This window comes from Alligator mississippiensis, chromosome 1, assembly GCF_030867095.1.
Source record: "Alligator mississippiensis isolate rAllMis1 chromosome 1, rAllMis1, whole genome shotgun sequence".
Classification (NCBI taxonomy): Eukaryota; Metazoa; Chordata; order Crocodylia; family Alligatoridae; genus Alligator; species Alligator mississippiensis.
In genome coordinates this window covers 347,553,294-347,667,644 of record NC_081824.1, presented here as the reverse complement: position 1 = coordinate 347,667,644, position 114,351 = coordinate 347,553,294, and the positions used below count along the sequence as shown (strand labels likewise).

Here is a 114,351-nt window from a genome sequence, read left to right as displayed (position 1 = left end):
GAACCAATAGCCAAGGCTGTAAGCACCTCCTCCTCTAGTCTTATCTGAGCCCCTAGCTGTGTTTCATAGGTTGAACCAGAGACTCTGAGCACTTCAATTTACAAGGCCTACATTACATAACCACCTTTTATCTTCAAATACACTATTATTTAAAGATTGATTTATTCTGTGTAGACCATAACCCTCCCCACCCCTGTCATCCAGACTCTTCTCCACAACTTCTACCCACAGGCTAAAAATCCCTAGATAAACAGAAATGTATTATTATGAAGCCAGGTTTCCTACTCTAGTTCACTGAATAGGGAGGGAGAGGTAATAAGATCTGCCATGATAACTGTAGAAAATAGGCTAGAGATGAAGTATTGGATACAAATTTCTAAGCATAAAGCAGCAGAAACTGAAATGCTTGCATAAGTGTAGGATTATACCTTAGAATAGTGGTTTTCAAACATTTTTGGCCATATACCTGAAACTTATTGCTGCTTGCATCCCCTATATCCAATACATCTCTGCACTTTCATTGCTTAGGAAGTGTTGACACCAACATCAGTGTGCAGTATGATCGTTCAATCAAACTGTATATTAAGAGCCCTACTTAGGAGTCTGGGAGCTCAGCGAGTGCTTAAACCAGGGGTTATTTTGTATTTCAAAATGACTGAGGGCTAGATTACCCCAGCCCTTAATCAACATCATGGGAGATGTGAAGTCCTCACCTTCTTCCTTTGTGTAGCTAGGTAAGGGCCACTCAGTCTGCAGTGCTGGGTGCAAATGTTGGGAGGGGTGGGCCAGATTGGGATCTGCTTATTTGTTACTTCCTGCTCCAAGCAGATGGGTGAAGATGGCTAGGAGAGAGCTCCAACCCTCCTCACTGGGTACAGTAATCTGCAACCTAAAAGGTTTAAAGCTGCTCTCCCTCAAGAATAAGGAGAAGCATCATGCCTGTCTGAAGCATGTGTCCTTCCCAAAGCTCATCTGGGGCAATGCAGTAATGTATCACCAGTTACTGATCTAAATTAAGCCTAACTGCTTAATCCAGCTCTCATCCAGGTAGCCACATGTGTTTACCAAATGCTGTGAGATAACATGTTGATACTGCTGGAACTCAGAATTGTCCCAGAGCCAGATCTTTCACTTTTAAGGAAAAGAGTTGCTTCACAAAGAATGGTGATGCATCCAAAATACATCTGTGCAAGGGTAAGCAAATGGATGTTTTAAGGCAGCTAATTCTGGGGTGCTTCTTAAAGGCAATTTATCTATGACAGCTTTGGATAGGCGGGCATCCTGCTTCCATAAATGATTAGTCTTCCCTTTCTTTTTATCTGCATCACAACTGATGAGACATGACATTTGCTCATTGTGATTTATAAGCCACGCATCACTAAAAACACAAGATATGCCTCTTACAATGCTGATTCCCTCCCTTCTGCTGCTACCCATGCCCATTAATTTCTTTGCTTTCCAAAGGTGCTGGAACCCCATTGGCAAATGTATCAGTAAGCCTGCCAAGTATATGCTTGGGGTACAAATCTATGGGTGAAAAACAGAAGATCCTGACTAAATGAAGCATTAGACATTTCCAAATAGTGCCTGGCAAGTTGGACTAGCTGGAAACAGTCCTAAGAGTGATTAGGGATTAGCTTTTGAATTGGGAATCACTTTAGCAAGGAACTGGCTGGAACAGAACAAACGTTGGTAAGATGTAGCTTAAAACAGCTGCTGCTTTTTTTTTGTTTGTTTATCATTGATTTTTAACATAAGTCAGTGCTGCCAGAATCCCAGGAATATGTCGCCTATGTCAAAGAATGCAGGACTGGACAGCCGCAGCAGGCTGAGCATACCACGGTCTCCCACATTTGTTTATTTATTCTGCTGCACATTGCGGGGAGTTGTAAAAGCCACCGCATATTTTGAAAGCTTCCCTGCTCAAATGTGCAACGCTGCATATTTTTAGGGCCACTGAAACAGAGGTATAGGCTAAGGAAACATACATACCCAACATGGAAAAAGGAAAGTTAAAGCCAGAAACAATAGTTAGAGGCAGTGGCTTTCTGCCAGAGGGATGCAGAAAGAAAAATGGTCCATTTCTCAAGAGGCCTACAGTCTCACTGTTGACGTATTGTTTCTGTTTTTCTGTACCCACATGCTGACATACTGTTTTTGTTCTGAAAATTATGTATACACCACAATTACTTATGAGCACGGAATGTTTATTTAAGTAAGACCCTGTACAATACAACTGCCTTCCAGGGGAGGTCAGGCTAATCCAGAGACTCCGCTCCAAACTCCTCCCTTTTGGCTTGGCCTACATGGGAAAGTTATTTCAACATTGTTATTCTATAATTATACAGGTACAGAGCTACATCCAAGAAATGTACCCCTATTGCTTTGTCTGAAGTGATTAACACAGTGGTTCTTCACATTTTTTAGACTTGAGGCACCCCACATCAGGCTCGAGGTACCTGCAGAAAATGCCAGCTCTTAGTTTTCACTCAATTTTTGACCAGGGAAAAATAATAGAGCAATTTTTTTGTTGCAAAGAAGACAAAGATCATAACAGGTTAGAATTTTTTTAACACGGTGGATTTCAATTTGCCACCTCTGGGTTTATCTTGCAAATTTTTATGTTTGCACACCTAACAGTGCTACCATTGTATAGCACCTTTGAGATTTTTTCAAGGGTGCCCAAGGCACCCCCAGGGGCTCTGCTGTGGTACCCTAGTTGGAAACTGGGGGCCAATGTGGTCCCCATTTTCAGGAAGGGGAGGAAGGGGGACCCAGGCAACTATAGGCCAGTCAGTCTCACCTCCATCCTTGGCAAAGTCTTTGAAAAAATTATCAAGGCTCACATCTGTGAGAGCCCGGCAGGACAAATTATGTTGAGGGGAAACCAGCACGGGTTTGTGGCAGGCAGATCGTGCCTGACCAATCTAGTCTCTTTTTATGACCAGGTTACGAAATGCCTGGACACAGGAGGAGGGGTGGATGTCGTGTACTTAGACTTCAGGAAGGCCTTCGATACGGTATCCCACCCCATACTGGTGAACAAGTTAAGAGGCTGTGACTTGGATGACTACACAGTCCGGTGGGTGGCGAATTGGCTGGAGGGTCGCACCCAGAGAGTAATGGTGGATGGGTCGGTTTCGACCTGGAAGGGTGTGGGCAGTGGGGTCCCGCAGGGCTCGGTCCTTGGACCGATACTCTTTAATGTCTTCATCAGCGACTTGGACGAGGGAGTGAAATGTACTCTGTCCAAGTTTGCAGATGACCCAAAGCTATGGGGAGAAGTGGACACGCCGGAGGGCAGGGAACAGCTGCAGGCAGACCTGGATAGGTTGGACAAGTGGGCAGAAAACAACAGAATGCAGTTCAACAAGGAGAAATGCAAAGTGCTGCATCTAGGGAGGAAAAAGGTCCAGCACACCTACAGCCTAGGGAATGACCTGCTGGGTGGCACGGAAGTGGAAAGGGATCTTGGAGTCCTAGTGGACTCCAAGATGAACATGAGTCGTCAGTGTGACAAAGCCATCAAAAAAGCCAATGGCACTTTATCATGCATCAGCAGATGCATGACGAATAGGTCCAAGGAGGTGATACTTCCCCTCTATCGGGCGCTGGTCAGACCGCAGTTGGAGTCCTGCGTGCAATTCTGGGCACCACAATTCAAGAGGGATGTGGATAACCTGGAGAGGGTCCAGAGAAGGGCCACTCATATGGTTAAGGGCCTGCAGACCAAGCCCTACGAGGAGAGACTAGAGAAACTGGACCTTCTCAGCCTCCGCAAGAGAAGGTTGAGAGGTGACCTTGTGGCTGCCTATAAATTCATCACGGGCACAGAAGGGAATTGGTGAGTATTTATTCAGCAAGGGGTCCCCGGGGGTTACAAGAAATAATGGCCACAAGCTAGCAGAGAGCAGATTTAGATTGGACATTAGGAGGAACTTCTTCACAGTTCGAGTGGCCAAGGTCTGGAACGGGCTGCCAAGGGAGGTGGTGCTCTCCCCTACCCTGGGGGTCTTCAAGAGGAGGTTGGATATGCATCTAGCTGGGGTCATCTAGGCCCAGCACTCTTTCCTGCCTATGCAGGGGGTCGGACTCGATGATCTATTGAGGTCCCTTCTGACCCTAACCTCTATGAAATCATAGGACTAATATGACTTCCCTCAGAATTAGAAGATCCACACAGTAGCGCACTTTCACATAATATCCCATCATTTGTCTGATTATTTGCCAGCTAGCACCATCTTCAGACTGCTCAGGTTCAGTTGAATTTTCAAACTGTAGTTAGGCAGTGAGGAATAAGCTCTGTTAAATGCAATGGTCCTAACAACTATTGCTAATGCAAATTTATGTGTAGCAAATGTAATGGCAATCATGCCATAAGATCTCATAACCAACACAATACTTTGTGAATCTAGCCAGAGTAGGATGAAACTGAGCACTGACTTATCTAGTTTCCTTGATGGCTTTATTCACTGAAGCACTGTTTCTGGATCGGACCAAAGGGTAGTGTTTCAAACGTGTGGTGATCAGTGCCAATTACAGAACTCGAGGATGAGGGAAGCCATTTTCCTGGAAATGTTTATAGGTTGGGCTGGACCTGTAGCACTGAAGCCCTGAGTGATGGAGAGCTTCACCCATTCCTCCACGTGAAATAGCTTCTCCTATAATGAATGTAACAAAGAACCTCTTCAATGATGAAAGCTGATGTGAAGATGTCTTTAATCCTCCACCTTCACATCCCTATTAGATTCTAAATCTACACTATTTGTTCTCTTCCCCTTACTGTGTCAAGCTCAGTTTAGGACAAGGCAGGGTAAATTTGCACCTTGCAGACTAACTAAATAAGAAATGTATAGCAAGAGCTTTCTTGGGCCCTAGATCACTTCATCAGATGCTGTGAAAGGAAATGCACAGAGCAGTCTTGTCAGAGAAAGAGAGAGAGAGAGTGACCTGAATATAAAAGTCAGGGGAGGGAGAGACAGAGGAATGGGTAGAGTTGGGATGAGGGGCAATACTGGGAGAAGCAAACCAGTAATAAACCTGTAGGGCCAAAGGGGGTCACAAAAGCTAACCTAGGTAACTGAATGAGAACACGTATTCCTTGTTTAGACCATATTTAACACAATTCAGTCTGTAAATGATTTCTTGCTCCACAACTTCATGTTCAGTTTCATTTCCAAAACTTTATTGACACATGAAATTCCTAAAAAAATCTTCATAACCTCCAGTGGCCAATTTACCTCACTTAACTGTACCTAAAGGAAAACATGCAAAAATTTTCTTTAATTTTTCCCCCCTTTTTGTACCACATGGTCATTTGCCCTCTGGAAGCTCATCACTCCTGATTCCTACTTCTCAGCAATCAAGCCATTTGGGCTTGGCAGATTAACCATTGGGTATGCACTATTATTGAATGGTTCTTATGCATTGTCACGAGTGCAAAGCAAGGTTTAAATATAAGTTTCCAGAACAGTAATGAAATACCTTAGTGTCACTTTGCTACTATGCCCCTCTTCCCTGAGTTATAGTGCTTTTTATTGGGCATTTGGGTAGGAGAAATAAATTGTTTAACCAAAAACAAAGCAGATGCCTAATGACTGTCAGGTACTTCCACAAGATTGAAAGTAACATGGAGGTTGCATAACAAGGTTGAGGAGTCTGAAAGGTATCTATGTTGTATTCTTTGTGCTTTTGTACTTCCTGTATTTCAGACAACCTCTATGAGAGCAGGGGAGTGAGGTTTACCAGATGATCAGAGGTGGATGTACAGAGACTCTGGAGTGCTATGATGAGTAGCTGAAGCACATGGCTCTAACAAATGCCTCTGAGGACTGCAGTAGGGGAAGAATTTTGCTCATACTTAGAAAGCAGAGTGTAGGGGGAAAAATGAATATCATGCAATGAATATGATGGTATTTGTGAACTGGCTTGATTTAAGAATGGATCTTATCTAAGAGGGCTGAAATTTAATGACACTTTATGGCTGAGTACAATTTGGATTGGACATAGAAACATGCATTCTGTTGGCACTTTCTGCAACTGGAGTCACAAAAGTATGTGGTCTGTCTGGGAGGGAGGGATTTAACACATCAGGGAGGGCTAACCTGGATACTGTCTCTCTTCTGCAGTTGGGAAAGTTACAAAGGTGTCTCAGTTCCCTGTGTCTCCAAAATGCATATGTGACTGTATTATGTACCATGATACCTGTGCTAGCTAGATTATGCTAATCCATGCATGTCAACACGCCCTATAATCATACCTCCATTTTTTGTGTTCTTCATCAAGTAAGCCTGCTTCCATATGACTTCTAACGTCTTTCTTTGCATGTGTCTTGCCATCCCATCAATTCATAAGTTCCCCTGAGACCTTCCAGATCTGCTCCATCTACTTTTGTGCTTTGCTTTTTTCCCCACAATGCAAATCCTTCCTTCTATTCCTCTGAGTATTTTGGTTGGGGATTCAATGTTTCAGTTACCAATCCCCTCTTACCTCCTTTTTCTTCTTTCTCACACTACAGCCAGGGTGATTATCTGCTGATAATGCCCTTCTCCATGAGTGTCATGGCATGGCAGGTCTTGTGGGGGGGAAAGAGAAACTAGACGGGTAGTAACTGGATCTCCACAGGCCGTTCTCATATAGCAATTGTCACATACTTACAGTGCAGTAATGCAAGTGTAGATGCCAACCAGGATCACATTTGCTCTTGGTCAGCTCTGCCACTAGGGGACCAGCCTGAGCTCACCCCCCCACCCCAGTGCCCTGGGAGCCTCTCCTGCCCCAAGGCTAGCCTGCCTCTATAGCAGCCCCAGCCCCAGGCCCTTTAAAAGCCTGCAGGCAGTTTGAGCCTTGGGGCACAACAGCAGGGAGCCTGCAGGGGGACTCCTGACCTCCACTGCCCCTGCACAGGCCACAGGCTACCTCTGCCAGTCTGCCTGCACCCCAGTACCACTGCCTGACACTACATTGCTGCGCAGCTGTCAGGCTCATGCCATCCAGCCCTGCCCAGCACCAGCTGCCTGCAGCCAGCCCCTAGCAGCCTGCCTGTATCCTGCGGGTGCTGTGGGGTGTTGCCTTGCCATGCAGCTCCTAGTCCCATACTGTCCCTGTGCTGGGCAGGGACAGCCACACAGGCCTGAGGAGCTGGCGTGAGAGCCCCAATGGCATCATCAGCACCATCTGCCACCACCCAAGGCCCCCAGGGGGACTGGAGACCATGTAGCACTGTGGGGAGAGGCAGAGGTGCAGCGGCAGTTCACACAGGGTGGACACTCCAATGCTCACATCTATAAGGGGCTGTCAGGCCAGATGCAGGAGCATGGGCATGACCACTCTGCGTGGTGTTGCCACATAAAGGTAAAAGCCTTGCAGGCATAGTGGGACAGCATCACTGACCACAATCATTGGTCAGGGAGTGCCTGCAAGTCCATGCCCTTAATGTGGCAACTGGATGATGTTTTTGTGCCCTGGGACCCAGGCCACAGTCATGCTATGTACAATAGCACAGGTGGCCTGGCACCTGCAGTAATGTGTCACCAGGCGAGGGCCCCTCAGATCACCAGCAGCTGGTTCCACTGAGCTCCCCACCCCCAGCCTCCACCAGCAACTTGGGGCAGGCAGCAGCTCCACAGACTCAGCCTCAGCCATGTCACTGCCAGCCACCAGCACCCTCCATGAGGGGGGGCCCTGCCTGTGCACCTGCATGCTGCACCCCACCACCCAACAAATGTACTGGAAGCCACATGCCATCACTGCCAGCTGGCACCAACCAGAACCACTGGGCATAACAGCCCCACATGCTAAACCCTGCCCTGGGGGAAAGGCCCCTGCCCCCTCTCCCTGCCCAGCATGGCTGCACTCCCCCCAGCACACAGGGAGGTGGGAGTCAGTGTAAAACTTTATTGAGCAGCCCGTGCCCCTGCACCTAGGCAGGCACGGGTCTCTCCTGGCAAGGAATGTGTTAATGCCAGTGGTGATGTCCTCCTTGGCTGCAGGGGGCAAGGAAACGTAGCACAGCCACAGGTAGACCTCCAGGCGGTGGAGGTTGTGGGGCAGCCCAGTCTTGCTCCCAACACTGTCCAAATTCAGGGTCCCATGCTAGGTGTTCAAGTTTGCCCAGAGAACCATGGCGATTAGCAGCAGCAGGGCATAGTAGGTTGGGCACCTCTTGGTCTGTGGAAACAGCTCTTTGTGCAGTGCCCAGGACATGGGCAGCAGGGACACACTTGGGGTGCAGCATTGGCATGGGGGCTGGCCACAGGTTGCCTCTGCAGAGGCCCCCCGCGGGGAGGGTGGGGGTGCAGGCAGCTCTTCGTCCCAGTCATCTGGGAGCCCTGCAGCCCCCGAGCCCAGGCGCCATGGGCTTGGCAGCAGCACAGAAGACTGGCTGGCCTGCAGGAGGTGAAGGGGGGGCAGCAGGGTTTGAAGCTGTGGCAGGAGGTGCTGCAAGGAGCCTGGCCTGTCCCAGGCTGGGAATGGTGTTGGCACCAACTGTAGTGTCACTGTTACAGTGAACTTTTGAACCTTGTAGGACCATGACCCACTTTTGAGCATATGGTCATGCACAGTCAACCCTACATTATGTAACCCACATGTGGCAGAAAAATGTTGCCAGTCTTGAATGAGGGCCAGACACTTGCTGACCCTTGGATTGGTCACGGGAGGATTGGCATGTGATTGATAGTTTTCCTTTGTGAGTGATTGGTTGAATGGAAGATTGACAGAAGTAGAGTGACTGAAAGGGTTAAATAGGGCTGATTCTGAGGAGGTGCGTGTGTGTCGCTGCCTGTGTGTGTCGCTCTGCAGGTGGTCTTGCTCATGGCTCTGCAGGCCCTACAGCTGCATGAGAACAATCGCTCTCCAGGTGATCTTGAGGACATCTCAGGGACAGGGTCATAGGCAGTCTAGCCTAGTGGTAGACTATCAGAGGGAAGAGAGACATGGCCTGTGGTAGACCCCAAGTTACCAGATCCAAAGGAAAATCCAGGTCAGAGTCCAGAACACAAGCCAAGTCAGGGTTTCTAAGTCAAAGACCAATTTACCAGATCCAAGGGTTAATCCAAAAAAAGCTGGAGTCCAGGAAGAAGCAAGTAGGGTCAGAAACCAGAGCATCCAGGAGGCTTACAAGAGCAGACCTTCAAAGGAACTGTTTGCTGGCCTACAGCCTGCTGCTGCAGGTGGCACTAAACAGGAGGCTGCTCTCTCCAGCAGCCAGTCAGTGGCCGGTTGGTTATGTAGCTGGGGTAGTCACAGCCATAAGGCAGATATGGTCACCTAGGCAATTAGCTCAGGCTGGGCTGTCTGTTGTGGTTTGTGATGTCTCCTGGCAGCTGCAAGAAGGTGTAGCCTGGTAGTCCCATCAGGTACAGGACTCTCAGTCCTGGTTGGGTGTGTGGTGCAGCCAGGACACTTGGTTTCATGCACCCCCAAGCCATGGGGATCATAGCAGCTGTGATCCATAGAGCTTGGGGGTTTCATGCTGGGCATGGCGTGCTCCTGTGCCTGGGAACCCTGCCAGCTGACAGGGCTCCCAGCCATAGGGGAGACCCTGTTACACATGCAAATTAAAGTTTGATAGCCACCAGCTATAAAGTTAGTACACACTTTCAAGTCTAACTTTATAGCTAGTTAGAGCTTTTTATCATGCAATTGCTACTTTGCACATGTCGTTGGTCTCCAGGTGATTGAACAATTAACCAGTTAATTGTGCAATACCTGTAAACTTGTAGAGGGGGTCAAAATTGCAATATCTGAAAGTACTCAAGCACACAAAGATAAAATGTACGTCTTCAGTATTTGTGCAATTAATACTCAACAGCTCGAACAGACAGAACCAAATACTAAAGGTCTGAACACAGCCCAAATACTTTCATGCTACTGAATGCTCCACAGAAAACTGTGTGGTGGTCTTTATGCAGCTCTGATAAAGAAAGCAGCAGGTTTTACAATGTCACCCACCAGGTAAGATCCTGTCACTTTGGACATTCTATGAGAGAGTGCAACCCCATTGGGGTGTAGATTACTCCTCAACAAATATAAAACTAAAAAGCATCTATGGTCACTATCCTCCTAGATAATGACTACTGCTTGGGGGCTGATCCTTGAAATGAAGGGAAGGTAATAAATAGCACCATCAAGGAAAACTATTCATGGGATAAATATTAAGTGATTATAATTGCAGTGCATACATTGTATGCTGCAATGTAGCATTTTTAAGACACTTAAGTTGTATGGCAAGTATTGGCTGTGAGCTTTGACTAGCATTACCTATATATATATATATATATATATATATATATATATATATATATATATATATATAAAAAAAAAAAAATTAAAGTCCTGATTCAAAGCCTTCTGAAATCAATTTAAGTCTTTCCACTGATCTGAGAGCTTTGGAGGATATCTTAAATCTATTAAGCAGCCCCTGTCTTCAGACTCTTGTTTCTGGAATTTTTACCATATGAGCTTGGAGGGGAAAAACAATTTAAATTAATTTCTCCACCTACAAACAGACAGAGATGTGGAAGCATGTTTTCTTCCAGAATAACTACTAATGCTGGGATTATTTTTAATGTTACATTGTTCTCCTTGTAATTTCTAAAGGGAACAGCCTGCAGGGACTTTGGCTACTGCAGTCCATCAGATAGACTAAATGAGCAGCAGGAGTTCACTCCTGCAGGGGAATACCATTGATGACCTCACTGGCAAGCTACAGTTTATTCCCCAGAAGTTGAGGGAAAGGAATGGTCCACAGGGAAGGTAGAGGATAGACCACTTACCTGAGCTGCCTAGTCTCTAGACTTTGGCTAAAGAAAGCCTTATTTTTGTTTGGTTTGGGTTCTGCACATGTTATCACTCTGTTTTGAATTTGGCTGTAGTAAGTCTCATTCTCTTGTTTGGAATAAACTCCAGAGTGCCTATTGTAAGTACAAAAGCCATGTCAGCTGCCTTGTGGATGTTTTAGAAATACCAAATCATTTCCCTTCCATGCATGTATTGTTTTCTCCCTTCAGAAACTCACAGCAACATTTGAAAGGGACATATACCAAGGTCTGGCCTCTTTAAGAGAGCTGAAAAATGTACATTTTTAATTTGAATTCTGTATGTGACTGGATATTTCTCTACCATCTTTTCTATAATTCTAATTCAGGATTGACTGTAATCTCTTCTATTGAAAAATACTTGACACTAAACCTGAGTTTGTCAAGCAAGATGTTCCATCATTCCAAGCATGTGAACAGGGCAGTAATTTATTTTAACAGCACTCCTTTACTTCTAACATGTGCTGCTTGTATCTAAGACACAAGGGCCATGTCTACACAAGACATGGGCTACCGTGCAGCCAATGACTACTGAGCAGTAGTATCATATGGCAGGAAACATGACGTAACACAAGCTACTGCACAGTCAGCATCACAAAAAAGCCGTTCCTCAGTGCAACTACACAGTAACTCCAGTTATTGCCCAGTCATTTCATACTTGTTCATACTGTTGCAGGGCACTTAGGTGCCTACTCCTAGAAGAGCAGGAACTGCCTGGGGAGAGCCCAAAGAGCCAGGCAGGAGCCCAGGTTTAGGTTCCTATGGCAATCAGCTAATGAGGAAATTAGTCTGCACCTGGTCAGCTGGCTGGAAGGGGCAGGGCCCTGGGCCCATATAAACCCTAGGCTGGAGCTAGGGAGGGCAGTTTTCTGCTGGCAGCTAAGGGGGAAGGAGTCCTTGTAGAGTAAGTGAAGGGAGGAGGCCTGACTAAGTTCTGCTCCAGGTAATGTAAAGGGGCTGAGCACACCTTATGTAGCTTGTGTTACGTTATAGCCCAGGGGCTTATGTATTGGTTGTAGTTTTTATAAGATGAGTGGTTTGGGTGAAGCTATTTGGGGAAGGAGAAGGACTCATTGGGGGCCCACTGCAGCGTGGGGACCCCGGTGCCAGAGAGGGTGCAGCATTTGGAGTGCACAGACCCAGGCACCCGTTAGGCGCAGAGACAGGGCTGTGGAGAGCCCAAAGAGGACAAGGGGGCCAATTCATACCAAGGCCCAGACCAAACAAAGTCAATGCCATCTGTGAGGCTTGGAGCATGGTAAAGGGACAGTTGGAGCCATGCATATAGCCCATAAGGCTAGGGTGCCCCCAAAACACCCATTGTGAAAATAGGACCCACAAGGGGTCTGGAAACCCACAGGGCTCAGAGAGCCCATCAAACTGTGTCCAAGAAGACTTAAAGGTAGCCTCCCTGCTTTTATATTTCCATCAAAGGCGTGGCGGGTGAGAACTGAGGGTGCCCATCGGGCCAAGTTGGCATGGTCAAGGGGCCTTAGGAGATCACGGCCATCCTTAGGGACTCCATCCTGTGACGCATACAAATACTAAATGACTGCCTAGTCATTACTGCAGTCAGTGTCTCATATAGACATGGTCAGGGGCGAGCAGCATTGTGGAACTACTATATTTTCCATGGGGAAACCAGTGAATTTAACAGTCACAACTCATTTTCTGGTTTGTGCCTGGGACAGTATAGCTACATAGTGTCCTTCATTCAGAGAATACTGCACACTTACCATGATCTCATCTTAAAGAGCCCTGTTAGGCACCAGTCATTTTGGAGCCAGAGCTCTTATTGAGTGTATACACATGTACTTTCTGACAGTTAAGCTGACTTAACTTTAAGTTGACTTAACTGTCAGAGCATACACATGTATGTAGAGCGGAGTTGACTTAAATGCGGTGCAAGATAATATAACTTTGAGGTATATCATCTTGAGTTGCATTAGTTAAGTCAACTTAGCTCACAAGATGGCTGCCACCATATCAAGGAGCTGCATATATATACAGTCTGACATGGCTTAATTTAAGGCAACTTAGTTAAGTTGCCTTATTTTCAGTCAATATTGTATGTGTATACACACCCATTGAATCTGATATGCAGCTCATTTTCAGGATCAGGCTCTTAGCCTGGTGGTGATCACATAAGATCTTTTAACTTAAGAAGATGTGCTAAGTGTGTGTGTGCGTGTGCGCTAATATATTCCAGAGTACAACTAAGATGTCCTGAGGTCTCCTTGCTTTTGAACACATCCAACGTGTATTTAACACATTAGATTTTATTAGTAGTAGTCCAGGTTTTGCATTCTTCCCTCTTGCAAAATGGTTTTTGGTCAACCCGTACAAAAATAATACTGCGGGATATTATGGGAATACACATAGTCATCATCAACAGTAATATATGATCCATGGAGTGCCTTTGGATTCACATTTTAAAATAAACATTGGCAGTCTGAATTCTTCAGCAGTTCATGAGAGCATGAGCATAGTGCCATAATCCCAGGATTTGGCAGCTTGGCTGTCACCGGACATTCTGTCTTTTTAGTTTTACATTGCAATTTGGCTCATTATTATTATTATTAGCTAATGCAATTATCTATGCTCATATTTTCCAAAGTCTGAATGCTAAACTTGGATTTTTTGAACTGATAGTTTAATTAAATGGTAATAACTAGGCTTACTTCAGTTCCTGGGGTATTTAGGAGTTTTGCTTTTTGTTCTGGAAAGGGTGTTTATGATTAAAACAACATTTAACTTCATGAATTGCTTGAATTTAGGGGGGCATTTAGAGACCCTTTGAAAAGACCTGAATTTCAGAAGTTGCTGAATACTCAAAATAAATAAATAAATCAGGCCCCTTTCATTTCAAACAGGGCAAAATCGGAGGCAAGCAAAAACATTAGACTAAAGTATCTTGACCTACGTCTACTAGGAAAAATGTCAATCCAAACATTCTTGTACGTGATAGGAGTCCAGTTGCTCCAAACAATACAAATTGTCTAATCACTTGGCCTCTCTTGCTGTCATGTATCATGGGTGATTTTTGGCTTTCTAGTGTAAAGGGACTAGTTTACAAGGCTTTTGTTAGCAACACAAGCTATTGTCCCATTGGTTTTTATTGAAAGCAGTCGCACATTGGTGAAAATCCAAAATATTTTTCCTACTCCATATTGTCTTACTAGACTCTTAACTTCTTTTTTTTTTTTTTTTTACCCCTAGGTACGGTGTTCACCATTTGTTCTGTATGTGACTGCAGTGTTTATCCTCAGTTTCAGTTTTTCAAAACTAGACCAAGAGGTCTAACATTCAGTGTCACTGTCCTATTCTTTTTATAAAGAACATGAAGATACAGTTTGGGACCTGACACTTGTCCCCCAGCATTCATGGGACCATTGACACGCTAATGTAATTTGAGATGCCCATGGCTGTCTGCTATTAGCTGCCTTTCATCTCTGTGAACTACTTTGCTTTGTGTCAAGTGAGCCCACCAATTTTTAATTTTGTGTTTTAGACTAGCCTTGATGAAGGTATCACTGTATTATAAGAACCTGCCATTCAGCCACTGAAAATAAGGGAGAAATAATCTGTGGAAGATGGCCTATTTTTCTGTTACCAGGAAAACCCATTGCTGTAGTTTTCGAGGAATCGAACAGAATGAAAGGAACACCTTGCCTGATTGACTGTCCCAGATGATCATTTACCTGGTTCTTATTGATAGAATTGAAAAGAAAATGGTAATGTTCTGTGAGTCCATGCAAATACTTGGAATGTCTACATGTGTTATTAATGTTATAAAGGCTTACTGAACAGTAAAGTACTATGCAGTAAGCTTTCTCTGGAAGCACATCTACATGTGCTCCATGTTGGGAACAAATCTGCTCCCCATGGGAGCAGCCTAGTACAGGGCTGCTCTTAACTTGCTCTGGCCCCTGGGGATGCTCAGGGTCAGGGAGCACAGGGGCAGATCCCAACACACAGTGGCAGCCATCTCCTGGACCTGTACACATTGGAAAGGATCCTGATGTGCTTGGGGCTGGGAGACAGCTGCTGCTACTGCAGAACTCTCCTGGCCTTATGCACATGGGGACAACCCCTGTGCCTAGCAGGGCTTCTCTGCACAGCTGGGGGCTGTCTGGGAGCTGTCCTGCTTCTGAAGCAGCTCCCAGCCAGCCCCCAGTTAGCCAGGGAAATCCCCAAGCAACCTGGGGCTGCCCTACTTCAAGACGGCTCCCAGCCAGCCCCAGGCTGCTTGGGGAAATCCCTGCCTGGCTGGGGACTAGCCAGGGCCTGCCCCAGAAGTGGGACAGCTCCCAGCCAGCGCTGGGTGCTCTGGGAAATCCCTGTGCTGCTGGGAGGTGGCCAGGAGCTGCCCTTGTCTAAACCATAAGTAACACAATCCAATCTGGATAACTTCGTGCTCTGCAACTTTATGTTCAAATTCATTTCCAAGGGTTTTTTGTCTAAGAACAGCTACCCTGAGGTCAGCAATGGTATGTTCATGGAAAATAAAGTGCTTTGTCACAGGCCTTGTGTCTTTCTGGAGCTGATGTCAGATCGGTGTTCATTCATTCTTACACATAGGGATTGCTCTGTCTGTCCAATGTAGACAGCAGGGGGCACTGTAAGGTGATGGCGTATATGACATTGGTAGAGGTTCAGATGAATGAACCTGTTATAAAGTGTGTTACTTGGTCCAGTGAATTATGAGGGGGTCACTGCTTGCATCTGGGTCTCTTGCCAGGCCTGACACCTCAGTGAGGAGTTCTCAAGCAACAGGCTACCTGCCTTTTAAGGTTGGGGGTGCTGTTTGTTAGCTGGGACTAGTTCATCCCATATGGCTACCCTGACAGTCATCTTTTCCAAGGAGCAGTTGGAGGTCATTAGTGATGTGTCCAGGGTGTTCAAGCTGAGGGCTGCAGGTACAACTAGAGGATTCTGTTGTCCTTTCAGTTTAGTCACAACCCAAATGTGGGGCTGTGAGACCTACAACTGAATATTTCTGTAGATTTCTGCAAAATTTACCAAGTCTAAGTTCTTCATCTTAAAAAACCTGAAAGCCTTCTGGTTGTGAGTATAACTTTTCTGAGGTACAGACACTGCCATTTGTTGAGAATGAAGAAATGAAAAAAAACAGCTCAGGAGATGGGTGTGAATTTTTACTCTTTCTTAATGGGGTGTTAACTGAGCTATTAAATACTAGTGTCCCAAAATTAAATGCCAATTTGATTTAGAGCATGTTTTCTGGTGGAGATGGTGCAGCCATGTGCAGCAATTATCTTTATTCTTTGGTGCTGAGTATACCTTACATACATTGGAGACTTATTACTTTGAATAGTGTTCTGAAGGACATCTGCTCCCATACCACAAGCAAGTGCTGGTATCACTGAGAGCTGTTAAACAACAGCTGCAGCAGGTGAGTTCAGTTCCAGCACTGGTTTGGACAACCATGCCAAAACAACATGATGTTACATGATTGTATGGAGCTAGACAAATAAGACAGAGACAAAACTATAATTGACATTTGAGAGATGCACATTGTTTTAGAGTCATAGCAGAGATGGAGAAAAATGGTAGTGAAACAGCAAGGGGTTACCACAATATTAGAGAAACCAGTGGCAAAGGTAACAAGAGAAATGTGAAAAGAATAGGTGGAGGAGATGACACCTGGAATATATGGGAGAGTTGACACATTGTGAGATGCAAAGATATGCAGGATGGAAAACAAGTTAAAAGAAAGATAAATGTGGATAATTGAGCATCCAGTGCACAAGATTATATAAGAAAACAACAGTAGTGATGAAACCTGGAAAAAACTCAAGGAAAGAATTATGATACTAAAGCGGCCTAAAAACTAATTTTAAATGGGATATTGATGACTACGTTGATTGTTTTGTGGTATACAGAGATAGATTTATCCCAATTCCTATCACATTCATATTCAAACATGACCCATTTGAGAGCAGAATTCTGGTCTTGAAGTAAAAATCCTATTTCACTTTCCTCCTAAAATATGTAGTACTTCTTAAAATTTTTTTTGCATATTATAGTGTACCCAAATAAACAATGTGATTCATTCCCAGAAATATGAAAGGCAGAAGTATGCACAAATCTTTTTATCTATATAGGCTTTACTTTCAGCTTACAAAACAGATGTAGGAAAAGGCTGTCAATATTATCTTGCCTAGAGACTGCCATTAGTATTGCTTTCTCTATTTTGAACTTAATCAACAGCTGAATGAACCTATCAAGATATTGAAATGAATCCTTGAACTTTGACCTAACTGCTTATGTACTTAATAGATTAGGAAGCATAAATTCATTAACTTTTCCAAGCAGTTGTAAATATGATAGTTTTGTGAACTAATTGTGCAGTTACAAAACATTCTTTGTTAAACTACAATAAATAGTTTTCTCTCTAAAACAGTAGAAAAAATATGTTTGTATACACAGTGAAATAATTTATATGTATATTCCCAAACAAAATAATTCTGAGCCCCATTAAAAGAAAAACATTGACATTTATTTTACTGGCAATTTATGTATTAAACAAAGAAAAAAGGCTAAGCAGTTGATTAAAAAGGAAAAAAAAAATGCACCTCAAGTGAATGAACCTCAAAAATGAACCTTGAGCCTCAATATTATACTTAAGAGTTGAGAAGTGATAGGCACTTAGTGTAAACTGAAGTTTGTAGCTCATTGTATCCCTTGCTTATGAAACTAATTCAGACTCCCAAATGAAATTCCTCAGATTGTGCTAAATGGACTAAAAATCACACGGTGCCATACAAGCACAGGCTGGCCTGCCCTTCTATCAGCATTACAACAAATCACTGCCAGGGATTGGATTACTAGTTATATGATCAATTGTGTCTCCAGGGTGGGGAGGGAGGGAGCATAAAAAAACAAAATTTGGACACAAAGTCAACAGCAGCTGCTTGCAGACATAACTTTTTCATACTGCTCTGCTTGTATGTGTTGGCAGCCAATGGAACTGAAGCACTGCATTTGTGTCAAGGTTATGGCAGCACAAGGAGACCACTGACCTTCCTGACTGCATTGTTCTGTTTCATTTTGTGCAAAGATGATGCTATGCTTACACACTTCACTGAAGATTTTCTGTTAATATTTGCCATAAGCCATGTCCATCATGAATCCCCCAGATCTCTCCAACCCTTTAAATCTTCTAGACAAGGATCCTTTTAAGAAGAACTTTTGAAAGAAATTATGGCCACTATAAGTTTTACTGAATTTTACTTAATTTCTGGAGAGTAACTCTTCCCTAAAGTGTTCTTGGGATAACAAGTATACTACAGTGTCATGTTCATAGATAGGTTGAACTTTGTGCTGGACAAACTGAGCAAATATTGCTCAGCTCATACAATTCTGATGAAATCACACAATCCATCTTGTTTTAGAATGGAAAAAAAAAAAAATGGCAGGCCAGACTCTCTGCTGTGTATAGTTTACCTGGAGAGCAACACCAGGGCTAGGGACAGACTTTAAAAAAGCCTGAGCCTGAAGTGATTCAATTGTTGCAGGTTAGTCTAACCTGGCTAGGCTAAACTGGTCTGTAACTATAACAGACATCCCAGAAATGCAGGCACATGTCTGCAGTGGCTCAGGCTAGAAGCCGGAGTGGGATGGGGGTGCTAGAACATCCCTACCTTCCCTGCTACAGTGCTGAACTGAGTGGGGGTATGGCCAGGCCCCAGCAGGATGCTCTTATTAAAGAGGGGTTCCCTCCTCTCCTGGATAACAGAGCAATTATCAGCTCTGTTAAAATGCTCTGTTATCTGCATTTATCACCCCATCAGAAAACAAAGCCTCTCTCATTAGTTCAAGCTCTTAAACCTCCTTTTCCAAGGAAGAAGGAGGGAGGTTACCAGCTACATGTTGATTAGCTGCAAAAAGCCCTAAGCAGACACAGTCCTGTCTACCTTTGTCCTGCCTGTCACAGCACTGATTGTAGCCAGCATGTGGTATGCTAGCTAATGCTGAGAGTAGTCTGTGTAAGGCAGGGGGAGGGAATCAGGGGAGCAGGGGGAAGCCAGGCAGATACCTGCAGTCTCTGATGGAGCTCCAGCTAGGGAGGAGCCAGCTCTGTTGTGGAGCAGAGAGCCTTGCTCAGCCCAGAGAGCATGCCAGGATGCTGGGGGAGTCTGGTTTAACTTAAACCAGGAAGGGGTCTGGGACAGACATTGAATAAACCAGTTTGACCCAAATCAGTTAAGCCTAATACTACATTAATCAGGTTTTTTTTCAAATTGGTTTATGTGCATCTGTTCTGTTACAGGTTTAAACCAGTTTCTGATCACTTAAATGAGTTTGTATGTAATGTCTGTCCCCAGGTGTGGTGAGCTTTCAAGGAGTTGGTTGCAACTCTGATTCTCTCACCCAGCACTGTTTGCAACAGCTTACTGCTCTAACATATCCACACTCAGTGAGGTTTCCTTGGAGTCTTGTATTAGCTGAGTACTATGAGTGTTCTGCCCAGTGTCCCCCCTCTATTCCAAAACTCCTCTTGTGTCAGTAGGTGCAGGGAAGGACCTGAAAGAGCCAGCTCTTCTGGTTTGTTTCCTGCCAGGATTCCTGAATCCCGGAAGGATTTCTCAGGTGAGGAGCTATGGGGAAACATCTATTCCCCAGCAGCACAAAGGCCATAAAATCTGCCCCTTGCTAATTAGTTTTTGCCATGTCCTTGAGTTATCCCTATTTTGTAAATGGAACGCTTGAATTCCAGGTAGATTCATTTGGTTTTATTTTTTTTTTTTTTCCAACTCCCAAGCCTCTATGGGAGTTGCAAACATCCCCCATTTAAGAAAGTATCCATAATTGTCATGCCCAAGGTCACATCAGCAGCAAAGTGGGGATTATTGTTACTATTTATTGTAGACAAGCTGGCTGTAGGCTGCTCATGCTTACCACAGCCTAACACTTTCTATTATGAGAACCTGCTATTCAAGCTAAAATTCCATTTTTAAGGGAGTGTTGTGCTTTACTTATGTCAAATAAAACAAGGCCCTATTCTGGTTCGATTTGGTTTAGGACCTAGAAATTTGTGATTGTTGGTCTCATGCTACGATTCTCTGTATTAAAATGTACAAGCTACTAAGACATATAGTCTCTTAAAGAGTCCCCAGGGGCAGAAAGTCTCTGGTGTACATACATTTATGCCAAGCAATAAAGAAGTTAGTGTAATATACTCTCATAAATGACAACAGCTAGTGACTAGCAGCATCATGGGAGTATAAATGGACTGTCTGAATTGAAATTTACTGACTTGACTTCCCCTCTCTGTTTAGGATTCAGTCAGTTACTTGGATATTTTTGCTCTTGCAACCAACAGATAATTATATAAGCATGTTGTTAAAAGAAACTTGACTAGATTTATCAGGATTTAGTGTTTGGTGGATTATGAGGATGGATTTAGATGCAGATTGAAGAAGTATTAGCATGATCCAAAAACAGCTACTACACTAGAATGAATAAGCATTTCAGTCAACATGGTTAAGGACAGAATGAGGGCCAAGAGACAGCTGCTGATCAGTGACCTTTTAGAGGTCACAACATTTGCTGGGAAGTTAAACCCAGAAATAAGGAAGAAATTACATCTGCCCTTCCATCTTTGTTTGTGTCTAACAATGTTTCCGGAACTATCTCTTTGGCCCTGGCACTGCCACCTTGTCCTGTCACTCCTTGGCCCATGTTGAGATTCTTCTATCACTATGCATATGAAATGAGACATCTGTTTGTGGAAAAGTCACTGGCATCTAGCAATATACATTAAGTATGAGAACTCATCTGAATGCAGCAATGCAGAACTGAGGGCTTGGTTATCTCCTTCCATAACGGAGCATGTCACTGATGGATGGAAGGAAGGGGAGAAGAGTGCTGAAACAAGTTTATATGAGATTTCCCAGGCAGAGTTTGCTTGATGGAGAGGAATAGCAGGATTTGCAACTACCATGAACAAGGGACAGGGTTCCAAACCCCAGACATGGGTTCCTAAGGATCCACAGGAGGTGATAGCCATCTCCCTTCATGTTCCCTCCAACTAACAGCAGTGCATCTACAATAGAGCCAGACTGCAGGATGTCCCCTAACCACAGCAGAGAAGCTAAGGGTGAGGTTCCCCAGCAACACTGGCCTTAGGGAAAATTTGTATTTTTGGTGCCACACCAACCCCTGACTCCCCACCTCCAGGTGCTCCCTCCCACCCCAAGTCAGTAGCACAGAGGCAAGTAGGCAGGGGCACAAGGCACAATCCAGCAGCAAAGTGGAGCCACCCACACTGCCCAACCCAGCTCCTCCTGAGCGGTGGCTGGAGGTGGAGAGCTGGCTGGGCTGGGCACCACTCCTCCTGTATGGGGTGGGATCAACAGAGGTGGGGCAGGATGGTGGGGGGGAGAGAGAGGGCTAGTGTGTGTGTGTGTGTGTGTGTGTGTGTGTGTGTGTGTGTGTGTGTGTGTGTGTGTGTGTGTGTGACCATGGCATCCTGGGCAGTTGCCCACATTGGCTGCCCCTAATCCCAGCTCTGTTCCCCAGCATTAATAATCTAGGGAGAAAATACAGTACAGCTCCATATATAACCCTTCTCATCCAGCACTGCCCCCATGCACTTTCCCCTGGATGGATCCCCACCTGTCCCACCCACTTATACATGGGAAGGGTGAGGTCCATGCACAAAATCCTTTGCTCCTCTGTGCACCTTAGGAGCATGATCTGGCCATAGATTTGGGAACTGACCTGTCATGGAATGGGTGGCAAGAGCTGGCTGGGCCAAGAAAGCGGTGGTGTTACTGAGCTGTGGCCATGTTAAAGATAAGCTAGTCACATTACCAGGGGTCCTGGTTTTCTCCGATATTAAAAAAAAATAAATAAAAAAATCCCCAATTTTCAGTTAAAAGAGAGTAACCCCAAATCCACATTTTTCTGTGATTAAAATGAAACACCACTAATATATCCCTGGTCATTACAAACGTATGTGGCCAAATCCTGAGGCAAAAGATCCTTCCTCATGCAAAAAGGTCTCATTTATGTCAATGACTTGCATATATAAGGATTTCAGAGGGCCAACACCTCGAGGGGATGTTGACCCAAAGTACAGAGCGGGAGAGGGGAAACCATAAAATAAAGAAAGAGCAATATGCCCAACTGAACACTGTGGTGGTGGCAGGAGAGACAGGCCCAACTGTTGGAGCTGTTAGATAGGGCCGGGACATCAGTTCAGGGTCCAGCAGCCCCCCTGAGAACAGATTTTAGAGGATGCCCAAGTTGTGTGTGTGTTTTTGTTTGTTTGTTTGTTTTTGTTTTTTCAGACGTGGACAGTTGAGCTGGCCCTAAATATCTGAAAACTTGCTTAACCCCTTGTATCATGGTGAAAGGTGGCATGAAAAAGTCAGTGGGCATGGGAATCAGTCTCTGTTAATATTCTTATTCTGGCTACAGGAAGCTGTTTGGGATGTGGGTTTTTTGTTTGTTTTGTTTTTTACATTAAAAAAGTCTTGTTTGGATTTGAAATACTGGTAACTAAGCATTACAGCGATGATTACAAGGGGTAAAAAGAAACAAACAATGAGACACGCTGATGGCTTTCTAACACCTCTGAATCCCCAGTTCATCTCCGAAAGTACTAATCTCATCTTCCTCGATACGTGGAACTGAATGCAAAGTGTTTGCAGTAGGTTCATGGCCAGTGAAATCTCAACAGCCTCCCTCCTTCCTGCTATCTTTGTTGTCAAGTCCCTACCAGTCATGATCACATGTACGGTACCTATCTCTAAATCCACAAAATTAGATTAAAGGCTCAGCAACATCATAATACAGTTTTTAATCCTCTATGCTACCTACTACAAACACAAATGTCAGGACAGTGAGGTCAAATTCCCATGAATATCTTAGAGAAAAGCTCTTTCCATAGAAAATACTGTATCAATGCAGTCTGGTGTGACTTTTTTTGTTAAGCTGCTTATCAGATTTACCCCTTCCTATATGCCCAACTTCTAAGTTTCAATAAATTATACAAAATAAGGACAGAAGTCTGCTTCTGTGGACGTGAATGACAAAACTCCCAACTGACTTCCACCGATATGTAGTAAGGCCTTAAGATATAAAACCAGGGAAGACTTCACATTTCTCCTGTTTGCAGCAGGGTTACAGTGCTACAAGCTATACTTTATTTCTGCATTTAAACTGCACAAATGATAGCAGAGAAACTTACTGTTGCCTTAACACAGGTACTTGGCATACATTTGCATGTTGATTTCTCTTGAGTGTTGCCTCCTAACAGTACTGCATTTACTCAAATCCAAGGTAAGGTTTTTTTTCCCCCATTCAAAGAGAGACAGGCCCTCATCTTGGACTCAAGTAAAAGGCAGAGCAGCTGCAACAGCTATGGCTCCAATTCTGGCTCCAAGCCTGAGTCGGGGCCAGTCAGAGCTATAGTAGCTGACTTCCCCTCCCTCCACCTGGCCTTGAAGCCTCTACACACCCTCCTACACCCTGCCCCTTTCTGTTAGGTATGGTTCTGCCTTTTCTCCCAGGGCACAAAGCACATGCAAGTTCCACCCCCTTCCATATACTCCAGGTCCTGGGGAGGGAATGGAGCTGAAACCACTCTTGAGAGTAAGCAATCTGAAACTGGGGAGCAGGCAAGGGACAGAGGCTGCAGAGGGGCAGAGGCTGCGGGAAGCAGGTGGGAGACAGAGGTTTCAGGGGGGCAAGTGGGGGCAGAGGCTATGGAGGGCAGGAAAGGGGCATAGGTGCAGACAATGCAGAGGGGGCGGGTGCTGGGAGGTACCGGCAATCCAGGAATATTTTGGAGAGTGTTGGGGACTGGAGCAGGACACCCTAGTGCCCTGCGACTTTTAAAGGGCTGGAACTACTAGGGAGAGAGCCCTAGCAGTCAGTTGGAGCCCCAGCTGCTGGTTATCAGAGCAGCCAGAAAGAGTTAGTTGGCCCACACCTGCTAGCAGTCAGCTGACCAGAAGGGGCAGGGCCTGGTTCATATATAATCCCCAGAGCTGAGGCCAGGAGGCTAGCAGCCAGAGAGGAAGTGCCCAGTGATGCTGCAACTGTCTGATATGCTGCACCTAGGGCTAAGGGGGCTCCATGAGCTCCACAGGTACCCTTACCTACACTTAGTGCTAGGGACAAAATCTGATTCTCTTAAAGGGTCAGAGCACACCCTGATCTTCTGTATTATGTTATAGCCTAGGGGCTTATGTTTTGTTTGCTTTTGTATACCACCGGTGGTTTGGGAGAGGCTATTGGGGAAGGAGGAGGCCTCATTGGGGCCCCACTATAGTGTGGGGGCGCCGTGAGAGATGGGGCTGCGGAGAGCCCAGTGACAACCCGAGGCTGAGGGAAACCAAGGCTTCCGAGGGATGCTGTCAAAGTACTATCTGTGAGGCTTGGGGCATGGTAAAGGGGTGGCTTGGAACCATGCATAAAGCTGGGGTGTCCTGTGACATTTATTTTGGAACGGGACCCACAAGGGGTCTGGGAACCTATGGGGTCAAGGAAATCCACCAGGACCATGTCCAATGGGAAGTGAAGGCAGCCTCCCTATATCATAAATCCATCAAAACAGGGTGGGTGAGAATAGAGGGTGACCATCGGGCTGAATTGGCACGGTCAAGGGGCCTTAGGGGTAACACAGCCATCCTTAGGGACCCCATCCCGTGACAGGAACAACTTCCTGGCACAAGAATTGGAGAGGCCAACTAGTGGCCATGCTCTTCTTGATCTGCTGCTCATAAACAGGGAAGAAGTGGTGAGAAATGTGGTAGTGGATGGCAACTTGGGCAGCAGCAACCACAAGTTAATAGAGCTCAGGATCCTGAAGAAAGGAAGGAAGGAGAGCAGTAGAATAAGGACCCAGCACTTCAGAACAGCAGAGTTTGACTCGTGCAGGGAACTGATGGGCAGGATCCCCTGGAAGGTCAGGCTGAGGGGGAAAGAAGTCCAGTACAGCTGATTGTACTTACTGAGCTACCAAAGCTATACTCTGAAGGTACAGGAACAAAACATCCTGCTGCTCAGCAAGACTCACAAGTATGGCAGAAGACTAGCTTGATTTAGTAGAGAACTCTTCAATGAGCTAAAACACAAAAAGGAGGCATACAAGAAGTGGAAACATGGACAAACCACCAGGGAGGAGTACAAGAGTATTTCTTGGGTATGCAGGAATGAAATCAGGAAGGCCAAAGCACAACTGGAGCTTTGGGGACCACAGAGAGAGCAAGGGATGTGAAGAGTAACAAGAATGGTTTCTACATGTTCCATGATCTTCCTCTTGTTGCTGACCTACATGTGGGTCCTTTACTGAATGGAGGAGGCAGCCTATTGATGATGATGCAGAAAAGTCTGAGATTCTCAGTGGCTTTTTTACCTGTATTCACAGGCAAGGTCAGCTTCCAAACTACTGAACCTGGCAGCAGCCAACAGTGGTGAAAGAACAGGTTAAGGACTACAGAAAACCCCTGTGTGACCGGTGTCCATCCCCGGGCCTGTAGACCTGACCCTCTCTCCCTGGGCTACCCAGCCACCTATCTCACCAGCCATGCCTTGATGGAACAATAAGTATGATGTTACTCAGGTGGGAGGCTGCCCATTTCCTACACCAATGCTAGGGGTTGCTGCTCCAAACCTTCCCTACATGGTGGCCCACATCTTGCAGATGGTTTATAAATGTTGACCTATGCCCTAGGGAGTTGGGTCGGCTCACTCCCTGTCGTTGTGCCTCTTGGCACTGGGGTCTGCCACCTGTCACTGCACCCCCTGGTACTGGGGGTCTGATCATCCCCTGTCACTGCACCCCTCCTCCCCCCACCCCCCCAGCACAGGGGCTTTGCACAGTAGTGTGCCCCAATGAGGCCTTCTCTTTCCCAAATAGCCTCAGCCACTGGATAAAACAATAACATAAATATGAGCCCCTGAGCTATAACATAATACAAGTCATACAAGCCACACTCTGGCTCCTTAAAAACCCCAAACTGCTCCTCGTGTGTTTAGCACCCTCCAGCTCTGGGTACCTTGTAGATGCCTGGAGCCTCATTAGCCACAGCAACAGTCTGGCCAGCAGCCACAGAGTTCCTGGGTAGTTCTGCCGTGCAGGAGCTCTCTTCCCCTGGCCACTTGCCAGAGACCTCCTCCTGCCAGCCTTGGCCCTGGGGTTTATATGTGCCCAGAGGCCTATCCCCTTCCTGTGAGCTGACTGGCCTGGGTTTTTGGACTATTAACCCCTACCCTCCTGGTGCTTGGTGTTCCTGTAGACTCAGGTCTTAAAAAGGCAGCCCTGCCTCTTAGTAACCGGACTAGGGTTCCCTGTTACACCCTGCTTGGTGCTGTTAATTGGTTCCTGAGAAACCAAGCATTAAGCAAAATGAGCATTAAGTGAAACCAAAAGTTTTTAACGGCCCCAGATGATGACTGCATGTGTTTTTAGTGACCCAAGATGGCAACCATGAGCATTATAATAAACTCACTGAACACTAAGTGGAATCAGGTATCAATTTTAAAATGAACATTATAGCATTAATGCATTATAGCATTATAGCAAAATAGTGCTAAGCAAAACAGACATGGAGCATGGTATAGGGAAGGATTAGAGTCACACACTTAGCACATAAGGCTTGAGGTGCCCTGTGCAGCACAGTACTAGAGTGAGGTCCTGCAAAGGGCCCAAGGACCAGTGAGTTCTTGTGGAGTTCAGTGGACCAGGGCCAACCACAAGCCTGTGGGCAGCCTCCTGATTCATTATTTTACCATCAAGACATGGCAGGGGAGGCAAGACTTGGGCACCCTTAGGGCAGAGCTGGCACAGTTGCGGAGCTGCCAGGGGCATCACAGCCAACCCTGGGGACCCCAACCCGTGACATTTAGTTTTAAACTACTTATCTTATTTAATTGGATTTTGTTCTGAGAAATGAGAAAAGACAGTTTACACAATAGCTACAGACACATGTGACATGCTAACTCTGTAAGAAAGAATATTTTCATAAAAAAATTATGAGATATTTCTCCAAGCTCCCTAATCTAATCTATCAGATCAGGCACACTGCCATGATGTCTGGAGATTGGGGATTCATACAGACAACTCCCATCAGCCAGAGCTATGTCATCAGCTGTTTTATCAAACTTCATTCAACTGACAATTTGTTCTGCCTGTGAACCATCTAGGGATGTTCTGTGCTACTATGAATTCTCAAAATGTCAAGTCCTAATTGGTTTGGGGGCCACAACCACACCTTCTGTAATGGCTCTGCCCCAAGCACAAATTGAGACAACATTATTCATTAGTGACCTTACAGTCAAGATTTCAGAACACCTGGCCCATTTTTTGAGTTACCCTGAAATACTTGCTGCTGGCCATTTCCACTATCTATATTATTTGTCATTTGAGTCTTTACCATCATCCAATCTGGGAAGATATCCCAGGGAAAAGTCCAGAGCAAAATTTATTTTTCTGTGAAGCTAAAAACACAAAAGTGCATATGGTTCAGAAAAAGAAATTATGCATACTTAAAGTCTGTATGCATGCCAACATTGAGTAAGACCTGTGAGAGAGAAACAAAAAAGATGTCCGTTTGGGAGTGATGTTCTTTGGAGTTTGGAAAATAAAGGAGAGAATAGCTTTGAAAACATTTATTTTGGGAAATTCTACTGAGACAGTCACTGAACTCAGTTTCCAGTGGCCAATTTCACTCAATTTGTTCATTTTGCTGCGTTAACATTAGGAATAACTGCAGGTAACAAGAACATGGAAAACCAAAAAAGAAATAAATATTGCCTCCTGCCACTTTAAGATATACTTGAAATCTGGTGTGCAAGAATACGGGGTATCCATCACAGTGCCTGGAAAAACAGCCAACAATAAAACTGAGCAAACAAAGAACAGCTTGCTGGAGTCTAAGAAAAAAAGAAAGGACAGCTCTTATTTATAAAATCTCTTCTGAGCAGCATAGGAAGAGAGTCAGAGTACTATTTCTGGGAGTTTCCTGATCCCATTTCCTCCATGGGCTGGAAATGATAGAAAGGGAACTTTGTCTTCCTCCCCTTTAGCCTCATACTTTATCCCTTCCCTGACTACCTTAGTGTGTGTGCTTGATTTCCCATCACAAACCTTTCCTAAATTACATTTCATTATAATACCCCCTGTTCCCTCAAAAGAATTTTAAGGGGCATTGCTCCTCTGTAAAACTATGTAGATTGAAAATCAGTTTCATTGGAGAGTGAGATGGCTAGCACCACATCCAAGAAGTCAGCAAGTGGGTATTTCTTTAAGCACCCACACTTTGCATACTCGTTTTGATATTTCTAAACTTAGCAAAAAAGGAGAGCCCTGGGATAATGAGATGCATGTGAGATCTGAAGAGGGTTCATGTCTCTTTAGGAAAGTTAGGGTGAGGTTCCAAATTTCAGGTTTACTGTGGGAAGCCAACTCCCAATCTGGAGCAACTGCAGTATCCCAACAGTAATGTAGCTAAACTGCAATGAACAACCCTATAATGACAAATAGGATATGCTATAACTGATGATGGCCAAGAGTAGTCCAGACAGATCTTCCACTGATGTCAGCCAGTCTCTGGATGACTTCAGGGCTGTGCTTATGTACAATTAGGATCAATATGGCATGCAGTCAGAGGCTTCCATTTGTAACGTCTCTGACTTCATGCTAAAGTTCCTTAAATGTATGTTCCTTCCTATGTGCTGATGTAACAGTGTCATCAAAGCGGAAGAATGGTCTAGAAGTTAAGCCTGTAGCCTGGAATTTGGGAGATCCAGGTTCAGTTCAAATGCCACAAACTTGTGTGACCTTGGACAAAGCCACTTAGCACCAGATCTTATTCCTCCTATTAGGAGCCTAAGTGCATTTGGTGCCCCATTACATCCTGCTAAGTCCCTGGAAACCCATCAATACATATACTTCTGTAGTGCTGCATCATCTTAAACCTCAGTCTAACATCACATCCACAGAAACTTCTTAGGTGTTTTTAGTAAAATTGAAGTTCTCACTCGATACATGAAAATGAACTTAAAATGAAGATCTGTTATTGTTCAGTTAGTTATAATAGAACAGGAGCAGTAGTGAAGGTAATGCCTTGATGATGCCATAGTACTGCACAGGGTGGGCAAGTATATATAAAGCTCAGGCATCCTCAGATTAAACAGAACAAAGGTCTGTGGTTGCTAAGAGCAGTGCAGCTCATTTCCATTACAGATCTTGTGCTACTTTAGGTATGATTCCTTAAAAGGCTAGCAGAACAGAGGTGCTATGGTTCTTATCTCCTTTGGATGGCTGGTCCTTTGGAGATATTGTATTTATAGCTCATCTGTAAACCAATGCCTGTCTAATTGCTAAATACATAGTTTGAGTAATCTAATAAAGCAATAAGCTTCTGCACTTGTCCTGTCCTCTCATTCTCAGACCAGAGAGCAGAGGCACCACCAAGCTGCAGCAAGGTAAGCACAAATCATTGTTTTTACTCCCCTTTCTGCCTCATTTTGAGAGGCAGACTTCCAAAATGCTCTACATACAGATCTACAGAAGATGGCATTCTTAGTGATTTGTTCATCTCTTCCTATAGATGTAGCATTTCACTTTATAGTTCCAGCCTAATGCTGGAAGCCAAACACTAAGTAACAGCTGTTCCTTATGCCTCTGCACTAATAATATACTGTCATGTTTTCACATTCTCAGAGAATACAACCATGTATAACTATAATCACTTCCCTGGACTCTGGGTATGAACAGGAAAGCGAGTGACTTCAGACAGAAAGCTTTTGATTAGTTTTTTTTTTTCCTCTATTAGCTTTTTCTCCTTTACTGATGAATATTTGGAAACAGAATGTGCATACAGAAACAAAAGAAAGATGAAACATATTGCTATTCAGCTATTTCTCCTTGACACCATTTCCTGATGGCCTTGGGAGAAAGAAAGTACAGATGACATTTACTGATGTCATGTTTAAACAACTATTTATTATGGATTATGGCAGCTGTGCAAAAGAAGAAAAAGTACTGATATGTTATGCAGTGTGAAAGCAGGAATTCTTCATAACCAGTATGTGAAATAGCATTAGCCAGAACTTGCAGGCAACTACTATCAGTTAAATGAATTATTTTTAACCTGATCTCAGAGTGAAGATTTTCAAATGAAGCCTAATAAAAGAAAACCTCTTTGGGAAAATAAGATAGTTTGGATGGAATTTGTGCTCACTTGATATGGTGTCTATGTTAGAAGGATTCTAAGCAAATACCTCAAAACTCCCCCAAAGTGGGAAAGAATCATGAAATTTCTTGCATAGATGAGGATTAAAGCCAATACTTTCACACTGTGTCTAAGGTTATTTATTATACTAATATTATGGGACTGAAATGAACATTTTCTACTTTTCCAAACATAGGTCGGAATGCTGTTTTCCACCCTTTTTGGGGAACGTGGAAGAGAGAGCCATATCTCTTCTCCATATGCTGCATCACAAATCAGATGTAATGTAGCCACCTTCATGCAGCACTATGACATCAGTTTTGGCACGTAACATGCGCAGAGCACAGTGGTATGGGTAACTGCGATGCTCCCTGTTGTGGTCCTAAGGCAGTACAGACAGGCCCTGAGAGTCTGAAAGCCTAGTGAAGTCTGCTGGAATGCTTCAGCTGGCTCCAACAGATTTGGATTGAGTTCAGTTTCTAAATGTGGATTCAGGTACCTAACTTTAGACACCTGGAGACAAATCCTCAGCAGGTGCAAACTGTCACCCACTGAGGATATTGCCCCTAAGCGTGAAAGTTTTAGAGCCAGCTGTCATGGCATAGTGCCAGCAGCACCTCTGTCTCTTCTTGCTGAGCGCACACACATGCAGGTGTTGGGTCTTGTGCCTTTATCTCCCATAGGGTGGAACTATGCAGTTCTTCTACTTTTACACCAGGTTTTAATTCAACGCCCACCATGCTTACTCAGGAGGTCTAAAAGGGTGCAAGTTGAGCAGTTATTTGTGAATCGGTGACCAGATGACCTTTTTAAGCCAAATCTTGTTTAATCCTAACAGGAGGAATATTGCATAATACAAGAGTAAAAGGAGTTTGAAAACAAGCAGCAGTGCACAAACATGTCTGTTTTATGTAAAGAATTACCATCCCTGGTGGATTCCTAGGAAAGGTTAATGTCTTCAGCTCTCCCAGAGGCTGTCAGTATGCATCAGTCTGTTTTTCAATAGTTATTGTTCCCCTTCTAGCTAGAGACTCTCTGTTTCAAATCCTTATATTCCTTCAGTCCTTTTGGCTCCCAGAATTTGCAAAATATATTTTTAATTTGGCTGGTGTCTAGAAGTAGCATCTTTATACCTAAAAGCACTGCTTCATATCTTTATGGACCTGAAGTCATTACTAGGTGTCTTACTTGGAGCCATTGTCCATTTCCTTCTTGTTTCTTCCAGTAGCCTACTATTAAATTAAACCAACCTATTCCTCAGCTTTGTATATGGACACTATGTTGAGATTTTTTTATTCTCCTTTAAAAACTGAGAAGGCATCTGTGGGAAGGAATTAGGTGTTTCATTTTACAGATGCTTTCTGTAAATGTTAGGCCAAAAATTAGTTTACATTTTATTTTACCTTGGAAAAAATGCCAGTGTAATGCAGGAATATATTTTTTAAAGCAGTACTCTTTGCTGCATTGAATTTAAAAGTCAAATTTGAAAAAGACCAAAACCACTCAATTTTAAAACTAACAACAGTTCTTTATTAACAACCAGCATTTGAAAAATACGATTAAATAGATAAATAACTTTATTTTTCCCTTCAAAATATCAAAACATCAGAACAAGAAAAACCTTTGATAGAAATTGCCAATAAGCTTAGAGAAGTAGATCCATTAAAATGGCTGTTTTACACAGAAAGTCTAAAAGGCTGTTTCTAAGGAAGAAAACTCAGAGAGGGAAAGGAATATGAACACATACTTTGAGTGAAATCTTGTCCCTGTTTTTTGAATTTTGCCCCAAACTTCCATTGATTTCAAGGAGGCCAAGATATTCCCTTTCCCTTTTATTTTAAATGACACTGAGTTTGTGTAGTTTTATAACAGTACAGGATTTTTCCACATCAATTTTCTTTTTGGAGGGCTAACTAAAAAATGTCTACTCACAGGCAGCTTGTATCTTAACTACCTGCAAGAGAGTTTTTTCAACTTGGATTACTTTTTACTGGCTGCAATATTTTATCTCTAGCTTTATACCATGGCAAGTTCAGTTTCATGCTGATAAATCCAGGGCAATTTCAACAATGTCAGTTCGTCATATAATGCTGATTAGGTCCAGGAGGCCTGACTGCATATTTGACATACTTCCCAGTTTTTTAAAAAGTGGGGTGACCATCTTTGCATGTTTTCTATCAACTGCATAAATATGGAAAGAACAAAAATCTATATTTCAAAACATACTGACCATTTAAAAAATAAATCACACTTCTGTTCAAATTGGTTTAGTTATTATTGTTACAAATATCACCTAACTTTACTAAATGCAGGAGTGATTAAAAAGAAGCATGTTTTTTCTCTGTTTTGCCTTCTGCTTTTGATAGGACTTTGTGCATAATTAGTCCATTTAACTGCTTTTCCTTTATGCTTGTTTTTTTCTGATGTCTACGTGGGTCTCTTGCTTGGCCACGGGGATAGATGCAAAACCTTAAATTACTTTAAACTAGGGTGGGCAAGCCAGACAATTGACTGGTCAAAAATTGTCAATTGACTACATTTTTTTGACAAAGATAATAGCAATTATACCAAAAAAAAACTTATTTTGGGGGTTTTTTTAGTTTTCTTGACAGAAATATATATTTTTAAATTGTTTTTGACACATTCTATAATGGAAAAATTGTGCTTTTTCTGTGTATATTCTTTTACAATTTTTGACTGATATTTGACCAGTCAACTGACTGAACTTTATTTGACCAGTCAAATACCGACCTCTTCTTTAAACACTAAAAAATAAAAAGCCATAGAGCTTCATGTTGTCACTTTCCCTTTAAGGCCTGCGGTGAATTTTCATGAAGGTCTTACTGTGAGTTTGTGCATCTGCCCGTGCAGGAAGATAGGACTATTCAAATTTAACTTCAGTGTGCGTCTTATTAATAGTTCACATCTAACAAAGCAAAGTCACAAAGATTTGCATCAAATGAGAATGCATCAGAAATAATATCTCTTTAGAGCACCAACATTACTGATGGCATCCCTCACCTTGATAAATGCAGAACGGTGCATTACAAATACTGACAGAACATTACCTCAGTGTAATTACCTCTGCAACCCCTGGTATTGGGGTAGGTTTAGAAAGGAAGAGGCATGAGACATGCCTTATTAGAAATTAATAGTGTTTGGAATATGAAGGGGTTTGTATTCAACAGGATACAAGGGGAAAATCCTCTGGGTCTCCCTAACTTTGTTCCACCCCATGCATGTCAGAGAAAAATAAATCCAAAGGAGTTTGCTATAGTACAAAAGACCATAATCCTAAAACAAAGAAGAGAATCAGAGAGACTGAAAGGAGCTACCAATGCCTCTAGGTCCCTGCAATTAAAAAGTATTGGGTAAGTAAAATATGCCCACATGATCTGAACAAGTGAACCATGACCATGCTGTCCAGCTTCTAAGTGGCTAGAGAACGCATACCCTGTGGGTCACACCAGCAGTGCTCCCAGGCCCCTAGGCTGCATGCTGCATAGACGTTGCTCCTCTTCACCCATTGCAGTGATTCTGTGTGGACCACCACCACTGCACCATGCTGCCCTAGCCTCATCTTGAGCTCCCTGCACCATGCTGTGCCATACCAAGCTCTACTGTCTCCTGGGGGGCACACGACACAGAAACCAGAGAAGAAAGGAGGAACCCAGAGCCTTCAGCTGCTGTTACAGCTGGAGCAATATGTGGATTCCTTGAGCACCTGCTCTATCTTCCAGGAACCAAGATGAGGCTGACTGGTTTATAGTTCCCCAGATCCTCCTCCTTCCCTTTCTTAAAACAAGCACTATATTTGCCCTTTTCAAATAATCTAGAACCTCTCCCGATCACCACGATTTTTCAAAGATAATGGCCAGTGGCTCTGCAATTGCATTGGCCAACTCCCTCAGCACCCTTAGGTGCATTGCATCTGACCTTATAGGCTTGTACACGTTCCAGCGTTTCGAAATTGTCCCTAACCTGTTCTTTTACCACTGTCATCTGCTCAATTGCTCCCCAAACTGTTCTGCCAAGTGCAGTAGTCTATGAAGATTGAGGTAAAAAAAGGCATCAAGTACTTCGGCCTTTTCCGCATCATCTATCACTAGGTTGCCTCCCCCATTTTTAGGGATCCACACTTTCCCTGATCTTCCTCTTGTTGCTGACATACGTGCAGAAACCCTTCTTGTTACCCTTCATATCCCTTGCTAGCGGCAACTCCAGCTGTGCTTTGGCCTTCCTGATGTCATCCCAGCATGCCTAAGCAATACTCTTACATTTAGCCCTAGTTGTTTGTCCAAGATTCCACTTCTTGTAATCTTCCTTTTTGTGTTTTAACTTACTGAAGCCAACCTGGTCCTCTGCCATACTTACTAGTCTTCCTGTGCATCAGGATGGTTCATTCCTGCACCCTTAGTAAGGTTTCTTTAAAGTACTGGAAGGAACACCATCTGAGCCCTTGTCCCCTTCACCCTTGCACTCAGAGCCTTGTAGTCATTTCTGATCTATTCATGGTTGACCCTGGCAATTTTGTGAGTGCGCACATGGATGAGCAGCATGTAGTCAGAGTGTTGGATGAATCTTGGCAACCTTTCTACGATGTGTTGGATGGAGCTTCCTGGCAGGCAGCAGACCTGCCAAGCTAAGAGATCAGACCAGCAGATAGATGCCTTCATCCAGGAATCCAGGTCATCTTTGTCCCCCAACACCTTCTCTGGCTGATTGTGGAAGTCTCTTTGTGCATTGAGTAAATTAAGTCCTCATGCTGATGGATGCTTCTGAGCCTAGCCACCTCTTCCTGCAACTCCCACACTTGGTTCCTGAGCGAATCCACCAGGAAGCACCTCTCACACCACAGGCTGGCTGTCTTTAACAGTGACATGTAGGCTGCAGTCCCCACAAAGCCAAACAAAGACCCAAATGGAAGCACTATATCCCCAGACAGAGCCCATGCAGGAATAGGCAGAAGAAGAGTTGGCAGTGGCTGTGGCTTTAGCATTGTGATGCTTCAATGGCATCTTACTGTTTCTTCTGTGACCTTTTTAATCTTCTGCTACTGCTGGTACCTACTAAAAGATTTCTTCTTTCTCTTTAGCCTGTTTCTGCTCACCAAGATTATAGTGAAGGAAGGTTAAAACGTGGCTGGGACAAATTCCCCTGGCAAACTCCCACTCAAAACCTTTTATTGGTTGGCCTGCTCACTCATTCTTCATTCAGAGGGTAAAAACAGATGGTAGACTTCTCCTGGGGACAAAGTCATTTATTTTGGGATCCTACAGATGTACAAGCTCATTGTCCCACTTCAAGTACCTGTGAAGCACACAAATTAACACTTTTTCCCAGAATGATCAGGGCTAATCCCACTTAATTGCCATTCAAGCTGCAGATGAGAGTTTAAACCTAGAACAGTGGAACCCAAGGTAAACCCAACATCTGTTATTACCTTGAGGCTCTCATGGTCTCAGGCCTTTCTAGCCTCAATCATACTGCTATCAGCGGCTGGGCTTAGCTGCTGAGAGGACCTCTTTGCTCACTGTCCCAAACAACTATGCAAAGTATCAACCAAACTGAATGTGGACCACAAACCTTCTCCCCAGGCAGTCAAGGCTTCCTGCTCCTCTCCCAAGCAGGAATCCCCAGTCAACCCCCGTTTGCTGGTCTCTTCACTGGTTCTTGATGTCAAGTGCAGCAAGCAACCTCCTAAGTAATGTACTGGAAAGCTGGTGTTGTGTAGAGTCATTGTAATAACAAATGTGATAAGCTTCTTCTCGCCTCTCCTTTTCTGATCCTGAGATATTTTATTTTATTTTGTGTGTGTGCGGTGATATGGGCCCTCTCTAGCATTCTAGCTCTACTTCCCCATGTTGCAGCCAGTACTTTAAGGTTGGTTTCAAGCTGCAGGTTAGGAGATCCAGGCTAGATCCAAGTCAGAAAGGAGCATATTGAATCAAATGAAGGTAGTTTTGGTGGGGAAATGCTTTGGTCTAGGTAGGGTAAATATTCCACTAAGGATCCTTCCTTCTCATTTGATGGGACTGTACATTGAAAGAGAAAACAATATTCTGCAGAAACCAGTCCACCTTTCAAGGGAAAATGAAGTGAGACAAGAAATTGATACAAGAGAGAAGGTGACTCAGGCAGGCTTTCTTGTGACCAAGTAGGCCCTCTTAACAATTGTCTGCATGACTGACAGTTCGCAGAATAAAAGAACTTTAGCTCCAGTCAACTGGGGTTTTCATCCCTGCCAGAAAGGTAATAGCTGAAACCTGCATCTGATATTTGTTCTGTGACACAACAAGTAAGTTGGTTGGCACAGTCCAGCATAAGTGTTCACCTCCTGAATACCCTAATTACAACTTGTCAGTCCTCTCAAGAAAGGCAAAGAAAAAAATGGACAGCAGGCTGGATTATTCTAACTGCTCCACATATAACTGTTCAAGTTCAGGGCTCAGGTAGGCTGTCATACCCATTCTTTGGACTAGAGGTACCAGTCTTCAGAGTTGACAATCTAATACATTTCTCTAAATTGTCTTAGTCTATAAAATAATGCAGTCGGTAGAAATTCAAATCATAGGATTTCATTATAGTTCTCCTGTCTTGCAATGACTAGAAATAACATTCACTGGCTAATCCAGCAGAGGCCAACTTTTTGGCAGCTGTGCCACAAATTAGCCCTGCACCCTCCCCAAGTGCAACTCCAATCCCCTTCTCTTGCCAATCTGCAACTTTACTTTCTGCCCTATCTGCCACTGTGCTGTCCTCTCCCTGATCTGCTGCAGGCCACACAGGCTGCCCATGCAGATTGACCACCTCTGGGCTAATTAATGGCCAAACTTTATTTGTTCAACAAAAAATACTTTAAAATTAGACAAATGGAAAGCAAGCAAGTGTAAGAGAAATATCCTTAGGAGGATTGCTACTGATTTACTTTAAATGTTTAAGAACAATGAACCTTTGGGCTAAAGTTTCCTTAATAAGTCTCAGCCTTGCATACATTTTTTGTGCCAAGTTATACATCTCTGAAAAATGGAGCTGCTGGTGGAGTGCTAGTAGTTCTTCTCAGTGGAGATCTTGGTGGTGTTATTCCAGCATGACTCTATGAATTAGATTTATACTATTTCCTTTTTGTTGAGTTGTTTCTCAAAAATATCAATGCAATTCCAGTAATAATGAATATTGCCCAACCAGAACACAGGATTTGACCATTTTGCCCAACCAGAACACAGGATTTGACCATTTTATATGGCACTACTTGAACTAATAAAGAAATTAAGCAAAAACATACTTAAAAAAATAAAGAGAACGCCTTTTACTGCTAAATAGAGTACACCCTTTCTTGTCTTCTAGAATATTTTTTCCTCTTCTGACCACCTCTGTTCCTTCGTATTTCCACTGTGAAGCTTAATCATTTCCACTGAATCAAGGCTGAAAATGCAGTTGTCTGTTGAAAAGTTACTGTAAAACGGGTCTGGCAAAGTTCTATGTTTACTTCTCACAAAGCGTGTTTAACTTACCTGTAAAATGAGAAATGTCTACCTGCAACCCCTGCAAACTCAAACTGGGATCTGAATGTCAAGCTGCTCTGTTTTATGAGGAATCATCAGAAATAAACTGCACTTTCAACTGCACCTCTATAATCAAGGTGTTGTCTATTTTCTGCAGTGAAAGCAAAAGTTGCCCCTTCACAACTTAGTTCCATATTTTATGCATGAGGCTACTGAAAGAAAAACACAATGAATATATCAGCATTAGAAGCCCTTTACCTCCACAATGGGACAAAACCTGAAACCATCAGTTTTTAAATCTGTCCTCACACAGGCAAAAAAAACTCCTATTGATTTTGATAGGAGGTTAATCTGCCTCTAGACTCCGATGTGTCACAACAGCATCCATCACTGAGCTTTATGGTAATAAATTTCAAGTTTATTAGAGTACCACAGCCTTAAGGACAACTATGATGTTTTTGTAGTGCTGAGTTATATAAGGAAGAAATAATATTATATTAAACACAAATCTACCAGAAGCAGCAGCAGGTCCATCAGGGAAAAAGTCTTCAGCTTCATTCTGTAAGGAGGAACTAGATTTATTACTCAACATTATACAGTGACGTGGACACATACTTGTTGCCATTTTGTTCGGTAAGGTGGCCACGGTATACTAGTGTGAGGGATGCGGAGCTGCTATGCAAGAAACAAAAGAATACGGATACAGCAATTTTATGAACCTGCATGTGACCTGGTCAGTAAGGCAAGTTGTTGTATATTGGGTGCTAATCTATCTTAAAATGAGCAGTGGACAGAACAAAAGAGAAGACAACAATGGGCCCAAATAAGAGTGCCCCAGTGTATACTTCAAATGCACAGCATCGTATTATCCCCTTCAAGGATAAGGCACCCTTTTTTCCCAAATGTTGCAGTTTCAAGAGGGAGAAGCTCTGTCTCTGCTTGCCAATGGCAGCATGTGACCATGTCTGATTGTGACTTCACGTGTCAGATGAGGCCTCCTTGGTTCCCACCAGGCAAGACGGACAACTTCCTGCGCAAGGCAGCGCTAGGTTGAACTCTGCCCAGAGAACATGGTGATGCGCTGAGGAAATGGCAGCTTCCTGCTCCCTTCCATCTGCTCCTCTCTGATCTGTTTTCTATTCTTTCTCCCCTTACAAGCTTCCCTGCTGCTTAATTCCCTGCTCCTGTAGACACAACTCCCAGCCATCCTGCACTTTGCTTGCTAGGACACTGTGCTTGGCTGACACCTTTCCTTGTTCTACCTTGATATTTCTCATCAGCTGGTGGCTGGTAGCTACAACATTAACTGATGGTTCCAGTTCCAGAAGGTACCTCCTGATTCTTCCTCTTTGTATCTGCTCCACTTCTAAACTACTTAATTGAGACCCCTTCCTCTGTAGTCTCACTGTCCTCTTCCCTGTGTTTATAATTACAAATGTATAGCATAGGTAACATTACAAAAAAACCCCCCAACACATAACTGTATATCCAAGCAATGCCTGCCTCAAGGACATGACCTCCTTTCTCCAGTACATAGGCAGAAAGCAGAACATAGAAAAACAGCAAGGGCAGGCCTGTGGGCAAGGGACAAGAGGCATGCACAGAACTGTCTGCCTTCCTGTCCTCCTCTCGTTGCCTTGCCTGCAGCCGCAGGATCTGCTGCCTGTCAGAAGCAAGTAGGCTGCCATATTTTTCCTGCTGTTTTCACAGAGGTTGAGACTCTCTGCAATGGAAAATGTGAATATCCCTAAGTGCTGCTGGAAAAAAAGGAAAAGGTAGCCCGATGGCCAGACAGATCTGGAGAACATGGAAAGTTTGAGAAGTTCTGGTTTGAGTAAGTGAGTACAGGATTCAGATTCAGGATTTAGATAAACTGATTGGCAAGGATTTCTTAGTGTGATATCTTTATTGGACCAACTATGTAGTATCCCAGTTACATAGTTGGTCCTATAAAAGATATAACCCTAAGAAATCCTTATCTCTTGCACAATTTCTGGACCATTATGGCTACAGCATCACTCTTACACTATAATAAAGTGATTGTTATTGATCCACACCAGAGAAGTCACTCACAGTTTCTGTGCTTCCGATACCTCCTTTAAAATAGGCTAATACTTGTAAAGAACTTTGCAACCTACAGATGAAAAGTACTGTTACTGTTTATGACAAATAGGGGCCCAACACCTTTTCACTAATATTTCTTTTAATGACTTACTCTCTGGCATCAGTCATTTCCCCTCCAAGACATGTTGTGTTATTAACTGTTAAAGTTTAATGAAGAGGACAACTTGATTTTATTTTAAACCAAGATACTTGAATTTTCGTTCCCACACAGGCTGAAACACAGTTAAGACAGTCCCTATTTCTGTCAAGCATTACAGGGAGAGAGACAGTTATGCATATACAGTAAATTTAAGATGACATTTTTTAATTGACAACTAGACGTTCTGAATTTTATGCCATGTAATATTGGCTCAGACATCAGAATTCACATCAGGAACAAATGAATGCATTTAATCCTATTATTTAAAAGGGACTGGACATTTATAGAGTTCAAAAAGACCATGGGGCTATTGGGATCAACAGCAAGGTCTCTACTTCAAAGTGCACAGCTTGAACTAGTATTTTTAATCATAACATGTCTGAGCCTCCGTCTCAGAACCTCTCACATTATGTATGGAATATACAAACAATGTCCCTGAGAAGAAAAACAATTGTTGCCACACAGAAGGAGTTCTGCTTAACACAGTGAGCCCCCAAACATACTCAGTTTGCAAAGAGAGAGCATTGCTTTTCACATCGTATCGTCAGAAGCAGCAGCATTCAGAGGAAAGTTGGAAGAAGATCCTGCAGTCTACATATAGGGTAAGCTGCCTTTGAAGGCAATGCGGGTGTGATAATTTGGAGAATCTGTCTGTACCATTTGTGAATCCTGGACTGATACTGGAGGCTTGCTATGTATATCTGTCTCAACTGGAAAATCCATTTTGAAAGTCTGTGAGGAAAGAGCTGGGGGAATAGCTAAATGGATTATCTAGTGGAGATTTGATCACCTGATTAGTGTGATTGCAGGGTCACCTCGGAATAAAGAGTTAAGTTTACAAGAGTTTCTCGCTGGTTTTACAGAGAACAACACAGCAATGGGGTCAGGGGAGAGAGAAAGGTTGGGTGGGAGAACAGAAGGAAACTGATAATGTAGGAGAAAGGAAGAGATACTCTTCTGTCCCAGAGGAAGAGCTATGCATAGGAAAGGAGCGAGCAAGGAAAGATTTTGGACCTTCGAGAGCAGTAAGTGTCAACCTTTTCAGCAGGCATGCCATAAATTAGCCCCCCACCCTCCTCGAGTACCACTCCAATCAGTTCCCTGCTTGACCTGCTATTCTGCTTTTTGCTCCCAGCCCTGTGCTCCCTGCCTGATCTGCTGCTCTGCTTTCTTCCCTGTGCTCCCTGCCCCATTTGCTGCTTTGCTTCCTGCCCTATCTGCCATTGGGCTGCCTGTCCTCTCTCTGATCTGCTGCATGCTGCATGCTGCATACAGAGGCTGCCATAGTTATTTGTGGGACCTATGCTACAAGTGGACCAGCCTTGTTTTAGAAGGTTCTCACCTATGCACAAGAAGTGCTCCAGAGTGGTGAGGAAACTGGGGCAGGAAAATTATGCAGAGGCTTGTTGTTTTGGTGACATCTGTGTTTGTTGTTCAAGGTGAAATAAGTAGTGCTTTAGTTATTTATTTTGGAACATTTAAGGTCTGTTCCTGCTTGCTTTCACTGTTCAGTCCCCAAGGAGGTGATCTATAAACTAAGGGCCTTTTGCCATGCACATGACTAGAGTCTAGAGAGCAGATCATATGAGGAGAGGCTGGAAGGTTTGGGACTGTTCAGCCTGGAGAAGAGAAGACTCAGAGGGGACTTGGTGGCAGCCTATAAGTATATTAGGGGTATACATCAGGGCCCAGGGGAAGACAAGAAACAGTGGGCACAAACTGATCAAAGCTCGCTTCACAGTGGACATAAGGAAAAACTTCTTTACAAGTCAAGTCACAGAGGTGGTACAGTCACCCATCCTAGCGATCTTCAAAAAATGTCTTAATGCCCCCCTTGCTCGGGTCACTTGACCCCAGCAGTCTTTCCTGCCCAAGGGCAGGGGGGCTGCACATGATGATCTTGTAAGATCCCTTCCAGCCCCCAACATCTATGAATCTAGGACCAGAGTTCTGGGAAAGTCTGGGAAGTCACAGGACTAGAGGGGGAGTGTTGGCACTGTTCCTACAGGCTTCGATAGGGCTAAAAGACCCAGAGCTTGTGTCCAAGTGCACCACAGATAGGGAGAGTCAGTGCTGCAGCTTCAAGGGAAGCCTAAGAATGCATGGCTCTAGTGTGGGGACCCCAAGCACAACAGTGGAATAACTGGGGGAACTGTACCAGAGCAGCATGGTAGCAAGATCAGTCTCAACAACAGCAATAGCACCCTGACCCCCAGTCCTCATTCATTTTTTTTTCCTTTTTAGCTGTACACTTCACATGGATCTCTGATGGAGTTTTTCCCATTTTATTTTCATTCAGTGTTCCCTTTCATTGTTTTATGGTAGTACTTTCTCTAACTTTTTCTACAGTTTTATTTTTACTTTTTATTTCCTTTTAAATTTTTCCATTTTTTCCACAGTTCTGTCCAAAACCTGAACCAGGGGAACAAAAATAATGTAACACCAAGTTGAGACACAAAAGTGTGTATGAGGTTGTATATAATTACTATGAACAACATTTTGCTCTTGAGCCTACTCTGTAGAGATCTGAGCAATGGCTTAGAGTCCAGTGACATGCAGATATCAACTATGACTTCTAGATGGATAACAGTGGGAGTCTGAATCAAGTTCAGAATATGTAACAGAGAAAACAGTCACAGCATCCACACAGTGAGTTAGAGAAACTGTTTCTTTAAATGTAGACTTAATGTACAGAAATTGGGGGAAGATTTTTTAAACCTGAAGATTTGGTGCATTCCAATGGTAAAAATTTATCCTTTAATGTTTTTTAATTCTAGGGATAAATTAATACCAACAAGGATAATATAAAAGATTGATCCAACTCCCTTCTTGGAGAAGTAGCAGCTGCAGAGAACCTGAGGCTGAAAATAATGGAGGCATGCTGACAGACATTTATTGCATTTCAGAAGTTATTTTAAATGAGCTGCTCTTTATTAATCGAAAAGGCAATGTTTTCAAACTTGCTATAGTACATGTGATGCAAACCGTACCTTTAACAACTCTGCTTCTCCCTGGTGGTTAAAGATGGAAGAATCAAAGACCTACTTTTTTCCCTCCATCATATTTAATGTCCTGCAACATAGCCAAACTAAAACTTGGGAGAAAATTTCTCTGAAGGGAAGGAAGGAGGGAGTATCTTGGAGGTAACAGTTTCCTTCCTCCCATGTATGTCTGTACCCTTTTCCATGGGCAGAAAAGCATGGGAGAACATTACTGAGGCAATAATTTCAGACTCCTAATCTTTATTTTAAAAAAGCTGCCTACAATAGCCCAGTCAATCCGAACAAACCATCTAAAAGAAGGGAGTGACTTATTTGCAGGCCATACCTTTGAAGAACCTATGCTGGTGTCACAGCTTGGATTTGTGGCTGGTTCTAAAGGTGTCAGTCAGTCAGAAAGGATTTTTGTATCTTCAAAGAACCTCACCCATAGATCTGGAAGCCCTTCACCATAGTCATTGGATTTATTTTACCAGTGTTTCTTATCACCCTGGTTTCACCTCTGAGTAAATGATGAGGTGCAGAGATAAGGGGACCTCCCAAAGCCATATGACGAGTCAAGTGCAGACCAAGAAAATTCCCATGCAAGGCAAAGTGAACTGGAAACCTACTTTAGTCTGTGACCAAGTCTTGTTAGTCAAGTTCATACCACTTCATTAAAGCAGAGTAGACTAGCATGGTTAGCAGTCCAGACTAGCAAAGGCTTGGGAGAAACAAAGCCTAAACCATTTTACACTGGTTTGTTTTCAAGCAGAGGGACAAGGCATTAAACATGTCTCTCTCTCTCATAGCCTTTACATTGGCTGTAGGGTAATGTCCCTCTAATGTATCAGGCTGTTCACAAAGTCCTGCTGTCCCAGGCTGTCACAGCCCTGCAGTCTTTATCTTTTCCCAAGCGTTATGGGTTCCACGTGTAAACACATTGACCTGACAGAGTTATTCTAAACTCCCAGGATTGTAACAAATACCACTTTCCCACCAAAGGATGGTAGTTGAGGTAGAAAGACCTTAACCCACCAGACTCCATTAAGTCCCAGGACAGGTCCCTGGACTGCTGCTATAACCAACCTGTAAATCTCATTCTTCTCGCAGCACAAATCATTGGATTGTTTCCTATCCCAGTCCTCTGATCTCAATGGGATCTACCTCCAGAGAACAGCTGTGGCAACTCTTAGTGGATGCTCAGACCCTGCCCTATGCTCGCCTGCCACACCCTGATGTCCAAATAACACATGGGAGGCTGACCATAGAGACCACAGTAAGCCCTAGGTTCTTCACCCTTTCACTCATCCCTGAGCAGCCTTACCCTGGCCCCAATCTTCACCTGCACAAGATACTATGCTCCCTGCCCCTGCCTCACTTGCCTTCTTGTCTCTGGGCATGCCAGCCTTGCCTCAGGGTCACATGCCCTGGACCCTCTGATCTGCCCCCTCATACATGGCAAGTGCCACCTGGGCCCTAACAGTAGTGACTATGGCTCCATGGGCCCTAATTGTGGCCCTCTAGGCCTTGATTGCCTTAAGGGCTCTCTGTCCTATAGGCTCCTGGCCCTTGCAGGGCTTGGCCCTTGCCCACTAGCCAGTTCACTAGCTCCATCTAATGCTGGACCCCAGCCCTTCCTCTCTCCTCTGCTTGGCCTCAGCCGCACATAGCCTCCTGGGTCCCAGACTCTTGTAGCGCTCTTTCCCTGGGCTTTAGCCTCTCCCTCTAATGCTGGGACCCTGGCCCTGCCTCTCTCTTTCTCTCACTTCTCTACTCAACTGTTAGCCCCACGCAGCCTCCTGGGTCCCAACCCTTTGCAGGGCTCTCTTCCCAGGTCTTAGCCTCCCTGGCCCACTAGCTCCCTAATACTGGTCAGACCACGCTCTCCCTCTAATATTAGGCCCCTGATCCTGCCTCCCCCCACTTTACTTTGTTCAGCTTTACCTCCAAACAAGCCCTGGGTCCCAGGCCCCTAGCAGGGCTCTTTCCCTGGGCCTTAGCCTTTCCTATCAGGTGCCTCCCAGATGCCCTGCCTGTGGCTTCCCATCCATCCTAAGTTGCCAGACAGGCTATAAACAACTCAACTCAAAAGCGCTTATCTCAAAGAGGTATCCTACAGCTGCTTCAGAGTCAGGGTCAGTCTAAGGCTCTGGCTCTGAGATAGGCTTATGCAGCCCTTCCTCCTTCCCCTTCCAGGAACCTGACCTCTGGTCTTGAAGGCCATGCCCAGGGGTTTCCTCTTCTGCCTTAATTAACTTGCTTATTGCTCTGGCCTGCCTCTTTACCTCCCCTCACCTGCTGCCTAGCTCTCCTGGCAACAGACTGACTGCTCTGCTGCTAGCCTCTCTGCAGTGATGCACTCCCTCACTTCTAGTAGCAGGGACAGGGCCCCTTGCTACATCTATCAAACTTTCTGGGGGTACTGCCCTTTATCTTCACCTGTAGACAGAACTTTTAGGTGCCTTCAGAGCAACTTCCTACCTTGAATACCTTTTCTCCCTGAGATCTGTCAAGCCCACCACTTACGACCTCTTCACCCTCAGGTTTATGGGCCCACACTGACTCTTGTTTCTTGTTCTTAGTCTTTTACTGTGCCTAAGTAAGCAGAGCCAAAACAGTCTGTTAGTTGGCTCTTAAGGAGCCAACTCTACCTTGCCTGCTGTAGGTAGCCTTACCTCCTTTTAATTGGCATGAGGTTTACAAGCCATCTGCTGGAATGCAATATTTATCAAAATATTTTTGTACCACTTGTCTCTAGCATCCCTGATCTTCCTGGTTTCTCTCTGACTTAGCCTGCAGCCCCTGCTGGAAATGCCTCTCTGCTGTCAGTCTTACTCTGCACACAATAGTTGCTGTTCAGGATGTTGTTTTGATGGTCTTTCCAGGTACTTTTATGACTGATGAGAGCTGGAAGCATGAGGACTCAGATCCCTCTGTTCCCTGCAGAGCTGAAGTCATTTCCTGGGCAGTGTGGGAGCTGCCCACTGCTGTACCATAGTGCCTCAGCCTCCCTGGCTGCAAAAGGGTCAGACTTCATCTGAATCAGACATGTTCATTGGTTGGGAGGTTCAAGACTCCTTTCTGCTTCCTCTTGTTCACCCCAATGCTCTCTCCTCACTTCATGCCAGCACTGATGCCCTTATCCTGTGCGACTCTTCAGCCTGAACCTGCAACCCTTCAATGCTAAGAGGTCTTTGTCACGGTTGGCAAGTCATAACGAGACTTCCACCAGCAGTGTTCTAGCTGTCTTCCTTCCTGCTTCATCTGTTCCAGACCATCTGTATACCCTGATGACCTCTCAAGGATGAAGTCAAATGTGCAATTTCATACAAACCCATAAACAACATTTTGAACTGCATTGCACTGGCTTGCTCACTTTCAGATGTCACCTTTCTCTGCTGGAGACTGATTATCATATTATTGTTAATAATATAACAACACTACAGAGATCTTTTGAGGAAAGATTTGACATTTATGAAATACCCCAATGAGATGGCAATTTTCCTGTATTAAAATAAGTATTTTTGAAAGCTGCTGAGCCATGAGAAGCTGTTTCAGTAAACTAAAAGAGTAATTGCTTAAGACCATGAGTGAAAACTATTCAAACATAGTAAGAAAGCAAACATAGATTCATAGATGTTAGGGTCGGAAGGGACCTCAATAGATCATCGAGTCCAACCCCCTGCATAGGCAGGAAAGAGTGCTGGGTTTAGATGACCCCAGCTAGATGCCTATCTAACCTCCTCTTGAAGACCCCCAGGGTAGGGGAGAGCACCATCTCCCTTGGGAGCCCATTCCAGACCTTGGCCAATCGAACTGTGAAGAAGTTCTTCCTAATGTCTAGTCTAAATCTGCTCTCTGCTAGCTTATGGCCATTATTTCTTGTAACCCCCAGGGGTGCCTTGGTGAGTAAAGCTTCACCAATTCCCTTCTGTACCCCCATGATGAACTTTTAGGCAGCCACAAGGTTGTCTCTCAACCTTCTCTTGCGGAGGCTGAAGAGGTCGAGGTGCCCTAGTCTCTCCTCATAGGGCTTGGCCTGCAAGCCCTTAACCATACGTGTGGCCCTTCTCTGGACCCTCTCCAGGTTATCCACATCCCTCTTGAAGTGCGGCGCCCAAAATTGCACGCAGCATTCCAACTGCGGTCTGACCAGCGCCCAATAGAGGGGAATTATCACCTCCTTGGTTCTGTTCATCATGCATCTATTGATGCACGATAAAGTGCCATTAGCTTTTCTGATGACTTCGTCACACTGACGACTCATGTTCATCTTGGAGTCCACTAGGACTCCAAGATCCCTTTCCGCTTCCGTTCCACCAAGCAGGTCATTTCCTAGGCAGTAGGTATGCTGGACATTTTTCCTCCCTAGGTGCAGCACTTTGCATTTCTCCTTGTTGAACTGCATTCTGTTGTTTTCTGCCCACTTGTCCAACCTGTCCAGGTCTGCTTGTAGTTGTTCCCTGCCCTCCGGCGTGTCCACTTGTCCCCACAGTTTTGTGTCATCCGCAAACTTGGACAGAGTACACTTCACTCCCTCATCCAAGTCGCTGATGAAGACATTGAAGAGTATCGGTCCAAGGACCGAGCCCTGCGGGACCCCACTGCCCACACCCTTCCAGGTCAATACCGACCCATCCACTAAGACTCTCTCGGTATGACCCTCTAGCCAATTCGCCACCCACCGGACTGTGTAGTCATCCAAGTCACAGCCTCTTAACTTGTTCACCAGTATGGTGTGGGATACCGTATCAAAGGCCTTCCTAAAGTCTAAGTAAACAACGTCAGCCCCTACTCCTGCATCCAGGTGTTTTGTAACCTGATCATAAAAAGAGACTAGATTAGTCAGGCACGATCTACCTGCTACAAACCCGTGCTGGTTTCCCCTCAGCATAATATTTCCTGCTGGGCTCTCGCAAATGTGAGCCTTGATAATTTTTTCAAAGACTTTGCCAAGGATGGAGGTGAGACTGACTGGCCTATAGTTGCCTGGGTCCTCCTTCCTCCCCTTCTTGAAAATGGGGACCACATTGGCCCTTTTCCAGTCCTCTGGGACCTGGCCCGTACGCCATGAGCGTTCAAATATTCTTGCCAGTGGCTGTGCAATGACGTCAGCCAGTGCCTTCAGCACCCTCGGATGGAGCTCATCCGGGCCTGCCGACTTAAAGGCATCCAGTTCTTCCAAGTGACTCTGCACCATCTCAGGGTCTACTCTTGGTAGTCTGGTGCCTTGCTGCTGCCTCTCTACAATCCCAGTGAGAGACTTGTCTTGCCCCTCGCTTAGGAACACTGAGGCAAAGAACTAATTGAAGAGTTCAGCCTTGTCCCCCCTGTCCGTCACCAATTGCCTATGCCCATTTAGTAGAGGTCCTATTCCACCCTGAGCCATCATTGAACAGGAATACGATTTCTCCAATTTTGCTTAGAGTTACTAAAAAATCCAACATTTCTATTTTGGTTAAGGAAAATTGCAGCATGTTTCTTTCCCAGAAAAGGGAAATGTCTTGGGTGTTTCTAAACCTAACCAGTTCTCAGCTGGTAAAACAGGTTGCCTCCATTAATTCTGGATTCTCAGCTGAGGTACATTTTTCATGAAGTCAAGAGACAATTTACAATTTATACAAAGTAAGGGATTGTCTCAGACATGCTAAGTCAACTCACTGGGGAAAAAATGTTATTATTGCAAATAGGAGGTGCAGTTATGGACTCTGAATAGGGAAGTGGGAAGATAAGAAATACACTGAAATATCTGTTTTTTCATTGCATATGCCAGATCTGTTTGGGGAATATTAAATATCTCAAAACATCTCACATAAGGCTAAAATTTCAGAAAGATTTAATAATGCCTGACTGTTATTTTAGCTCTATTGCACTAAAATGAAAGGTTTGATGATTCCATACTACTTCCTTAGTATTAATGCCAAAAATAGGAGTTCTCTCAAATGGACCCTCTTGTCTCCAATGGCAGCTTGTATTACATGGGTTCTGGCTTCGGAACGGGATTTACTGAATTCTGATAAAGTATCATGAAACTTTCCAGGATACAGCATTAGCTCATGGAAGGTGCCAGAAGCCTGGCAGTTTTTAAACTTAGCAGCATTTTTTTTAAAGATATGCAATTATTGCATTACTCAAACTGAGAGGAATAATACACTCACCTCCCAACCGTGTTTTTTCAACCTTTTTCCTGTTGTCTTTTTTAAATCCACAGCTGAAAAAAGTGCCAGTTTGCAGCTCTTTGTATACCTGCCAAAATCAAGCAATGGAAAATTCTTACAATATGCGTAAGGCTAAAAACATACAGTTCGATGCATGTATGCATATGAATTATAGCAAATATTTACAGATGATGTGATGTAAATTAATACTACAGATAGTTTCAGGGCTAAATTCCTATTGTCCCAGTTATATATATCAGCTGGCGGGGGTGGGGGAGGGAGGAAAGAACCATTTTCCTAAATACTTGCAACATAACCATGAAAGAGCCACTCAGAATTCTGCTTGTAGCATTCCCTGAATGAGCCAGGGGAGCAGGTTAATGTATCCTATGTCCTTGATGCTTCCTCAGAGCTAGGGACAGACTTTACACATAAACCAATTTAAGTGACCAGAAACTGGTTTAAACCTGTAACAGTTGTTCAGTGCACATAAGCCAATTTGAAAATGGCTGAAACCAGTTTGAGATAAACCTGGTTGCATGTAGTATCAGACTTAACTGACCAGCTCAAACTGGTCTATGCAATGTCTGTCCCAGACCCCTTGCTGGTTTAAGATAAACCAGACTTCCCCAGCATCCCGGCATGCTCTCTGGCCTGGGTGGGGCTCCCTGATCCCTGGCTGGAGCTCTGGCAGAGACTTGCAGGCACAGCAGGTTCTGCTGGCCTCCCTGTGCGCCGCTTTTTCCCCCTCTCACCACTTGTTGTTTAAGCCCCCCTCTTTCCCCCTTCCTCCTCTCTCTCACAGCACTGACCATAGCCAGCATGTGGTATGCTAGCTGATGCAGTGTAAAGCAGATAGGACAGTGTCCACGTAGGCCTTTTGGAGATAATTAAGAGCTCAGCTGGTAATGTCCCTGCATTCCTTCCTTGGAAAAAAGCTGTTTAAGAAGAGCTTGAACTAATGAACGAGGCTTTGTTTTCTGATGTTAAATGCTGATAACAGAACTGATAAATGCTCTGTTATCAAGGGCCGGGGGGACCGGGGCGGAACGGACCCCTCCCTAATCACAGCAACCTCAGCCATGCCCACAGCCCCCTCAGCTCAGCCCTGTGGAAGGGAAGGTAGAGCTCCTCTAGCACTGCCTCCCCAGCTTCTAGCCTGAGCCACTACAGGTATTTTCCTGCATGTCTGGGATGTCTGTACAGTTACAAAGTGATTTAGCCTAGCCAGGTTACACTAACCTGCAAAGATTGAATCAATTCAGGTTCAGGCTTTTTGAATGTCTGTCCCTAGCCCAGGAGTGAAAGTAGGGGTTGCATGACTCAAGGAAGAAGCAGGAAGCAGCCACCAAGGAGGAATATATCTCCCTGGCGCGCTATTGCAGGGAATCAGTTAGACAGGCCAAGGTGGGGCTTGAGCTCAGGCTGGCTTCAACAATCAGGGACAATAAAAAGTCCTTCTTCAGGCATATAGCAGGCAAAAGAAAAGCTCAGAGCAACATAGGGCTCCTTCAGGACAAATCAGGAGACTTGGTGGATGACGCGGGGAAAAAAGCAGAGCTCTTCAATGAGTTCTTCGCTTTAGTATTTCTAAGTACCGACCAAGCCAATTCCCCCACCTCGATCATTGATGCATGTCCACATGGCACCAGTCTACCTACGGTTAGTTCTGAAATAGTTAAGGAGCTCCTGAAGGAGCTGGATGGGTACAAGTCAGCAGACCCGGATGACCTCCATCCATGGCTGCTGAAAGAACTGGCCAGTGTCATAGCTGAGATTCTGGCACAGCTGTTCACGTACTTGTGGTGCTCCAGCCAGGTCCCTGAGGACTAGAGAAGGGCCAGTGTGGTATCCATATTCAAGAAAGGGAGAAGGGACGAGCCGGGTAACTTTAGACCAGTCAGTCTTACCTCTATTCCTGGGAAAATGCTAGAGAAAATAATCAAAGAACACATTTGTGCAGGCCCAACAGGGGAAACGATGCTGAGGGGAAACCAGCACGGTTTTGTCATAGATAGATCCTGCCTGACAAAACTTGTAGCCTTCTATGACCAGGTCACACGCTGCCTGGACATGGGAGCCGAGACTGATGTCATCTTCCTGGACTTCAGGAAGGCCTTCGACACAGTTTCACACCCTATCCTCATTGGGAAGCTAGCAGACTGCAGAGTGGATGCCTACACAGTCAGGTGGGTGGCCAACTGGCTTAGGGACTGCACCCAGAGAGTAGTGGTGGATGGTTCCTTCTCAGCCTGGAGGGAGGCGGGCAGTGGGGTCCTGCCGGGTTCGGTCCTCGGACCAATATTATTTAATATCTTCATCAGTGATTTGGAGGAGGGCGTGGAGAGCACCCTCTCCAATTTCGCTGATGATACCAAGTTATGGGGCAAAGTTAGTACACCAGAGGGCAGGGAGCAGATTCAGGCTGACCTGGACAGGTTGGATCAATGGGCAGAGAGAAATAGGATGCAGTTTAATAAAGATAAATGTAAGGTACTCCACCTGGGAAGGAGGAATCCCCAGCATACCTATAGGTTGGGGAGTGTCTTTCTCAGCAGCTCGGAGGCAGAGAGGGATCTTGGAGTCATAATTGACTCCAAGATGAACATGAGCCGGCAGTGTAACGAGGCCATCAACAAAGTCAATCGCACCTTGTCGTGCATTAGCAGGTGCATGACTAATAGATCAAAGGAGGTGATGCTCCCCCTCTATGCGGCACTGGTCAGGCCGCAGTTGGAGTACTGTGTCCAGTTTTGGGCGCCACACTTCAAGAGAAACGCAGAGAATCTGGAGAGGGTCCAGAGGAGGGCCACTCACATGATTAGTGGCCTTTGTGATAGATCCTATGGGGGGAGGTTGAGAGAGCTGAATCTCTTTAGCCTTCACAAGAGATGGCTGAGAGGAGATCTTGTGGCTGTCTATAAATGTATTAGGGGAGGCCAACGGGGAATAGGGGAAGCGCTGTTTACTAAGGTGCCCCAGGGAGTGATTAGGAATGATGGGTGTAAACTAGTTGAGAGTGGATTTAGGTTAGATATTAGGAAGAAATTTTTCACAGTAAGGGTGGCCAGGATCTGGAATGGGCTTCCAAGAGAGGTGGTGCTATCACCTAGCTTGGAGGTCTTCAAAAAGAGGCTGGATAGTCACCTGGCTGGGGTCATCTGACCTCGGTCCTCTTTCCTGCCAGGTGCAGGGCGTCGGACACAATGATCCATTGTGGTCCCTTCCGAGTCTATAATCTATGAAAATGCAGTTGGAAAGACTTGTGGTACATGTCAGAAGCCACCATAAGCTCAGTGTGTTCATATGCTGTATCTAAGGCCTTCTTGAGATGCTGAAGCATCCATCCAGAAAAGAAACATAAAATATCTAAACTAATAGCATAGAATTTGGTATATATACAGTTGTATTACTCCATTAAGCACTGGTTCATTATTCGGTCACCTCAGTGGATGTGTGCCACGAGCATGCATGTGTGGTTTGTGGCACCGCAAACCTGTCTGTGGCACCACAAACTGCATGTGCCGCACATGCATGTGTTTGCTGTGCTACTAATTTGCAGCATGGTGGGGTTTTTTTGGCATCAGGAGATCTCTATGTGTAAAAAAAACAAAACAAAAAAAAAAACACTAAAAAAAATCAGGGTGGCACATGTGGCTGCAGTGTACACTGCCCAAAACCGGAGCCTGGGCAGCCAGAGCCACACTCTGACTGCTGGTCAGGCTTCGTGCACCTGAATCGTTGCCACTGCAGCCCTTGGAGGCCCCCAAGACCCTAAGTAAGGCTGCTGGGGCTAGCCCAGGTGCTGGCTCCAACCTCCCCTACCCCACCCAGGGCAATTTGCTGTGTACCAGAGTGCACATGCAGGGGTGTGTCCAGGGACAACTAGTTGTGGCACAAATATGTGCCACGGCTGGTTGTCCTGGAGGAAATGCATGTACCTGCTCATGGGGACATGCTCAGTGTGAGCTCAAGAAAACCCTCTGAACCAAAGGATTTGAAAGTGTTCATCTAACACGAGATGACCTCTAGAGATGCCTGCCAGCCCTACTTTTCTATGATTCTATTATCTATCAGGATTTGGCACTGCCATTTAATTTTAAGCCGGTTCTGCTTATAATTACACAGTGTAGGTCAGGGGTGGGCAAAATATGGCCCACAGGCTGGATCTGGCCCATGAGGCCATTCTATCTGGCCCATGGGGCCCCTAAAAAAATTTGGAAAATTAATATTTCTCTGCCCTTTGTTCCTGTGAAAAATGACAGGAACCAAGGGCAGTAGGACCCAGGGGAAGCCCAGCGGGCTCCAATAGCAGCAGGGCCCACCCGGCCTTATCCCCCAGCCCTGGGTTTTTGGGCTGGGGAGGACATGGCTGCCTTGGCGCAGGAAGCTCAGGTAAGTGGGGGGGATTCCGGGCAAGAAAGGATGCAGGAGGGGGAAGCGGCCCCTCCCCACCCACATTCGGTGCTCCACACTGCAGCTGCTTGCAGCCCATGTGGGGCTGCCTCTGCCCACTCTGGACAACCCTGTGCGGGCTGCGAGAGCCTCCAACACAGGGCGCTGGCCATGGGGCAGGTGAGGGGCCACTTTTCCCCATGCTCAGCACCAGCTTCTTCCCTGCTGGCGAGCAGAGAGTCAGGGTTGTGCACTGCCCCCTGCCTGTACCACGGGGCTGGGGGCTACTGGGTGTGAGCGGGCAGGGAGCCAGTGGGAGCACAGGGCCTGCACCGGTGTCCTGGGGCCAGTGCTGGCAGAGCCCAGAGCAGGGTGGCAGGAGCGCAGGGTCTCAGCTGGCAGGGGCTCTATGGAGCCAAGCCAGCTCCCCACTCCCTGCTGGTGCAGCCCAGCCCAGCTCCATGGACCTCTGCCAGCCTGTGCCCCGCTTTGGACCCCACCGGTGCTGGCCCTGGGACATTGGTCCCAAGATGGTGACCAGGGGGCGGGGCACATGTCAAGGAGCAGGGCTACCCATGCAGCCCTCCACAGCCTGCCAAAACTGGATAAGCGGCCCGCTCAAAATAATTGCCTGCCCCTGGTTTAGGTCATTAAGAACTCCTACACTAGATTTTTTTTCTTACCTAAACTTACTTTATTATTAGTGCTATACAGGAAAAATCAATGGAAATAATAAACCTGATCTTTCTTTCATTGAAGACCAATAGCAAAACTGCATTGCCATTGAAGCCTGCAAGGACTTCAGTTAGAACAGTAGTGGACACAAATTTATAAGATGTAAAACATTTTGTAAACTGAAAGCTACATAAATATATAATTTAAGTTGCAAAATGGCTACAAAAATATTCTTGAAGTGGCCTGCAATGTCCTAACTGCCAAGGGTATTATTTTATTGTTTTGTAATTTACATTATAGTGAGGTCTGAATAATAACAATAAGAAAGAATGATACAAGAATATAGCTAAGAAACTAGTTTTGTGGAAGGAAAATAATAAATTGTCCTTTGAAGAGGAATGTTTGGGGTTTTTCCAGTGGTTTTGGTAGTGGTAGAGGAGAAAGACGTGTTTTTGCCTCTTCACTGACTTACATCAAAAAAAGATGAGGTAACCAGTGATCGTTTGCATCCCTCAATCACATGTTTAAACAAAAAGTCCACAAATCATGGGGTATAATTTGATAGAGGTTCTTCTCTCAAAACCTGCAGGGAACTCATTACACTCTTGGTCCTTACATCTCGTTACATGTCCTTTTCTTCCTAAGGACAGCACATGACCCCAAATACTTAATCAAATAGTTCAACGACAGCCAGTATATGCTGTAATTTAACGTTTTAAACAACATTATATTACAGGCCAGCAGGTCAGAAACTCACCCAAAAGATTGCTGTCACTGCTTTTGCCATGAATAGATTAGGAGAACTAGCAAAATGAAAATAGGGCATGGGTAGGATAGAGAAAGAGAATGAGAGAACCATTAAAATGCTAAGATTATGCCATTTATTTTAGAGAGAATGGAAAGAATGAGACTCAAATAACCCAAATCTGGCCACTTTCAAGTCCATCCTTTTACTGAGGTATTTGAAAATGGAAACTGAGGAAGATTGTTCAACAGGGAGGGAGATTTGTGGTGAGTTATGGTAAGATGTTTCAGTTAAGATAAAATTCATAGGTGCTTTTCATTTGTTGATCTCAAAGCACTTTACAGAAGAGGTCAGTATCATTAACCCCATTTTTACAGAAGCAGAGAAGGTAAAGTAACTAGTTCAAGGTTCCCCAGAAGGTCAGTGGCAGAACTGAGAGTAGAGCCCTGATCATCAGGGTCTTAGAGCAGTACTCTATCCAGTAGACGACTGTGCTTTCAGGGTGGTAAGGAAACCCGAAGTTTGAGAACTAATAACCATTTCAGCCTTCCTATGAATCAAAATTAATGCCATTTGGACAGTGGGTTATTCCCAATTAAAGAGCTATGAAAAGCCCAGTCCTTTCATTTTATATAATGGGGTTGTGCCTGCATCAGCACCACAAGATCAGGATCTAGGTAGGTTTTGCTTAAGGAAGATATATACTAATACATTTTATTCTAGTTCCTGTGCTGAATGCTGGGCAAGATCAGGACAGGGATGGGCCTACAGTAATAGTTATGAAAGGAGGGCTTCACATTTGAGTCACTCTGAAGACATATACATGCATGCACACATGCCAAAGCTCTTCAAGGAGAGCATGCTGAATTGCTTTTCACCATTATATATGCTATGCATATGCAAAGCCTATAGAGCTACCGAGAATATCTGTCAGCAGCAGGTTTGCGGATTTTATGTTCATCCTGGCAGATTTTCTTTAAGTTGAAAGAAAATCGTCAACTTACGCTTCTTGGCGTGTGTCTGTCATTAATGAAATATTAGCAGCTTGGACTACCCCAACTAGTGGAGAGCAAACACATCCAATATACTTCCTCTCTTCTCATGAGGTTTCTGAGGACCCCTGCTATTTTTATTAACAGAATGTGTTTCTGCAAGAATGGATGAAATATGAAACAAGACTTTACAACAGAGAAATTAGTTCCTGGTTAGATAGGAATGAATGGTTCCCCCTTAATTTAATGTGTGCCAGTAGGGAGGGTTTTATTCCTTGGTCTTGAGTTTGCATTGAGACAGTTCCTTTACCTTCTAAAGACATCAGGGACTTCGTGTTTCTCTAGCTTTACCTGCTTTTTGCACACTAGAGGGAGGAAATGCAAGGATACACACATTCAGAATACACACCCAGATGCACCCACACACTTGCTCATCATAAAACCATCCACTTTATATATACATCAAGTCACTACAAAGAGACAGCTTGTTTTACTCTTCTCCAGACAATGGAATGATTTATTGTTGGCAAAATAGCCAGTGTGGACAGATTCTCATACAAAATCTAGCCAAGTTCTTTATTTTCTCAGCCAGGTGAAGAGATTTAGAAGTGTTTGTGCCTGAATTGCTGTAAGCTTTCCTTCTGTAAACTGAGATCACTCACATTTAACAAAGCTACATTATTAATAAGCAACGGGGGTTAGAAAAACAAAAGTGTGTGTGTGCGGGGGGTAAAGAGTCTTAGTCTAGGATAGGGTCCAACGAAGACTGTTTAGAAGGGGAAAAAATCTACACCCTTGGAAGAGAGAAAGTGTTGAATGCCAGCTGCACAGAGCCTAAAAGAATGAGTGTCTCTGATGCTTTTGTCTCCTTATATGGTAAAATGATACAGAGGGGTTTCACTAGGCTGTGAAGGCAGCAGCCTGTTTCCACACAACACTGACGGCAGAACAGAAATCAGAAGAGCTGTCCTTCACAGGCTGGAGAAGTCCCTGGCTGGCTGTACAGCTCTACTCTTCAAGCAGGCCGTTGTGCTCTTTACATATTTGTTAATGGATGTGACTCCCTGTCTCTGGTCCAGGGATTAACATTAACTGCCCGCTACTGCTCTGTAAGTAGATACCCCCTTTTTTTTCCCAGTACCATTTAGTGTACCTCAGAAGGGTAACAAAGGGTATAGAATGAGAGAGCTTGAATCCAAAAAGGGTTTATTGTTACTGGGGGCAGATAACAAGGGGAGAGCTAATTCCCCTCTCTCCTGAACATATAATGAGGATGAAGAAGGGTTATATCACAAGAAAATTTTCTGCAGGTCCATCTATAAGCGAATTCACAGAAAGGTGATGAGGAATTTGATTTATTTGTATTTTGACTACTCTGTACTACTGTCTTGTACATTTTGGCTAATTTACTGGAGAGGTTGTAAAAAGTAGGAGCTCAAGGTTTTAGTTTTTTACTCCTCTGGGCACACTTCCTGCTCCCTAGCTCAACAAAAGAGATTTTTTGTGCTATAGCAGCAGCAGATGCACGTGAAACAAAGGTAGCCTTGCTTATTTGCTGTCATGCACTAGGGACAAACTGTACACAGGAAAAGGGAAGCCTTTGAAGCACATTTATTCTTATTTGCGGAGATTAAAATGGAATGCTGGTCTCAATAAATAGCTCTGAATTCTTCCTTACTCTACTTGAGAGGGACAGTGTGTATGTGTGCACTCACATGAAAACACAATCATATAGGTGCTTAATCTATGGCATATATCATTCATGGTTCTGCATGCATAGCAGAGCAGAAAAGATTTTACTTAATACTTTTTTTTCCTTTAATTACTGTAATACACTTTTTTCTAAAGAGAGATAATGGTTTGGTTTAAATATAGTTCCCTAGGTACCTGCACATTTCTCTGTATGAACCTTGTTGTACAGAGACACAAGCCTGTAGTAAAAATATATATAAGTCATTTCACTGTTCTTATTGTTGCTGTTCATTTAACAGCTACTGTTTAGAGGTATATTAAAGAGCTGATTTATTACTAGATCCAAGTTGAACAGTTATAACATTTATTTATTATTTATAATGATAATGTGACACATTTATAGCTAAATTCTTCCCTTGCTTATGCATATGAAGCTTTTACTGCCTTCTATGGAGCTGGCTTAGGCATTCAAAAGAAGAAACCGTATTGCATCTAATTGTTAGGGAATTCTATAATTAAAGTTACAGTCCAGTTTCTATTATGATCCTTTATTTTTATTTGTTCATAGATAAAGAAGCTTTCTCTTTTCAGACTGTTTTCTCTATTTCTCTCAGCCAAATAGTACATTTTTAATCAATGAAAGACTGAGGAAAATTGCTTCAGGGACCTGGATTTGAAAAACTGAAAAAAAAAACACCCTAAAAATTATTGTCAGTTTCTCCTCCCCAGGTAAACAGCTTAAAAAGCCTGAGCTTTGAAAGCTTCTCTGTAAACTGAGTTCATTTTAGAATTCACGTTTGAAACAACAATTAGCAGGATGCCAAAATTAAGAAAAAAATGAAAAATCACTTCTGAGTAGATATCATAATGGAGGAAGAAATGATAGAACCAATAATCCCATGATAATTACATTATTTGTACTAAAGTTCTTAGTAGTAAAACAGCTGACAATGCTATTATTTATTTTATCTAGGCTTCAGAATCAATGTCCTGGAATTGGGCAGCTAGGATAATCCAGAGAAGTTGTTGCTGAAATATCCTATCTTACTGGTATTTTACCTTAGGTTTTAACAACCATAGGTCTATAACATTATTTATATTGTATATATATCATCATATATATCATCACCTCAAAATCATGCAGAAAGTAATGTGGTCAGCAGAAAATATGTGTTTTGTCTTGTAACTACTCCTATTTATTTTAGTAAATTAGTTATTATTCATTCCTCAGTAGCACTATGGTATACCAGACACTTATTTGACATGCTAAAACACCACTCCTCACAGAAGAGCTTACAGCTATGATTCTTTGTTAGGATCCCAGACACAAACAGATCCTCTCTTTCCTGACTTTCTAGGTTCCTAACTAGGATGCTATTGTTTTTAAGAAACAACATGATGTCCAGCCTTCTTCCTTGAAATTAGCATAAATGTCCTTCCCGCCAGCACAGGCAGGTGTAACAACACGGGCAGTGCTGCTGGAACAGTCTGAGAGGCAGAGTAGTGCACGTCTATACCACCCACTGTTGTGCCATGCCAAGTAAAGCCACCCAGATGCAAGACCTGCACACCTGCTGCTGTTCTGGGCCTGCCAGCTCCCAGAAATGAGGCAATGGGTCCATGGGTGAATTTAGTTTTTTGGAAAGGGTGGTGCGGGAGCAGCAACCTGCACTGCATCATAGAGCATCCTCTCTGTTGCCATAGAAGCAGCAGCAGGAACTTTTTGAAGTAGTTCCTCAAACAGGTAAGACTCTTCTCTCCCCACTCCCTTCCCCTCTGTGCTCAGTGGCAGGTGCCCTCCCTTCCCATTCCACCCCCTACCCACTACTGCTGCTGTCCCCAGCTGAGCTCGGGGCAGGGGCACTCCAGTACCACTCCCGCCCCGCTGCAGGCAGGCTGCATTGTGGAGCTAGGCTAGGCTAGAGATTAAGAGATAGTGAGCAGATTCCCTTCCCTGCAACTGCTCTCATACTGACGGGGAACACCACGGGGACTGGGCAGAGTGGGGGAACCGACCTGCTGCTGCCAGTGTCTCTGGCTAAGCCTAGCTCTGGGGTAGCCTGGTTGGATTGGACAGGAGCCTGGAGTGGGGTGAGAATTGGAAGGAGGGCATCTGCTGCTCTAGAGCTCTCTAGCCATCCCTGCCTTTACCCCAACCCCTACCCCTACCCCAGGCAGCCAAAGATAGCAGCAGTGGTGGATAAGGGAGTGGGGAGGAGTGGAGGATAGGGGTGATGCCATTGAACATGGAGGGGTGGAAGGGATGCTTCTCCTGCAGAAAAGGCTGGGGGTGGGGGGAAGAGGGGAGGGGTTGGAAGGTGTGTCCATGCCACAGCATCCCTCCTGGATCCACCCCTGACTGTGTCTGTCATAAAGCAGGCCTCACCGTGCACCAATAAGCTCGCCCAAGTCAGAGCTTCAGACTTCAAAGCCTGATTGAAGACTGTATACATTCTAGCATTACTAAACAAAGAAAGATTATTTTTCTGCAAATGAGTCATAAATACCTCCTGGCTGCTGATGCTTGTCGTTCATACTTTGTACCTTTAATGGCTGCTGCTGGCCAACTCAGTGCCACACCTTCCAGGACTCTACAGGCTGGGTGCTTAGACCCAGCAGGCCCAGGCTTAGAGCAGGCCTGAGCCTCTTCCATCTTCAGACAATGGCTGAAGGGTATAAAGATGGTCAACAGGCAGGCCCCTTTTCTCCCTCCCCCACTGGCATCCTGAATCAAAGAGAGCTCAGTCCACAAGGATTAGGAACGTGATCATTTACATTTTTAGACGGATTAATTTTACTTGTGCAGTGTTAATGCTGCATTTACATAAACAGTTATTTGCAATGCAGATTCATCCAATGTGAGGGTAGGAGACAGCAGAATAATGACAGTCTCCACAGAATAAAGCTCAGGTACATTATTAACATCCACAGAGATGTTAAACTTTCAGAAATATTAATTAGCCACATGTAGAAGATGAGGTTTGATCAAGAACTGCTGGAGGTTTCCTTTAAAGCTAAATAGTTAAATACTCATATTGGGAAAATAAAAAGCTATGATTCTCATTCATTGTTAATTTGCATATCCCCCTAGACTTGATATGATGTTTTATAACCTAGTACTGATTGTGGTGTTAAGTAACAGTACATACATTCAAAAACTGTAAGAGCAGTGTAAGTGGCTGTAACAATGAAATAACCTTAATCTCTTGATTGCAGGGTGTGTATGTGTAAGCTTGAAACCTTAACACTTCATTAACATGAACACAACAAGCCTTTGGGTGGCTCATTCATTTGTAGTTCAGCTTGTCAAGGACACTTCATAGCAGAAGCAGAGACGCACAGATTTTGTAAGAGATCTAAAAGAGTGATTCCTCTTTAGCTGTTACAGGAAATATACAGATCTACCCAAGATAATGTAACACGGTCCTGCAGTTATCTTTTGCAGTTTCCTAGAGAGTTCTTTTGTATTAAGTCAGAGTCCTCTGAGTTCAGGAACCTCATTCCTTCATGTGGCTTTTCCTCTGAACCTTGGCATCTAAGTCTCCCCTCGTTATGCAGGCAAAATCTTTTTTTCCTCATTTAAAAAGAAAGCCTCTGCTATGGAAGATGGCACATCTGTTCCTGTCCCCCGTCCAAGCTCCCTTTTTCTGAGTCACTTTCAGTTCACCCCCAAATCTTTCAGGCCTCTTCTCCACTATCCTGTTTCTGCCACCAGGTCAAGCAGTGGACAGCAGCCACCAGAGAAGCCACCAGAGCCCATCATATTTGCAGGGCTACTGCCTTATCCACTACAGCAGCTGTGCCAGCAAAGTGCACCCCAGAAAGGCAACAGCTGCTTAAGGGACTGCAGTAGCTGCAAAATGGGCAAGTGCACACTTACCAGCTGCCAGGGAAAGGGTAGCAGAGGACTCGTTTTACAGAGAGGGGATAATCTGCTACCATAAAGATGGAGTTCCAGCACCCTAGAACAAAGTTGACTGTTGATGCATTCGGGTTTTTTTGGCAGCAGAACTCAAATAGACCAGGCCTTAAATTTTCTGGATTTTAAGACCAATCAGTGTATCTCTTATCTCTGTTGTCTTGCTTCTGCTTTCTGACTTCCTTCACTGTCCCCCTCCCCTCCCCCCACCCAAAGAAGCTACAGTAAAACTTGTTTAATTCAAGCTGTAGTCTTCCATTTGACCATAAGCAATCAAGATGTTGCAGCCCTCCTTTCTCCCTGATCTGCTCTGGAAGTCTAGTCAGCAGTTGGTGGATTCCACAGGCATTCAGGCATTCACTGATACAGCAAAATAACCAGAATTCATAAAAAATGTACATAATGCTGTGCTTGCTGATTCCCAAATTATCAGGAGAGTTGTGTAAGCAATTTAGGTAGCCAGGGCCATTGTGAACTCATTAAAAAGTATCAAATTGAGAAACCCAGATGGACTTTTCTGTAGGACAGGCTGAGTAATAATGTATATCTCCTCCATGCCTGCTTCTTAGTATGCCTCTATTCTTCTCTGGAAAGGATGAGCTATGCAGTGTGTAAGAAACTGTTCTGCTCCTAGTTCATGGACTGTGTTATGGGAACCATGGGAAAAGCTAGAATTCTCAGTGTGTGGTACCACATGGCATCCTCCTGGTGTCTGGTTATATCCTTGAATCTGTTTGCTTGGGAACTGTACTGGTTGTCTGCATAACAATAAAAGAAATCAATCTATTTCTTGAGGAACATACATCTGTTGGTGAGGGCGTAATTAAATTTGTAACCATTCATTTCTTTGTTTGTGTGGTACCACTGCCTGGTAGGGCCAAGAGATGATGATAGATTTGATTCATTTTGTACCTTTTTTTTTCTTTTTTCCCCTTGATTTTCTGTTTAAATGTATCCTTAATATATACAGGTTTCTAAATTTAAGTTGCTGAGAAGTTGATATCCTCACCTCAGATAAACTGCGGCCTTATTTATGCTGCAGGGAAAGCATCAGGAGGCATTAAATAAGGGCATCATCCCAGACCCTCTAACTTACCTGTGAATTTTCTTGCCACTGTAAAATTAAGTTTCATAGTCAGGGTTATGTAAATAGGTTTCTTTTGCAGTGGTAGAAATATCTGTAAATCTGCATATAATCTAGTCATTCTTGTAACAAATCTCAGTTAATTATATTGTAAATTGTGCTGGATATGGTGTTGAACTGGCTGTGTTTAGATCTTCTGTGGCTTCTATCCTTACAAGTTTCCCTGGTGCTTACTGAACAACTTTTGGATGATTTTGAATTGGAGCAGAAACTTGTTGGTTGCCAAACAAAACAAACCACACACAAACCATAACTAGAGCGTCCAGTTACTCCTACTATAATCTGTGCTTCTGTAGCCAGACCCAACAGAAACCTTCCCACACAAGGGATACTTTCTTTTTTTTTCTTCCTAAAAATGCACTGAAACAACATTAAATAGTAGCCTCTCCAGTTACTAGTAAACTGACTATGCAACCCCAGTATGAACCTGAGTACTAGGTATCTTGTGTTCCTTTACACGTGGTAATACACAGTCTTTCTAGAAAACTGATCTAAAAACCTTGAGAACAGAAATCAAAATGTTATATCCTTCACAAAAATTGTGGTGGTGCAAGTAAGATGGAGAGGAACAACTAGAAAGAAGCCATTCTTGACTTAGATGTTTATTTGAAGATGACGTGTAAAGCAAGATATATATTTCTAAATGGCTTGAGCCCTGTATTTTTTATCATGTATATGGAAGACCCAATAGAGTTTTCATAAAGAAGTTTCTTTACTTTTGTTTTTTAAAATGTAGCACCATCAAGAAAGGTCATATCTGCAAAGAATTTCTGGATGGTTTTAAGAATGTTTATTGACAGATTTAGCACCTTGAGAAGAAAGTAAGGAACAAACCTGAGATCAAAAGAAATTATCTTGGATATTAACATTTTCCTTTCAAGCTCCCAACCTGGATATAACCATGGGGCATGAGGTCAGCTGGATACAACCATGGGGTATGGACAGGGTCAGCAGCCCTGACACCTGAGCCTATTCTTATCCTATGAAGTCTTAAAGGTGTACTATTGAATTCCTTCATTAAGCCTTTAGGTCCAGCTCTTAATAAGATTGTAGCAGAGGGAGACTTCCCCTCTCTTAAGAAACGATAAAAAAGACAAAGAGGGACAACATGCCCCATGAAAAGGACAGAGACCAACCAAGACAATGGTTACACATTCCTGTTATATTTACAGGATTAGTACGAACACTTGAATACAAGGCACTAAGGTTTCCAACAACTTCTTTCCTTTACTAGTCATACTTTCCAACACAGGAAGTGAAATAGAAGACAGAACTTCTGCCCACCCTACCCTGGGAGCTCCCATGTCAAGGACTTTCATAAAGAGAGTGTGTCTGTCCTTAGTACAAGGGTTTGATGTCTAGATTATCAAAAATCACTTTTTTTCTCTTCATAATCAAGGAAGGCACTTTTACAGAGGAGGAATACACCAGCAGCCAGAGTGAAACACTGTTTGTGCAGCAGGTGGAGAGCATATAATAGTACCTCCCATAGAGTGCAGTGTTCTAGGCACTGTCCCTCCCATGGTCAGCCTCCTCACAATGTTTCTGCTAGACACTTCTGGTTGTCATGCCACAACCTCAAACCTGGTGCCTTGGCCTGATCAGCACAGCTACTCATCTCAGCCTGCCTTCCTGCAGCTGGTCACCCAGGCTGATCAAAGCTGCCTACTCATTGGCAGCAGAGTGGTTGGCTGAGGTCAGCTTATCTTCCAGTTCTTCCCATATAAACCCCTGACCTGGAACAGGAAGTGTCAGGACAGTAGGGTTCAACCTGATCTCACTGACTTGGCTGACCCCTCCAGGTTGTGCTCTGACTCTAGTCTCTACCTGATTTCCTGGCTTTTTGACCCAGGTTGCTCTCTGATTCTGCTCTCTGCCTGAACCCCTGACTTCCTGACTCAGCTTGCCCTTGTAATCTGCTCGTTACTCCCAACCCCAGTTGGCACCTCAATTCCCCAAGTGTCCCCAGACCTGGCTGACCATGTGACAGTTTGCCCAGACCACCCATTTTGTGAAGGGGGTACGGTATGGAACCCAATCCCCTACTGGTGCCCTTGCACCTGACCAACTTGGATGCTACAACTTGGGGAGATCTGCAAGCCAAGCAAGACTGGCTGAATCAGCTTGCCTTGACCCATCAAGTATTTGAAGCCTAGGTGCAGCAGTTGCTGGCTGAGAACCAATCCCTCCAGTCCCAGGTGGCATACTACCAGGAGAACAGCCAGCACTAGTATGAAGAGCCACACCACCTTCACAATAAATTTGCTGTGCTCCAGGCTCATTTCACAGGGCCCTGTGCACCCCTCCTACTATCTGAAATGTATGATGAGAACTGGCAACACTTCAGGGGGTTCCTTTTCCAAAGAGCTGCCTTTAATTCCTATCCCAATACAGAACCTGTTCCAGGAATCAGGTGAAGGTGAGCCTTGTTTATGATCTGCAATCCCCTTGGACTTCATCATAGAACTGCCAGTCTCTTAAAAGTTTCTGTACAGTCCTGACCACAATGGATCAACTCACAAAAATGGCCCACTTTTTCCCCATGCTGAGGAGAAAGTGGGGGCCTTCCTTCAGTGGAACGTACAGCCTGGCTGTGGTTGGACTATGTGGTATACCTCCACAGCTTCCCACATTGCATCATATCAGATCATGTGGCCCAGTTCATCTCTCAGTTCCAGTGTGAAGTCCTGCACCTACCATCTTGCATCAGCCTACCATCCCCAGACAAATAGGCTGAGGACCAATCTGGTCTTGGAACAATACCTTTGCTGTTACTCTATTTTTCAACAAGACACTTGGTCTCACTCTTAACACTTTCAGAATTCTCTTAAAACAACTTTGAACGTGGCTCAACCAGGCAAAGCCCTTTCTTTGCTAATTATGAGTTCCATCCCCAGTTGCATCCCAATTTACCCACAAACTATGACAAACCCATGGCAAGAGAATTCGTATGCCATATTTCAGAAAGTCCAGGGGCTATCAAAGCAATACCTGAAAAGGGCAAAAAGGCCTAAGAGCAGAAAGCAAACCAGCACTTCCAGCCAGGGCCTGCCTACTCTGTGGAACAGCAAATGTGGCTGTTGACTGAACACCTCCATACAGACTGGACTTCACGGAAACTGAATTACCATTTCCTCAACCCCTTCTTCTACATAACCCAACAAGTAACCCTGGTAGCCTTTGAATTACAACTCCCCAAGACACTGAAGTTCTACCCAGTAATTCACGTGTCATTATTCAAGCTCGTTCATAAAGAATTATTTCCCACGCTGTACCCAGCCTCCACCATCCCCAGTAACAATCCAGGACAGGTAGAATATATAGTCTACATGACCTTCTCAATCTGGGTTACTCTCTGATTCTGTTCTCTTCCTTGTCCCCCAGCTTCCTGGCTTTCTGACCTGGCTTGTCTGCTCATGGTTTCTGACCTTAGTTGGCACCTTGATCCCTAAGTGGCCCCGGGCATAGCTGCTCATGACCTGGAGTGAGACTGGCTCTTACATGCTTACTGTGATAGCACCAGTGTTGCTGGTGCAGGGAAATCAAGCAGGAAAGGACACTTCCACCCTCTCCCTACATATGGAAGGGCACAGTTTAGCCCAAAGTAGTTTAACTCTTCTGATGCTCTTGTTAGATTCACAGTGGAAAACTATAGAGTACTGATTGTCACATGAGAAAAGGAATCCTATTAAAATTACACTACAAGACAGTGGAAGCAGGAACAGGTAACTGCTGTAAATTCCACACAATGAATTAATTGCAAACATGCACATACATCTCCAAGACATGGATTTTAGCATAGGACCTTGGCAGTGTGTGTACAGAATGGAATTTTTTTTTTTTTTGTAAGATATATGGCATGATGTGCTTAATGTAACCACATTTGAGCTGTTCATGATTGCAGATTTGAAGGCCAGACTAACCCACCTGGTAGGGCCATCCAGCTGATACAGAAAGCCCTAGAACCAGGCTGAATGAAGCAATACTACCACTAGTCCCATGAAAACCCAGAAAATACAGAAATACAGTCTTCTGCTAGTACAAATATGCCTGGTCTGATATATATTTGACTCCTGGTCAAAGGAGTCTTCCTGAGAATTAGGCATGGCAAAGCAGCCCTTGCCATGCCATCCACAGTCAAAACTCCAAGCCATGTAGGTTTTTATCTCCTGTTACCCATAATTTTTGTCATCTCCATAGAAACTCCCCCCCCGGGTTTTGTACTGTAAATATACATCATATTAGTTCCTCTCACTGCACTTCAGGTGGATTCCCATTTATCCTGGGCACTTTTTTCCATGCTAATGCTTCTGGATAAAAGGATATTTAATCTCTCCTTCAAGTAAAATAAAAATAAATTACATTAGATGGTTACCTGCATGGCATTATGGCCTTGATTGGAAAAATTATTAGAACTTGGAAGAGTTGCTTGCAGTTGCTGCAACAAGATGATAGATAATGATTGTAGCAATAACTGCTAAGTTACAGGAAAATAAACATCTCTTGCCAGTAAGAGTCACAGCTCAAACCGTTAGTTCAAAACTACAAAGGCCATCATAAATCTTAACACTTTAGCCTTCCGAACATTAACATAAATTGTTTCCAAATGCTGTAGACCTGCATGGCTTATGTCACTGGAGCTGCCAGACATAAATCTTCCTTTCTTGAGTTAAAGAAAAATAAACAGAGTGAAAAAATTCTACGTACACACACGTCCCATCCAAAGGCATGTCCGTTGTAGGTGTGTGCTTCCTCATAGGCGTGTCTGAGGACCACTTAATTTCTGTGCAGCTGGCTAATAGCATAATTTACAGAATGAGGGTGAAATCCTGGCCCCTTTGAAGAAAATGGCAAAACTCCCATTGACTCTAGGGAGGCTAAGATTTTGTTTCATACCTGTGTGCACAACTTCAGCAAGAGTTAGCAGCTTTTGTTCTTCAAATGTAATTGGACTCCTGCCTTTTATGGTAAGGACATTTCCCCTGCTGCCTTCCATCAGTATTCTTTTTTTTTTTTTTTGAGGGAGTTTCAATGTGGTGGTGTAATTTTTAGTAACTACTTATATTCAGGTTAACTTGTTAGAGGCGAAATGGAAAGGAAGCAAATTTTGAAGCTAATTTGGTAGACCATCCTTCGATGATTTTGTGTAATCACTTCCCTGCTAGCAAGAGCAGGGCAGAAATTGCAGCTACATTCTGGACATGCTGCACTATCTTTTTACCAGGTGCAAAAGGAAAAAGGTGGTCTGAGAATTTCTATTCTCTTTTGAAGCATGATGTGATATTTGACCTATTGTAAATGTGAGGTTCTTATAATGGGATGAACAATTTCTGGTTTACTACTAGGATAAGGAGGAGACTAATTTTTATTGATTGTAAACACTGTTGTTACAATTACCATTGAGATAGTAAGTGAACAATAATGGGTCAGTGAACATACATTCAGTGATGAGATGGAAAGAGTCAGAACTAGATAAACAGTGAAGCAATTTCATTAACTTACTGTGAAGTGGTCTCAGCCCACCCACAGCGTAGGGCCTCTTCACTAGCATAAACTCAGTCCACAGGCTAAGCTTGAGAGGAGTATTTTTCATTGCAAACAAACAGTTTCCTTTGCATTACTACCTTATCACTGGACAGGCCCATACTTTTAATTCTTCCTTTAATAGGAAAAGCTGCAAATAATTTTGTAATGCCACTGAGTAAAAATGGGATTTATATAAACCATCTCTCCCAAGCTTTGCAGATGTGGATCTTGCTTGAACCCAAACCTCAGCTTTGCAAGATTCTGGAGCTGCACTTTGTGTCTTTGGTACCTGGTAGTCCTAGGGAAACTGTTCACTGTTTTATAGCCCTCATCTGTACTAGAATTCTGAAGGCTATGAGGAACTACTAGGTAAAAGGGTAAAACTCTGAACTTCTGTCTCAAATTCATGTATTTGGATATAGGTTTTGCACAGCTCCAGTCTGATTCTCTGCATTCATAAGTTTTGTGTTGGTGTAATTCCATTAATTTCAGTGCAATGATTCCCTGTTTACATGGGTGTAAATGTGAAGAGAATCAGCACAAGGAAAGACAAAAATGTTCAGCCCTCCTTTTCTCTGCTATCTTAACTCCCCACTGTACTTAAGGTAGTAAGTGAGGCCTTGTGACCATTTATCAGAGAGGTCCTATTTCCTCCAAGAAGGCTGCATCCTTCACAGATGTATCCACTCCAGTTGTCTTTTGATATAAGAGGTCCTCTCTCTTCTGCAAAAGCTAAACAGCTGATCTGGTGCTCCTTACTGGTTAATGGCTATAGGCCTGCCTATTCTAAACAAAAACCTTCTTCCAGGTGTAGTCTTCCATTTCTTCTGCCATGGGTCTGTAAAAGTCTTTAGGAACTAACCCATTGTTAATCTGTTTGCATTCATAAAGATATCCACATAGCAATTTACAACAGACAGTTCAGTAGATCAGAAACAGCATAAAAAACCCTTTGGATCCACCAAAACAAACTTTTCCCCTTCAATCCTCCTTAAGACTTTCCCCACCAGAAGTAAAACTTGGAATCTCACAGCAAACCCCCTTGCAGACTATATGAATTGTGGAGGGAAATGAACTCCAGCCTCATGGGGCCACTGCCAAGAATACCCTATGATCAGCCTCCTTTTGTTTAAAGCAGAAGCCTCCAAGTTTGAGAACCTCAGCTGACTGCTGTTGCTTGGGTGTACACATGAGAGAGAGAAGGCCACTGTTGTTACTAGGACCTGAACCGTTTAGGGCTTTATAGGTCAAATCCAGTTTAATTGTCACTCCAGAACAATTGACAAACACTGCAGATTATGAAGCACGGAGTTAACGTGCTCCTTATGGATAAACACTACTTCATAGACAGCGACTGTGCTTTGCACTAACTCATTTCTGCAGGGTTTTAAGGTGTGGTCACCCTGCACTAATTAAAGGTCAAAGAAGGAAAGAGGATGATGCCCACTGAGAAGCTCATATGCTCAGCCCTCTGGCCCAGAGTAAAATACAAAGCATTCTCATCAGCTGGTGTTACTGCAGGTCCAGAAGGTGCTGGACATCCAACAAGAACGCTTGGTTGTGAACTTGAGTCATAAAGAGTGAATGCTTCTTGTTCAACAAGCTGATATGATCTCTACAATCACAGATAAATTGCTCAGCTAGCTAGGATAAGAAGAGATAGAGCTGGCTGATTAAAGCTACAGATCAAAGACTCTGCAGCTCAAACTACTTTGCCAATCCTTTTTACATCCTTTTAGGAGAGGAGACTGGAGAGGAGGCTGAAGCAACCCCATGGCTCAGGGCTAGTGAGTAGTTGCTCAATACTGTGGGATCTGCCAGGAGGAAATGAAGGGAAGGGAAGAGAAGTGTAGCCTAAACAGGTGTGTGCCAGTTACAGTCTTTCAAATTTACAATTGGGTACAGATCAGGAATCGCTAACAAAGTTGCTACTTCTTGTCCAAGTGCAAGGGTCCGGACACCGCCCAGAACATGGAGCAACAACCTGTGGGTGAAGAGTGAGAATGAGGTAAAGGTGGCGACACAGTCTTGAATACACCCCAAGGTGATGTAAATGGAGGGATGTGTGATGCTGGGCAATGCCAGACATCATGATACTGGCACAGGAGGACCCTGGGAGACATGCTTGACTGTTAGCAAAGAGCAACCATAAGCCCAGGAAGGGCAGGAGATGGATGTTCCCTACCTGCAGGAGCAGTGACACCAGCAACGGAGCAGCATGCACAGCAGCAGCCCCATTTCATAAATTCGTGCTTGCTGTGGATTGGTGCACACATCATGGCTGACATCATAAGCCTGTGCCCTGAGCAGGCAAGCAGGAAAGAACGGGGCAACACAGAAGTAGCTTCAGGAGCTCTGCAGCAGCGAGACTTCAGCTACCATGAGGCAAGCAAGAGATGGGACCGACTCCAGCCGCGTGTTGAGCTCCAACTCCCAAGAGAGGGGCAGCAGGAGCAAGCTATGGGAGAGGCTCTGCATGGACCCCTATATACAGACCCACAGGAAAAGAAGGTATATGCGAGTCAGAAGGCATGAGTGACTTGGAGACCTGGACACTTAGAAGACACCATTTCTTTTCTGTTGCTTGAAGTTAAGTTGGAAATTGCACAAGTACCCAGAACAGGGAGAGGGTGGACCTACTAATCAATTGGCAGCCCCAATCAGTTACTGCTACAGGCAGAAGAGCCCATTAATTAAGGACAGTGTTGATTAAGAAGTATATGAATTCATCAAGAATTGAAGAATTGATTTATTTATATGTTGGGAAAGTTAATGAATTCCCATGACAGATGTGCATGGGGTGTTGTCTCTATGAATTAATGATAATTTTTGTGAACCTGTAGTTGCGATACCAAAGGACGCACTTGGTGCATAACTGACAAGCATGGTCATCTAAGCTGCTCCAGGAGTCAGCTCATGGCCCAGATCCTTTGCATCAGGGACTCCTGGCTAGAACCACAATTTGATGCCCAGTTAGCATATGGAAGAGGTGAAAGGGGAGGAGGACCCCAAGTACACTCGCCATACCAGCATCTTATGAGGATTGTTTTGGACACTCCAGGACCCTCCCTCTAATTGTAAAGATCAAGGCATGGCAAGCAAGTCAAGGGGTATACCCCATGAGCAGAGCTCTCCAAGACTAAATCTGCATGGCCATAGGTGGTGTCCCACCAGAGACAGGACCTCCAGAGTGTGGCAGCACAGCTTATTTTGGCATAACCACTTACACATGTTCACATGCAATTAATGCGCACAATAAACTCTGACACATATTGCTCCAGAATTTATTCATGCACAGCACATGCAACCCAGTTGGAGCAACACAGGCTGGCAGAGTCCCAGGGGTCAGTCTGCCAGCCCAGGGAGGCTCCAACTGGGCTGCAGCATGGCTGGCTGAGGCAGAAGGGTGCTTCAGCACAAGGGCTGCCAGCCAGCTAGCCCTGCACTGAGACACCCTGTGCTCCAGCCAACTGGGGCAGCGTCTACACATGTGCTGCTGCACATGAAAAAAACTCCATAGCAGGGTTTTACTTGTATTTACAAGTACTGCCCTGCTGTGGTGTTTATTAGTTTCATGCACCCTAATAGAAGTGCATGTGTAGATGCCAAGATATTTACTGCATACTTAATCAGTCAACTGTGCAGTAAATGTCTCACGTAGATGCACCTAAAATGTATTCAATGTAGTGGCTCACCATTGAGTGAAAAAGAGTTGGTGCTGGGAGGGACTGAGCACAATATGCCCTATCATATGTCTTGTTCAGATGAGCTGCACTAACTTGCCCTTGTGATCAGCATCTTGGCCTTCTGGTTAAAATGAAGCATTTTTGGCACCAAGGGAAAGGTGTCAGGGCTGGCTCTGGCTCTCCCAGTGCTGGCCTGGTATTCTAGTATACCTTCAGGCTTGGTGCCAGTTCCCTGTGAAGGGAATACCTGCCCATTTTTTTAAAGGCCAAAAAAAGGAAGGTTCCCATCAGTAAGTTTGTCCAATATGGGCCGTGTGTTTAATAGTCACGTTTAGTGTTGGCTGCATTTCAGTTCCATACTTGGCTTTTGTTACTGAGCACACATTGCTCTTGGCAGCAATTTAATGACAGAAACTGAATTTAGTGAGATTTCCTTGTACATGAATGTACAACATTCATGTTGTAGCTTTTCCCTCTATGCTGATTGGGGAAAAAAAAACCTCATTTTGTATTCAAGTAAATGTGGTAGTTAACTTGTGGAATACATGGCCACAGGAGAAGCAGATAGCATAACCAAGTTCAAAAAGGGACTAGACAGATATATGGATGATAGAAGTATTAATAGCTGTTGAACAGGACAGTTAGTGATGTTTCCTATGGCATCTCTAAACCAATAACAGTGAATCCCAGGGTGGGTAATGAATAGGGGACAGATCACTCCAGATCTGTCCAGTTCAGTGCTCTTTCTCTAACATCCACTTCTGCCACTGTCAAGGCAGGATCCTGGGCTACACAGTATACTTATGTTCTTATGTTATAGATTTCATAGACACTAGGGCTGTAAAGGACCTCGCAAGATCATTGGGTTCAGCCCCTTGCCCAAAGGGCAGGAAGTCAGCAGGGGTCAAATGATCCCTATGCCACCTATGATCTTTATGCTTCTCTTTACACTAAGGATATAAAACAACAACATTCAGCAAAGTCTCTACCATAACTAGGTCTAAACCAAAATGACTGGTGATTAAGGCTAGGGCCCATTTAAAAAGCCTGGGCCTGAATTGATTCAATCTTTGCAGGTTAGTCTAACCTGGCTAGGCTAAGCTAGTTAGTAACTGTATGGACATCCCCTCTGGACTGAAGAAATGCAGGCACATGCCTGCAGTGGCTCAGGCTAGAAGCCAGGGGGTGCTAGAGCAGCCCTTCCTTCCACAGTGCTGAGCTGGGAGGGGGCGGGGCGGGGCATGGCCAGGCCCTGGCAGGATGCTTTGGTTAGGGAGGGGTCCATACCCCTCACTGTTGATAACAAAGCACTGAGTTACACAGGGAATGTTAATATTTATCAGCCCATCAAACAAATCAACAGCCTTCAAGCTCTTCTTAAACAACTTTTTCCAAGGAAGGAAGGGAGGAACATTACCAGCTACCTGATAATTAGCTCCAAAAAGCCCTTAGCCAACACTGTCCTGTCTGCCTTTGTCCTGTCTCCCACAGCACGGACTGTAGCCAGCATGTGGTATGCTAGCTAATGCTGAGAGGTGTCTATATAAGGCATAGTGGAGGGAGAAATCCCTGCTTTAGCAGGGAGTGGGGGGGGGGGGTTGGGGGAGCAGGAGGAATCCAGGCAGATGCCACTGTATATACAGTCTCTGCCAGAGCTGCAGCCAGGGAGCAGAGGGGCAGGGCCCTCCCAAAGTTGCAAAGCATCTGGGATGCTGGAGGACTCTGATTTAACTTAAACCAGGAAGGGGTCTGGGACAGACATTGCATAAACTGGTTTGACCCAAATCAGTTAAGTCTGATACTACATTCAACTAGGTTTATCTCAAACCAGTTTCAGCCATTTTCAAACTGGTTTATGTGCACTGAACATCTGTCCTGTTACAGGTTTAAACCAGTTTCTGATCTGGTTTATGTGTAATGTCTGTCCCTAGTCTAAGAGACCTGAGGACTCTGTATCCTACTCAGGCTGATTTTCTATTACATTCTCTAGAGTCACCTTCATAAAGAAGAACTAGAAAGTGAATTATAAGTGTAATTGTCAGAGTAAAAATTCAGTTTATTCTCAAAGAGCTTTGAAGTCTGATTTTAAGAGGAGCCTGAATCTTTCTGTCCCACAGGAAAGCATTGATAGTCATCTCTCATAACAAATTAGCATCTCCTTGCTAGATTCCAGCATCCAGGAGGAACATAACCTAGGCTGCAGCCTGGCAAGCATTCGCAAAAACTATTGACCACAACTTGCATTAAAAAGATCATGTGTTCCTCTGCACTGCTATTCCTGACTCAACTATTTCTGTGCATGCAGAAAGCTCAGTGATAAGATCCACAAAATAATTTGAAAATTCTTCACAGCAAGAAACACTCAACTCTGCCACTGGAAAAAAGGAGTGGGAATAAAGCCAAGTTGTTCACTGTGCAAGGCTATTCTGCAAAAACTGAAGCAAGTTTATGAAAGTAATGTTGTAAATGCCATCCTTGATGCAAACTCCCCCAGATTATTATATTATTTGTTATGAGAATCCTTGCATTTTCTTCTGAAGCCCCTGGTACTAAGCACTGTCAGAGACAAAGTGTTGAAGTAGGTAGCCACAGGTCTGGTTCAGCACAGCAGTCTATGTATTCCCATTTTCCCTCATATGTTGATTTAATAAATTAAAAGAAATGGTGTTGAAATTGCTTGGCATTAAATTACTGAATAGAGGCAGTGCATTATGTAGTAGGCCTGAAGCTGTTCCTTTACTGTAGTTCTGGATTCCAGTGTTAATGTACTAATAAGACCTTAATCTGAATCTGCTGGTTTTCTTTTTCTATGATAGGCCACCAGGATTCCAGACATCAAAATGACTGAACGCTTTGACTGCCACTATTGCAAGGAGTCCCTTTTTGGCAAGAAGTACATACTGAAAGAGGAGAACCCATACTGTGTGAAATGTTATGAAAGCCTCTACTCCAACACTTGCGAGGAATGCAAGAAACCAATTGGTGCTGACTGCAAGGTACTCTGGACTCAGGTTTTATTGACATAACCTCTGTCAGAATGGACTGGATAGGTCAGTTCCTTGCATTAAATGCAGATAGATTTTTATAGTGGCAGGGAAAAATCCTGAGGCAGCCCAACCTGTATATAGGAGCCCTTGTAGGTAGGGTTAAGCCCAGCTGGGGGAGAAGGGAACATTAGGGCTGTGCAAAATTTTACTGGCCGTTTCGTTCTGACACTCTTTCAACCAATTTCAAGGTTGAAACAGCAAAATCAGAATGAAACAAAGACCATCAAAATAGCCTCAAAACAAAACGAGGCAGGCCAAAACGTTTCAAAAATTGAAATGTTTTGACCATAGGCTGGGAATGGGAAGTCAGTGCAGGTGGGCTGACTTCCCATCCCCAGTGCAAGATCTGGCAGGGAGCAGCGATGTAGTGCGGGGGACTGAGAAGCAGTCCAGCTGGGCTGCCTTCCACCCCCCGGCATGATGTAGCGCAGGGGACAGAGAAGCAACCCAGTTGGGCTGCCTCCCGCCCCGGGGCGATGTAGCACAGGGGATGGGAAAGCAGCCTAGCTGGGCTGCCTTCCGCCCCCCGGCACGATCTAGCGCTGGGGATGGGAAGTCAGCCCAGCTGGGATGACTTCCCATCCCCAGCAAAAGTCGAAACAGCTTCAAAATAGCTTTTCTGTTTCAATGGAATGGAGCAGCTGCTTCGACTAGAAATGAAATTCAAAACGAAATACTGTTCCATCGAAACATTGGAACTCAAGGCAAAATGGAACAGTGCCATTTCACACAGCCCTAAGGAACATACTGTGGGTGAGGGCAAGCCCTATGAGGGTATCCTGCCAAAAGAAGCATGCTTTGGTAAATCAGCAAGGAAATGGTAGCTTGGGACCATTGCCCCTCCTGCTTTCGTTACATCTACAGTCACTGACTAAACACATGCTCTCCCCAGGTATTTACAGAATGGCCTTTCTGTGAAGTGTCTGCCCCATAACATCATATTAATCAGTTAATTAATTGATAGAAAATTAGAGTTAGACTGGACATAAGGAAGAACTTCTTCACAGTTCGAGTGGCCAAGGTCTGGAACGGGCTCCCAAGGGAGGTGGTGCTCTCCCCTACCCTGGGGGGTCTTCAAGAGGAGGTTAGACGAGTATCTAGCTGGGGTCATCTAGACCCAGCACTCTTTCCTGCTTATGCAGGGGGTCGGACTCGATGATCTATTGAGGTCCCTTCCGACCCTAACATCTATGAATCTATGAGAATTTAAGCTCCTCCTTGTAGATCAGTGGGAACTGAGGGTACTCACCATCTCTTGGTAAGTACTTTGGCCCAGAATTTTGATACTGCCCATTGCTCTTTGGCCCTTGTTAGGGCCTTGTTACATGGTAATTTTGGGTGGCTCATGGAGCTGTTAACACGTGGATTATCTGTATAGAAACATCTGAAACTAGTTTTAAGCACTTGTTAGGTGGCTCAAAGTTATGCCACTCCAGGGCAGGATTCTCTCTCATCCATGTTACACAGCTCATGTCACACTAATGTGTAGCCACTCTAGGCTATGCTTTAGCATAAACACCCCCACCTCCCCTGCTGGCCCAGATTGAACCCTCTGCTCCCCCACTCCCCCACTCTCTGCAGTACTCTAGATCTCTACCCATCCCCCACACTTACTTGTAGCTGCCCATGCTGTCTGTCCCATAGCTCAGTCCCTATTTCAGGCCTAAGCCAAATTAGGTTCCAAAAACTGGATACCTAGCTCCCCTGGAAGGGTCAATCCAGTAGAGATTTTCAGAGCAAGCCTAACTAACAGGATTGGATCCCTCACAAAATGCAGTTGTAATCACTTTCTTTCAAAACACAATTGCCAGGGGGCAGGGGAAGTGGGTATAGTGGAATTGTGTCCAACTTTTATATAGAATAGCGCCATTGTTGAAGCACTAGCTTATGAGGTGGGAGACTTGGGTTCAGTTTCTTCCTCAGCCTGAAGAGGTTCAAACTAGCATCTCACATCTTCACAGTAGGGGATGGTCCTGCTTTGAGCAGTGTGTTGTACTAGATGACCTCCTGAGGTCCCTCCTAACCCTTATTTTCTACAGTTCTATGATCTTACACAATAATGTCCAAACCACTATGTTATATGTGAGAACAGGTAAATGAATTCTCCAACCTTCTTGTTAATGCTGCACCAAGAGGCAGTAAGGAAAGCAGGAGTGATCGTGCCCAAGAGAGAGAAAAAGAGAATGAGTTTGGCTTTGCAGTTTAATGATTAAGTCACGCAGCAAGGAGGTGTTCTGGCCCCTATTCCTACATTTTATCCCATGACTGTTTAATGTAAACTATAGAAATGGATTCCCGGAACAGGGACTGAAACCCAAGACTCCTCCTCAGTTGAGTGCCGTAGTCACAAGGCTACAGAACCATACTATGCTGAACAGTGCCCAGTCAGCCTGTGTATAGGCCAGAGGCAGGCAATTATTTCAGGCGGAGGGCCCTTTACTACATTGTGGCAAGCTGTCAAGGGCCACATGGATAGCCTCGCCCCTTAACAGGTGCCCCACCCCCTGGTCACCATCTTGGGACCAATGTCCCAATGTCTTGAGGCCAATGTCCCAGGGCCAGCACTGGTGGGGCCCAGAGCAGGGCACAGGCTGGGAGGGGTCTGTGGAGCTGGGCTGGGATGCACCAGCAGAGAGAACAGGAAGCTGGCCTGGCTCCAAAGAGTCCCTGCCAGCCGGGACTCTGTACCTCTGCTGCCCTGCTCTGGGCCCTGCTGGCGCTGGCCCTGGGACATGGGTGCAGGCCCTGCTTCTGCACCCGCTCACTCCCAGTGCCCCCCTAGCCCGCTGGTACAGGCAGGGGACAGCGTGCAGCCCCAACCCACTGCTCACCGGCAGGAAAGGAGCTGGTACTGAGCGTGGAGGTAAAGCGGCCCTTCCCCCCGACCCCATGCCCGGAGCTCCCTGCTGAAGTTGCTCACAGTCCATATGGAGCTGTTCTGAGCAGGCACAGACGGCCCCATGTGGGCTGTGAGTGGCTGCAGCACGGGGCACTGGGCATGGGGCAGGGGAGGGGCCACTTTACCTCACGCTCAGCACCAGCTTGTAACCCACCCCTGCTCCCAGCCTTGGCCCTGTGCTGACTCTCGGCTTGCCTGTCAGTGCTGTACACAGTGGCGGCAGCTGTGCCCCCCGCTTGCTGCATTGGGCAGCGTTTGCTGCTGCTACCCACCCAGAACTCGCGCACTGGTCAGCAGCAGTAAACACTGCCCGGAGCGGCAAACGGGGGAGGGACGCAGCTGCTGCTGCTGTGGCGCAGCCCCAACAGGCAAACCCAGAGCTGGTGTGGGGCTGGGTTACAAGCTGGTGCTGAGTGTGGGGGAAAAGCGGCCCCTCTCCCACCCCGTGGCCGGCGCCCCACGCTGCAGCTGCTCGCAGCCTGCGTGGGGCTGCCTGTCCCTGCTCAGGACAGCCCTGCATGTGCTGTGAGCGGCTGCAGCAGGAAACTCTGGGCAGGAGGCAGGGAGGGAGGGCGGGGCCGGGCATGCCCTGCTGCTGCAGGAGCTCTCCAGGGCTTCCCCTGGGTCCTACCATTCTTGGTTCCTGTCATCTTTGACAGGAACCAAGGATAGATAAATTTTAATTTTCATAATTTTTTTAGGGGCCCATGGGCTGGATAGTATGGTCTCGCAGTCCAGATCTGGCCCGTGAACTGTATTTTGCCCACCCCTGGTATAGGCCCACAGATCCTATTCAATTCTATTTTAGTATTTAACAGTTAGCCGCTTACTTCAGACATTCATATAAACTCTTTCCCAGTCCTGACTGCCTGATCATGAACCATGACAGTCTTCCCAATGTCTTATGAGTAATAAGCAGTCTGGATAGCTGCCATTACTAATAGCAGATTTAGGGACGTGAAGGCTAGTTAGGGTTCTGAAAAAGGAATGTTGTGAAGGAAGGAGGGAAAATGGGAGCAAACCTAGGGTCAAAGACACCTAGTAAGGGCTGGAGTGATTAGACTGCACTTGCAAAAATGGTTCAAGGTTGGATTTGGGAAAAGCCAGTTCTGATCTTTTACCCTTCCCTAATCACCCCACTTTGTTAGAAAATAAGTGGGAAAACCCCTTTAATAAAACTCTAAATAAGTAAGAAGATTTAACTACACATGGCAGAGAAACGATGCAATAGATGTATGTTCCATGCCAACTTTCCTACAGCTCATAAATATTCAAAATAAGAAAGGAAAACAGCCTGACCTGATAAAACAAAAATCATATTTCTGACCCATTCTAGAATGTACTTTTGTTTTAAGTCTCTGTCTAATCCCTTGAGAAGATATTTCCATGTGTTGACATTCAAGAATCCCAAAACTTGGACTGTGTTCAACAAATCTCGGACAAAGTATTCATGAGTTAATCAGGCTGAACTTTTCAACTCAGATTTATGGATTTAGGGAGTAAGGGTATTATTCAATATACTTTTCTTCTGTATTTTTAAACAAGACACTCTTTAATGGCACGCAGAAATATGTAACAGCACTTTAATATTCTAACTGGAATATTCTAACCAATAAAGTAAAGATACAAAACTATGTTTGTGAAGTACATATAAAGCAAATGGGAGTTTTCATTGAAGATTTCTTAAGTAAATGGAAAGAATAATTAAACAGATAAATAATCTCTAGTATTGTTGCTGTTTTGGCTTTTTTCAGTTGTAGGACTGGACCATAGTCTTTAAAGAGTAATCTTTCCCTCTGAAACATAAAAATAAAAATATTGACAAGCCTTGTTGCTGCAGGCTTTGGAATTAAGTTGATTTTCATGGCTGTATCTGTTACATGTAAAATAAAAATTGAAAGGGAGCCTATATTTATCTCCATGTTCAGATAGAGTGTTGATACAGTTGTAGGTTTTCAGAAGTAAAAAATGATATGTTTAATAAACATATTATGGGCCCAGTTCTTCCTCACTTATACCTCACTTCTTCCTCTCTTACCTGGTATAAATTGTACACTTACCACATGAGAGTTTCTCTACTGAAGTTAAGTCGTTGTGATGTAAATGAGAGAGGAATCAGGACTTGTATATGGTATTTTCCAGTAGGACCCTCCCCTTCGCTGATAGAGTCTGGAGGCAATCCATTTGTTTATCATTTCTAATATTCCCAGTTGGCCCTTTGTCAGCGACACTGGCTTTTTTCTAAGCTGGGGGAACTGAACCAGGAATGCTTCTGGAACTATCAAAAATTTCACTCTTACATCATGCAAGGCACTTTCCTGTACTCAATGGCCAAGTGGCTCAGCATACTGATTCTTAAGCCACATAGTGAGAAACCAGAGCCAGGAGCAAGACCTGAAGGGCCTCATTCTAAACCTTTTTGTATATTGTATAATCTTTTCCATCTGAGGAAAGTAGGTGTAAAATACTACCACAGGTATGAGTGTAGCTGTAAAATACCACACAACAATACAAAAGCAAGGAGGCCTGATTCTCTTATATTGTTGAATATCAGGGGTAATTCCACTGGAGCCAAAAGTGTAAGTGAGAGAAAAATCTGACTTTGGGTCTCTAGCACTGAAGTAGAGCACCACCTATTAAACTGCCCCTCACTACAACTGCATGGGAGAGACCAGGCATGTCAAAGATACAGCCCTTGGGCTGGATATGACCCATGGAACCATGTCATCCAGCCCTCTGTGCTGCCCCTGGTTCTGAGTTGACCCACATGCTGCCAGAGCAGACCCACACACAAGGCCTGGGATGTGCACTGCATGTGGTGCCCTCTTTGACTGATTTGGGATCTGTGCTACATGCAGTGCCCTGGGACCCACACTGCATGTGCTTCCACCCCAGCCAGTCTGAGATCCTCACTACTTGCAGTCCCCCACCTCTCCAGTCTAGAACTGTGCCATGTGTGGTGTGGGTCCTGGACTAGCTGGGGCAGGAGGTGCCACATGAAGTTTCTGTCCTGGGACCTACACCAGATGTAGTGCCCATCCTGGCCAGTCTGGTCTCAGAAGCATGCCACATGCGGCGCAGTTCCAAACCAGCCAGTGGGGGAGGAAGAGAGGGTGTCACCTGTGGCACAGATCCCAGACTGGCTGGGATGGTTACCGTGTGTGGTACGGGTCCCAGAGCATAAGCCATGTGTGCTAGATTGAGAATGGAGCTGGGAGGGAGTTGGGGGGGGAGAAATCTGTGGATTTGATCTAAACCACGGACTTGCCCTGTGCCACTCATCCAGCTCATGAGGCAATATGATTTTCATGCCCATGATACAGAGATACCTGAACTATATTTTAACTAATTACACCAAGTACTGGTAGTAGTACAGCCATGGAAGCCCAGAACTCAGCATGGACATAATGCTCAGGTATTTACCCAGCTTCTTAAATGTGTTTGACACCCGCTGCTGAGCTTGGGGCTTCCACAGGTAGGCTGCTCTTGGTAGCTATATGAGATGTATTTAGTTTGGATATATCTACACTGCATTGCAATCACAACATTAATAGTAGCATATGGTAAATACATGAGAAGATGTAAGCTGAAGGATGCCCTCATTTGCAAGAATTTAAAATAACCTTTTGTTTTAAATACAATCACCATACAGTGCTTCCATGGGTGTGTGTGAATATTATTCAAAAATTACAGATTTGTTCCTTTTTTGAAATATTGGTTTTCACAAAAACACATTTAATTAAATGGTAACACATGGTGTTAATACTTCATCTGGCCTAAGGCCACCATGTTAACTGTAAACACTTCTAGCTGATGTTTATAAAACCCTGACAGGCAGATTAAAACTTCATCTACTGAGTGCTGAGAGGTGCTGGGAGACATTAGAAAAATGCACTGGTGTTTCTCTCAAGAGTCATTGCACATTATCCATATGCCAACAGCTTCCTAAGATTGTCTCATAAGAAAGAATATAATTTCTTTAAGAGAAATGGGCTCACATTTTAACGCCTGAGTCCCTTGTGACTCCCCAGTACAGCTTTTGTTTCCTATTCTTGCTTGCTTGAAACCTTGAACATTCTTTCTGGAAATCCATCTATTATGTTTTCGTTTGCTTAACTGCCTAAATTTGACTTTGGGTTGATTTTGGCATTCTTTACATTTTTAATAGTTTCTTTGGAGTTTCATTGGCACAAGGAATATTATGAATTCAGGAAATACATATAATAGCCCACCTTTCTAATGAAGACCACATTAGTGGCTTAGTGGAGGGGAGGAGGGGAAGTCTCTTTATATAACACAAGAACAAAATTAAAAGGGAACTGTGGTGGAAAGCTACTGTGACAGGATGTGGGCCAAAATGGATCAGCAGAGTCAATCTCAAATATACAGTGAAAACACAATAAGTAGCTCCTAGTAATATGTAAGCAGAAAAGGGAAATTTTAAATATTTTTTGGAACAGAAAGCTTCACTTAATATTTCAGATGAACCTTACACCTTTGCTGAGCTGCAACCCTTTCTTTTACTTTGGTGTTAAAAATCTGACTGGTACCCTGTGTTGTGAGGAAGAATGGAGGGAGAGACCCTAGAACCCTCACCTGTATATTTTTAAAGCATCAAGGTCTTAGTCTTAGCAGTAATCATTCAGGCTATGCCTACAATAGGAGTGCCTTACTGATGCAGGAATGCTAGTATGCTATACTGCCAAAGAATTCTGTCACAGGAGATGACTATCTAAAATCCATGCAATATACAAAGTTTGAACCCTATTCCCCCCTAAGCTCTAAGGAAATCATCACAACAAGTAAGATGGCTGATACACTTTAAATCATGAACACAAATATATGTATTTGCTGTCCCAGTTAAAACCTCTCTAATCTTCTTCCTATGGGTCTCTGTTGAAACCCAATTCAAAGGAAAAGGTAAGCCATTGTCCATTATATACATTTTAAGTTGTACTAGAGCCCAAATAAACACAATGGAGTTGCAGGGTATAAGGAATTTATGTTTATAAAACAAGGCAATTCTAATCTTATAATTTTGTTCAGTTAAAAAGAACTTATTTACATAGGGTGCGTCTTCATGACACCTTATGACAATGTTGTTACTGTGCCATGCTTCAGTACTTTCTTTTGGTGACACATGGTTATTTTTAGCAGCTATGTTGCCATAGAGGTGTGCTATAATGGGGGAGTGCACTGCTTTGGTGAAGTAGCTGCTGGTCATATGTAATATGCTGGTCATAAGTAGCTGCTGGACATAGCATACTTTTGGATGCTATGTCACCATAGTGTGTCACTACAGCGACATAACATCACGTGTAGATGTGCCCATAAAAGTTTCATCCAAAAGAAGTAAACATATTCTGAACCCTAGATTTGTACATTTTGGAAGAACTGCAATATCGAAGGCCGAGCTTGAAAAAAAGATCAGGATCAATTGATACAATAAGTCAGGTCCTCAACTGTTTGTTGTACATAGTGGGGTGCAAACTAATCCCAACATCACCACCTACAGAAGCGTTTAAACACAGTGATTTACTGTGGTATAGGATAGTACCTGTGTTTGACAGGACTATCCTACACCAGAGTAAATGAATCTACTGCACACTAATTGTGGTGCACGTGTAGACTGTGATGCTTTACTATTAAATTATTATTTAAATTAGTCTAACACGCAGTAAAGCACACATGTAGACATGCCCAGAAAGTGTGAAACCAGTATAACCAGTCTTTCAAACATACCTTCTAATACCAGGAGATCCCTTAGTCACATAGTCACCCAGTGATTTTTATGTCACTTCCTTCTGGCACACCTGTGTAAGGAATATGAACTTATGGTATGAGTATGTGTAGGTGTGAACTAATGGTATGAGTATGTGAGTATGTGTAGGGAGTATGAACACTGAAACAGTTCTTTCGGGTTGTGAGCAGCCACTATAAATTAGAGCATGTTAGAGGCTGCTCTAAGTTTAGGTTAGGAATTGGTCAGGGTCTGGACATAATTTAACATAAAATTGTGTTTGCACATGAGGCTGAAGCATAACTCAGAATCTTCTCTTGACTGCTATGTCTAGACTGTGTTTAAGTTGTGTTTGTAAATACAGTGCAGTCAGAGGTATGACTAGTACATACAAATGTACCTGAGCTAGCTTTCATCCAGCCAACTTGAGTAACGACAGTAAGTACATGGGGTCACAAGTAGGCTTGTGTAGCCCATGGTGCTGTCGCTACACTACTAGAAATATTAACCTAGGCGTATTCTGCCTAGCTCCAGTATAAATATGCATGCTATAGATCACACCAATGGCTGCATTGTAAGCCTAGGCTTAAACATTAAACCTAACTCTGCTTTATGACTCAGAGGCTTCTGACCAAAGATTGCTAAACTGTTACAGCAAAGAATAAGTATAATCTATTAATTCTCCTCTTAAAACATGAAAAACTTATACTTCTATCGAGGCCTATACAGATAAAAAGCAAACCATTTACTAACTTTGGAGGAAAAAACATCTTACCAACATAGCAAAAAAGGAAAAAGGAAACTGGAAAAAATTATAATTTATGTTTAAAATGGTCTTCACTTTCATAAGCAATCAAGACAAACAGATCTGTTGTCATTTCATTTTCCAGCAGGCAAATATTTCATTTTGGAATGTTCCTAGTTAATTCTAGCTTGCATTTTTCCATGAAAAATATTGTTCTTCTGAGATCAGGATTAGGTTGTTCAACTTCCTTTAAAGAAATAAATGTAAATACTAATCTTTTCAACAAGGTTTTTTATTTTGATGTTCAAAAATATCTGATACTTGAGGAGAAGAAATCAGGCTTCTTTAGAAGGTTTTGATTGACATGAATAGAGAAGGCTGAATGAATAAGTCTTTGAAAAAGTGAAATAGGATCCTCAATGGGTATTGTACCTCAGAGCATGACCTCAGAGCTGGAAAAACATGAACATCCTCAATCATGACTTGAAAATAAACTGCAGGAGTTGAGGGGAGGGAGGGCAGAGCAGGTGTTCAAATGAAACTCTCTAAATTATGCTACTGTTAATGTTCTGCCTCACAGATTAAAAATGCTGATATCTTAGACTTTGTTCTTCTCTATTCAGATCAGCAAAATAAGTAACTTAGCCAAATTATCCATGAATCTTTAAATGGAAACCAAAAGGTTAATTCACTCATTCACTACACAGATCCTAGTATAATTTCTGAGAATGCACATATTAGGTTAGATATTCTGATTATTTAATCTTCCCTTTTCCTTTGAACAGCATTAAAATTTTCTGTCACAGCACCCATAAGAGTGGAGCATGACATGTTGCCCTGCATCATATGTTATTTGGCTCGTGTCTCTCCCACACGCATTGTATTTACAGTGGCAGAAAGTTTCTAGGTATCCCAGAAAATGACATTGTAAAACATCTGATGTACTAATGGTTAAATCAGGAATTTTGAGGATTGTCATAATTGGAAAAGCAAAATATTCCATATTTAGTCCTTTCCTAAAGTAGAATAAGAATCACTAACACCAAGGGTACGTGGGTTTTGTAAAGCCTGTTTGTGTGGGATTGATTTAATAGTTCAGGTCCATTTTCTCCAAATATCCAAATACCCTCTCCAGAATTGGAAGAGATGAGAGGAATAGTTTCTGTTTTTGTCTCATTTACTGAAAAGTGTGGAGCTTTTTTATTGCATTGGTTTTGCTTGGATCTGGGTTCCATTTTATCTGAGACCCAAAGATGCTGGCTGTGACAAATTATATGGGTCATCTTTCCTATGGACTTCCTTTTGGCCTTTTCTGGAACAACAGTTCTTTGAAATAATTCCTCCTACTGATAAATTACCTTTGGAACTGAAATACCCATGCCAGTCCTAGCATCAGAGTGTTTTGGATTGGTAGCTACAGAAGTGATGTGATATCCCATCTTTGTGGTAAGCCCATGGTAAAATTATCACATTAAAGAAACTCTAGACAGCAACAGTGACAATTCTGACCATGTTCTCAACCAAGTTGAGAATGTATCATATTTAGCATGTCAATGCATTCTTATTTGAAAATAGGACTTTATTCAGAGAAGAAATATCTAAAGGAGATTACTTCTTTCTCTGAAGCATTACAAAAAGTGAAATGAACTTGAATTTTAAAAAGCCTGTCAAAGGGATAAAGCTGCCTTTAGCCCTCTTGTGTAACCAGAGCAAAATCAGGTCATCTTAGCAGGACAATTTATTTTCTTGATCTGTAAGAATAAGCCTTAAATCCTGGCTAAGATTCAGACTTGGATGTGTTTATATTCTCCCAGCTTCCAATTGTGCAAACTGTTCATTCTGTTTATTCTGTGATTTTGGATTTCTACAGGATCTGTCCTACAAGGACCGACACTGGCATGAGACCTGTTTCCACTGCTTTCAGTGCAAGAACTCATTGGTCGACAAACCTTTTGCTGCAAAAGAGGAACATCTACTCTGTACTGAATGCTACTCCAATGAGTATTCTTCTAAATGCAATGAGTGCAAGAAGACTATTATGCCAGGTTAGGACATACTGCTTTTCAGACAGAGAGAAGGCCAGGTCAAACATCAAAATGCACCTTTGTAACTAATTTCTTTCCTTCACTGTCTGTCCTAAGGCATGATCTGGCAGGCAGAAGATATTATAACCTGTGTTTTATGATATCCCCTAGACCAGATAGTAATTTATAATTGTAATATTTTATTTAAAAAGCTAAATTGGAAGCTAGATATGTCCAGTTTCACTTCTTAATTACAACTGAAAAGACTGCCAATCCACCGTAAAAACGTTGTTGAACAGATTCTGAAGAGAAAAGTGCAATATTTCCTTCAAGTGTAAAAAACAAGTGCCTCTAAGAAACAAGTGCCTCTTAGCTGCCTCAAGCATGGATTTAAAGCACTTTAACAGTAAAATATTTCTTTCTTCTTTACAATGCTGTAACAGCCTTTGATACTTTGAAGGTTTAAAAAGCAGAAGCTGAGTCTGGAATTAAAAATTTAAGAAATCTATATGTATGCCTGGCAATGATAACTGGCACTGGTAAATCTTTTCCAAGCTGGTTCTCATATCATTCATCTAAAAACCTATATGCCTGACAGGTCTTGTCAAATATTTAGAGAGTTTTGAGTGATAAAATAGGAAAGAAATAATGAATATATATTTAACAGATGTCCAAAATTGTTCCAGGTTCTATACTCACTCCTTTCCACTCTTCAGCAAGATAAATTTTTTGTTTTGGATTGTAGATATACTACTTGCAGTGGTTTTGTTTGAAAATTATAGCTAATTTTATCATTTTTAAGGGAAGGCATTTTCGTTAACTTCATTTTAGTCCTCTCCTGGTGTTCAATCTTATGACCCAAAAAGGAAATACCAGAAAGGAAGGTGACCCAGAAAGGAAGGTGATGTCAGGAACCCAAATCAGTCCATCACAAAATTATGCAACCACGAAGTGGTACTCAAGACTACCTTCTGCAAGCAGTTAATGTCAGTCCCACTTGACAACTAGGTAACTCTCCATCCTATGTAGCATTGTCTGTTGAAGCCTTTACATGAAGCATCACTTCCCACTTCTATAACATGCTACCTTAGCACAGGAGCAGGGATAGTAGTCTGAATGACTAGAGTGTGGATTAACGCAGACCCAAGAAGTTGGAAACATGTCAGGGTGGTAGGGTGGTTGTTGATATTTCTCCTCTTTGAATGTTCAGTTTAAATTATATAAAACTGCTGACATGCATGTGGAATGATGGCAGTTAAGTACCTGATTGTGCAGTTCCTTATCCTGACTCCCACTGACTTCATTCAGGTGGATACACAACTGCAATGATCCTCACTGCTGCCATTACCACCTGTCATTAGAACCCAGTGCATCAGAGAGGGGAAAATAAACCTTTCACCCTATCCTCCAACCCTACTGTTTTCAGTTCTCCTCTCTTTTATAGACCAGTGTTTCATTGCATAAAGGAGTGAGCCTTTTGCTACTTTGCCTATTCTCAAAATTAAGTGTATGTTTAGACTTACTATTAAAATAGTGTATTACTAAAATGTGGCCACATTCATGTGTGTCATTGGAGAAAGATAATTATCCATTCACATTTGTCATGCTGCTACATGTCAATCATTCTTTTATTTTTACATTTTTTAAACTGGCTTTATCTCATGTCTCAGAGCACATTGCACAGAATAAGACAAAATGAAAGACTTGAAACAATGACTGTAAGGGAGAGAGCATCTAAATGTCTGAGAGAAGTTGGTCAAATTTTGCCTTTGGATATATTCTTCTGGCATTCGTGCCAACTATCTAAAAGCTGAATTTGGCCTTTGACCAGAGGCCTGATATCTGCAAGCTGCTATTTTTTTAAATTTTATGCTTCACTGATTTTTGTTCCAAGCATCAAAAGCAATGTAAACTGTAAGCATGTTTTCTTGGAGATATAGTTTGACCTTGGCAAAAATTATAGAAGTTTGCTTGTTTCTCAAATATTTGTGATATCTGGAATGGTTAACAACTCACCTCTGAAATGTTTGCTTTAGTTGGGGCATGGAGATGGCTTTCTATACTATGCTACCCAGAACACTTTTTTTTTTTTTAAAAGGTGTTATCTTTCACCAGTATGCTGCTTCTAGCTAACAGAGAGATGACTCCAAAAATGAAGACCTTCGGTTTTTTCTTCTCAACACAAAGCATGGCTTAAATAACACTGAAGTCAATGAGAAGGCCTCCTCCCTTCTCAGACAAACAGTGAAGAGTCATGAGGCTAATGGCCTGGCACATGATGAGATGCTGCACTACTTTAAATCAACTTTAAACTTTAGACTGCAAGGGGGACAGAAACAGGACTACAGAACAGATAGGATGTCTGCTCTCTCACCTAACCAGTGACTCCATTTTATTGCAAATGAGTGTTTTACTAGGTGATGTCAGGAACCCAAATCATTACCCTTTCCACTAGACTTGCCTGCTTGAGGATATACCTGGGACAAAGACAAAGGTGATTCAAAGGGAAGAAATAAATTTTAAAAATCTTACTTTCACTTCTACATCCTTGGTTGAAGCTAACACTTCATATTTTACACCTCCTGTGTAGAAGAATTCGTAATGAATAAATTCCCACTTGAAGGCAATGTGTAACAGGCTCTCTTTTTAGTAATAGCTACTCCTCTCTTTTATGTTCACAATACTCACACTCTGCAAACAGTATCCAACCCCTTTTGATGCTAACTGAAACACTGAATAAGATTTTATATCTAATCACTGACCATTATGCTGCAGTAGGGAGATGAACCAATTCAAACATGCAAGCTATGGGTAAAAGTAGCCAAGCTCTTAGCTTCATTTTGTATTTTGATCTCATTACAGGTACTCGCAAAATGGAGTACAAAGGTAACAGCTGGCATGAGACCTGCTTTATCTGCCATCGTTGTCAACAGCCTATTGGGACAAAGAGTTTCATTCCTAAAGATAATCAAAACTTCTGTGTACCCTGCTATGAAAAACAGTTTGCCATGCAGTGTGTCCAGTGCAAGAAGGTAGTGGTTTTGTAATTCAGGTTTGCGAAGCAGTTAAATGTTTTGTTTTGTCCTGTGTGAGTGCAAGAAATATGTCATATAAAAGCTAAAACCAATTTACCCTACAAAATACTGTACAACCTAAGGGCCCAATCCTGCAAACACCACACCAAGCAAAAACATTTATTGCTATGAGAAGTCTCCTAGAATGGGGCCTTTAGCCTCGAGCATGGGAAAAATATGTAGAGAGATTTCAAAATCACTCTGTACTGACTTAGTTTGCTTCTACCAGAATCAATAATACCGTTGCTATTGACCTGGTCTATGGTACCAGACTACTCTCTGTGGCTGCAGGGGACAGGACAAGTAGTAGCAGTCTTGAATTACAACAAGGAAAATTTAGATTGGATAAAAGAAAGAAATTTCAAACTGTGAGGGTGGTTAGGCCCTGAAAGATTACCAAGGTTTGTGAAATCTCTATTCTTGGAAGTTTTTAAGAGCATGTGAGATGAACACTTGGCTAAGATTGTTTAAACAGTGGCAATTCTGCTTTGAGTAGCAAGTTGGACTACTGACCTCCTGAGGTCCCTTCCAGCTCTTTTTATTATGGTTCTATGATTTGGAAAGGTCCAATGCTGAATGCTTTTAAAATAGCTCATCCTGAAAATTTAAGGTAAAAGGAAAAATGGATTGTGTTTATACAGTATATATTTTCTGGAACAAAAATTCTTAAAGCCACTACACTTATCAGTGAGTGTCTGCAGGATCAGGCTATTTGTTTGCATAACATGGGATGGAGTTAAAGATAAGACCAATGGAAGAAATAAATTTATTAGCTGATACTGTGAGTCTGTCTTATGAATGTTCTTGTGTCCACAATGTAGTGACATTTATTGAGGTCAGTGAGATGGTTTGAATGAGCGAGGTCTCCTCTTGCAAGTAAGAAATATCTGTGACAAGGAGATGCAAGTAAAGAAGTGGAATTTACAGCTGAGTTTGAAATAAAATGTTATATTGAGAATGAAAGATAAGGACAGACAAGAGGTTCTTTCATCACCACCAAGGTTGGGTGAGGGAACATAGTCGAGTCCAGTGCTGGGATATGTGTAAGGAAAAGAGTGGAAAATAAACAAATAAATAAATAAATATTAGGAAGGTTGAAAGAAGGTTTTAGGAATAAAAAGGTTATATTTGAGCAAGATTAGAAATTACTAGAGAGCAAGAAAGTTGTCTAAAATGAGGGGGATTGCTCATATAATTGGAAAAATACTGGAGAATACTAAACCAAAACTAGGGCTTGGCGCTTCAATTTGTTCCTGCCAGCATTAACCACATAGTATTACTATTTTTTTAAACAAGAAGGTCATTCTTGGTAAGAAGGGAACCTCACAAAACTTTTTGTTTTGTACATTCAATAAAACAGGCCATCACTACAGGAGGGGTTACTTACCGAGAGCAGCCCTGGCATAAGGAGTGCTTTGTTTGTACTGGATGTAAGAAGCAGTTGTCTGGACAGCGTTTTACCTCTCGGGATGAATTTGCATATTGCCTGAGCTGCTTCTGCAACCTTTATGCCAAAAAGTGTGCTGGATGCACCAACCCAATCAGTGGTAGGTTTCTTGCTGCCATCGGTTTTAGAAATGTAGAGGTTAATGTTAGCAATGGACTAGATGAATGCTAATGAAGAGCCCCAACATGTATCTCAAACATATAAAATATTGAATTTTGAAACTATTTTGCTTATTATGTCTTTGGAGCCCTGAAAAAAATTGGAATTGTTTTTACTTTTTAATTTTTTTTTCTTTCCATTTGATTTTCATGGGAAATGCTGGTAATATATAACTATAACAGGGGACCAACATTTTACACATGTGAGCTACAGTGTCCACAATTGTGGTTCTGGGCCACAACTCTTTCTCACCTTCTTTTATGTCTTACTGACATTGCTTTACTCCAGGCTTACCTTTTTACTGCTTGCCTATTTGCTTGCATCTTTCCTGCAATATCCAAGTGTGGACATTTGGTTCCCTGGGGACAAGCAGTGGCAGTGCACCTTGCACTGCTGCTACTTGTCCCCAGGAAATGCCCATGCCACATGCACTTTGGTGCACAGCAAGTTACCTCAGGTGGGGTAAGGAGTAGGGGTCTGCAAAATGGGCCATATTCAATTCGGATTCAGATTCGGCTCGAATCAGGGACAGTGATTCAATTAATTGATTCGGATCGCTGTCCCTGATTCAATTTGCCTGAATCCGAATCTGAAAATTCAATGCTGATTTGGAGACTCAGCGATTCAGCCATAGACACGGCTTTAAATGTTTTTTCTACATACCTTGATGACCTGGTGACCGACTTAAAAATAGAGGGTAGCCTGGACGACAGCAACCATGAAACCATCACGTTCACTGTTTGTCACAAGGCAGACAAATTAGATAGCAGGGTTGAAATTTTGGATTTAAAAAATGCAAATTTCAACAAGCTCAGGTCACTAGTAGGGGAAGTGTTGTGGGACCAGAAACCAAAGGCAAAAGAAGTGCATGAAGAGAGGTTGTTCCTAAAAGACATGATCCTTGAAGCACAAAGCAAGTCCATTCCCATGCTAAGGAAAGGTAGCAGAGGGGCTGGGAACCCTCTTGGCTAAACAGGGAAATCATGGTCCTCTTAAAAAAGAAGAAAGAGGAGCACAAACAGTGGAAGCTTGGGACAGGCCCAAGGAGGACTATACAGCAACGGCCCACACTTGTAGGGAACAGATTAGAAAGGCTAAGGTGGTGACAGAACTTAAATTAGCAATGGGAATTGAGGACAACAAGAAGTCCTTCTTTAGGTATGTAAGGAACAGAAGGAAAACAAATGGGAGTGTGGGGTCATTGCTCAGCAACTCAGAACAGCTGGATACTGGCATTCAAGAGAAAAATGAACTGAATGACTACTTTGCTTTGGAATTTCACCAGGCCAAAGGGAAAATCATGCCAAAAAGAGTACAGAATGAGCATGGTAGGAATGACCGCCTTCCTACTATTGTCATAGAACTGGTGCATGATAAATTTTAAAAATAAGACATACATAAGTCAGCAAGCCTGGATGAACTTCATCTGAGAGTGCTGAAGATAGGGCCAAAGTCATTGCAGAAACCCTGGCGAAACTCTTCCAAAACCTATGGTGCTCTGGAGAGGTCCCTGAGGACTAGAAGAGGGCCAATGTTGTGCCCATCTTAGATTCATAGATTATAAGGGACTGGAAGGGACCTTGCAAGATCATCGGATCCAGCCCAGTATTCTCTCTAAGCTGTGTGGTGTATGCGGCCGTGCAGGAAAGCTCATACCATGCTGCCAGGTGCGCCTGCACGGCTGCGCGCATCATGAAGCCTAGAGGGAATGCTGGTCCAGCCCCTCTGCACTAGGCAGGAAAAACAATTGGGGTCAGGTGACCCCAGCAATCTCCTAAAGATTTCCACAGTAGGTGATTGTACCACCTCTGGACGAAGCTTATTCCAGTCTGGACACCCTAACTGTGAAGAAGTTTTTCCTAGTGTTAAGCCTGAAATGGTCTTCCAGGAGTTTGTGGGCATTACTCCTGGTTTTCCCCAAGGGTGCCCTGGTGAACAGCTATTTGCCGAGCCCTTGATGTATTCCCCTGATATAGCAGTAAGCAGCAACCAAGTCCCCTCTCAGCCTTCTCTTCTTTAGGCTGAAAAGATCCAAGTCCCTCAGCCTTTCCTCATATAGCTTGCTTTGCAAGTCTCTGATCATACGGGTGGCTTTTCTCTGGACTCTCACAAGCTTTTCCACATCCTTGTTGAAGTGCAGCACCTAGAACTGGATGCAGTACTTCAGCTGAAGTTTCACCAATGCTGAGTAAACCGGGAGAATCACTTCCATGGTTTTGCTTGAGATGCATCCGTTGATGCATGCCAGAGTAGTATTTGCCCTGCTGGCTACAGCATCACACTGATGGCTCATGTTCATACTATGGTCTATTATTACCCCTAGGCCCCTTTCAGTTGTGGTGCTAGTCAGTTTGGTGCCACCTCTTCAAGAAAGGGAGGAGGGAAGACCTGGATAACTATAGGCCAATTAGCTTAACTTCTATCCCAGGGAAAATCTTGGAAAAATTCATTAGTCTATGTGCAATAGGCTTGCAGAAGGTAGGATTCTGAATGACAGCCAGCATGGCTTCATCACAGGCAGGTCTTGTCTTACCAATCTCATCTCCTTTTATGATCAGGTAGCTCACCACCTGGATAAGAGAGGAGGTTGACATTGTATACCTTGATTTCCAAAAAGCCTTTGATCTAATATCCCACGATGTTCTCTCAAGAAAATTGGAGGATTGTGCGCTTAACTGCGCAACAGTTAGGTGGGTAGGGAGATGGCTACAGGGTAGGACCCAGAGAGTTCTAATGAATGGATCTGTGTTGTCCTGGAGAGAAGTGGCCAGTGGTGTCCCTCAGGGGTCGGGGCTTGGTCCAGTGCTTTTCAACATCTTTATCAGTGATTTGGATGTGGGGGTGAAGAGCTCACTGGCCAAGTTCATGGATGACACCAAGTTATGGGGAAGCATGGCCATGCTTGAAGATAAACTACAGATACAGGCAGACCTAGACAGGCTGGCAAGTTGGGTGGATTGGAACCAGATGAAGTTCAACATCAAGAAATGTAAAGTGCTCCATCTGAGGATGAACAGTCCCCTACACACCTACAGGCTTGGTGGCACCAAACTGACCCATGGATGAAAGGGGCCTAAGGATAATAATAACCATAGTATGGATATGAACTGTCAGCGCAATGCTGTAGCCAGTAGGGCAGATAATACGCTGGCATGCATCAACTGATGCATCTCCAGCAAAACCAAGGAAGTGATTCTTCTGCTTTACTCAGCATTGGTGAGACTGCAGCTGGAGTACAGTGTCCAGTTCTGGCCACTGCAATTTAACAAGGACGTGGTGAAGCTTGAGAAAGTCCAGAGAAGAGCCATGCATATAATCAGAGACTTGCATGGCAAGCCATACAAGGAAATCCTGACCTGGGACTCTTCAGCCTAAAAAAGAGAAGCCTAAGAGGGAACTTGGTAGCAGCTTACCACTATATCCGGGGAGTACATAAAGGGCTTGGCAAACAACTGTTCACCAGGGTACCCTTGAGGAAAACCAGGAGTAATGGCCACAAACTCCTGAAGACCGTTTCAGGCTTAACACTAGGAAAAACTTCTTCACAGTCAGGGTGTCCAGACTGTGGAATAAGCTCCCTCCAGAGGTGGTGCAATCGCCTACCCTGGAAATCTTCAAGAGGGGACTGGACGGTCAACCTTGCTGGGGTCACCTGACTCCCAGCTGTCTTTCCTGCTTGGTGCAGGTGGCTGGACCTGATGATCTTCTGAGGTCCCTTCCAGCCTTACAATCTACGAATGAATCTATGAATGAATGAATGAAAGGGAGGCTGGGGGCAGCACTGGGTTGGCCCCAGCAGCCTTACCTGGGGGCCTCCCAGGGGTGCAACAGAGGCAATTCTGCCACGCAGAGCCTGGCCAGGAGCTGGAGCGTGGCTCCAGGTGGCCCAGATCTGCTTTTGAGTGGCACATGCTGCCTGTGTGTGCGCTACTCTGCTTTTTTTTTCCACAGGTTTTTTTGACCCATGGATATCCAGGGGTCAAAAAAACCCACAGAAAAAAAAATAAGAGCAGTGCACACATGGGCAGTGTGCCCTTGCAGAACAGAGAACAACTAAATGTGCAGTATGCGGTGCCACAGACGTGTTTGCAGTGCCACATACTGCACGGCCACGCTCATCTGGACGCGAGTCCATTCTGGATTACACCTTTGGTATTGCTGCCTTTACTCATCAAAATAAAATATTTTTCTCTATCTTGGACACTATAACTTCCTTTTTTTGGTTACATGACTTCCCTTCAAACTGCCCAAAATACTTTTGCTAAAATAACCCTATCTGCCACTTTAAACAAATGCACTTATCCTTTAAATTGATCCAGAGCTGTCTGTGCCTTTGGTTTGTTAAGTGTTTGTCTGGTGGATTGTGTGTGTTTGGGGCATGTACTCTGAGAACTGGGAGTGTTGCTGGCTGAGTGATTGATAATTGCTGAGTGATTGCTGCCTGTGCCTGACAGAAGACCTAACGAGGGGGCGGAGCCAGTCCAGACCCAGCAGGGTATAAAAGGAGACTCCCTGAGCAACCAAGGGCTGCAAACAGAGTAAGCAGTTTGCAGGCAGTTCACAGGTCAGTTTTCTGCCCCTTCCTCTGCCCCCCACTTTTGAGGGGAGAGCCTTACAGCTTGGTGTGAGAAAGCAGGAAAGGAACCCTTTGGGGCCAATAAACAGTAAACAGGCCAGCTTCCAGGTGAGTTCGCTAGGGAAGGTGTGCTTGAAAAAAAGGGAGTAAGAGAGAGAAGGCAGATTAAAAGACTCAGGGAAATGGCTGGAAGACATCACAATGTCAGAGCCACTGCCACTGCCTCTGCTTGTAACTGAGGTTTCTGTCCAGGCAGAATTAGTCACCATCGAGTCTTCTACCCAGGTCCAGGTTTGGTGCTGTGAGACGGTGGTTTGCAGGTTCCTTCCAGTGATGGCCAGGTCGGGGAGGGGGGTGCCTATGGTGTGAATGGTGCCTCCTGGTGGTGACTCTCAGGGAACAGGCAAGAGAGCTATAGGAGGAAGTGGTGAGGCTCTGAAGCATCCTCCACCATCAGGAGTTCATTGATTTGATGATGAAGCAGACCTCTGGGACTATGGAGGAAGAACTGCCAGAAACTGCGCTAGAGAAGAGAAAGGATGTGGACTCCCAGGAGAGTGGAAGCTGGAAGCTTGTGACCTCTGGCAGCAAGCAGAAATCTTCACCTTCACCTGCAACAGTTTGTCTGGAGAACAGATATGCAGCCCTAGCAACAGAGAGGGATGAGCATGTTCCATTGGTGGAGGAGGATAGGCCGGGCCTCCCCAAGATGGGAAGGATTGAAACAACCACCACCAAGAAGTGATGGGTGGTGGTGGTTGGAGCCTCCACTCTGCAGGGGATGAAGGGAGCATCTGCTGACTTGACCAGTTGTCTCAAGAAGTCTGCTGATTGCCAGGAGCCCAGATCTGAGATGTCACAGAAAGATTACCAAGACACAACTGGCCCTCTGACTACTATCCCATGTTGCTCATCCATGTAGGCATCAATTATACTGTCAGGGGAAACCTTGCTCTGGGTGCAAGGGTGAAGGAGACAGGTACTGTCTGATCCTGCAGATCAATGCCTGGATGTGCAGGTGGTATCACCAGCAGGGCTTTGTCCAAGAACTGTGCGTGCTCCTGGTAGCTGGTGGGGAACAGCTGCATCGACAGTGGCGGGAGCATGGCAGCGGGAACCCAGTGGAAGTGAGTGGGGAGTTCCTGCAGACACCACCAGCACTGTCAGCGGTGGAGGGGAGGGGGTGGCGAGCACTGACCAGGGGTCGTGACCACCCGCAGGCACCAGCAGCAGCCAGGGGCAATCGTAGACTGCCCGCAAATGCCAAGTTCCATGGAGCGGTGAGCGGCGACTGCCCACAGGCACCACTGACAGTGTCAGTGGCACCTTTTTCCGGGGGGGGCACCGCCATGCACAGGGGGTGCACGTGCACCTGCGTGCACCCCCTATGCATCGCCCCTGGCTTTGGCTTCTTCAACCATGGGATGATGTTCCAAGAAGGATTGCTGGGAAGAGATGGGATCCACCTGATGAAGAGAGGGAAGAGCACCTTCACAGACAAGTTCACTAACCTAGTGAGGAGGGCTTTACACTAGGTTCACTGGGGGATGTAGACTAAAGCCCTGTGGTAAGAGGGGGAGAGCAAGCAGGAGGGGGCAACAAGGGAGGTGTTCTCATACTTCCTGAGAAATCAGGGCAATCAACTAGTTACCTTAGGTGCCTGGACAGAAATACGCAGAGCCTTGGAAACAAGCAAGAAGAATTGGAAGTCCTTGCACAGTCATGAAATTATGACATGTTTGGAATAACAGAGACTTGGTGGGATAGCTCACATGACTGGAGCACTGTCATGGATGGGTACAAACTGTTCAGGAAGGACAGGCAGGGGAAAAGAGAAGGAGTTGTGCTTTATGTAAAAGAGCCATATGATTGCTCAGAGCTCCAGTATGAAACTGGACATAGGCCTGTTGAAAGTCTCTGGGTCAGAGAGGAGAGCAAGGGGGATGTCATGGTGGGAGTCTGCTATAGAACACCAGACCAGGAGGAAGTGGTGGGTGATGCTTTCTTCAAACAGCTAGCAGAAGTTTCCTGATCACAAGCCCTGGTTCTCATGGGGGAAGTCAATCACCCAGACATCTGCAGGGAGGCCAACACAGCAGTGCACAGACAATCCAGGAAGTTTTTGGAGAATGTTGGGGACAACTTCCTGGTACAAGTGCTGGAACGGCCAATTAGGGGTTGTGCTCTTCTTGGCCTGCTGCTCACAAACAGGGAAGAATTTGTGGGGAATATAGTAGTAGATGGCAACTTGGGCAGCAGTAACCACAAGATGATTGAGTTCACGATCCTGAGGAAAGGAAGGATGGAGAGCAGCAGAGTAAGAACCTTGGAGTTCAGAAAAGCAGACTTTGACTCACTCAGGGAACTTATGGGCAGGATCCTCTGGGAAGCCAGTCTGAGGAGGAGAGGAGTCCAGGAGAACTGGCTGTACTTTAAAGAAGCCTTTCTAAGAGTGCAAGGACAAACCATTCCGATGCACAGGAAAATTAGCAAGTATGACAGAACACCAGCTTGGTTTAGCAGGGAACTCTTCAGTAAACTAAATCACAAAAAGGAAGCTTATAAGAAGTAAAAACTTGGACAAACAACTAGGAAGGAACATAAGAGCATTGCTTAGGCATGCAGGGATGAAGTCAGGAAGGCCAAAGCACAATTGGAGCTGCAGCTATCAAGGGATGTGAAGAGTAACAAAAACAGTTTCTATAAATATGTTGGTAGCAAGAGAAGGATCAAGTAAAGTGTGGGTCCCTTACTAAATGAGGGAGGCAACCTTGTAACAAAGGATGCAGAAAAGGCTGAAGTGCTCAATTGCTTCTTTGCCTCAGTCTTCACAGGCAAGTTTAGCTCCCAGACTGCTACTCCAGGCAGCAGTTTGAGCAGCCAACAGTGGTGAAAGAATAGGTTAGGGACTATTCAGAAAGGCTGGACATATACAAGTCCATGGGGCCGGATGGGATGCACCCAAGGGTGCTGAGGGAGTTGGCTGATGTGATTGCAGAGCCACTGGCCATCATCTTTGAAAATTCATGGCAATCAGGAGAGGTCCCAGATGATTAGAAAAGGGCAAACATGGTGCCCATATTTAAGAAAGGAAAAAAGGAGGATCCAAGGAACTACAGACCAGTCAACCTCACCTTAGTCCCTGGAAAAATCATGGAGCAGATCCTCAAGGAATCCATTACTAAGCACTTGGAGACGGTGATTAGGAACAGTCACCATGAATTCATCAAGGGCAAGTCATGCCTGACCAACCTGATTGCCTTCTATGATGCGGTGACTGGTTCTGTGGATGCAGAAAGACCAGTGATGTGGTATAACTTGATTTTAGCAAGGCTTTTGATACAGTCTTCCACAACATTCTCACAGGCAAGATAAAAAAGTACAGGATGGATAAATGGACTGTAAGGTGGATAAGAAACAGGCTGGAGCATCGGGCTTAGAGGGTACTAATCAATGACTCGATGTCTAGTTGGTAGCCAGTATCAAGTGGAGTGCCCCAAGTGTTGGTCCTGGGCTGGTTTTGTTCAATATCTTCATCGAGAAACTGGAAGATGACAAAGAGTGCACTCTCAGTAAGTTTGCAGATGAGACCAAGCTGGGGGGAGTAGTGGATATAGTAGTTTCATAGTGGGTAGGGTCAGAAGGGACCTGAGCAGATCATCAAGTCTGACCCCCTGCCATGGCAGGAAAGAGTACTGGGGTCAAACGACCCTGGCAAGGTGTTCATGCCTTGCCCCCTTTGATCCATGTTTGGATTACCTCCCTTTGGGCTTGGAGGATTGTCTCCTTAAGGAACGACCACTCTTCTTGGACACCTGATTCCTCTCCCCTCTGGGACCTCAGTACCTCCCCGACTATTCTCCTTACCTCATTGAAGTCTGCCCTCCTGAAGTCCAGGGCTGCTGCTTTGCTGCAGGCCTTTGCCACCTTGCACTGGATGGTGAATTCCAGCAGGTGATGATCACTGTCGCCCAGGTGGTTGAACACCCGCAGACCCCTCACCAGGTCGTCGCCCGTGGCCAGGTCCAGGTCCAACAAAGCATCTCCCCTGGTGGGGCTGTGCACCTCCTAGGTTAGATGGAGGTCCTGTATCTCAGCTAGAAGCGGTCAGACCTGGCTGACTGCTCTTCCCAGATGTCTGGAAAGTTCAGGTCACCCATGATGACCACGTTCTTTGACCTAACTACCTCTGTGAGCTGACTTAAGAATTCCCAGTCTAGCTCTTTCCCTTGGTTCGGTGGTCTGTAGTATACCCCCACTGTTAAGCCCCTTTCCCCTCGACTTCCTTGTATTCTAACCCAGAGTACTTCAGTGTACCCCTCCTCTGACCTTGTGCTACTTGTTGAGGATGTGTATTCCTCCTTGACGTAGAGCGCCACACCCCCTCCTTTCCTCCCTGTCCTATCCCTCCTGTACAGCCTATAGCCCTTGATATTCACCGCCCAGTCATGCATTGGGCCCATATACTGGAGGGTAAGGCTAGGATTCTGAGTAATCAAGACAAATTGGAGGATTGGACCGAAAGAAATCTTATGAGGTTCAACCTCATAAGAGGTATTCTTGAAGAACCCCACTCTAAACTGTTTGTTTAGGCCATTTCCTTCGCCTTACTGAGAACCTTCCTGAAAATACAGTCTGGCAATATCTTGTAGAAAAGTTAACATTATTCACTTTTGAACAATGATTAAACACCTCTCAAGACATGTATATATGTCCTCTATCTAGTATAGTACAGTCTTACTTACTTTTAGTATGACTCCCAGTTTAGGTAAGGACCAAGCCTATCACTGATGGTACAATTCTGCCCATTTTACTATTCTATGAGCAGTATTTTACTATTCTATGAGTAGTACAGTTGAAAGACATAGGAACACCTGAAGATTAAAATGCTACTTACCATAAATAAAGATGGTAGTGTTTAATTAAATAGTAATAGAATTGTCACACGAACCATTTATTTTAGTCCCTTACATAACTTTTCAGCAGCAGTCTCTCAAACAGTATTCTTCCACTAAATTACCTGTGTTGGTCCTTCATGGTTTTTCCCTAACAGACTTTTTTGGTTTTTGCATAGGACTTGGAGGAACCAAGTATATCTCTTTTGAAGAACGCCAATGGCATAACGATTGCTTTAACTGTAAGAAGTGTTCTCTTTCACTAGTGGGCCGTGGCTTCCTCACAGAAAGGGATGACATCCTTTGCCCTGAGTGTGGAAAAGATATTTAAAGTTCCTAACAAGGAGAAGAGCTGTACTTGCAAAATATATTTTGTGAAATATGCAATGTTGCATACTAGCTTTACTGTTCTGTGTTTCTCTGCCATTCACATCATTTATCCTTTTTTTCAAACTCTCCAAATCCAGCAAGGGAGAAAAGGAACTGCTGATTCGAAAATCTCTAGGAGTGTTGGTGTTACTGAATGTGTGTAGCTAACCAAGATCAAGAGCTGAGATGTATGAAACCTTTTGGAAGTTAACTGACATAAAATGTTCTTTTCTTCATTGAATATTTGAGTTTCATGATCTTAATTTACAAGCAAGTGAAATAGTTGAAGAATTGCAATGGTTTTGTGCTATAACTTCACAGTTGAAATCCTTGACCCACTGAAATGAGTGGAACAACTCTGTTCTATTTCAGCAGGGCTAATATTTCATATCAGTGTTCTAGAACTGTGCAACTGCAGTGAGCCGTCAAGTGTGTAGAAAGACTATAAGAATGTAGGATGTGCATCAATGTACAAGGATTTGTGCCATACATTAAATAAGAGATTATAAATCATTAAAAATGGGAGTGTTCTGTATGTATTACATATGTTATTGCATGACTAAATAAGTGGATTACAAATTCTGATTAACAGCATCAGTATTACAGTTAGTTGAATACACACTGAACAATGTATTTTTCAAAATAAAATAATGTCAAAAACAACTTTGCAATTGTGGATTACTTCACACATGTTAACATTTTCTAGAATATGATTAGAATATTTCCAAAGTTAGAAAAGAGTCCAACCATGTACAAACTCACCCCCTCTTCTGCCTAATATGTTTTCACATTCAAATAATAATCCTCAGATGAACACATCGCAGCAAGTAACTTCCTAGTGATTTCAACAGGCAAAAGACTGCAAACTAAAACTGAATGCTTGCATAGTTTACATGTATACTGACACAGTGGCACTTGATACAACAGTGTATGTTCAATTTCTGTTCCATTTAAAACTTTAATAAAAATGATTCTTAAAAAGAAATGTTCACCTCAACTAAAATGGATATAGGTGGGTGGAGAGAGGAGTCAATTTGGAATGCATATGGCTTTATCAGAAAAATGTTTACTAGGTCTAAAAAATGGTGAGTCTATTTGTTTTGTCATCTGGACTTAATCATAAAGTATTCGTGAACATTGCAGACATCTCGATAAGAAATATGTTTGGCCCTAATTTTTGCTAACTGCTTGCAGTCATTATGGGTTTGAAGTCATTTTATTATTCTTAAGTTTCTTCTTCAGAAATACATAGTTGCAAAGGGCTCAATGTTAGCTAAAACTATTCATTGCAAGTTAGTATTCTTCTCAGAAAAAGAATAAGAAAAACTGCAATCTTTGTACGAAACAATAAAAGAGCTCATAGGGCAGTTTACAGAGCTAGAAAAGAACTGGGAGAGCAAACAGAGATGAACTTTTTCACATGGTTAGAGACATTCTGCTTTTGGCTTCCCCTAAAATATACTTACCATGACAAGTTCCTAAATCCTCCTAACACACATCCTGTGATTGCTTGCATGTACATTAAGTCTGTTTCATCTAAAAATAAGTAGAGTGGTATCCTTTCAGCATTAGCATATGAAATAGCATAAATTTAAGTGAACTGCAGAAGGAATACATGAAAAGACTGGACTTAAGCTGTCGACGGACGTTACACTTGTAGCACTATACGTTTCCCTGTTAGCCACATCTATGAGACACTACATTGCCATAGCAACACGCTACTGACGTAGTGTCGACAGGCACAAACCATGATACCACAGCTATGTCACCATAGCAATGCAATCCCTTGCTATAGTGCATTGCTACAACATAGCGGCTAAAAATAACTGTGCCACTGGCATGGTGCAGTACAGGCTGTTACTATGCCGTCATTTAGTACTTCCAAAAGCACTAAGTACTAAATGAAGGCACAGTAACAATGGTGCCACAGACGTGCCCTCAGTGTAGCAAAAAGCTACTATCCCTATGTTCACACCATTTGTCTTGGATAAAAAAATGGCAGATCTTCCACAAAAGTGGGAAATCCACAACAAAAAAGTTGCTGTTTCAAACAACTGTCTTTGTCATGTGAAACTTTTCAAAATCAAATTTAACATGTGTACAAGTCTCTCAGACCCCCAGTATCTCAGGAGAAGGAAGAGGGAGCAGCTGGCTCCTCAACAGGCTACCCAGAGAGTAAGTTAAGAAGCACTGCAGGGACCCCGCTAGTACCTCTGTGGTTGCCAAAGTGCTTTTTGCTTGGTCTTGTCAGAACTACCAGAGCACCAGCAAGACCTAGCACTGTGACAGATTCCCCTGGGGGTGATGGGACCTAAGAAGCAGTACCCTGCTAACCCCTGGCTGGAGAGCGCACCTTTGTGGCTTCTCTGTTGTGCTTCAGCCGAGGGGCTGTGCACACAGACACATTCCATAGTGCTCTGTATTTGTACAAAAATACAAATGCAAAAAAAAAGTTCTGCCAACAACCTCAGAAGTACTATACCACAGGTCCATGCGTCACTGCAGCTGCTGCAGGCATACCCAAGTTAGCTTTGAACCAGCTAGCTCAGATACTGCTAGCAGTGTAGCTACCGCAGTGTGCAGCTCAGCAGTCTGCAAACCCACCCCAAGGAGCTGGGCAAACACTTGGGTAATTAGCCTGCGCTCAGCTGTATGGTTAAGAGTACACTGCTCTCAGCTAGCTTAGGTACATCCACATAAGCTGCAAGTACATAAGAATACAACACAAAAACATAAGAACTGCCATGTACTGGGTCAGACCACAGACCCATCTTGCCCAGTATTCTGTCACTGGCAGAGGATCGATGCTTAGAGAGTGAACTTGGTATAACCAGAGTTTTTTTCCACTGTTCCTCTCACTTGCAGCCTCCAACATTTAAGGTCTAGGAAGTTTGGATTCAGAGGCTGTATCCCTAACTCCCAGGCTACTTAATAATAGCTACTAATGCCACTTTCCTCCAAGAATTTTGTCTAATTCCTTTTTTAATCTGGCTAAACTGTCAGCTTCCACAACTCCATGCTGTGTGAAACAGAACTGCCTTGAGGTAGTTTTAAACTTACTACCTGCTAGTTTTATTCTGTAACTGTAGTGCAGAAATATCCAGAGAGGCACTCCCAAAGGATAAAACTCTCCTCAGCACTAGGAAGCCTCGCTAACACTGGAAAAAGAGGAACAAAAATACTTTCAAATGCTTCTTTTGAAAAGGTGTACATAACTCCCAAAAGCTGAATGGAGCTGTCTACTGCAGCCTTGTCAGAGTCAGGTATAATACAAGTTACCTAGCTTCTTTTATTTATATACTACTCTTGCACGCATGCTTTAAAACACTTCTTTTTTTTGTAATTATGCAAAATGGTTAACCAATACTGAGGCTATTGTTGGCAGTATTTAATGGGCTGAGAATGGGCCTGTGCACCAGGAACTCAGAAAAATATTTCTTCATTTTACAGATGAGATACAGATATTACACTGAATTTCCCTAATGCAACATAAGTAGTCAACAATAGATTCAAAACTAAGTTCCTCTCATAACAAGGCTTTTAAAAGCTGTCCAAGAGCTAATCATCTAGCCAGTATTCTTCTACTCTGTATTTGCGCATTTGATTATTTTTGAGATATAAATGCCTTTGATATGTTTTTGCATTCAGGCCTATTTCATTGGTATCAACCAGTTTCTCCAGTTTATCAAGCTTGTACTTTATTCAATCATCCCCTGAAATAGCTGCAATGACTCTTATCTTCGTATTATCAATGAATATGATTTCATTTCAATTACAATGCCTGCTCAATCCCAAATCTTCCTGAAAACACATCACTTAAAAGCCAAAACAGATTATCTGATTCAGTGACGAAGGCTATGAGACATGAAAGACCAAACTAATGTCCTCCAATGTGTTTGCGGGTGGACTTTTTACTGCTGACTGCATAAGAAAATCTGTATCTTTTGCCTCAGCAATGAAAACGTGACTTTTCTAATGCCATAGGCTGATTGTTTTTAAATTTACATAATCATCAAATCAAGAATGGAAACAAACATGGGGTTTTTTTTACATGTCCCAGGCCCCAGGAACACCAAGACTGGGCTTTCAGGACAGCTGTGTCCCATTCCCAGACATGCCCTGTGCTAGATCCTGACACTCAGTTGAGTGTCCGGCTCTGACATGGGTCAGCCTAAACTGGCCACCCATTCAATTTAAGGTACAATATAAATGAGCCACAAAGTTGTTACATATTATATGTGGAATAACTTTGTGGCTTGTTCACTATATTATCACACCGTAAATTGACCTGGATGTGTGGCCAGGTTATTATTTAAAGAAACAGGTTAATTCCATCTTAATGTAATGTGTGTCACAGGGTTCACATAAGTTACTTACCAGCTGTACCAAAGACTCTTTAAAAATTAAAAACTGAAATGAATAAGAGTGCACATCTGTGCAGGCAACTTTCCCAGGTTAAATAGGCATATACAATTAGTGCACAGTTCTATTTGCAAAGGACATCAGATTAAGGAAACTGGGTATTTTTGTTGAAGGTGAAAACAATTTACAGCCCTAGAGACAATTTTAATTGTACCATACTTATTTTGATCAACTTGGTATGTGAGCAAAAATACACGTATACTTGCAATACTACCAAACCCATCTTGATTATTTTCTTCACTTCACCATCATGGTACCAATATGTTGTATTTGAAATGGTTTTCCAAGCAACATAATTTTATAAGAGTTATACTGTAGATATTCTAAAATAGTGGTGCTCAACCTCTGGCCTGTATGGTGTGGAAGAAACAAGCTTCACTTTGTTGTTTGGTCACAAAGTTGTCAGAGACCTGTATTATACAAGCATCTGCAGGGGGCGAGGGGGGGGCACTGAACCTCTCCACCACAGACAGTTAAAGCAAGCTTTTTATATGTTTCAATTCAGGTCACATGACGCAAGATATAACAAGTCAAACAGAGAACTAGTTTGAACCAGAAAGCTGCAAGGATGGGAAACTGCAAAGGCGGGAAAACTATGGTTTGACCTATTGACCTCATAGGCCTGCTCAGCGTTATGGAAAATTCCACAGTACACTTCTTAAACAGAAATAAAGGCCTGGGGTTTTCTTCTTCTACATTCCCCCCTTTTGTACTTATAGTACAACCGATGAGATTTTGTAACCATGTGTTAGATAACAGACTGCAAGTTAGCCAATAGGAGAACAGTCTGACTTATGCATCCTTCGAAGTACAGTGAGACTTGTTCTTAGGTAGAGTATCTTCCACTGCTCCCTTCGGAACAACTGTGAGACTAATTTTAATTGACCCATCATCACGTTAGACATATCTGTTGCGTCTTTTGCGGAATGCACTAAGAGTACAATTGCACAGCAACAAAAGCAGTATTTGTAAAAAGAGAATAAACCCGAGGACCATGATTGCGATACAAATTAATTTGGTCCCAAGTCCACCAAACCAGTCCCAAAGACTCCATTGATCAGTTTGGTGTAGTTTAGCACCTTCTTTTTCAATAATTTTGGCCTGGTTCTCAATAGCACTAGAAGCATCTGGTATATAAAAGCAGCATTCTGATTTTATTAAAGCGCACACACCTCCTCTGCTAGCTAATATATAATCTAAGGCGAGTCTGTTTTGTAGTCATTTGTCTCATGTCTTTCATTTCTTTACTTATTTCACGAAAACCAATGGCAGGAGCATTAGCTATTTTCTCTAGGGACGCCGCAACTTTCTTTATTTCGGACATAGCTAAGCCTGCGCCATAGTTTGGGAACATTATACCCCAAAACCTTTTATTTTCTGTGATTTCACAAACATTGCGAATTCTTCCTTTACGTAAGTGAGATTTAATAGTAAAGGCAGGATATGCTGCAGAGACATAGCATGTTCCTCTCCAACCGGAAGGAAAATTTTTATAGGCCTTATCTCCACGTACAAAATAGTGACCAGCTAGTGTGGTAACCGCAAAGTTACAAACTGGTTTTAACATCCATACTGAATAATAACATAAATATCCAGCCAAAATGGGAGAATAACTGGGTATCCAGGAACCGTTAGAGAGCCAAGCACCATCTACCTTAAATTCTACTTCACACTTACTGACTTCTACTGCAACACGAGATCCATTACAGGTCCAAAAAAACTTTCCAGGGGTGATATACGCTAGTTGTATATAGTCAGCTTAGTTACAATTTATATCTTGCCAAGTTTCGTTCCCATGAAAGGGTGACTAATAAGGCGCTGACATTTGGGTCGCATTCAAGGGTACTGGTATCATGGGTATCCCTCCGGTAGAATGGATGGGGACATGACTACATATCCAACAATGAGAGACATTTAAGTCTATCCTAATTTGGTTAACTAAAGACAAAAACACATTCCCATAGGCCAGGTTTAAAAGTCCAATACAAATAGTCAATAGGAGGGACTCCATGTTCGGTTATTAACGGGCTCTTTTCTTGGAGTCTTAATCTTTAATCCTTGGTTTCATCAGGAGGAACAGTCTTTTTGCAGTGCGATGCGTGGATCCAAGTAGATAGTCCCTGACACTTTACTGCAGTGTTAGTGTTGAGAAGAACTTGGAACGGACCTTTCCAGTGAGGTTCTAAAGCTGATTTTCTTTGGTGGATTTTTACATGAACCCAATTTCCTGGATGTAAGGCATGGCAGGATTCTTCAGGCTCTCTGGGTAAAGCTTCTTGGACCTATAAACAAAAGGCCTTAACACATTTCATTAATACTTTACAATATTGTAATACAAGATCATCAGCTAAATGGATGTTAATCTGAGAAGGTGGTAAGGGTGGGGAGGATGGAAGTCGCATAGGTCTCCCCATCAGGACTTTATGTGGGCTGAGTCCAGTCTTCCGATAAGGGGTGGATCTCATGCTCATTAAAGCTAATGGTAGAGCGTCTGGCCATTTTAATCGTCTCTGCACAGATTTTTGCTAGTTTATTTTTCAGTATCCCGTTTTGTCTTTCTACAGCACCTGCTGACTGTGGGTGATAAGGGCAGTGAAAGTTCTGTCGAATCTGCAGGGCTTTACATATTTCTTGTAAAATTTGCCCAGTAAAGTGAGATCTTCTGTCACTATTGATGGTAAGTGGGATTCCAAATAGGTGTAAGGTCCTTTAAAAGGATTTTAGTGACAGCTTTAGTATCGGCTCTTGTCACAGGATAGGCTTCAATCCAACTTGAAAACATACAAACTATAACAAGTACATATTGATATTTACAACATTTCAGCATTTGTATGAAGTCAATCTGAATATTTACAAATGGTCCCCAAGGTGGGGGATGTGCGGCTTTCTTAGTTTTAACAGGTTTGCCTACATTATGGCCTTGACACACAGGACAAGCCTGGCAGTACTGCTGAGCAATGGAAGGAAAATTTGGAGCATATCAATCAAATTGAATAGCTGCGATCATCCCCCCTTTGCTCACATGGGACACTCCATGGTACACGCGAGCAAGGTAGGGAAGTAAGACCTTGGGCACAACCAGGCGGCCGTCCAGGGAGCGCCAAAGGTGATCAGGGTGTAATATGCACCCATGCAGTCTCCAGGTGTCTTTTTCAGAATCTGCGGCCTGATCTTGAAGGAGTGCAACATCATGAACAGTTGCAATAGGAGACTGCTCATGAGAAAAAAACAATTGCTCAGCCTGAGGGCGTGAAAGGGCTGCAGCTCTGGCTGCAGAGTCAGCTAGAGTATTTCCACACGTAACTTCATCCTGGGAAGATTGATGAGCAACACATTTAATAATAGCAACAGCAATAGGTAATTGAAGGGCATCTAATAAGGTGGCTACATAAGAACCATTACGAATGGGTGTGCCATTTGAGGTAAGAAACCCATGTTGCTTCCATAATTGCCCATAATCATGGACAACACCAAAGGCATAATGCGAATCTGTATACATATTAACAGTTTTACCTTTAGCAAGGGTACAGGCATGAGTGAGGGCAACAAGTTTAGCAATTTGGGCAGAATAGACAGAAGGTAAAAAATTACTTTCAAGTATCTCGTGCTGGGAACATACAGCATAACCTGCAACAAGAGAGCCTTTGGAGTTTCTTAGGCAGGACCCATCAACCTACAAGACTAGATCAGCATTTGGAATGGGAATGTCCTTAAGATCAACCCGGGGTAAAGTTAAATGAGCAGTAACAGCGAGGCAGTCATGAGGCTCGCCATCAGAAGGTGCAGGTAACAAGGAAGCAGGATTAAGTACAGGGCACCAAATTTCATAGATTTCATAGATTTCATAGACATTAGGGCTGGAAGGGACCTCGGAAGATCATCGAGTCCAGCCCCCCGCCCAAAGGGCAGGACGTCAGCTGGGGTCATAGGATCCCAGCAAGATAAGCATCCAGTTTCATCTTGAAGGTGTTCAATGAAGGCGCTTGAACAACCTCCGGCGGCAGGCTGTTCCAGACCTTGGGGGCTCGGACAGTAAAGAAATTCTTCCTTATGTCCAGCCTGAAACGATCTTGTAGTAGTTTGTGACCATTCGTCCTCGTCATCCCTTGGGGCGCTCTGGTGAACAAACGTTCCCCTAGATACTGGTGATCACCCCTGATAAACTTGTAGGTGGCCATCAGATCACCCCTGAGCCTGCGCTTTTCCAGGCTAAAGAGCCCCAGGGCTCTCAGCCTGTCATTGTAGGGTCTGCTTCCCTGACTCCTGATCATGCGCGTGGCTCTTCTCTGGACTCTCTCAAGCTTCTCCACATCCTTTTTGAATTGTGGAGCCCAAAACTGGACGCAGTACTCCAGCTGTGGCCTCACTAAGGCCGAGTACAGGGGGAGAATGACGTCCCGGGATTTGCTTGAGAAGCATCTATGGATGCAAGCCAGCGTTTTGGTCGCTTTACTAGCCGCAGCATCGCATTGCAGGCTCATGTTCATCTTGTGGTCAATGATGACCCCCAAGTCTCTTTCTTCCATAGTGCTAACCAACATAGCACTGCCGAGCCTATAAGGATGCTGCGGGTTTTTCTTCCCAAGGTGGAGAACCTTGCATTTATCGGCGTTGAACACCATCAGATTCTCATCCGCCCACTTACATTAAAGTAATGTGGGCCACAGAAAGTAGTAGAGTTTCATATTTAGTTAAACGAGCATTTGAAAGGTGCTGGGTTTTGGTTTTTAAAAGAAGTGCAGTCACTGAGTGGGGTACGGCAACAGTTAAGGGCGAGGCTAAAACAATATTTGCAGATGTTTCTACAAGAATAGCAGCAGCAGCAACTGCCCAAAGGCATGGTGGAAACCCAGTTGCTACAGGATCTAAGGCTGTACTATAGTAGGCAATAGGACGATGTTTATCTCCATGGGATTGAGTAAGTACCCCTAGAGCAAAGCCATCTTTTTCATGACAAAAGAGTGTAAAAGGCTTTGAATAATCAGGAAGTCCCAGTGTGGGTGCCTGCGAAAAGGCAGCTTTAATGACAGAAAAGGCATTTTCGGCTTCTGGAGACCACTGCAAAGGTTCAGGGGTGTCCTTTAAGGTAAGATTTTGCAAGGGTTTTACAATTGAGGCATAGCCCAAAGTCCATTGGCAGCAATATCCGACTATGCCTAAGAAGGTGCGCATTTGAGAGACAGTTGTGGGCTAAGGGATTTTGAGAATTGTTTCAATTCGTGCAGTTGAAAGGTGACGTTCACCAATGGAAATATCATAGCCTAAATAATGAACCTTTGGTAATCAGAGCTGAAGTTTTTCTTTAGAAGCTTTATGGCTTTCTAGAGCAAGACAGGTCAAAAGGTGCAGAGAATCAATTTTACAGGCTTCAAAGTAAGGTGAGGCAAGCAAAAGATCATCGACATACTGGATAAGGACAGAATGGTTTTTTGAACTGAATGTCATCTAAATCTTTCGTCAAAATTTGTGAAAAGATAGAAAGGGACTCTGTATACCCTTGTGGGAGTCTAGTCCAAGTATATTGTAAGCTTTCATAAGTAAACGCAAACAAAAACTGACTATCTGGATGAATAGGAATTGAAAAAAAGCAGAGCACAAGTCTACAACAGTAAAGAAACAAGCTTTCAGTGGAATGCAAGAAAGAATGGTAGCTGGATTAGGTACTACAGGAAAAATAGGTAAAACAACAGAATTAACAGTTCGCAGGTCTTGCACAAAGCAACAGGTAGTTTTGCCTGGTTTCTTAACTGGCAGAATTGGAGTATTACAAGGACTAGAAGTGGGGACCTAGATACCTTGTTGAAGGAGGGAAGCCCCACGATACCCAGTACCTTCTTTTTACCCACTATGTATTTAAAAAAGGACTTCTTGTTGTCCTTGATCTGGGTTGCTAGTTCCAGTTCCATCTCTGCCTTGGCCTTCCTGACCGCCCCACTACAGCCCTGAGCAACAGAGGTATAGTCCTCCCTGGTGATGGCCCCTCCCTTCCATTGGGTGTACACCTCCTTTTTAGCTAGGAGACGTTCCCGGATGCTTTTGGTGAGCTACGGGGGCTTTTGCGCCCTCTTGCCCCCTTTGATCCATGTTGGAATTACCTCCCTTTGGGCTTGGAGGATCGTCTCCTTAAGGAACAACCACTCTTCTCGGACACCCGACTCCCCTCCCCTCCAGAACCTCAGTGTCTCCCCGACTATTCTCCTTACCTCATTGAAGTCCACCCTCCTGAAGGCCAGGGCTGCTGCCTTGCTGCAGGCCTTTGCCACCTTGCGCTTGATGAATTCCAGCAGGCGATGATCGCTGTTGCCCAGGTGGTCGAACACCTGCAGACCCCTCACCAGGTCATCTCCCGTGGCCAGGACTGGATCCAACAAGGCGTCTCCCTTGGTGGGGCTGTGCACCTCCTGGGTTAGATGGAGGTCCTGTATCTTGGCTAGGAACCTACGTGAGCAGTCAGACCTGGTTGACTGCTCTTCCCAGCAGCTGTCTGGAAAGTTTAGGTCACCCATGATGACCACATTCTTTGACCTAACTGCCTCCATGGGCTGACTTAATTCCCGGTCTAGCTCTTCCCTTTGGTTGGGTGGTCTGTAGTAGACCCCCACCTTTAAGTCCCTTTCCCCTCAACTTCCTTATATTCTAACCCAGAACACTTTAGTGTGCCCCTCCTCTGACCCAGTGCTACTCATTGAGGATGTGTATTTCTCCTTGACGTAGAGCGCCACACCCCTACCTTTCCTCCCTGTCCTGTACAGCCTATAGCCCTTGATACTCACCGCCCAGTCGTGCGTTGGGTCCCACCACATTTCGGTAAGCCCCAACTATGTCTGGGTTGGTGTTAGCTAGCAGGAGGGTAAGTTGCTTCTGCTTGTTCCCCATACTACAAGCATTAGTGTAGAGGCATTTGAGGCCTCCTGAAGATGCATGCACTGCCCCCCTAATCTCAGTACTACCCAGGCCCCTGTTGCTTACCTGGGTATTCGTTCTGCTCATCATCGGTCTAGGCTGGGCTGTTCTTGTGGGTGACATTTGGTTTAGTGGTCCAAGGCTTCCTCTTCTTCGCCTTCCCCTGACAAGCCTAGTTTAAAGCCTGCAGGCGTGCCACAAATTAAGCCTGCACCTTCCCTAAGTGCTACTCTGAACCTTTTCCCCTGCCAAACTGCAGCTCTGTTTTCTGCTCCCTGCCCAATCTGCCACAGTGATTCTGCCTCCTCCCCAACCTGCCATAAGCCCCAAACAGAAGTTGCTCATATCACTTGTGACATGAATGCCACAGGTTGGCCACCCCACTTTAAATAATCCATTAAGAAAGACTAGGGAAAAAAAATTCAATTTAGACAGTATATTTATCGCCTCAATGAGGAAGCTGTCAGCAAGCCAAATTCCTTTTCCACTGCTGGTGCATGGAAGGTCTGTGGACTGCCTGGAATATGGGATAACTGGCTCAACAGGATGCTACCTAAACCCAGTGAAAGGAACTTCAGTAGAGGCCAAATTACACTAAAAAGACTTCCAACCTTGTGATCTTCTGAGAAAACATGAATTCATGCAGCCTGTTTCCACATTTATTTTGTAAAGTACATTAATTTTGTACCAGTATCTTGGGTGATTCAGCAGAAGGGGAAACAGTGTATGTAGAATGTAATGTGCTATCTCGAGGCAGACAGGTAACCTCAAAAGTATACCAAGAAAATTGTTAAAATTGATATTGTGATATAAAGATGACCTCTCTCTCTCTCTCTTTGGTCTCACAGGCCACAAGAGTCTATAAGCATCTTAACTAAAGCCTTCCATTACTTCTTATCTTGTGCAATCTCCTTCCATCTTATGCATCTTTGCCTATCCCTTGCAAATCAGTTTTTTAAATTATCTTCCCATCTTTGTCTTGGTCTACCTCAAGGTCTGATACCCTCCAGCTCAGCTTTCAAAATCTGCCTCATGTCTCACATGGGCAAAAAACACATAATAGGGAAAGAGCTGACACTCCTAACCAATCCTTCTTTGCCAGTTTAGTACTCCAGAAGAGCTCAGCTCCTACTAACCCAGTGCAACTTGGAGAATTATAAATATGTTACAGACTTCTGTAGGCTAAATGCTGAAAACATGTTTCTTTACTTATTATTCTGAACCTAATGGATTTCAGAAAGCAAATTGTGTAGACCAACTCATATTATTCTGCCAGCAGTACCTGCTATTTTTAATGCTCTCAGTAAACTATTTTCATGGTGTATAACCATTGCCAAAATTGCTATGGCTCTTCCATATAATATAGCACCTTTTCTTAAAAACAAAACAGAAGTAATAATCTCAAACACTAGATGCTGAACAAAAGTTGGTGTATTTTTTAAATAAATGTTATTTTAATTTTTTTAAATAAATGTTATTTTGAGTTGGATTCTGTTCAAAATGGATTTCTGTAAACAAGAAATCCCTCTTTTACCTCTGGAAGGAACAGTGTTAAACCATACAATGCCGTTTTTATCTTAGGATGTTTCAAAATGAGAACTTTCTATAGCTTTTCTTTCCTGAAGAAGGAAGCCATAATCTGATCCACTGTTCTTCTGCCCTTGCTGTATTTTTGATAGAGGCCAGGCAAAATAAAGGCTTTGTAATGTCTTGCATGTAGCAGAGAGATAGAGACTAGGCATGGCGAGCCTAAACAGTGGTCACCATCTTTCCTGCATACTAGGCATGTCAACATGTGCATTTACTGTGCAGTAACTTACTCTGCAGTAATTTACTGTGCAGTAAACAGTTTTTAGACTGGTGCCTACACATGTAGGTGTTACAGAGCAGTAACACTGTGTATGCATCAACTTGGAAGTAAAGTCACTCCCAAATCAGTCCACACAAGCAGGGTTACTGTGCAGTATGGCATCTATACATGCCTTGCTGTACAGTAACTACTCGGGAGTAAATTTGCTACCTACATCATCATGCAAGTAGCAAATTTACTCTTGTCAGCATAAGTGACCATAGTTACTGTGCAGTATGAGTGCACACATGTAGATGTGTGCCCGTACTGCACAGTAATTTTTTATTACTATGCAGTAACAGTGCACGCCCACTGTGAAGTATCATGCTCTGGCAACCTTTGCAACTTGCCTACAAAGAGGGACTGGAAAGGGCAAATAAACCAGAGGAAAGTGTCACAGGAGTCTAGGCAAATTCATTAGTCAGAACTCCTGGGTATAATTAGAAAATGCTACTGCAACCTTTTGGGCTGTATCCTTCATATACTA

The 114,351-nt window shown here is 43.9% G+C and overlaps 1 protein-coding gene across 4 annotated transcripts; it reads left to right on the top strand.

Moving 5' to 3' along the window:
* Positions 1 to 29,186: 29,186 nt before the first annotated feature.
* FHL2 (four and a half LIM domains 2) lies at positions 29,187 to 101,353 on the top strand. Of its 4 annotated transcripts, none has more exons than XM_059721028.1 (6): positions 29,187 to 29,285; positions 74,532 to 74,711; positions 86,017 to 86,191; positions 89,033 to 89,202; positions 90,605 to 90,791; positions 100,789 to 101,353. In XM_059721028.1, exons 2-6 carry the CDS (start codon positions 74,556 to 74,558, stop codon positions 100,809 to 100,811), a joined length of 711 nt encoding a protein of 236 aa, XP_059577011.1. In that variant the 5' UTR covers positions 29,187 to 29,285; positions 74,532 to 74,555; the 3' UTR covers positions 100,812 to 101,353. The 4 variants fall into 4 exon arrangements, with proteins under 4 accessions (XP_059577011.1, XP_019340562.1, XP_006265142.1 ...); XM_019485017.2 differs by having other exon boundaries at positions 29,188 to 29,285; positions 100,501 to 101,353; XM_006265080.3 differs by lacking the exon at positions 29,187 to 29,285 and adding an exon at positions 56,690 to 56,857 and having other exon boundaries at positions 100,501 to 101,353.
* The last annotated feature ends 12,998 nt before the right edge of the window (positions 101,354 to 114,351 follow it).

Bases quoted from the DNA above. Each gene is read 5' to 3' on its own strand.
- FHL2 (XM_019485017.2), top strand. From the start codon at position 74,556: ATGACTGAACGCTTTGACTGCCACTATTGCAAGGAGTCCCTTTTTGGC. The intron at 74,712-86,016 runs GTACTCTGGACT...GGATTTCTACAG, and splicing joins CAATTGGTGCTGACTGCAAG to GATCTGTCCTACAAGGACCG. The intron at 90,792-100,500 runs GTAGGTTTCTTG...GTTTTTGCATAG, and splicing joins ATGCACCAACCCAATCAGTG to GACTTGGAGGAACCAAGTAT.